Source organism: Alosa pseudoharengus, unplaced genomic scaffold (assembly GCF_046254945.1).
Source record: "Alosa pseudoharengus isolate Yale_2024_CS ecotype anadromous, Long Island Sound unplaced genomic scaffold, YU_APseudo_1.1 YU_APseudo_1.1_scf_3, whole genome shotgun sequence".
Taxonomy (NCBI): domain Eukaryota; kingdom Metazoa; phylum Chordata; class Actinopteri; order Clupeiformes; family Clupeidae; genus Alosa; species Alosa pseudoharengus.
In genome coordinates, this window is record NW_027468718.1 from 24,329,172 (window position 1) to 24,451,784 (window position 122,613).

The 122,613-nt window shown below is 42.4% G+C and overlaps 3 protein-coding genes across 3 annotated transcripts; 1 reads left to right on the plus strand and 2 right to left on the minus strand.

Moving 5' to 3' along the window:
• Positions 1–3,036: 3,036 nt before the first annotated feature.
• Positions 3,037–57,707, plus strand: LOC143099690 (glypican-6-like). Its single transcript, XM_076262616.1, has 10 exons — positions 3,037–3,190; positions 13,805–13,963; positions 20,919–21,310; positions 27,834–27,999; positions 37,270–37,400; positions 38,138–38,281; positions 39,381–39,410; positions 54,136–54,272; positions 57,054–57,229; positions 57,443–57,707. The coding sequence occupies exons 1-10, from the start codon at positions 3,037–3,039 to the stop codon at positions 57,652–57,654; spliced, it is 1,701 nt and encodes a 566-aa protein (XP_076118731.1). The 3' UTR covers positions 57,655–57,707.
• Positions 57,708–60,195: 2,488 nt separating this feature from the next.
• Positions 60,196–71,685, minus strand: dct (dopachrome tautomerase). The gene is made up of 8 exons (XM_076263666.1): positions 68,071–71,685; positions 67,535–67,834; positions 67,066–67,166; positions 62,596–62,762; positions 62,053–62,232; positions 61,747–61,882; positions 61,429–61,627; positions 60,196–61,170 (listed from the first exon to the last, which is right to left on the minus strand). Exons 1-8 carry the CDS (start codon positions 68,357–68,359, stop codon positions 60,998–61,000), a joined length of 1,545 nt encoding a protein of 514 aa, XP_076119781.1. The 5' UTR covers positions 68,360–71,685; the 3' UTR covers positions 60,196–60,997.
• Positions 71,686–94,299: 22,614 nt separating this feature from the next.
• Positions 94,300–96,324, minus strand: sox21b (SRY-box transcription factor 21b). Its single transcript, XM_076262617.1, has one exon. The coding sequence runs from the start codon at positions 95,836–95,838 to the stop codon at positions 95,107–95,109; it is 732 nt and encodes a 243-aa protein (XP_076118732.1). The 5' UTR covers positions 95,839–96,324; the 3' UTR covers positions 94,300–95,106.
• Positions 96,325–122,613: the final 26,289 nt, after the last annotated feature.

A 122,613-nucleotide genomic window follows, 5' to 3' on the forward strand; every position in this document is an offset into this window, starting at 1 on the left:
CTTGTGTGGCCTTGAGCATTGAAGCTTTCCAGTAATGGGGATTTCTCATCGCCTACAGTTCTGACTAAGCCATGCTGCCTACTCTTCTCAGCATTGCATCAGAGCATACTGAAGCCAAGGTATTCTAACAACATACCCTCTGGTTTCAACAATCTCTCACAATAGAGTGTTTTGTACTGTTCTGAGGACATCGTCTTTAACATCAAGCCAGCGCTATCAATATGTATTTACAAAGAAATAATGATATGTAAATAAGAGGACAGATTATGTTTGTTGGACAGACTGACAACATATCTGTGGAAGGGTGTGAAGGGACATATGCCAAGCCAAGACAAAATATGTGGATGTTCTCTTATCCTCAGGGGGGAAATAGTCAAATAAACAGTGGTTTGGTCTAGTTGCACAGAATAGACCTCAATTCCCTCTGGAAGTGTCTGTCCTTTTTTAATTTTGTGTCCTTTGTCCTTTTTCCCTCCAATAAACATGGTGTTCAGAGAAAGGATTCCCATGTTGAAAAATGCTGTGAGCATTGAGAATAGCTGGACGGCTGAAACGTCTGCTCTTGCTCTTAAAATTAAATGGAAAAACTCTTTTGGTAGACTTTGTTTAAGTCAATTATTTCAGTGTGCGAACTACTCCTCTCTCTCCATGTTGAAAATGGCCCCATCTAATCCTACTGATCCACCTTTTTACCCATCTCTGACAAAGGACTCACCATCAATATACAAATAACCCCTGCATGTTCTTTCATCAGATCTGCATTGGACCTGCTTCAGACCAGTTTGATAAAACTGGGCATGTTTCTTTCCAAGTGCAGCAAGTGAGTTTGGTCACAATGAATGACTGCCTTTGGCAATCCCACATTGCAGACAGTGACACCAACATGTACAGCTCCTTAAATTTCTTCACTTCATGTTGAGCAAAATCAGTAGAATGATAAGCTGCCCAGCCAAATCTTCCCTCTGGCAATTCTATCTTAACATAATTTTTGAGAAATGATATATGTTTTATTACATTTTCAGTTTTCTACTCATTGTATAATATTTGTGTAAACGTTCATAAAACAATAGACTCTTTTTCTGACCTCATTCATATTTCTGCATGTGGTCTTTATCCAACTTTTGTGAGCATGAACAAAGATTCAGAACTGCTACAGGACAAGAGCTTTATACTAAGCATTCATGATTTCATTGTGTGTGTGTGTGTGTGTGTGTGTGTGTGTGTGTGTGTGTGATGTTATTTCAGATACCCTGCCTGTGCTTGGCTCATTGTAATTATCTGCTCCAAAGTATGCAGTTAGTCCTGCTAGCCCCCCTGTTCTTGTGGAGTATTTTTATTTAGTGTAACATTACACACAAGATAGCTGAGAGGTATTTAAAAGAAAATTAATATTAAAAATGGATGATGGTGGTGATGGTCTATGACTTCCATGAACCATTAGCAATGTCTCAGTCCCATACACATCCTGCATCTTATTCATCTCTGTTTTATTATATTAGTTTTCAGTTTGATGACGTCTGCAATATTACCATGTTACTATTTTATTATTTAAGAAATGGACATGGCGAGTGATTCTGTTCAGTATTTGCCCACAACCAGTATCACCAGATGGAATCAGATCATACTCATCTGATTATGAACCATATGACCTATATGAAGCAAATACATTTCTGATCTGGTAGCCTACTTTTCTCAAACGTATCTTACGTTTTCTCAAACGTATTCGTATCTTACTGTCATGTTCTTATCATGGCTGGAATTTACATTTGAAAAATTGAAAGCATATGTTTTGTTATTCCTTTTGTTGTGAAAATGATCTTTAATCTCATATTGATGAGGAAGTCACATGCACATAAATATTAGCTCAGTGTTGGTACACAATATTTAGAACTCATAACATCTGAATAATTTCACAGCATTTGGCATTTTCATGTTTCAATGATGTGGTTCTGCACTCCAAATCCCTATGCACTCATGCAGGACATATCTATGGAATTAAAACAGATAATCCCATAATGTATCCAGTAGTCAATGTAAAGGTCAGCAATCATGTGTGCACACGGGGATATTGTCTGGTATTCCCTAATCTGTTAACTGCAGAGAGATGATTGAGTCTCACATTCTCAACATCTGGAATAGCGACGCTCTTGACTTCTTGAAAGAGCAAGTTAACACTGTTCTTCTGGTACACTTAAAGTTAAATAGTTCTAGTTCAAATCTATGAATTTCACAAATGTGTGTAGGCCTAAGCGTTTATTTTGTCTATCAGTTGCAGTTGTTCATTTGTCATTATGCTTTCACAAGTCAAAGAGAAAGTGAATTAATGAGGCAAATCCGTAAAAAAAAAAGACGGTCATTGGCCTCATGCTGTTGTTATGACAAAAGTTTCGATTACCACTTCCTTTATACCCGGCATAGTTTTGCTGCTAGATGGATCTAAAAGTTATTAATGTGGTTGGTTTTTTTTCGTTATAAGACAAGGTGTATGTGACTGTCTGCACGTTGGAAACGGGGGCGTAGGTAACACCGTGTCGCGTAGTCTACGCTTGCTCCATGTGTTTGAATTCCTGTGCCAGTGATAAGAGTCGGCGTATGAAAGCGCACCACCCTATATATCCACAGAACCTGAGACTCCACTCCGCATTTTCTCCTTGTGAACAGTCACTTGCCAGCCGTCTCCTCGTCTAAGCGTTCCCACTTCATTCTTAGAACCGTGAGCAACGACTCCGCACTCCGGGCTGAAGTTTGCCGAGCACAACGTTTAAAGCGCTCAGTCAGATAGATAGGTTCATGTGGCGGTACCCCGGTCTCAGCGTAGTATTTTCGGCCAAAAAGTGGGATCCTCCACCGCGGGCTCTTCAAAGTCAGCTGCTACTCCTGTTTTAAAGAGTGGACATGTTCTTGTTTGCGCCGTGTTGTTGAGGAGAGGATTGCAAACGCTCATCTTATCCAACACCTCCGGATGTACTGCAGTGTGAAAGCCCAGTACCGGTAGCTACTGTGCCGCGGAGCGAAGGAGTACAACTGAAGTGCACCATGTTGAGATTACGCACCGCTGTCCTGTGCGCCTTCTCTTTTCTCTCACTGACAGTGGGAGCGGATGTAAAAACTCAAAACTGCAGCCAGGTCAGAGACGCTTACACTGCTAAAGGCTTCAGCTTTACTAATGTCCCTTACCAGGAAATCTCAGGTGAGCACGGAATGTAAGCGTTGTGTGCTACCTGTCAATCGTCTGTCCTACAGTATGTCTGTCTATGGCTAAAGTTGAGCAACTGACATGCGGGACATCACTGGAGGGAAAACATACATTTAAGTATCTGTGAATCCTGCTTTTTAACAATACCTTAAGGTCGATTTTGAAACTGGCACTTCATTTCCACATCGATTTTTAAAAGATTTTGCAATCAATTACACTGCAGTAGCTACTTTGAGTGTAGCCTACCACTGACTTTACAACACCTGCCAGGCAGGTGAAAATACGATATTTCTTTGAACTCTACGTTTTATTTCTTCTCTAGTGACACTGCCTTGGGTCCAACTGTCCATTATATAGGTTGAAGATTTTTTGCATCAGAAATAGATTAATTGCAGAGTGTAGGCAACATGGAAAATGTCTTGGCTTATTACACTGGAATTGTTGAATATTCAATATTACGCTCAGTATTTTATTTTTTTACTACATCATCTTTTTATTGTTTGTGAAAGAGTTTATCAGTTTCATGATAACATTTAGCAATGTAACAGCATTAAGCTTCATGCAGTATTGTTGAATTAGAGTTGGCCTTCAGGAAATTCAGACTCTGTTTTGCTGGCATTCTGAAATCCATAAATAGGACGGTATGAAAGCGCCCATTTGTGCACAGCAAGCATACATAGCTCTTTGGAGGGGACTCAACCCCACCAGAAAGACTTTAGCTAATTATATTGAAAGACACAATGATTCCCATTTAACCCAAAATATGGCAACATTGTAACCATTATGGATCCTGAGGTTATGCATGTCAGTGAACAGATGCATCACTGTCTCTGACTATTATTTGTGTTCAGTGTCTGGGCAAACATTGATTGGATTGGTCAATATGCAAGAGTTTTTGTCCACATTAGGTTTGCATTATTCAGTTCTATCAAACTTCTCTTTTGTGTTGCAGATGACCTGCAGTTTTAATAACCTGTTGCTTGTGATATGGTTGCTTCAGTTTAAGAAAATGTATATTAAAACTGCATCTGCCCTAGAGGAAAGACATTTCAGATCCCCAACAATATGTCGTAATCAGTTATTTCTGGATGTTCTTTGCATACTCTTCAGTATGGTATATTAGTATTACTGTAATACTGAATAAATGTAACCTTTAATGGAAGGTCTGTTATAGACAGAGAGGCTTGAGTGTTTGGTGGATGGTATTTCAAATTTCTGAACATTTTCTTTAATTGTTACACATACATATATTATTGTCATAATTTACTGTGATAAAGAACCCGTTCCAGAAACCAGCATAGGCTCCAACTTATTGAAATTGTTGGGAGTGTTCCATTTAAAATTGTACTCTGGTTGGGGTCATGAGGCTGTGGCTGATTTGGTATCTCCTCTCTTAGGGGGAATAGTAACTCTCCATTACATGCTATGCTCTGTGACTTCTATAATCAAATGAATGCTTAGTTCAGTTGGTATAATTAATTATGAAATATTACATGTGTCAGAGCTCCAGCTCAGCTTTGCTGGTACCTGTAGTCTCTAATATATGAACAAATATATGGGCTCCGTCATTAAAAACCCTGCAGAATAGCTATGTCTTGTGAGCTAAATAAGTGAAATGGCCATTACATGTGATGGCCATATCATAGTATATGCCTCTGTGGACATACCTGTGGTTATCTTTAACTATGGTTAAAGAGAAATAGGTGTGATGTACACTACTTGTATATGAACAGTGTTACGGTGAGCAAATGCCATTAAGTTTCCTTCAGATGAATCTAAATCAGTAGCATTAAGTGGCTAAAGCATGTTTGTTATTTTGTGGCCTCATGGCTGAGCTGCTGTTCATTAGTAAACCTAACTAATATGAAAAGACAAATTTCCCTCATTTAAATGGCGGGGAAAGTGCAGTCTAATTTAATAATTAGGCAAAATAATGAAATGTACAATTAGGCAAAATAATGAAATGTACAATTAGGCAAAATAATTAAATGGACAATTAGGCAAAATAAGCAATAAGGTCCTAAGGGCAAACGTCGGTGTGTCTGCCCAGCGTGCCCACATGACACATGCTAGCTGTAGCACGTGCACGAGGCCCTCTGCTCATTGCCTGACTTTGCACTTCAGCCATCAATTAAACTAGGGACGTTAGAGCAGGCAGCAGAAAATGGCTAATGTGAGATGTGTAATGACACTGTTATGCAGGTGCTGGAATTGATGGTCCGTCTTTAGAGTCTGCCTCTGCAATTGAGAAAGCATTTGATTAGTTATGGAGAGACGCACCATATTATCAAGTCTGCCCTTTAAGCTGTTTATATGTGAGGCTGTCTGAGGAGCACATTCCCAGCATAATTATGCCAATGAATGAAATACACATGCCGGAATCCTGCTCAGCTCATGGCTGTGACTTCTGCAACTTGCTTTCCACTTTCTTTTTATAATCTCGCTGGCAGGTCTCTCCCACAGTGAAGATGGGGCGCCTCCTTAGGAATTTGAATGGATGTTTGATCTTCACAACAGGGCTGAGTACCTCAAGAGTGTTTGGCTTGATTCAGCCAGGTCAGGTTGAATGTCACAGTGGTGTCAGCATTATTGACAGGCCCGGAGCTGCTTTGAGCTGTCAGAAGAAAGGCCAGGTGGCATGGCAATGCCCTGTGAACAGGCCGTTTGCATTCAGAAGAGGCCCTTGTTGTTCTGCCTGTCAGCAGCAGCCACGGCGGCGAGCGGCCGTCCGAAAAGGCTGGACGAGCCTGCAAACTGAGAGAGTGCTCTTGGCCTCCTGCGAGTCTACGGACTGTCTGCAGAGCTAAAAATGTCCAGCGCTCCTAGGGTTCTTGAGCGGCAGTCTTGTCCATATATTTAAACAAACTGTCTGTGGGCCCATTACATACCAGTGTCCCGTAGCCAGGCTCGTGATTGACATGGTGAAAGCCTAGCCCCGGCACGCAGTCTGTGTGTGCCTCCAGTTCTCTGAACTGCGCTGTGCTGAATTAACCCACGCCTGATTCTTGATGGAGATGTTTGCAGGGATCATGTGTGCTGGTCGGACCGCCAAGTTCTTCTTGCTGTGGTGTCCCAGCTGGACCCTATCATTTCATGTCCTTCGCAGCCTGCTGAGCCTTGGCAGTGGGAGGGGACAGAAATAACGCTGTTGACATTTTACAAGCTTCTTGACTGCGTTTGCTTTCTGGCAAATTATCTGTGCCGGTGTGTGTGTGATGTGCTGTAATGTCTACTGAGCCCTACTAAGACCAAGCTGTAAAGGTATGGACGTGCAGACTCTTGTCACTACAAGGGCAAATGGCAAATGCTAACAGTTAGCCCCTACTAAACATTGTGCCTGTTTTAAGGTTACATTATCACACCACATAACTACTCTGCTGTTGAGGACATTGATGATGGCACCAGCATGCTGCAATAAAGCAGCGTAATGTCTAATGGAACAAAGAGGATGTGAGAATGGTCCTTACTGATGGCTGGGATTTTAGGTAATGTGAGTAAATAACAGAGCTTGAGGGCTGTACATTGTATTACGTCCTTTTTTGAAATTCATCACCTTGCTGAGATTGCAGATTAATGGTGAGAAAGCACATTGGCTGTAGTAATAGCATCATCTTGCGTTCATACATTAATGATGATGCATTGATCTCTCCCATTCTGAAATAAACTGATAAAAACATGATTCATCACGTTCACTTCCCTCAGCCATGCATATGCATGGGATCTTGTGCCATAGCAGGCATGTGTGCACTCTAAGTGTGCTCTGCAGGTGTCCATAGTTTAGGGCAGGGTTAATCAATTCTACATTCCTGAAGGCTTCGCAAGGCTGATATTAGGACAGATTTGCGAAGAGAAAAGACATTTGCCAGTAGTCCAATGATAATTCTGAGAGAGACTGAGACACCATAGTTTAGTGTACATCTATGTCAGTGAATACAAGTGGAGGCTACTTCTGTTGAGTGCAATCAGTGGGATGTAGACATTTAGTAAAAATAAGTAAAAGTTAAAAAGAGAAATGAGTTTGGCTGCTGCTGACCTTGAGAGTTTCAGAAATCATAATGGTAAGCTGGTTGCCATTGCACAGCATGGGAAACACTTTGGAAGAACATTTACAGCTTTAATACAAATCTTTTCAAATCTTTTCACTGTATTGCCAAGGACATTAGAGAGGAATCAGCCGTATGATATATACAGCCTAATTACCGATGTAATTGAAAAGTTGAACTTTGGGACTCCAACCAGCCTGTCAGCAAATGTGCTGCTCTACTCCTTGCATAGCAGCCTTTCGCCATCAGTGTATGTGTCTGTGGATGGGTAAAAATGTGAGGCAGAAATCATGCTTTGGAGAAAAGTGATAGATATAAATTCAGTCCAATGTCCAGTGGTTATTTAAGAAGAAAATATTGAACCTACAGTACCATATAGGGTCACACTTTACTCATAGAGTGCACCCACAGACTAGCATCTACATTGTCAACAAACTATCTGTGGACACTATAGCTACAGTGTTTCCCATACATTGACTTATTTGTGGCGGCCCACCACAATATCAACACTGACCACCACACAATGGTTTTCCATGTTGTACTATTTAAATGAGATGGAATTAGTTTATAGTAGAATTATACTTTGTTTGTTTGTTTGTATAGTAGAACTATGTGCACCCTCTCCTTGTATCTCAACAACCTACATGCACGTTTAAAGAAACAATCCTGTAGTTGAGCCCCAGCCGTGGCGCAACTGGCTGGGGCACCGTATGCCGGCGACCCGGGTTCGATTCCCGCCCCGTGGTCCTTTCCGGATCCCACCCCGACTCTCCCTCCCACTTACTTCCTGTCACTCTCCACTGTCCTGTCACATTAAAGGCATAAAAGCCCAAAAAATATACTTAAAAAAAAAAACAATCCTGTAGTTGTTGGCATAAAAGTCGACTGGCTAAATTGTGCTTAAATCTGCATCATAACCACGCTGCGCTAATTTGTTAAAAACTGTTGCATTCAAGTTAATTCTGCAAACTTATCACCACAAATAGAATTAAATTCTGTGGGAAACACTTATTAAGGTTAAGGGTTTGGTTAATGCTCAACAGCCATTTTACTGCTTGAATCTTGTTATGATCTGTTAAGTCTCTGTGGGTGGACTATCCAAGTTAGTGTTTCCAAGTAGTACACTCGAATGCACCTTTGCTTATGAATTTACAATCCATTTTGTAACACCTTAATGACCTGTTTTATTCTTCCATTTTCTTAAATAAAAATAGCTGTTTTAAAAATATTCAGTTGACTGTCAGCAAACTATCCATCTTACCCTAAACATAACCTGGCCCTAACACTAACCGTTATCTCACACACACCCTAGCTATAATACATGTGTGTTACACAACAGTTCATAAAACTGAGCATGAGATCTCAGAAACACTGTTTTGGGGAGAAACAAAGATTTGAGTTTGTGCACTCTTCCCTTCGTTTGCCCTTCTCATGATGGAAAAGTAATCACCATGATGAGAAGTGTTCAGAATGTTGGTATCAACACAAATATTTTTTTTGTAATAATAAATCATTATTTTAAAACACCACACAGACTGTGCCAAACAGAAACCTGGGTAACCAAGTCAACCCCTAAACCTGCCAACAGCTATCCAATTAAAACATAACCTAGGGCTAAGTGTATTCTGATGCAGTCAAACAGCTTTAGCTCTTTATGTTTGTAGCCCTGGCAGTCAGCTGCTTCCCTGTGTGTTTTACGCATATGAGCACAGTATAAACTCCAGCAGAGTTCTTTCTGCTGGTCTCGGAGTTGAATGGATCTCCGTTTTTTAACATGAAATAGGCGTGCCGCTTGCGATTGTGTTCCCCCCTCATGCATGTCTTCACCCTCATCATCTTGTCAAAACCCTGCGCCATCAAGAACCTGAGCCCCCTATGAAGGCCTGGCTGCTGTCGTTGTGTCTATCTTTAGCGCCGTGTCACTCGTGTTGACATGGGCTGGCTAGACAAGTGCACCTGTAGGAGACACAGGCTTTTAAAGGGCTCCCAAGAAAGGCGCAGTCAACTGTTATGATGTTTCACATCCCACGTGGGAGGAGGAGGCACGCTGGGGTTTCTCGGCACGGATAGCTGCTCCTCCCTGCTCTGGGTGGGCAGTGACGTCGCCTCATTCCGGCTCGGGCCGCTAATGAAACACAACACCAGGAATGGAGCTTTAAATGAGCGGAGATGACTGGTGATCACAGCAAGCCAAGGGGCTCTCTCACTAGACTCTCCAGCCCAGTCCAGTCCAGTCCAGTGCAGTGCAGCAGCTGCTACCTGTAGCTTTTCCTCAGTGCTCCAGATAGCGGTGTGGAAGAGGAGCCCTCACTCCCCTCTCTCTCCCACAGGTCTCGCTGCCCATTTGTGTCATCCATCAGCAAGTCTCTGCTCATGCCAGTGCTGGCCATCTCGTTAGGTCGGACTCCATTAGAGCTGGATCAGATCTGTCCGCACTCATTGGACTTCACTTTTAACCCTTACAGCAATATCCATCCCTCTGTGTGCACTGTTTCATACATCATCTGTCCATGCATTTTGTAGGGAAGCGGTCAGTCCTTTAGGGCAGTTGTATCCTTGTTACTGTAATAGGTTATTAAATTAAGACGTCTTTTTTAGGGTCAATGATGCTCATGTCTTAGTGAAGAATTGTATTGGACCAATGGAACAGAGATGGTCAGTGCAAGGTGTAACATTGCAGATAGAGAAGTTTTGTTTTTCCCCTGTCAAATGGAACACTGAATTAGCCGTCTTTGAGTCATGCATAATGATGTACATCCGCACGGATCAATATTCCGTCTGTATGAATGTGCCGGTGTGGGTCGTCAGAGACGGGGCTGGGGAGCGCTGTCTTGGAGCAGCCCTTGCATAAAAGAGATCAATTTGGGCCTCATTCACATTCTCACCGTGATAAAGGACATTGTGTCCCTGTGGAACATGACAAGGATGCAGCGCTCACTGGAACAAATATCCTTTGTGAATATAGGGCAGAGCCACCCTTGGTGACCAGACTTGGACTAAATAAATATATAAGGGGAGCACAAAAGCAAACAGCAAGAAAACATCAGGATATTTAGCCATCTGCTTAGTTCATGACTAATTGCAGAATCCTAGAAATTGCTTAATTTATGTGGAAATAGTTTTACGTCTTTTTGTATATAATTTTTTACACTTTATTTTGTCTTCGAAGATGGTGTATTTTCTAAAGTTTGGCACAGGGACAGTGGGACCTGGCAGATGGCTGTGCACATATGCTACGGGCCTCTTTGGCCAGATACACACCTGAATACAGCGTTTGTGAGATTTGGCCAACCTTTACTGCATGGTAATATGTTTTAACACCTTGTATTATCTGATTTTAATGGGCCAAAGCCTCTGATGCTTGATATTTTAATACCCACTGACCCAGCCGCATATCAGAAGTGCCTCAAAGGAATTAAACAAGACGCTGCTAAGGCACGCAGTCAACACAGGAACATCTGGAGATGGATGATATAAACAGAACTTGTATATTTTCCCTTATTAATATGCTCCTTTGGCTCTGTTACAGATGGTGTTTTCCATCGGGTTTGAAGTGCAATTCACAGTTTAAACAAAGAATAAATAACTAGAACCCAAACAGTGTGCTCCCTGTGTGTATTTGGAGTTTTGAAAAGACAATAGTTAAGTTGCCTCAGTCCAAATAAATGCAGATAGAGAAGCTCTGTTTGCATCCCGGCTCTCAAACATACAGTAGTTGAGCCGAGTGTGATGAATGCAAATGCTGTCTTTTATTAACTCCAGAGGAAGAATTCATCAGCTGTGCTAATGTGAAAGGTGTTGTCATCTAGAGATGATGACTGACACTCAGGTTGATTGCAGACTGGCGAGACAGGATGTAATTTCAGCCCATGCAGTTGGCTTGTGTGGCTGTTGATATAACCCTGAATGGCTGCATAAGTCTCTCTCAGTACCTGATGATTTCTGAAAAGTTTCTGCATCAGTGTGAGATTTATTCAAGGCTACAAACAAAATCTCTAAAGGAACATTAGATTATGTTGCCCATAATCATGGTATTTCAACACTGTCTCAACAATTACAGACATAAAATGTCACCCAAAGGATTCTGTGCTTTATGTATTTGCTGTATGTATTTGCTGACTGCTTAACACAGTAGAGCAGAATGCCGAGGTCTGCTGTGTCCTGATGGCTTTGCTAACAGAGGCAAGTAGAGAGGTTGCACAGGGACACGTCTCTTTATTTTACTGTCACAGCCTACTTAATACTGAATGACTCGCCAGAGGCCGCCTTTGGTACCAGGATATTAGCAGGAAATAATGTCCCCTTCAGCAGTGTGACGCTGGCAAGAGTTTGCTCAGGATCACAGACAGCTGCAGGTGACAATCACGCTCCACACAGCGCAAGCCCAGAGCAAACAACGGTCATTTGCATAGTGCTCTTTTCAGGGCAGCTCTTTGGAACACGCCACAATGTGCACCCAAGAAGCTGTAAGACGGGGCTTTGCCACCCCCACCCCTTTTGGAACGTTTGTTGTTTATTTACGGAGCAATTATCAACACATCTTAGCGCTTTAACACTTCGGTAGATATCAATTGTCTGTTGGCATACTGTAATTGTTGTAGAGAAAAGGTGTAAGTTTGAAGTAGATAAGATACTGTGGTAAACGTGTGACTTGTGTATCTCTAAATGTTCTCACAGCTGTTTGCTTACTAAGTGCTTTCTTGCTATATAAACATGAGTGATAAGACTGAGTGTTCTTAGAATCTGTTGTTATCTCCACCCAAAAGATCCCAGTTCTCCATGTCCCTGTGCCTACCATTTTCACTTTAACCTTGGGCAGAAAGGACAGTGTGTTTGGCAGAGCAGAGTCCCTTGGAAGCACAGGCGGGGATGTTGATCTATGACAGACTAATTTTATGTGATGCTTTGCACTATTGAGACCGCTGAGGCCGCCTGTCAGACGGTGGGTGTGCGACCGGGAGATCACCATGTGACGCACCTGACCAGCCACTGCAGTCAGACCCCTGACCCTCTGGGACGGCGAGGTGCTCTGCTGGCCACATCCTCAGGCCTGCACATGGCCACATGAAAGGGTCACACTCTCACCAGGTGGAGATAGGACCCTGACAGAGATGAATATGTTAGCTGCTGAACTGAGGTCAGCCACCATTACTTTTTTGACCAGATGGAGCTGACTTTTTTTCTGTTTCTGTTCCTAGAGAGGACATTCAATTCTGAGAGCCATTTGTATCTAGTAAACAAAATATGATCAAGCCAAGCTGAACCAAGCGGTATTATGTATATTGGTAGGTAATGCAGGAATGGAACTGTACACATTAAAAACAAATCTGTCAGCTCAATAACAGATGGAGGTTAGGATTTATGTTGGTGAGGATGCTCTGGGAGACAGAAGCTTGGGACTCTTTTGTATCATAATGGATCAGATTTAAGGCACCTCACATGTCACCTCAAGTATGATATGAACTGTAGGTGTATTCAGTGATTCATCTGAATGCATGTTGTGTTGTGTGGTGAGTTTGGTACAGCAAGCCAAGCTTTGTGCCCCTTTATCTTAATGACCCTTTGTCATAACAGTGTTGTTATGCTGATCCAGTCACACACAGAGAGAGCTACACTAGTCTACTAGTCAATCTACTATTTTGATTTTTGAACTTAATCTTCAAAGAAGTGTGTCCTACTGTGTTAATCACTGCGTATCATTGATAATAATGATACATCACTACTGACAATGGAAATGTAGCAGTTCTAAAGCATTTGTAGCTACACAGAGAGCAATAAGCAGACACAAAAGAAGTCCAGTTGCTCACCTGCAGGAGAGTAATAGCTGTAGATGCATTAGGTATAAAAGGGCCGATTGAAGGTAAAAGCAGCACATTTTCTATGTACTGTAAGAAGAACTATGCCTGAAAGAAATCAAGAGATGAACAAAAATGCACATATACACACAGACAGGTATGCGAGAGGTAATGGCTCTCAGAAAATTTTAATATGAACAAGCAGGACAGCCCTACAGGAAGCCTTTCCCAAGAGTTCCATCTTAAGCCTGGCTTTTCTGTAGAACACAGAGAATGGTGGCATTGATTGCCCTGAAAGCTTGTCCGATTTAGATTGATTGAATTTTCTGCAAGTGTGTGTATTTAGTTAATTTACTTTTGGGAGCTGAATGAGTGATTCAGATCTGTAGAATTACTTTTGCAATGTCAGTCATTCTGTGAAAGCCATCTCGGGAAAGCCATCTAGCTATATACAGAAACGGAATATTCATTTTAGCATGAAGAGTTATTGTTGTTTATCTCACAGTTAATTTTCTCTTGTATTTGCTTGAAGCACTATTGGAGATTCTTTGCATAAGGATCTCAGAAAACTAAATTCATGCCCACTCATTTTCCCTCTTAGTACAAAATGATCACTTGAGATGCTCCCTGAGGCATCTTACTGTAAGGCACTGACTAAGTAGTGTCTTTTTGAACAGCTGCCAGACGTAGCGGCTGAGACAAATGGTCTGCTTGTTGTCATTGAGTAGCACTAGAATAAATAGGGGTCATCCATTTTCTGTCATTTTCAGGTGAGCATCTGCGCGTGTGCTCCCAAGAGAAGACCTGCTGCTCGTCAGAGATGGAGGATGGTTTCAGCCAACAGAGCAAAATTGACTTTGAGAATGTGCTTGATGGAATTAGTGAAGACCTTCGGGCCACATTTGTGTCAAGACATAAAATGTTTGATGGTAAGATGCAAGTTTAATATATGCATTGTTTTCCATTCTAATGTATTTCACAAACTGGACTCGGGGTGAGCAGTTTGAGGTTACTCCATTAAATCCTTGAAGTGTGCCTGTTCTCCTATCCCAGTGAAGGACCAGGGCATGGTGCTGCAGTTAGAAGGAAAGGAGGAAGAGCTTCAGGGGGCAGTTACTTTGGGATGTATGTCAGGCTTCATTTGAACTTATAGAAATGCAACATTGAATTATTTCAGGACACATTTCAAGTTGAATGCTAACTAATAATCTGAACAGCCACCTCATCACTCAACACTTGCACCAAACACACAAACAGTCCTGCCCTTACCAGTTATATGGTGTGCAGGGCACAAAAAGTCCAAAATATGGTAGCACTTATCCTATAGCCCAGTATTATAAGCCAAAGTGCTAAGGTACTCTTGTTTTAAAACCAGAATGTTGAAAGCATCACCTTCATGACATTCTGTCAATAATGTATTTTACTCATTCTGGTTTAAAGAAATTATTTGCACCTAAATTATTTGTCCACCTGCATACTTTAGATGAGCATGTACTATATATATATGGCATATCCCACAGACATCTTCTGTCTAAACTCAGGTCATTTTTATGGTGCAAAATACAATAATCAAAGAGCCCTGTGAGAGATGCATTTAATCATCTGTGATACCGCTGAGAGGAATTACAGGTTAAATCAGAAATGTACAAAGACACATTTGGGAATGGCTATTGCTGTTTCACTGCTGGTATTGGTTAAGAATTGGTTGTAGTTGGTGTCTAACGTTACACTGACTCATAGCAAACACTACACCAGTCTGACAGTTATCAGTGGAATGAAACAGATCCATACCACCAGGTGCAATAATCTTATAGCCACTAAAAAGAATATTATGGACAAGTTGCTTTTGCACCAACACGTTTTGGCTGCAACTTAAGCGATGTTACACGGTTTCTAAGCTAAAACACATATAGCAAACATCATCCGCTAGCTGCCTGTGCTCTGACACTGTAAAAAACTGAACCATAAAAACATAACAAACTGTTCCAGCCAATCACTGACAAGATGTGCGTTTATGAAAGTTTCAATTGCATGGGAGGGAGGGGGAGGGAGTAGCGAGCTAGCTCTCTGTTTTGTTTGTAAATCAACAGAAGTGATGTTACCCAACATTGCCTACAGCACCTTTAATGTATATAGCAATGATGTTTATATTTGGAAATATGTCTGGTTACAGAAAGTCACACTGATCGTACTGGTTTGTCATTAGCTAGATGGTAACAGATAACATGTCATTTACCCAAAAATACAATGGGTCGACAAATCATTCTTTACCGAGTCTGGATTATATTACTTTATTTTTAGATTTTGTACTCATACTATGCACCATGTACTTTAAAATCCCATATTTATACAAAGTTGAATGTAAAGTTACTTTAAAAACAGCACAACTGCAGTCAGCATGCAACCAAAGTCAACAGAGATATCTTTATGGACTCAACACCCTGTTGCCCAAGGACATAGTCCTTTAGTTCTTTAGTTTTTTTTAAATGCATATGCCTTGAGATTAAAGTGTTGGGGCATGAATCCAATGCTTTCTTTCAAAGTCATCCTTTTCTTACTGGCTGTGTTTATATGTTCCTGCGTAAAATAAATGCTTTGAAATGAAGCGATAGGAGAACCCAAATATAGCATTGTTCAGTTAAGCCTGGAATTTCATTATAAAAAGTATGTATGCAAAGATGAGGAAATCGTTGGTTGCCCTTAGTTACCAGGCCATGCCGTCGGTGTGGAAAGGTGACTGGGATGTCAGTGTGGCTCAGATCTGGTCATAAGTGGGGTTTGTCCAGCACTTAAGCAAATGGCTGGAGGCCTCCCACACCTCAGGGGGAAGCGTGCCACTCTGCATAATTTACTGAGTGTCAGGGTGGATGCTGTGTGCAGGTTTTGACACATGTGCCATCAGGACCACAGCAGCCTGTTCTAGGGCAGCAGCCCAGGGATGATATTGCATGGCTCTGGACTTGAGTCAACTTATTCAAACTTTAGTCAATTACATTTTGTAAGTGGCACCGTAAAGTTTAAATTACTAGAGCCAGTGTATTAAGTACGCTGTGTGGTTTCATTACTGGACCTGGGTTTTGAAGATGAACGGAGGAGACTCTCTTAACATTCTATCTTTGGTCTCTTGAGTCTCTCCCTGGTAATTAACATCCTTGAATGATTCAGCGGCCACAGTGCGTGGAGAAGTAACTGCATGTGTCTCTAGGAAACGTGTATTCTAGGCATGGCTGTTGTTGTAGTGATATGGAGCTGTAGAGCAGAACAATGGTTATTCATTTAACCCCAATGTGATGGTTATAATACTCACCAATGCTTTTAAAGTAACAATGTTAGTAATTGTCATTTGTGTGGTACGGTGAACCTCATATCCATTATGCATATACCAGTAGGACCAAACTCTATGTGGGCTAGTCCAGTATTTTCTGCACCCAGCTCCAGAATGGCAGTGTTAATTGCATCATCCCTTGATGCTGTATTGATTTCTGTGTTCTTCCGTACGTATTCAGCCGGTATCTCCCACACAGTCAACAGCCCTTTTGTGTGCAGCTTGAGCTGTGATCCTTACTGTTTCTGACAGGCAGGCCCACGCATACCTGACTCCATTGTGCAAAGGCCAGCGCAACGACACCAAGACTACCTTTATTTTGGGGCCAGTTACATACTTCATCAGTAGCCAGTGAAGCCTTTGATATTTCTGTCCCTTGTGCTGTTGCTATAGCAGGTCTTGAGACCCGCGCTCCAGCTTGTGCTGCTGCTATAGCAGGTCTTGAGACCCGCGCTCCAGCTGGTGCTGCTGCTATAGCAGGTCTTGAGACCCGCGCTCCAGCTGGTGCTGCTGCTATAGCAGGTCTTGAGACCCGCGCTCCAGCTGGTGCTGTTGCTATAGCAGGTCTTGAGACCCGCGCTCCAGCTGGTGCTGTTGCTATAGCAGGTCTTGAGACCCGCGCTCCAGCTGGTGCTGCTGCTATAGCAGGTCTTGAGACCCGCGCTCCAGCTGGTGCTGCTGCTATAGCAGGTCTTGAGACCCGCGCTCCAGCTTGTGCTGCTGCTATAGCAGGTCTTGAGACCCGCGCTCCAGCTTGTGCTGCTGCTATAGCAGGTCTTGAGACCCGCGCTCCAGCTTGTGCTGCTGCTATAGCAGGTCTTGAGACCCGCGCTCCAGCTTGTGCTGCTGCTATAGCAGGTCTTGAGACCCGCGCTCCAGCTTGTGCTGCTGCTATAGCAGGTCTTGAGACCCGCGCTCCAGCTGGTGTGTGCTGTACCTCCATAGAGAGCCTCTGTGGCTCCAGGCACAGACCGAAAGATGAAGAGCACACTCCTGCCTCTCTATTCGCTCATTAGAGGAGCGTTTTTAATGATGCGCCGGTGCTTGACACCCCATTTAGCGAGGCGATTGCCTGATATGTGTTTAGTAAATCAGACAGATATTAGCCATATGCTCTGCTTGGGAACATTGCCATTGAAATGTCAAGTGCTTTGCTTTTTGCTCTGCTTCAGAACTGACACTTAAAATATTGTCTGGTACACAGACACAGTCAGACAGACACAAACACACAGAGAGAGAGAGAGAGAGAGAGAGAGAGAGAGAGAGAGAGAGTGAGTGAGTGAAAGAGACACAGACAGACACACACACACACACACACACACAGAGAGAGAGAGAGAGAGAGAGAGAGAGAGAGAGAGAGTTGTCATACAGACACAAACACATGTACACACACATGTGTGTACACAAAATATAATTCTTTGCCATGTTTGCCATGGTTGGATTTTACTGCTGCTGCTTTACGGCTGCCTCCTGCTCACTACCCAGATTATCAAGGCGCCTGACTCACGGGCCAGTGCTCGCTTTCCTCCAGCAAGGTAGATGGTGTACGCCTCGCGATAAAGAAGACCCTGATTGACAAGAGCTCCAGGACGCTTCCCCCTGACAGGCAAAGTGAGGGTTTCATGTGGAGGCATTAAAGATAGAAAAGGCAGCCATGCATGCCAAACACTGTGCCCTAAATCCTGAAGCGGTGAATTGCGCACTCGGGGAAGCAGACACACCTCTGCGGGCCGACTTTAATCCTACAGGATGGGGCCCGGCTCCTCTATGGCTGTGAACAATATGGACAACGCAGGCAAGAGGCTTAGCATGAGGGTGATCCCACTGTACTGTAAGCTGGCTGTCTAAGTACACAGTATGCTAGCTATGAACAGAGAGCGGTGACTCAGTAGCAAAGGCAACTGAAACACTCTGAAACAGAGTGGGTTATCACCAGTAATGGGATCTTGATGCACTGGTGCTGGTCCTAGACTCTGCTGTAAGTTCATCATCTGAGGTTGAGAAAGTGAACATTTGGAGAGTGAGTCGGTGTCACTTAGCCTATATTTCTTTCTATGCTAGTGTACGGAGGCAGAATGAGCTAGCGTGCTAGTTGCCCGTGTAAATCCTCACTTCTAACCGTTGAATTGGAAGTTTGGGGTTTTAGCTCAGTGGTTAGAGCGTTCGTCTTCCATACCGGTGTGTGTCAAGGTGGCGGGTTCGAGGCCCGCGAGCGGCGAACAAACCGACCTTGTGACACTAGTTGGTCAAAAGTGAAAGAAATTGATAACGGTATCACCATCTGCACGTGCCTTTGCAATACTGTATACATCGTGCCATGACCCGTGAATCTGTTTTAGCATTTTGAATTAAAAATGCACAGGATAAAAATGTGAAAAGGAGGAAAACTGTCTTTGCATTCAAAGAGAGAAAGATTCCCTTTGAGGTTTGTATGTGAGAAACAGAAGCATAGACCCTGTCTATATTCAATGTTATATAAATAATGTATCAAGTAGAATTCCATATGGCCACACAGCCTAGCACTTTCATTAAAACGTTTTTCCCTAATGCAGTCAGGTGAAAGATGAAGAATAGAGGTGGAAAGTCACATGCATATTGTATTGGAGTCATTGTATGGCTGTGAGTGTTACATTTAGAATAATTGATAAGAATTATTCTGTTCTAGATATTAAATACTTAGATTAAATAGTTATAATTGAATAGTTATAATAGTTACAACATTATTTTTAATGTATTTGATGATTTATCAATTAACGTTAAGTTGATGAAGTCTGATTAACACAACTCTGAATCCCCTCCTGTTCAAGGTGTGTATGTTGAATCAGTCCTCTTAGTCGAGCAGTCACTCTGCTGAAGTGTTATTTGTCTTGAAAATATGCACTGAACAGTGAAGGCTGTGGACAGTGGGGCATCTCAAGGTAACCGCCTTGAGAACCTCAATGCGTGAACTTTTGACCAAAAGTGTTTGTTATGTCCAATGTGCACTCCCATGCTTTGATTGTGGATCCCAATATCTGGGAGGGAGGCTGCCTCGTATTAAATGTTCAGCAGCGTGACTCACTGCTGGTCAGATCTCAGGAGACGTGTCTGTAATTAACTGCAGCCTGCGGGGCCCTACTTCACACTCATTCACTTCACCATATTCACACACAGTAGGACCTCGCCACCATCACTGCGCTCCTCTGTTTATTTTCATATACCCTTTTCAAGGTTACCATAAGAAATTAGAGTCTTTGACAGCTGAAAATTAAAATCAGACTCTCCTCTAACCCTTGCTTTTCTCCAGTTGAATCTGATAATACCTCATGTTTCTAGTTGGCTTACAATATAACTGGAGTCCTTTTCATTGGCTTTTGTGTGTTTGTCAAACTGATTAATTCCTATCACTGTAGGCTACATTGTGAAGATTCCTAGCACTTTACATTGTGAAGATTTCAGCCAGCCAGGATGGTGAATAGAGATATTTTGTGCAACATCTGTTGCTCCTGCCTTTTTAGGTCTTGTGGGGAATTTCCACTGAAAAGGCCTATGTAGGCACTCTGCAGTAAGAACTCGTTGACCTGTCACCCCTTAAAGCTTATGCACTCACACACACACCAAAAAATACCCTAAGCTTCTGGACAGTTAGAAACCAACACATAAACATATTTACGAAGTGTCCCAATAATAAAAGAGAAAATATGACCAAAGTTAGAGAAGTGTCCTAAAGGTAAAAAGAAGAAATATGACCAATGATAGGGAAGTACCTGAAAGAACATATTGATCAGAACTGATGGCAGGGAAGTACCAAGAACCCAAGCCTGTTAAAACATGGAACTAGGCACACATTATTTTTTCATGCAAACTGGTAAAACAAATTCCACCAATATAATTAATTGATTCCTTGATTAGGATCCTGATTAGTTCGTCAACATGTCAATCACCTGTCAAAGGGGACAACCCTGATTTCTGATTGGACATATAGGAAAAAGGAAGCCCCTGAACCCGCTTCTAGCATAATAGACGGAGCACCATAGCTCAGACTTCAGATCGTGCGCACCTTCTCATGGGGAACTGGTTATCTGCAGATACCTTGATTATCTGCAGATTACCTTGAGTTTACTGCTTAGTGGTACTTACTTTGTCATACTTTGTCCATTGTCAGTACTTGTGAATTAAACTTTGTGGTCAACGGCAGCTCTCTTCAGTTTCAACGTGTCTTCTTGGATCAGGTTTTTCCAGAGTGCTATTGGTGCTTATTCAGAGTGTTAATTGGTGACTTATTGGATTATTACTGTGGATTTCCACAACAATCTATAAAGTATTACACACTTACTTTATTTAAAGTTTTAAAATATCAGATAGTAAATCTCAATGAGGGTCAAGAACACAACATGTAGAATGCACCAGCATAGATGATTCTAAAACACAAACCATTTTAATTTATTTACCCATTAGTGTTTCTTCTGTTTGCAGAACTTTCTGTGAATGTTGGTGATGTGTGGCCTAAATAATTTTGCATGTTCCAATGACCGCACAAGCACTGTGACATTCATAAATGTTTACCCTTCTGACCACAGAGTTCTTCCTGGAGCTTTTGGACAACACAGAGAGGTCTCTGAATGAGATGTTTGTGAGGACATATGGCAAACCCTACATGCAGAACGCAGAGGTCTTCCAGACCTTGTTTGCGGAGCTGAAGCGATACTACAAGGGTGGCAACGTCAACCTGGAGGAAATGCTCAACGACTTTTGGACACGATTGTTGGAGCGCATGTTTAAACTTCTCAACTCCCAGTATGTGATCACCGAGGACTATCTGGAATGTATCAACAAGTACACGGACCAGCTCAAGCCCTTTGGAGATGTGCCCAAGAAACTGAAATCTCAGGTTACAAGGGCTTTCATCGCAGCACGCACATTCGTCCAGGGCCTCACCGTCGGGCGTGAGGTAGCCAACAGGGTATCTAAGGTAGGTCATGATGATATCTATATTTGTTAAGATTGACATGTTAAATCTTCTTCTATGTCCAAATAAACCGGAACAATGAAACAAACCACGCAAGAAGAAATATGCAAATCATACATTTAGTCCTAGGGCCATTAAAATGTGGTATAAGCAGGCCTGGATTAGCACCATGTGGTGCCCCAGAGTGACCACACCTCAAGTGCCCTCTTTGCACCTATACTACATAAAGTGTGCACATGTACAGTATGGAAAATACTGCAGCCAGGAAGGCCACAGATTAGTGTACACTTATTAACATCCTGATTCTGTGCACATCCTATGAAATAATATGGGAAAACCATAGATGTACATAGGTCTACAGTGTATAGGGTCATTCCACGTCAATTCAACCAGGGCCCACGCACTTAGGTCTCAAAAAATTCTGAAAATATTACCTATGTGTGTACCTATGTTACCCAGGAGACATACTGTAAAATTACTTTTATGTAAGATACTTTCCAAGATACAGCCAGTTTTACGGGTGGAAGGGGGTGTCGATTTTGTTCGGCCTCTTTTTTTGTCAAAGTTCACAAGCCCATAGCGCAAGAACTAAACCATGTAGGAGGCTCATTTGCATGCTGGTACATAAATTGGAATAGTATATAGCAAAATCGTCATGTTTGGTCTGGATGATCCTGCATGGTCATAGCTGTCCCTCAAAGTTGATCAACATTTTTTATTACAGTTCCACCTATGGTTGTATAGAGCAACCTGATGTAACTCTATACAAAACATATTGATCTCAATGGTGCATTTTGCCCATGATCATGGTGGAAAGTAAAAAAGAAAGATTTGCATAACACAAGTCAAATTGGTGTTTAAAAAGAAGGGATCATGGAGAATAAATAAATTTAAAAAAATCTTTGTATCTTCCCACAAGGTGTTTGGGTGCTCTGAAAATGAGAACCAAAATGATTTTTCAGACTTGTGAGGTCTGCTGTTCAGACCCTGAAGGAATTTATTTTCTGTTCATTGCTTTTTGTGAGAGTGTTTCTACTTATCTCACTAAGGAAAATAAATCAAGAGCCTATGTTGAGTACAAATATGTCTTCTGAAGGCCTAAACAGAGCCCAGCCAAAAACTCCAATAACATTTTCAGCTTTGAGGGACAGCTATGACCATGCAGGATCATCCAGACCAAACGTGATGATTTTGCTACATACTATTCCTATTTATGTACCAGCATGCAACATTTGAGCGTCCTCATGGTTTAGTGGTTAGGTGGCTTGTGAACTCTGACAAAAAAAATAGGCTGAACAAAATCGACCCCCCCCCCCCCCTGTAAAACTGGCTGTATCTTGGAAAGTATTAATCTTACATAAGTCATTTTACAGTGTGTCACCTGGGTAACATAGGTACACCTGGTATTTTTTTCAGAATTGTTTGAGACCTACAGTAAGTGTGTGGGCCTTGGTTGAATTGACGTGGAATGACCTATAGTATATAAAATGCCAAAATTCAACAGTTTAAGTTTACTAACAATCAACAGGCACCGTTGGCATCATTTTTGTTCATTTTTCCCATTTTTTTTTGTTCGTTTTGTCCCCTTGTTAAAAACTCTACCCAGTAGTGTACATGCACAATCCTACCTGTCACTAGCCTATTGTGTTGTCTGCCTTTTCTTTTATGACGAGGACAGCCCAGATACTAATGTCCTGCATATCATAGAGTTAGAGTTAGAGTTGGAGCGTTATTGAGTTACAGTAGTTAGTTATCACCCTCTCCAGAGTACCTTATGTGTTTTCCTTTCAACTTTCCTGTAGACCTTTTTCTTTGAATGTGTCGGGTATGATAAATTAGTGGTACTGCATCATTGTGGATCTAAATAATTGACAGAGGAAATAGGACAGATATTTGAAATGGTTAGTCGTTGTCTAAACCGTTTTGGTGCTGCACATTGGCTGATGTCTCCAGGCCCCATCCTGATGACAAATAATCCAGCCTTTTTGGTAAAAGCTGCACATCATCTTGTCACTATATAGAGATTTGATATGATTGTGAGGATTTTTTTAGTTTCCTCGTAACATATGCCTTCACTCCTGGGAGGGCCAGATTCGCTTGCTGAAAAACATGCCTCATTTTCAGTGTGTGCAAACGTACTGAAGGTCACACGTCTGAATTCAGCCTGTCGTGTGGCCTCCCAAAAGGGAAGGGGAAAAGGAGGTTCTGTTTTTTTTCTGTGCTTGCCTCTTCCAGCTGACTCACCACCTGCCTAGGGACCACAACACTGGCATAGATCTTAATCTCTGTGTTGTGGTAACATCAGTTCATCTGCTATATTTTCTATGGAGGAGTCCGGCGGCATTCTCAGAGCACCAGACCTAAGACGACCATTGAGCTAAATGATTTTGTGTCAGCTCTCCTATAATGTGCCCACTGAAGCAATAGATCTGAGATTGCTATTACTTCACCGGAGAGCTATTCTGTTTGATGCCAGTTCAACTAGCTGAATACAGTGAGCTGTTCCCAGTCTTATAAAATCACAGCGGCAGTAATGGGCATGTGCTGAGTAAGATAAAAGGGATGGCTCAGATATTGCCCTCTTGAACTAGATGGAATTTTCAATGAGCTTGGTTATTCTCTTTCATCGTGCTTGAAGTTAATTTAAATTTTTGGATATAATGTACTTTTGTTAATTAATGGAGATAATCAACAACCCTATGCAGAATTTAAATGATTTTTATGACCTCTGTGTATGATATGTGCAAAAGACAAACAGGAAAGCAAAAATAGACAATGTATTTGTCAGATGTTTAATTTTGGAAATGCATACAGGAAATGGGAAATCAGACCTAAATAGGCCATCATACATTATGAATGACATTTCTGAAGGATGAATGTGTTGATAGTGTTCCAAGAAGAGTATTGGGACTTACACTTATAGTGAGGCTTCACCGGGCACTAACTGAAGCGTTCTGTTCACGTAGTGTCTGCCGCAACATTTAGCTTCCACTATAATCAGTAGTACTGGCTACACCAGTTGTGATAGCGACGCGTATTCGAAAAAATTACACGAGTTTTCTAAAACTATTTTTACGCTACAAGACCAGAGTGCTTCATTTGGCCACCTGGTGTAGCCTCCCTGTTAGAAGCCACCGCATGGCGTGTTTCCAAAACTAAGATTTGTGGTCTCCTCAGTTTGAGATTGAATTGAACACATGATTGGGATTGTTTGGAATTGGTGAACCAGACACATGATTGGGATTGTTTGGGATTGGTGAACCAGACCGATGGTAGGTATGGTGAGCAGAGACAGGAGGCTGGTGCCCTGGAGATCCCAGAGTCTGGCAGCTTCACTGACCTCATGACAATCATTATCACAGGGCTGCTATTAGGCCTGCTTTACTTAGACAGGCTTCAGTTCCTCATTCCAGAAAGGACAAGGGCTCCATTCTAATAATAGAAACTCATTTGGTAAGACCAATGGCATGTAATTACATTACCTGCACTTCAAGTGGTCCCAGATGCAAAGCCAGAGCCCCACTGTTCAATCGATGATAATTGTTAAAGAAAAGGGAAGGAGGCAACATGGCATCATCTTGAGCATCCATCAGCACTAAAATACTTTTAATAGTACCTCTACTTTTAGATTTAAGAGTGACTCAGTTAAACGCAATGTCAACTGTGGTTGTTCAAAATGTAGTTGAAATGCAGTTTGTCTGCACCCACGCTGAAGCTTTGGCTTAATTCTCACCTCTCCTGTTGCTAAGGTAGCCAGCCATATTGCTTTGTTGTGCACTACTTAATCTCATACAGATCACATCGCAATCATGGTTGTTAGATTTGTATAATAAATAAAATATAGTAATAATACAAATGACAGAATTACATATCTGCATTGCCACCCTGACAAACTTTCAGTTCACTTGTGTAGGTGTCAACTCTGACCGTCAGTGGGATATAATCCACAGTGTTCTGCACACCATTGTACAAAGAGGCTACAATGCGGGCGTCATTTGAAGTTAGAGGGATGCACACATCTGTCAGGACACGTTTATTTGATCCTTTCTTCAAAACTGTCTCAGAGGAGCCGGCTGATGCAGTTGTCTGCTCCCACTGAGCGGAGGCACACTTGTGGGCTTGGGGAGGCAGACATTAAAGGGACCGAGCGACCACCAGACATGCAAACTTGCTGCAGAGATGGCCCTTTATTGGGCATCCTTTCTGGTGGAGTGCATCTGAAAATTCCACAGAACCTTTATTTTGTCTTCTGCAACCCTGTTGTATAGTATGTGCTTTGAAGTTCATCCATAATATTATTCTACAATGTGAAAATATATCAAAGCAGGCTAGGTAAATATGGGATAACATTTTCACTCTCCAACATTTGAGGCATTGGAAGGATGATATTCTAGTGTAAAATATATAAGATAATCAGTTGTTCTATTCAGATCTGAAAGACACTAAATGTCTAGCTCATGCCATTTGCCCATGTTCCTGACTGCTAGTAATTGTGTGTAAACCTCATTTTTATAAACACAAACATTTTCATGTTTGCCATTAGCTGGTCGCTAGGTATACATGGAAAAATAAGATGGTGTTATTCACTGCCTGAAAAACAGAGCTGATCTTTTGAAAATGAGCATAACTTGAACATAACTTTGAACATAACTGATTTGTACCCTACTGTCATAAATACATATGACAAGACAGTAGTTGGGAAGTTTCAGTTTCAACCCGAGAGTCTCCCAAATCCAGAATAACCTGAGAGTCTCCCAAATCCAGAAAAAATGAGAGTTAAAGCAACACCAAAGAACTTTTCATCTGTCGCACGCACTATTTGTTTATCGAGCACCGGCTTTGCAAATAACAATGTCCACAGACAAGGTAGAATAAGTTGCATGTTTTTATGAAAGTACGATGTATTGCGACATCAGATGCCAGTCAAATTTGTAGTTTCTCATGTCTCATTCCATCGAACTACAGATCCGCTACCCGATGCAGCAAACTTACATAGTGCGGTAATAGCCGATAGAGGGCCGCGAAGCGAATGCAGAAAGTGCCGTTCACCCTGTTACGAGTTGATGAACCACTGAAACGATTTTGGAAACATTATTTTAAGGTACAAAAAACTCTTTGGTGTTGCTTTAATAATTCTCTAAAGTTATTCTCTAAAACTGCATGTAAATGTGTCTAAGTCTTTGCTTTGCTTATTGCCTGTTTTACGAACAGTTGATGTACTGTTTGGGGTCACTGGAGTTGCCATTCTGTGTGTGTGTGTGTTCCCGTCTGCTGTGCTGCCACAGTCTGCTCTAACCGTCTGGCCTGTTGGAGACTCTCACAGTACTCTGCTTGTCGTGGGTTTTGGCGCTGTTGGTTTGTACACCTGTGACTCATGATGATATGATAAAATCCCACCTGTAGGTTGTGGTTAATCTTGCTTGGTTGTGAAAGTGTGCAGACACGAGTTGCTATTTTCGCCAGTGGTCACAGTGTTTGCACAGGCCTGTCAGCATTTCTATCTGAATGCCAACATGTAGAAAATGCATGTCTTTGCAGCTCATTGTACAAGTTGAAACAAAGCGTTCTCTGTTGTTGGTAGTTAAAGCATCCTCATATTTAAAATATTCATAAATATATATGAAGAAGAAGCTGCTTTTTAAAGTTATGGTATGCATTTTAGCAGCCCAAGATATATTTAGATGGAAATTGAAAAAATATCTCCTCTAAAAATTCCAGTTGTAAACAATATCACTCAATTCAGCAACTTTATGTTCTCAATTTTATATCTGACTGACCATTTGCCATAAAACACCAGACAGCCTTCACTATAAATGGCCAGCACCCATCATTACTGTTTATGCCTCTTACCAGTAGAGAAGACTATGTTCTTTTTAGCATGCACATGCTTGTATTATAAACTCATCCACTGATGACCATCGGTATTCAGACCTCAGGCTGTGTGTCTGTCTATGAAGGTAGGAACCCCCAGCATTGGGATGGTTACTCCAATGGAGAAGTCCATTACAGATTACCAGTTAAGGCACCAACACCACACTTTCCAACTGATTTTTAGCTGACAACCATTTGATAAACAATGGATTTTATTGAGTGACGCCGACAAAAAAAGAACTGAATGGTAATCTACACGGCAGCAGCAAAAGGGTTTCGGTGGTGATGTGCAGGGTTGTATTGAAAACAATGGACTCTGATGTCATTGAAGTTGTAAGGTCGAGTGCACCACACTCCGACTCACTGTCTGTTCCTGTGTGTGGAGGCCTTTATTTCAACCAAAATTTGACATCTCACATTGTTTATCACCTTAAAGTCCTGTCTTAGAAGATAAATAGGTGATGACAGTCAAATTAAAAGAGTGTTTTGTGTTTTCAGGCATGTTAATTGTGAGACATTATGCTGCTTTACTCCAAAGAAAACTAATTTGATTGCTAACTAGGAAACCTACAGTATATTGACTTGTTTATTGATCATGTAACATTTGTTGACATTCTGATTCATCACTGACACATGCCCTGATCTTCTGTCATAGGTTAGCATGTCCCCGGCTTGCCTAAGAGCGCTCACCAAAATATTCTACTGTCCTTATTGCCAAGGCGTGCCATCAGCCAAGCCCTGCAAGAACTATTGTCTGAATGTGATGAAGGGCTGCCTCGCCAACCAGGCCGATCTGGACCCCGAGTGGAATCAGTACATCGGTAAGATGATTCTTAAGATTCTTATGAGACTATTTCTCTTGCCCATGGTTAAACAGAAAAACTTCCAATAGTTTGGATAAAAGTTTTTCAACGTGTGGTGTAGCCAGCGCTTCTGATGAAAGATGTTTTTGAAAGGCTTCTGGCTCCTGCTGAGATGGATTGGGAATTGGGGATCATTGGGGTCTCTCAGATAGCAATTCAATGGGAGTGAGGGTGGTTCAAAGGCAAAGCCTGATAGGAATCTATCATGACATTTATTTCTTGCGTGTAATACGTTATTCAGAAATGCACTGTGTTTAGAAATGTCAGGGCTGCAGAGAGGGGAGTGGAGAAAGGGGCGTGCTGGAGAGAGTGCTTGCGAGCCGAGCCGAGCTCCACTCCGGAGTCTTGTGACAAGCGCCTCGTCTGAGAGAACAGAGGCCTGAGGAAACGAGGCCACTCGTCTCCAGACAGTGGTGGGATGTCAAAACAGCACACGTCCCGTGTTCAAAGTCAGATGCTTTTCACTCCGCCTACAACGCTGCTCAACTGAATGAGTGACAGATACATTATTGGACCTTTGTGTGTGCAGTTGGGGGCCCAGCACGAGGCAGGAGAGCATGGAGTTTATTGTGGGGTGATATAAAGAATCAAATCATATGTTAGGGTGGCTTCTGACACTCACTGGCACACAGACTAAATGTTTTTCTGATATGTTAGAAGTGCATGTGGTGTCAGAGATCCATTCACCCTTACAGTAGATTCCCGTTATTGAATTGTATTTTACTGTCTTGCTTTCATGCCACTATACATCATGAAAAAAAATATCTGTTAATTTTTCATGCTATTAGCTGTCCTCATAATTCTTAATAATCAGTCTTATTATAGAGGTTTTTGTAAATGTAGACAGCTTCCACCACCATCAGTAACCTCTTTAACAGAGAGTTCATTCTAATAGAAACAAAATGTCATTTTCATACTATTGTGCTCTGACATTTCACATTCATAAAATCTTTAAAGATTTTCAATTTTGTGTAGGTCAAATCTTAAGGAGAAATTGATCTGCCTTTTAGAGTCTTACATTAATGCATATCTGGCACATGACCCAGACCCTATTTTGCTCTAGACTGTCAGTGAGCAGTGGAGAGCTCTCTGTTCTGGATGTTTTGGTCATTACAAAGATAGTCAACTGTCCATGAAGTGCATCCTGTGTAGGAAATGATTATACTGATCCATACAAGGCAGACAGAGAAGATACTTCTGAAAATAGTGTCATTGTGCTCTTGCTCTGTCCTAAGAAAAATGTGTCTGCATCTTGTTGAGAAGACCGAAATAATGTAATACTTTGTAGACAGAAAAATGGTTTGGCTGGTACATATCTGTTGGCTGTCTATCAGGAAAGAACAGTATGGACTAGAATCTCGGTGGGGCGGAAGGGGGAGGAGGGGGTGCTATAAGAGTGTGGAGTGTGGTGTAGGGGGTGGAGTGGGTAGCGGAGTCAGTCCAGCCCAGAAGCCAGGAGGAAATCCTTTACAGCTGCGAGCTGAGCTCCTGATAGCAACGATTTATCCCCCAGTGCCTCTGTCTATCCTCTCCTGCCAGCCAGGCGGTAGCCTGGCTCCAGCACACTACATTAATACACGGACGTAAACAAAAAGGCAGCGATTCACATTAGCCCACGGTTGACCTCCGTCTCCATACGCGGCCGGAGAGCAGGAAACAGAGGGACCCTCATGGCGCTGCCAGAAGCAGACCCAAACAGATGTTCATTCAGCGCAGCTGTGCCGGGCCGACGCTCAGCCCACACAAACATGACATCCCACAAACATTCATCTCTCTGCAGAATACCCCGCGTTTATGTGCCGCGCAGATAGCAGCCAAACTGTGTGCAGCAACGGCAGACATCCCACTGCCCCCTTTTTTTTGTGTGCGTTTTAAGTGCAGTTCTATTCCAGGGGAGAGTTAATTGTGTTATTTGGGGGCAAAAAAATCTAAATTGAAGTTGATGAACATTTTATGAATGATGGCGTCAGGAATGTGGCTTTTATACAGGTTGGTTATTTTTGCACTAACACCAACCGCAAACTCTGGAGGAGTACATGGCTGCAACCAACCCAGTCATTACTTGCCCGTGGGACATTTTTTTGGTTTATTTATTCCAAAAAAGCAAAATGGTTTGTTTTATTTCTCTCTCAGGTGACAGGGCCAACAATTCTGTGGCACATTCTTTCGCCTTTGGCAAGCAGTAAATGGGCTGAGAGCTTAATGTATCACAGACATATTTAAGATTAAAGAAACAGCTTGTGGAGCACAATTGGGTGTCAAAGCTCACAAACCTCCAGCAGAGAGCTTGCAAGAATCGATCTTTCAGGGTTATGGATTGGAAGTAGCATCCAAACACCAAAATTGCCAGGGCCTTGGCAAAAAACAGATTCACAGTTCCTTCAGATTCATGTCTGGACTGGTATACTTTGTAAAAGCTAAAATCAAAGGGTTTGCAATGGTTCTGTTTCACTTCCCTCAGAGTACGTGTCTAGTGGTTATGTGGACTAAATGGGTGGCCTTTACAAGAGCACTCCTAGGCTTGACATGAACCCAGCTAGCATTTTACTGTTTGCTGAGGAAATTTTTAGTAAACCAGTAAAAGTCTAGCCTTGTAAAAAGGGTATATCCTTGAAGGCTGGTCTGCAATCAGTAGGATGTTATTATTATATAATCACTGTAAATCATCAGTTGCACTGCAGCAGTAGTTGTGTGTGTCAGGCCCTGGCAGGCAGGAATCTATGTATGGCGAGGGACATTTCTGACAGCCGGGACAAATTCACTGAGATGCTTCGTGCCGATAGTGAGTTATGCTGCAAATGGTAAACTGATGTTTCAATCACCTTCTGGTGCTGGATCATTTGTTATATGATAATATTCTCCTGTGAAACCTTGACCCACTTTATTGTGCCCACCGCATTCCTGTTTTTCTTTCCTTTTTTTCTTATTTTCCTTCTATTTTTCTATTTTTTTTTTTTTTTTGCGGTGCTCTCTTAAACCCCTGTGTGGCCTAAACAGTCTTTTCCTCTGAGAGGCACCTTGCTACACTCAGACGCAGTCACCGTTAATATCCTCATTATCACGTTGCTCTAAATACAGCATATTGTCGTCCTCTATGCAGTCCTTTGTCACCAGGATGTAAGAGGATCTGCATTGATTTTATTTGTTCATTCCATTTTAATTGCCTGATTTGTTTCATCAAGTAACAGGACCTTGCTCCAGCCTGACAATTCACGAAAATGCGAGCCTAATAACATTTCCTGTCCTTTGGTGGGAAGGCTCATGAATAAGATATACGCTTGAAAAAACAGACTCCCCCTAAAAAAACCTTCTCCCTGTAGAAGACCTCCAAAGGGCTTCGCAGCTTCTGAAAGAGAGCTCGCAAAGCAAACAGGATTACTCTGTCTCCACCATTCAAAGTGATGATTCCCCTGTGTGTATTTTTGTGAGCTATAAATAATTATTGCCACAGTGTTTGTGCAGCAGCTTTCCAAATGCATTTGTGTAGTACCTGTTGAGTGTGTTTGAAAGCCTGGCTAGAAAAATGACCGCAGCAGTGTCTTCTCCGTCTAAAGTTTATGTTTATTGGGCATGGCTCTCGTGCTACTGCTACTCTGGATGGGTGGGAGCCTGTCTATCCTGCACTCTCTTTGTTTTTCTACGTACATTATTTAGTCATTTCATTTCCAAATGGAAATCAACTTTTAAAATAGACAGATCAAATTAATAACGTTGTGTTCTTCAAGAAACAATTTCACAGTTTATTGAATTGATGAATAAATCAAAGGGAAGATCAAAGTTATAAGTGTGAAGATGAATGACTTCTATTGCTATGATTCTAGATCCTTCTGTTTGAAGTTGTTTCAGCTGTCAGTCAATATTTGTTATTTAGTCAGTAATGATCATGATCATCATCATCTAGCAAAAACAAACTGTGTAAATTATGAGTGAGTGACAGTGTGTTCCAGTGTATTGTTGAAACTGTGGCATTGGAAGGTACTATGCACCCAATAAGAACCCATCTGTTCAGCCTTCCATAGAGAAATATTGCCCATGCTAACCATAGGGGACAACATGACTAATTGACCTGCAACTTGGATCATGTATCTAATAATACATCACGTGAATATTCTATCGTATAATTTGGGCCTGGAGGTGCCTTCATGTTGACATGTTAGCGGGATTCTGATCCTCAGAAGAGACACTTGATAATGGTTTGTGTCATACCCATGGATGACTCATAAGGAGGCCGGTGATAGGTTAATGTACTTGCATTTAGCAGCTATATCACGACACTGAATGAGACTGAGTGAACATGTGGTGTATGTTTCACATTGGGCAGATAACGGCCAGATGTTGTAATTGGGAGTGCAGGAAGCGCTAATTGTCCTTGCAGGCAGTGGAGAGTACCTTTAGAGTGCACGTGCACGGGGCGAGGCAGCCTTGTGTTCTCCCATGGCCGTGTCATCAGCCCAGCGGAGCCCTCCGCAAATGGCTTTATAATGGCTGTTTGCACTCTGACTAATCACTGTGGCTTGCCTAACTGCCCAGATACACAGGGTTAAACAAATACAAATAAGTGGCCTTCTATCCATCCTGAGGTGCAGGCAGGAGGAGGAGGCTGTAATGGGAAGCAGCTGTGTGCAAGGTGAGGCGTGGAAAGCAGCGGCCATGATGAGCCATGATGGCATCAGCCTCCTCCCCTCCTCTCTCTTCTCCTCTCCTCTCCTCTCCTTTCCTCTCTTCTCCTCTCCTCTCCTCCCCTCCCCTCTCCTCTCCTCCCCTCTCTTCTCCTCTCCTCCCCTCTCCTCTCCTCTCCTCTCCTTTCCTCTCCTCCCCTCCCCTCCCCTCTCCTCTCCTCTCCTTTCCTTTCCTCTCTTCTCTCTTCTTCTCTCCTCCCCTCCCCTCTCCTCTCCTCTCCTCTCTTCTCCTCTCCTCTCCTCTCCTCGCGTCTCCTCTCCTCTCCCCCCCCCATCCTGCTCTGCCCTAGACCTGCCTCACAGAGCTCCAGCTGTGTGAACATGCCACAGTCATTTCCCCTCATCCAACCTCCAGGAAGGAGAAATAAACTAGGGTTTACCTTTGTTTTATCTCTGCTATGCTTTCTGTGGTCTCCCTGTGTCCTGTGATATGTCATTTTAACTGTCCCTTTTGTCACACAAAGAAGTAATCCAATGTTGTCTTTGTTTAATAGATGTCACTTCTGAGTTTTTCTATGAATGGCAGTTATCATGTTAGACCTGGGTGCAGAGCTCGCTGTATGGACTCTCCATAGAGTCTTCTGTTCGCTTTTCTTCTTGATGGTGGAAAAAAGGGCTGTGGTGCCGTCGTGTCTGGAGATGATTGTAATGAAGTAGTTTAGATGAACATCACATAACCAATGCCTCTCCCATTTCACAGACGCCCAGCTGGTGAGTGTGTATGTGCATTCACAGCCCCTGTGGGGTTTGTTGTGGTAATGACCTGTTGAACATGTGGCTGGATGGGAAATAAAGTGGAGGGGAGGGGGGGTGCTTCCTCAACATAGTTGTGGATAAAATAGTTGAAATGTCAGATGGCATTAGAAGTCTTTAGACAGATGCTGTGTGAAGGAGTGAAGCCTGCATGACTAAATGATCTCAGCTCCCATTAGTAACAGGATCTTTCAGAGAATGTCCCTCTTATTGGATTGTGCTGCTGAGTTTCATTGGAAGCAGGGCATAGTACAACACGTGATGCCCTAGAGAGCATAGTGTTCCTCACAAATAAGGTTGCATGGTGCGCTGCTGTTGCACTCTGTTTGGCCAACAGAATCAAAAGGAGGTTGTTAAAGAATAGTGCTTTTCCAACGACCAAAGTGTGGTGCGGAGCACTCCACGTGTGCACTGTGAGGAGCACATGATGATCTCTACTCTGTCTGGTCTAATGCTCGGATCTCGTATGTGTAGCAATCATTGCTTGGTTTATTGGGACAAATGACAACATTAGACAGGGTAATCCCCTGCTAATGGTGTTTTTCTCACAAAGAACTCCCTTTTGGTAGTGATCTAATGAGTATTGTAAAATGCTGTCTCTATGTCAACACTAGAGTGTTTGTGGCTCTTTAGGGACCAGTGTTAAGACACTAATGTGCCATTGTTTGAGTTTAATCTGTGTCCCTCACATGAATCATGCCTTCACAAGCTCTCTCGACACTGGGGGTATGAGGGGTAAAGGGGGGAGGGGGATGCGTTGACACATATATTCTTTATGCAGATCATTTTTATCTGGACATCAAATATTCATGGACATGTTTAAAGGGAGGGAGCTCTGTCCCTGCTGCTATTCTCAGATTAAAGGCAACCTGTTTTAGGAGTCGGCACATGAGCTGGCACAGGAGGAACTCAGCTGCGTTCACAGAATGGGATTTGAACTTGATGGAACTGCCAATAGAACCAATCTTTGGATTTAGATGCAAGCTGTTCACGGGTAGAGGGGTTTGTTTCAGCTTGAATCAGAAGTTGTGTGGAGAAACACTGTAGTTTCCCCCACCACTCCTCAGTCAGATGTACCTGGCAAATTATTCATGGAACATAGATGGCTGTCAGTGTCAGCCAAGCTTGAATTTATTTTTGAATCTGAAAAACAGAAATGCTCTGTTTGGTAAATTACATATAAATAATACAGACATACATACGGAGCATACGTTGATTGATCAGTCATTTGATTTATGTGTTTTCATTTCAAATGCTGCTTACCAGTTTGTTTTTTTTTTTGTTTTTTTTGTTTTTTGCTGTGTAACATTCACTGACTGACATAATTGTAATTGTAATAGTGTGTGTGTGTGTGTGTGTGTGTGTGTGTGTGTGTGTCTGTGTCTGTGTCTGTGTCTGTGTCTGTGTCTGTGTCTGTCTGTCTGTCTGTGCATGGATGTGTCTGTGTCTTTGTGTGTGTGAGTGTGATTCAGTTTGAGGTCATATCTCAGCACCAAACCTGCTTTTCCTTGCACTTATTTTGTTCCAGGTGTCACATTGCACCATTGCTTTCCCAAGTGAGCTGCAGATGAGCTATGTTGTGCAGAATCCAAATTACAGCCGAGCCATTTCTCACTCCAGAGATTAGAGTGGAAAAAGCTAAGACCAATATATTGGCCCTCTTTGTTTTCTTATTTGTCCTTGTCACAAAGGCTTTCTTTCAAGCAGAAAACGCTCTGATGGGGCTGGAAGATACAACGCACCATGAGAGCTCTCTGCCCCTAAAAAACAGATTCCAATTATTTACCACTTGCAGAATATGCTGTGCACTTCTATTTCAGTAGGCCATTCAAAGCCAAACAAAATTGGGCTTTTCCAAGAAGTTGTGCAGCCCTCCCCGATTGTGACACGTCTTTCAATTGAGGATGAAATGATGCGATTTGCATGGCTGTTAGCTGTTGATAACCAGATCTGCTTGTGCTGGAGGCTGGCCTATCTGTCTGGCACTGCAGCAGATTGGGGGAAGGATGTTGTTTGTGTGCATGTGTGTGTGGGAGGGGGGTGAATAACCCACAGGAGCCCCGGCACCAAGCTCTGCCCTTAAATGAGAGCCATTCATTCTCCATGTGTTCAGAGTGTCTGTGCACTAACTCCCAGCACTCGGGAAGCTAGGGTGTCCCTGCTGCACGACTGCAGCTAGCGTCACTGATCTAACTTGACCCCTAATCGCTGTCATCACCCACCCCACCTTCGCCCAGCACACCGGAGCACCTATGCATTTCTACTGCTCTCTCCCCAGTGTTCTTCCCACTTCTCTTTTCTAATCTCCCCCATGCATCATCTCTCCTTTCCTGTCTTTTCATCCTGTTCCCTCTCTCTTTCGCTCTCTCTCTCTCTTACTCTCTCTCTCTCACTCTCTCTCTCCCTCTCTCTCTCTCCCTCTCTCTCTCTCTCCCTCTCTCTCTATCTCTCTCTCTTTTCCCTCTGTGCCCCTCCCACTCTGTTCAATAAGTGTGGCACAGTTTGAAGACCCATCTGCCTGTTCAGTGGCTCTGCCCATGCTGTGCTGCCCATCTGATAGCACTACCCATTTTTTCCAACTTTCTCCACTATTGACCTCTAGTCCAGGGTGGTTTTGTACTCTGTCCATACATACTGTAGCTCTCTTCCATAGAAAGAGACATTTTCTAGATAGTACTCACTTCTTCATTTTATATTTTCCACATAGCATTACATGTATGCTTGCTTAACAAATAGTAATAGTAATACAGTAATATTTATTCTGAGTAGGATAGTCTGTAAGGTATTGTGACTAATGTGTGAAATTGTCCTCAGCTTCTGTTATATTACCTAGAGAATTCCTCTTTCTTTGCTTCTTGTGCCAGAGAGATCTCGAGCAGAATCTGGGGTCTTTTTTCAGCTGCATACGGTGTGGACATGTAAACAGAGCAGAGGGTCTCTTCAGTGTAATTGAGAGGAAATAGAGTTGGCCTGGAGATGCCCAATCCCATGCTGAGCTGTTTGCCTGTGCACCTCCCCAACACAAGTTAACCTCCAAGGATGCATTTCTATTTAAAGGCCTGCACTGCCCTGCCCCAAAAATATCCATACCAGTTATCAGATTAGATACATACAAGATAGGAGCTTGTCGCACTGGAAGTGGACATGGAAAGCTTAGAAAGTTTTTATGGCTTCTATGACTTTGAGTATTAGTCAGAAATAACTCAAATAGTTCACTGTGATAAAACATAGGCTCTAAATTCAATTATAAAGTAAATCAATGGCATGTCTTATATTAGACATTTCAGTGACTGATTCATTTTGCACATTCACATTCTGTTTTATACTGTAATATCTAAAAAGAAAAATGAAACCCTCTGATGAAAATATGCAGTGAACATTTGTATTAAAAATAGATGGTTGCTTTTCACTGGTGGGGGGGTCACTGAGGAAACTGTTGGAGAAGTTGTTAAATTCATATGTATGTAGGTTTTTAATATATTAATTTCCTGGTCTGAAAATTGCATCGCCATCTGTTTCTGTACTCTGTTTAAAAAAATTTTCCTTTTAGATGCCACGGATCACACATTTTTGGACATGTGTGAACCATTCTAAATGTGACAGTTAGAATCAAAGCTACAGATGTAGATGACACTGCTGGCAAGCCAAAGAGATGTAATCTATTCTCCAGACAGACTCTTGTCCTGTTTGTCTTCCTCAAATAGTCTCTGCTCAAATAGTGTCTGCTGAAACGCTCTCTCCCTCTCTCTCTCTCTCTCTCTCCCTCTCTCTCTCTCTACCCCCTCTGTTGTGACAGATGCCATGCTGCTGGTGACTGAGAGACTGGAGGGACCCTTCAACATTGAGTCTGTCATGGAGCCGATCGATGTCAAGATCTCCGAAGCCATCATGAATATGCAAGATAATAGTGTTGAAATCACCCACAGAGTATGTCCACCACCTTTGGTTGCAGACTTAATATGGGACATATTTAGCCTCGGCTCTAAGTGTGTGTGTGTGTGTGTGTGTGTGTGTGTGTGTGTGTGTGTGTGTACACATATGTGTATACATCTGTGTTTGTGTGCATGTTTTATACAGGTTCGGTCACTCACATGCTAGGCTTGGAACCTGATCTCAATTTCACCAATTATAGCAATGTATTTGGAATTACATGCTTGCTACTGGTCACAGTATCCGAGCGCTGTTCACAGTAGTTAATAGGCTTCCTGTGTTACACTGCATTTTCTTTCTGCCCACAAATTGTTGCACTCGAAGGGGGTAAGAAATCTAAAGTGGCCATGAGGAGATTCTCGTGTTCACATGTTTGGGGTTTGGCGTGAGTCAGGTCTAAATTGGGTCTGCCAAGTGGTTGCTTATAATACGGAAGGCATTCTGCCGTTTTGCCTACGTGTACGGCATAACAGGCACACAGTGTCTCCCATAATTTAAAGCCATAAAATTACATGTGGTTAGACAGATCCCAACTTAAAGTATTACAGCCACAGTTCAGCTCATGTGACGTTGAGCTTTAAGTAGCGTCCATGTTTGGGAATATCTTAGGGTATACGGCAAGTTCTTAACATGTTGGAACGGCATATTGTTTTCGTTTCCTCTCTTAGTCACAAGTAATTCTAGCCCTTCCACGCAGAACAACAGTGGGACACATTTCTCCCTCCTAATTGCAGGTTTTTCAAGGATGCGGTCAACCCAAGCCCTCAGGAATGAGCAGGTCTGCCCGTGGCATCTCGGATGTGTTCACCGCCCGCTTCAAGCCCTACAGCCCCGAGGAGCACCCCACCACAGCAGCAGGCACCAGCCTGGACAGATTGGTAAGGGAGGCAGTGGCAGGCAGCTGAAATGACACTGCCTCGACTGTAAACATCATTTGTCTTGCCACGACTTGACAATGTTGATTAAAGCTTATGAGTTCCAGTGGCGGGGGCCCCTCCAGTGCCGGAAATTAATTCTTTGTTTTTGTCTTCTGGTCAGGCTCCTCTATTGATTTGTGTTTGTTAACAAATTGGCAGCTCCTTCGAGGACGACAGGGGGATAGGTGCGCCCGGCGCCTCCGCCGGCTCAGGGCTGTTTGTCTTACAAACACAATGGTGTTGGAAATCAACAAAAGAGAGTCATCTTGTGTACAGCAAACATTTTGGGAGGCGTGGCAGCAGCGGCAGCAGTGGCGGTGATGGCGGGTTGAGCTCGCTCCTCGTGTTTGCCGCCGCTTGGCTCCCGGGCAGCCGACTCGAATTCACAGATTTAGAAGTTCTCCGCAGCTTGACCTCAAACAACCTTGATGCCAAACTTAGAGCTTGGCTGTGGGTAACGCGGATCTGACAGCCCAATTCAGATGAGGGACAGTTCTCATTAAGGATTATCACAGGAGCAGGGGAGCTGTGTCTGATCTGGATATAGCAGGAGGGTGGGGGGAGGCAGAAGTTAGGTCATTTTAAAATCATACCTTTAAAAGCCCATCTATCCACCAGTCATAATTCAAGTGGTGTCTGCAATTGTATTGTCAATATATAGAGACCAGAGAAAACAGTTTGAAATGTTTGCTGCACAAAGGGAGGCATTTGTTGCTGTTAGCTTACGCAATTTAAGACAGTAAGGTTAGGTGTGAAAATTAGGTCGTTAAGTGCTTATATAGAGCAGTTTCTTTCAAAGGTTTATTACAGCGCATAGTGTGCACACATTCTCTCAGTCACACACACACACACACAAACACACACACACACAGACACAGAGACATCTCCTCCTCTTTCTATCTCTGCTCTTTCTCTCTCTTTTTCCTTCTCGCTCTCTCTCTCTCTTTCTTATTCTGTGCTCCTTTGCTCTCTCTCTCTCTTCCTTATTCTGTGCTCCTTTGCTCTGTAGAGATACATTGTCAGTGAAATGCCTGTCTCTTTCTTTCATGCTGCTTGCCAGAGGATTGTGTGGAGAACAATGCAACAAAGCGTAAGTTCCAGCGCTTCCCTATTTGAGTTCAGTCTGTCAGTCACTCTCTCTGCCTCCGAGGCTCCATCCCTGTGTCCTTGGAATGCTTTGTTAAGCAGCCCTCCATTCTCTGGCTGAATGAGGCCCTGAGCTCTCTCCACTGTACATGTCAACAGATCCACACTCATATCAATATTGAGGCTAACTAGATTGATTTTTCATGTGTGCGCGGCACTTTGTACTGGACCAGAGGACTCCTCTCTGGAGGGGAGCGTACTGTATGCCCAACCCCCCCCCCCCCAACTCTAACATTCCATGTGGCAGTTGGGGCTCCACAGTGCTCACTAATGGAGTCAACTCCTGGAGGACAGCAGCCAATCTCCACACTGGCCCAGTGTGGCACTGCTGGAGGGGGAGAGGAGGGGAGAGGAGGAAAGAGGAGGGGAGGGGAGGGGAGAGGATGGGCGGGGAGGGGAGGCTGCAATGCTGCGGGCACAGAGAGCCCATGAAGAGAGGCCTGCCCGCCTGCCAGCCACATGCTCATGAATAAGTGGGCAATTAGCCAGTGGGGAGTGGACGTGGTGGTGGTGGTGGCGAGAGGGCAGGGTGGCAGGAGCTGTTCCTGGACCTGCCCCAGCGTGCTGGAGAGGGAATGAGGCCATTAGCCATGGCCACCCATCAGCACTGCAATGCATTCTGGGCATTGGGGCTTTCTTTTGTGAGGATCTTGTTTGCCTGATTTGTTTTCTGCTTAGTTTTAAAATAGTCTTCATAATAATATCAATGAAAGATTTAGTCATGGCACTAGACAGAAAAAAAGCAAAACAACAACAGAATATTTTAAGAATATATGGTTTGATACGCTTTGTACAAGTGAAATTACACTTGCCAACAAAAAGCCTGTGTTATTGTAACTTTTTTGTAACATTTTATGATGCCACTTTTTTTGTTCTGTTTGGTTTATTATTAGATTGTACATAGCATGACTCTTTTTTAGAACATCAAGAGTGTTGTCAATTTGGCAGGTATTTTCTTTTGTCTTATTTATTTCCTTTTCTTTAGCAGAGTCCTTACCTTGAGTAGGAGTATCAGTGACCTCATCGTTATTCACCATTTCATAGTGCTTCTCCCAGCAGCACTCACATTTAATTAAGTCATCTTCATTTTTGACACATTATTCCTGTCTTCACTCCCCTCCCTCCACATCTCCCCCTCTCCTCCATATCTCCATATCTCCCCCTCTCTCTTTTCCTTTTCCCTCATCTCCCCCTCCCCTCTCCTGTCTTCTGCCCCTCTCTTCTCCTGTTTCCTCCTTTCCTCTCCTCTCCTTTCATATCCTCTCCTCCTCCTCTCTTCTCTCCTCTTCCCCCTCTCCTCTCATACCCTCCTCCTCTCTTCTCTCCTCTTCCCCCTCTCCTCTCATACCCTTTCCTCCCCCTCCCCCCTCCTCTTCTCTCCTCTTCCCCCTCTCCTCTCATATCCTCTCCTCCCCCCTCTTCTTTCCTCTTCCCCCACTCCTCCTCCTCTTCTCTTTCCACCACTCCTCATCCCCTCCATACAGAGCTGACACCATCTCCAGTGTTCCTCATGTTGTCCACTTCATGACATGGACATGATTTCCTCCACTTCCTGCAGCTGATTTCCCACATCAAGATGTAGGTTCTGGGGACTCACCATTCGCAGTGCTCAGTCCGAGGGCCGGGATAATCGGTTGTCTTTCAAATTCCCTCTGCATGCAATAGAATAGCGCTACAACCCATTAGTCCCAAGCGTTTTCTATACGAGTATTAGTGCCACACATGAAGGAAAAAAAAAAATTTGCCATGACGAGATTAAACTCGACATGTCGATTTTAAAGTCGCCATGTCGACATTAAACTCGACTTTTCGAGAAAAAAATTGAAATGTAAGATCGACTTTAATCTCGACGTATCGACTTTAATGTCGCCATGTCGACATTAAACTCAACATTTCGAGAATAAAGTTGAAATATCATGTCGAATTTAATCTCGACGTGTCGACATTAAACTCAACATTTTGAGTATAAAGTTAGTTTGGAGAGAGAACGACCGCTCGAGACGATTGAATGGGAGGACGAATGAAACATGCAACTAGTGCAACAATGATTCAGAGTGTTCGAGTGCAACAATGATTAGACATAGGACTATATCATGTGGACAAAACATATTAACCTACTTTGCTCAGCCAAATAGGCTACTTTGCTGTTAGGTCCTATCACGGAGTTACAGGCGATAAATGCGATGGGTCAAAACGTCATTAGCGGTTTATTTATTTATTGTAGGCCCATTATTAAAGTGTTGTTTTTCATCTAAAGGTTCAACTGCATACTAGGCGCTCTCCCCAATCCTAGACTTTCACGTTGCTTGTTTGTAATGGATGCAAAACAGCCTATTGCTGAATGTCTATGGAGGGACGAATGAAGCTGTCCTCCCGACCACCCCATGTAGGCTAGTAGCCTACATGCACACATATGCACATAGTCTAGTGCATAAATAAAGTGCATGCACACATATTCTCTCCCGGGATCAAAATAGTATATATGCTTAGGCTATACCTGTGTTTCTAGCCTCCTATAGGCTACGTATGGCAGGTGAGACATGGAAAAGCAGTTTTAGAAAAATGAGTTTTGCCATGTTATCCTATGGAGAGTGACGGCCTGTGGGTCATGAAGGGCAGTTATTTGGATGTGCAGTGGCCTTACCCACGTAAAAACAGAGTGAAATAACATTTTGTATAGAAACATTATATCATCGGATACATATATTTGTCTAGCTATTTAGCCTAAACGGCATAGTGCATGGTATTTCCATAACCGCGAGACAGCACTTCACGATGACAGCAATGAGTAGTTAACAGACAAGACGCAATCTATCTGAATATCTGCAATCTAGCAATCTATCTGAAATAACACCTATTTGAAGCCCATTTTTCATGTAACATATAGGCTATTGTTTATTAGTGTAGGCTACATAGCTTAAACTGTGTAGGATATGTTTAAACGGTAGGGCCTATTGCGAGTTTAATGTCAGCATGTCGACTTTAAAGTCGACACGTCGAGATTAAAGTAGATATGAATTTCAACTTTATTCTCGAAATGTCGACATGGCGACTTTAAAGTCGACACGTCGAGATTAAAGTCGACATTACATTTCAACTTTATTCTCGAAATGTCGAGTTTAATCTCGCCATGGCAAAAATATTTTTTTTCTTCATGTGTGGCCCTAATACTCCGTCGTAGTTTTCCCACCAGCGGAGCTAGTTGGCTAGTTCAAACTTTTGCCAACTTAAAAAAAGCTTAACTCGTATCACGCTGTTCGCCAACAGCAACATCCATCTTTTTTGTTTTCAAGTAGCAGGGAATTCACGCAGAACCATTGCAACTCTGCCATCAATCATTATGTTAAGCCCGCCTACCGACTTTATACATGATGTGATTGGCCTTATCGAAGTTTTTTCCAATTTTTCCAGCTCGCAAGCCAACTGAGAGTTGCTAGACTACCCTTGCTGCCGCTAGGGTGCGTCTAGATTTCTAGGCTAGCAACTGCTTGCTTCTCTCTTGCCTTTCTCTGTGCTGGAGTGTACAGCATCTCCCGAGTGACCACTGAGTCCATCCCCTGTTTACTGGCCTCTGTTGCGTGACTTTGATTAGGTATTAGCGCGGGGATCGTGACAGGAATGTGTAAGGTAAGCTGTGATCCCAGTGTGGGGCTGCACCCATCACCCCAGGTTACCTGAGGGAGAAGCTCCACCTCCACACTCCCAGGCCCTCTCACCACTCACTCCCCCCTCCCATGGAGCCCAGGCCTGGGCCCACCGGGCCGCTCCACTCCCCGCGCCTCCTGGGGGAGGTCTGCGGCTTTGATATCTGCTGCATGGAAGTAGAAGGCCGTGGTGGTCCAATCGGTAGTCCGCCCCCTTACATCTAATGTCTTTCATGTTATTTTTAACATCATTCAGTGTTGAGATTTAATATGGTGTGTTTGTGAGCTGTTTTGCAAGCTAATGAGCATTGACACAAACATAATGTGGAAGTATGTTTTGTATAAATTAAGCTAAATTGGCTGGTGGCAAAATTGTCATTCAGATTATCCGTGGAGGCTGAGGAAGCATCATGTTATTGTGCCATTAAAATCTAAGACACCATTAGCCCTGACAATTTGGGCTGTGTGATGGCCTCACTGGTACGGTTCCTCAGCTATGCGATACCCCTGGGTCCATTAGGATGAAGTCTTGAGTGGATGTGCTTCCAGGCCTAACAGAGTTATGCAGGGGGGAATTCATTGTGTTGGCCTGTTGATTGCGTTTGCCCCACTGAGCTGCCTCAGTCCAGCAGAAATGTGGCGCCTGGTGCGAGAGAGAAACTGCACACAACCGCCTCAGCCTTCGCTGGAAACAAACAGACAGGAGCCGTGTGGCAACCCACATTTCCTTTGCTTTTATTTGGAATATTGATGTTTCTTTTCGCTTTGTACCCCATCCCTGTGTTTGTATCATTGCATGAAACTTTGGCTATTTGATTTCCCCATTCTATTTTTTTGGCGGTCAGAATTGACAGTTATCTGGGCTAATCTCATGTATTGTGCCTGGTGAAGGCAGTTGCTAGGGGATATATTAAGTCTAATGGCTTCCAGTGTGGTTGGCTCAGCCCTCCATTTTTGCTTTGTTGGCACAGCTTCACTGAGACACATCCACCTCTACTGTGGTGAGCGTTTATTTATTTTAGCCGTGGCCAGGTCATTATGTAATGTAGATTCTGCAGATTCCTCCGACATAATTATCACTGTCGGCTAGGCCACTCAAAAATAAACATAAAAAAACATTAGGAGTTGCTTTTCAACCTCTGTTTAGATTTATAAATATGGGAAGTGCTTTTCTGGCTGAAAGATTGATGAGCTCCTCTTAAGAACATATAAACATGTAATTTCACGGTTTAAAAAACTAGTATCTCTGTAGTTTGGTGTTACACACAGCAGCTCAGTTTTGAGTTGTCAAGACAACTAAACTGTGTTGATTTGATTTGTTGCCTCCTAAGAAATTGTAAGTAGTAAAGGATGACCGTATGGATGACAGTATTCGATAGATTCATTCATTTCAATCTGTCAGTAGGACTGATCTACTGAATTTATCTAACAGTATGTCTCACTTTATTATCATCCGTTTGCACTTACACACACAGGTTTCTCAGTCTTGATCGATTATGTAATAAAATAGTTGGGTGATAACCAGCTTTGTGCACAAATTAGCCTATATGGAAAAAAGAGTAGTGTGAAAGTGCTTTCACTGTAGAGGCATACACTGTTAGCACTGGCACTTTAAGCAATATTCATCTCATATGGCACATTTTTTACGGCAGGCTTCTGGCCAATAGCTGTAAGAAACTTCCTTTCTGGGAAAGTGAGCCTCTCATTTAGGCTCCAGTCGTCTTTGTTTCTCATGGTTGGGCCTTGCATTTTACTCTTGGAAGCAGGATATCATTTCTATAACGGCCACATACTCTGCACCCATGTAACATTTACTGCATAGCCAACACAATATGAAAGGGCTGTGGTCAGAAGTATTCTCCTAAGAGCATTTTATCTCCATTTGCAAATATTTATATCCAGATGACTTTCAAACATGAACAACTGTGCAAATGATTGATTATTGGTAGACATTGAAGTAAAGCACCAAACCACATGGAAATATCATCCAAGCATCTAATGTAACCCTGGCTTCCTCATGTTCTGCATGCCAAGGCGGCTGCATAGTTTTAATCAGTCTGGCCGCTGTGTGAAGCGCTTTGCCTCCTGGCCTCTGAACAGCGTCCGCCTGATCTCTCGTTGTCTCATCTTCAGTCGGCAACAAGCCGCCCCACTATTAACACTCGGGCACCACTTCATATCTGTCAATACGTTAATGAGGTTCACAGGCGAGGCCCATTACGGCCGAGACCCTCTCCTCCTTAGGAGACCCGCAGCGGCCGAGACGTGGCCTTTCGGTGATTGCTCTGTTCCTCACCGACAGCACGCCGCATCGCTCTAATCAGTGCATCGACGCTTTTTTTTAACAACTTGGACAGTCATCACCCGGGGCAAATCACGCCGGCTAACTTGTAGTCATTTTATAAGTGTTCTGTCATTTGGCTGCTCGGGGGAGGGGGGTATTGATAAATGAGGCCCAGTGATGATGAAGTGTCTCACCTCAGTGGACTTCATGTTCACACCGGGACTCCAACAGCCGTCTGAGTTAGTGTCTACACACAGCCAAGGGGATACAGTGGAAACAGCGCAATCATGGAACGGCATCAGCAGCAGAGCATGAGACAGCCACGAAAGGATCAGAAGAAATCCTCCCTCACATTGCTGTATTCAAAAATGTAGCTCATTCCATAGACACTAGGAAATAATATCAAGTTGCTGGTGTTTTTTTTTTTGTTTTGTTTTTTTTTGCCTTTTTTTACTTTAATCGGAATGTGACTTTAAATACATTCAAAGGCAATAGATATGACTTGTTGGGAACAACCTCATTTCTGTTCCACAAGCATATTTTTGCTTGGTGTGGTCAGGGATCATGTTTCTAGAGTCCTCACCTTAATGATCCTCCAGAGTGAAATTAAAACTGGGAAGAAGAGGGAACAGATTTGCCCGTAGTGGAGCTTGAGCAGATCACTCCGCAGAGAATGACGCCATTAACAGCTAATTATGGATCCTGTGGCATTATTATTTCTGCTCTTTTCAGGGGTGTTTGCCACGGCCTTGAAAACGATCTGAATTATGTTCGCTTTGAAACTGTAATAGCCCCTTGAGTGATATCAACATGAGGCTAGTGCTGTTTTTATTTGAAAAAAGGACTGAAGAATTGTTGTGCTGAGACATTGGATCTAACCAGCATCCAAGGCATCTACAGATCCTCTGCTCATAAAGCACCACATGTATGCACACACTGTTTAAGACGTGGAGAGCTCTCTACTCTAGGTCCAGTGGGATTGCTTTGCCTCATCCGATAAACATATGATACTGGCATTGGGATGCTTTGCTGTTCTATGGAACTTCATCTCTTCATTCCAGTCCAAAGCCTCACAGTAAGAGTCAGAGCTGCCTGATGCATCATGCCTTCAAATCCCCTCTTCAGGAAGAAAAGCATGTTCGCTCATGCCACCCATTGTATACTGTACTGCTATACTCAAGTGCTATTGTAAAAGACAGCCAGTGAGATCCTGCACACACATGGTGCCATCCGTCAGGAGCATGCAGTGCAAGTGATATGTGTATAAATACTGTGCCGTGTACAGACAGGCACCAGACTTACCGGAGATGTCTGCACCAAGGCAGAATACTGTGTGCCAGCAGATTTAGTGCCGGGACGTGACGCGGTCTCATGAGTGAGGTGGATATTCAGGGGATTTGGCCGCACCTGTCGCTACTTGGCTCCTGCTGAAGCCTTTATCCCGGCCCCTCATTCCTCTCTCGCTTCCCTCCGGCAGACCACCGCACCGCGGCCTCCCATCCTCTCAGCACACACTCACATCGCCCCCTAAAAGCAGTCGCATGAAAGGGACAGCGGGGTCATGGAAACAGGTTGTCCCAACAGAAACAACTAACGTTTTATCTCTCCACTAGACCCCCCCTGTCAGTTTTGATAACGTGAAAAATGGGGAGGGTGGTAACTTTGTCAGAGTGGCTGCAGCCCTGCACTTCAGGGACACCGAGAGGAAGAGAGGGGTCTGTTAGCGGTCTGCCTCTGTTTGATTGAGTGGACGTGAGGCATGGGGTTTCTCATGCAAGACTGGGCCATCTGTTTGCACCAGTCGAGACGTCTGGACTCAGGGCGCGGCTCTCCCAGAGAAGAGAATAGCTAGAGAGTATGTCATTGCCCACCATCCATTTTTTTCCCTACCTTTAAGTGGGGAAAACTGTAGGGGAGTTTATTGTTTGTGAGAACACTGTTTCATGAATATAATATTTGTATTATCTACAAAATATTTAGTATTAAAGACTTGCAGAGAGGCAACTGTAATTGTCAATGGAACTTGAGTCATTTTTGTCAGGAATATAAGGGCTCATAATTAGTCCCCTCAGAAGGTGTTTTATTAATATCTTGTCCCTCACGGGGAGCTAGTGATATTGATCTGCCCCATGACCACTCTGGCACATAGGCTCATTGATGTTTGTATTAGAGAGAGCTGTGAGGTATATGTGTGTGCGAGCCAGATGGGTGGCCATTGATGAAAGGCTGTTTATAGTCATGGCAGGCGCAGGAGGAAGAGCCCGTGATTAACTGACCGGCTGGGTGCGATATGCCCTGCAGGGGCAGCACTTTCATTACCTCGCCTCACCCACTGTCTCCAGGCAACGCATCTGGCCAGGTGGCACGGGGACGCCCCACCCAAAACACTGCCCCAAACTTCCTCTGTGGTTAACAGTAGGAAAGGCAGAGGAAGGTAGCAAGGACCAATCAAAATGACTCATATAGAGAAAAGGAATATATTTTTTATCAGCCAATAAAGAATACAAATGTCCCTATTTCAGCACAGCCCGTTTCGTCAGCGCGTATGTGTCTGACGTGTTTCATCATTTGACACAAGTGTGTTCATTCTATCCTCTTTAAACTGCGCTCTTAGCAGAGTGTCTCGGCGGGATCGCGTTGCGGCCCTTGGCAGGGAGTTCTGAGCATGCTGTAAAACACTCTGTGTGCTGCTACGGGACCCCCACTGGAAGACTGAGTCAGGCCGGAGTCAGCCAGTTCACCTTATCAATTATCAACCAGCAACAGCAGGGGTTTAAAATACTCCTCTGTCGGTAATGAGGAGGCAATGCTCCAAACTCTAGTCGAAGGCAAAGACGCCAGAGGTAAAATGTCACTGGCAGCATACTGAATGATGTAGTTTTAGACACACAGTCTCGACTGCAGTTTTGTTATGCTCATAACATCAATATATTTTATTGTTCTGATGTGCGTCCAGTTTGGTTTGGAACATTGAATAAACTTCACAGATGTATATAAATTTTTTTTTTTTGATATTTTACTGCTGATTTGACTTTAAAGTTTATTTGATCTTTAGCATGGCTGTGCTGGTGACCATAAAAAATTCTACTGGGCCCTAGTGTCCTGGTGTGTCCACTAGACGGGACACTATGACTTCAAGCTCAGTGGAACACTGATTCTAGAACAGCAGAGGACTACTGGAGAGGGCATTGAGTTTAAACTAAACCAGTGAAGCCAGACTAGTAAAAAAAACAATAAAAATTAAGTTTCTTTGTTGCTTTATTTTGAATTAAACACAGTGGCCATTTTTACACCTCAGTTTGATTGAGGATCCTTCTCTATGTATTATATAAAATCCAATTAAGTTTGTATTAATCAATTCTGTCCAGGCATGTCTTGGGAGGCTATAGCGCAATGTTTACATACAAGCTCCCTAATTATTTCTGCAGTGTGCTGAGATCTTTGATGCTTCTCGTTTGCCATTCACTGTGAATAATCCTCAGATGTAAAGACGTCTGCGCTATGTAATGTGAAAGGCAGCAAAAGAGGATTTCTGCTTGGGAGGTACGAGTGTTACTTACTGTATTCAAGACAACAGGTTCCTTTTTAATGATGTTTACTGTCGGATTAATTTACCGTATTGCTGTTTGCTGCCATTGCGTAGCCCTCCTGTTTCCTTACTGATAATCCCTTCTTCAGACTCAGCTGCAGAAAGGCAGCCGAGACCCCTGCAGCCATGCTGGAGATGCTTTTGGCTAGCCAGCGTTTAACCTCAATTAAGTTTCCTTGTTAGTCTTTTGCTTTTTCACATCCAGTACACACAGGGCCTCCTCAGGTTGGCCTGAAATTTCCACTTCACAGCTTTGTCAAAGGGATTAGCCAGTGTGTATTATTTCAAAATGTGTGTGTGTGTGTGTTTGTTTGTTTGTGTGTGTGTGTTAATTAACCGGCTGCAAAACAAGTCTGGAACCTGCATGCCATGCCATTTGTTTCTTTTTTTGTATTTCCACTTTTTACATTTCTCTTTTTCAGTCACTTTCCACCACGAGCAAAGTTGTGTGCCAGTTGTGCAAACCCTCCCAAACCACAGGACTTGAAAACAGAAAACTCCCACAGAAGCATTCCAAACACTTTGATCAGTGGCTTCAAATACAGCGTGTCCTTTGACCAGTGACGGATGATGTGTGAATTGATATGTGAACCATGGGCATGATAGCATGAAGGAGGCTTGTAATTCAGTATGTGTATTATTTCTGCCCTATGTCATGCCCCCTCCGTGCCCCGCCAGCCCTGTGTGCGCTAGTGCCCTAGTGCGCTCTGCTCTTTGTGTGTGCCCTGCCCTCTGTATGGGAGCCCTGTGCACTGACCGCTGAGTGTAGCATCATTCTCATTAACTCCCAGATAAGGACACTGTGCTGTCAGGATGCAACATGCCTTTGTATCAGTCACACATCTGCTTTCAGTCAAATGCAGCAAACAGTCATGTCCTGTGTATTAGCCGCATTGTGTATAAACCGCAGGACAGTGTTTAATGCAAGTTAAAAAACAAAACCATATTAACTACCCCCGTGTATTAACCTCATAGCTGAAAAAAATGTGCAAAATCAATGTATAAACCGCGGCTAATAGTTGGGAAATTACGGTACAGGTGGCAGTTGGACCATAAGGACGGTCTTTAAACAGTTTACCCGACCAGACCGAGCTCACCGACCAACCAGCGTTTTATTAGCCCACCAGATTAATGATGAGGACGAGATGAATATCTCCACAACCCATATGCCTGCTGTGCTAGCACTGGTGGCTATTTATGTGGAGTTCATGTGAAAAAGCCTCACAGTTGTGACACATCTGCAACTTCTTCTTTTGCCTCCTCTTCCTCCTCCTCAGTCTCACCTGATGCAGTCATCCACATTTTAAATTTGAACGTCAGTTTGCTGCTATTATCTGACCCTGGAATGTGAACAGCACCAAGGTCGCCCTCGCGGCATCACTGTCCCCTTCTCTTTCTCTCTCTTTACTCTCTTTCTCCCTCTCTCTCACTCTCCCACTCTCACTCTCTCTCTCTCTCTCTATCCCACTCTCTCTCTTTTTTTCTCTCATCACCATTTAGCACATCACCTCTGTCACAGCCACACAGACTCTACCGACTCCAGCACTTTCCCTTTGCATACATTATGCACGAGGACAGTGAGTAACTTCCTCCCCTGAGCCAAGGGGCCCGGAGGAGACTCGTATGAAATGGTGTTCAATCAGACAAGCTTGTCATCACAGTCTGACATTACTGTTCCATTCCCGCAGGCCCAGACATGACATATTAAAACAGAATTACCATCTTTTCATATATGTACGAGGTCACCCCACAGCATGGCGTAGCTGTTGTGTGAAAAGTCTCCTGCGAATGTGATTAATAGTTGCATGAATTATGAATATGATTTCAGTTCTCAGCACACAGAACTTCATTGCTTTTGTCTTTAATTAAAATGCTGTCTGGTGTCTGTATGTGTGTGTGTACATTTGTGGTGTCTTTAAAGTGTGTGTGTAAGTATATACTCTTTTGATCCCGTGAGGGAAATTTGGTCTCTGCATTTATCCCAATCTGTGAATTAGTGAAACAGACACAGCACACAGTGTACACACAGTGAGGTGAAGCAGTGAGCTGCCTGCATCAACAGCGGCACTCGGGGAGCAGTGAGGGGATAGGTGCCTTGCTCAAGGGCACTTCAGCTGTGCCTACTGGTCAGGGTTCGAACCGGCAACCCTCCGGTTACAGGTCCGAAGTGCTAACCAGTAGGCCACGGCTGCCCACAAGTGCGTGTGCGTGCGTTTGCGCGTGTCTGTGTGTGTGCGCATGTCTGTGTGTGTTGATTCCGAGATTGATCTCAGCCACCGGTCTCACTCATAGCCTGTCTCATTAAACATGAGTACTTTGAGCTTTTGGCCTACATACATTACAGTGAACCACAGAGGAGAGGACTACACCAGTCAAGTGTGGAAGAAGGGAGACACTTGACCAAGAGCTGAGAAATGGGACCCGGCTGTAGTTCAGTTCCTCCATTCTCTTGGAGCAGCTGCTCCATCTAGTGCTCACTCTGTAGTCTTGCATGATAGGCAGACCGTATATCCTTTACACGCATGCTCACAAACAGATCATCAGTAGAATTTAATGATTTTTTTTATAAATATTCTTTATTTGTTTTATTTGGTCTATTAAGAGATATCTTCCTGCTCATTCTTCAAAGCATTCATCCATCATACAATGAGCCAAAAAGAAAGTTTCTTTTAGCAGTGTGCAAGCTGAATTTTCATATTAATTAGTGTAGTGTGGCATGTTCTTGTGTATTTTGTGTTTTTATTGTTACTCAGAATTGTAGCAATGCTGAATATGCGTTGTCAGGGATAATACTGAATATTGAAATAATGTTGATAATAATACATATTATTCATCATATCAATTTGGTTATAAATTGAAGGCATCCTGCCAATATCCAGGGTGCAGTCTTAGCTCTCTGTGAAGCCATTTTATGTGAGAGCTCTCCAGAAGCGTTTACAGTTCTTTGGTTAAATGAGACAGTTGAGATAGACTCCCCTGGGCTTTACTGACACAGATAGGGGAGTGATAAGTAGGATATGACAAGATGTTGATTCTGCTATCAAACTACATCATTGGAAAGGAAGGGACAGATGTGACATTGTTTCAAGAGATGTAAAATAAAGTCATTAAAATCAGAGTTAGACAAAGGGAGAGAGAGCAAAAGAGAGAGAGAGAATCATGTCATGGTCAGCGTTAACAATTTAGGAAGCACTGGAACATGGTCAGCCAAACATCTGTGTGTTTGTGCATGCATGGTAATGTGAATCTGTGCATCTGCCTGTGCATTTGCCTTGGTGTGTGTGGTGTGTGCGTGTGTATGCACTAGTTTCTGAGTGTGTGTGTGTGTGTGTTTATGAGAATACCGATGGGGAAGAGCTGGGCCTCTGGGCATTAAATGGGAGCAGTTAAAATGCTGTGGCATCCATGTGACAAGATTATCACATCAAACACAGCAGCCTGCAGCGCCAGTGCCCTGTCAGTGCTAGGCCTTTCATGTTGCAGTCAGGTTTAGCATCCACTGCCCACAGTCACAAGCATGACAGAGGTACCAAATGAAGGGCGGAGTGCCTCGCCCCAAACGCAGATTAGCATTAGCCGCCAAATCCTGCTCATGTGAAGCCTGATGCACACCTTCTCTGTGGGAGAGGTGTCTAGTGTGGCCTTTACACGGTCTGGCTGCTCCAAATGTTTGTTGCGAATCAAAAGCTGAAAAACAGATGAGGTGAAGTTATTCTTTATGACTGAATTCATTGTAATTACGAATCTCGGATTGTCTCTCTGACATCCACGTGGATGAAGAAACACCAAGTAATGTTGTCTGGCATGGATGCCCCTACACACACAACAGTCCAGGCTATTTTCATTTGTAGTTCCCTGATTGTGAAATGACCTACCAAGTGCCACCAGAGCACAGGCATCCCTCTCTATCTTCAAGAAGCTCTTGAAAACCCAACTGTTTCGAGAGTACCTCCTCTACTAAGACTTCTAACACATAATATATGCACTTACTGTACACTTCCCTCCTTCTCCCTCCACCGCCCTCTCCCTCTACCACCATCTCCTTCCATACACTTGAATAGTACGTCAACTTCTGCACTCTCATTCATTCTTTGGTACTAGTGTTTATTGTAGCAATAATTATAGGTACCCAAGGTCTCCTTTAACCTGACTCTCGCCAGATGAAGTTCGTTCCGCCTAGCTCCACTCATCCATCTGGGATCAATCCATAGACCTCTCCAGAATAAGTCCCGCCTCCTAACTTCCGTATCCATCCAACCTTCGGTCGTCAAATGTCTATGGGAAATAACATGGCGTTTTGAAAGATCGTACCTGTCAAACTCTGTAGGTGACAAAGTAGAAAAAGCTGCTGGGCAGATTGGCCTACACGTTTAGGTAGTATAGTCTATAGTATACTACTTAAACAGCACCGACAATCAAAAAATCCAGTGGAAACTAGATGGCAGAAGTGTGTAGGCCAATCTGCCCACCAGATTTTTCTACTTCGCTACCTACAGATGTTTTACCGGTACGATATTTCGAAACGCCATGTTATTTCCCATAGACAATTGACGCCCGGAAGTTGGATGGATACGGAAGTTACGGAGGCGGGACTTATTCTGGAGAGGTCTATTGGAGTGTTGCTTCAGAAGGCTGGGCCTAATCAAAAAATGCTTGCATATGATTGAATAAGCCACTTGTCCATCATCTATTGACGTGCTACTTCAACCACTCACATCGAAGCCAACCCGTGACGCTGATAACAGTCTCACAGTCGCTTCTACGCTATGTCACATCTATGAAACTCCCACCCTGCATCCTGATTGGCTCTACCATAAAATCTAGTGCAGGAATCACTCTCAACGGAAGAGGTCCCAGATGGATGTGAGTGAAGCTAGGCGGAGCTAAGCGGAACGAAATTCATCTGGCGAGAGTCAGGTTAGGTCTCCTTCGCAATGCAGCTTGAATGTTAATCCTCATTTTGTAAGTTACTTTGGATAAAGGCATCTGCTAAATGAATAAATGTAAAGAGGTTTACCTACAACTTCATCAGCTCAGCGATTCACCTGTTACACACATACAGTACATTCATTTCACAGTACTTTACGCGTATACACAATAACAGAGTTTGAATGACTGTCTAAAAGACATCTTTCATTTGATCTCTCTGAAGGTTGTTGATGTGAAAGAGAGGCTGAGGAACTCAAAGAAGTTCTGGTCCAGCTTGCCAGATGGCATCTGCCAAGAGGATAATGTAACGGTCAGCGAGTTCGACTCTGAAGACTGCTGGAATGGCCACAGCATGGGCAGGTAGGTGTGTGTGTGTGTGTGTGTGTAGGGCAGGTAGGCCACAGCTCCTCCAGCAGATGCTCAGCCTGTCTGCAGCCACTCTAACTTTCGTGACCTGAATCCAGACTTTTTTCCCCTCTGTGTGTGTGTACACTTGTATGAGTGTGTTTCAGCCTGTCTGTCTGTCCGTCTAGTCCTTGTATTAAGAAAGTAAATGTTTTTCAGTAGAAAGAGAAGTGAGCTGCAGTAAGCAGGGCCAATGTCCTCACAGGGAAAATAACTTGAAATGATTGGCCTGAAAAACACAATCATAACATAGGACCTTCACGGGAAATGATTATTGTTTTGTTTTTATTCAGTTTGATGGGTCATTATGATCCAGCCGATGCCGCACTGCTCATTCTGAGTGGCTTATTAGATGAGCAGTAGGCATGATTTTTACATGAACATTCCCATAGAGTATAGGAGCTCCTGTCTCCTGCCCCTCAGATCAAGTCCAGTTTAACTGTCTGATGAGGAGGAGGAAAGAAATTATCAAATTTTTATGAGACTATTTCCAGAAACTGCAGCCCTGTGCTGTTGCTGTATTGGCCTGGTGGGACTACTTTAAATCTTTAAATGTCTCAGCGCTCTCCTCACTCATTAGCAGCTTTCCCCGAGCACTCCCTCTAATCCCGCCGCTTCCCAGACTGCGGAGCACAGCGCAGGGGCCTGTGTTTGGGTGTTTCTCCAGGGTGTGTGTGTTTGGAGTGTCGGGGAAATGAACAGCTCCTAAGAGGCACTCCAGGGGCCCCGGTGCTGTTTTGTTTTTAAGTTAAGCTTGTTAAGCGTGCACCTCTGTAACCTATCACAGCACAAGTACCTGGAAACACTACAGACACACACACACACACACACACACACACACACACAAATCAAGTTTTGCTTTCTCGTCCTACGCTTTGTGGTGACGGCAGATAAAGTAAAGTAAAGTTGTCAGGTGAATTCATCTGCTCAACTCTAACAGCAGGCTCCTGTCTCTGGCCTGTCTCCCATCTGGAGATGCTTTGAATGGGATAAATGGGGCTTCTGACTTTGGAGTTGGCAGACGCTCCAAAGAGAGTGAGATCACACGTCTGATATTAATATCCACATGAAGAGGGGTTTGCAACTTAGTATTTTTTCTCTTCCATTTAGATAGTTCAGTAAGAAAGTATATCTAAAAGACTTTAAGTGATGAGAGCTATGGTGCTTTATCTGTGAACGTAGTTCAAACCGTGTGCTGTGTTTTCCTTCACTCGTATGTTAAGGCAGCCTGCAGGTGACTCATAGAGCAGCTAATAAAGTCTGTGGTGGAGTGTTTCTGAGGCTCCTGAGAGTTGAGTGAGAGCCCTTCAGCTCCCCCTGATATTATCATTAGGCCCCCTGCCCTGATCACTATATCACTTTTTACAATCACTAGCAAGCAAGAGCGATGAATACCAAATCAGCAAACAGTAGTCTAGATGTCGCAATGGTTATCACACAGTGTAAAAACTATACTAAGCCCTCATGGTATCTTAAGCTGAATCAACTCTCTTTTCCCTCTCAGCGAAGGGAAGTTGAGCCACATACACACAATCCCACTTTTAAACAATAACATCTCTTACAGGTGGGCAGTGGGCTACATCTGTTCAATTGGATTTAAGAATCGGGAAAAACGTGAGAAAAGATATGAGATATAATGGATCTCAGACCACCTCGTAAAGTGGTTTGAGTGATCAGATCACAATGTAGCTTGTTGACAATGTACTTGTATATGGAACTAACCACTTCTGACCAGATTTCCCAAGACCCATTTTAAGTGTAAATAGGGTCACAGAGGTAAGAAGCTCCATATATTTGTCCCAACCATTCAGTAAACCAGTAGATTAGTGATATCACCCATCATCAATGCCCCTTTACTGGGCCAACCAAAAAAATTATGAAGTCAAGTTTAATGGTCTTTTCACATGTTTTCTATCCTATACCTATAAGGTCTTCTCCAAACAAATTTCTAAGGATTGGGATTTTGATCGATCGTTTTAGCTGCAATTTACATTTTTTCAAACATTGTTTAAAGGAACCATATGTAAGATTGGGGCCAAAACTGGTACTGCAATCACTTTCAAATTACTGTAGAGCGGTGTATCATTTTCCCCTCCCCCCGGACTCGAGGTTGCCACCCCAGATGCCGAAACACTACTGGCTTTGTGATTAGTAGATAGGTGGAGGGTGGCGCATCAAGCCAAAACACAACATCACATGACAAAACACAACATCAACATCAGTTGAGGGCTGCAACTTTAAATGACAATATCCTGGCCGGACTACTGTTGATGATTTCTTCATTTCTACATGATTTCTTAATGTCTAGTGACATATCAGGGCCATTTTATGATTAATTGAAATACATTTCTTTCATACGGTTCCTTAAATTTAATGTCTTTGTACGGGTTAAATCTTATGGTCACAAGCCTAACTCCATTAGTCAAGGGTCTTTTCACTGAAAATCTGTCAAACCGTTTTTCACACAAATGAAAAATAATTATAAAGTATAGCATTATATTATAACATTCTAATATTTCTAAAGTTTATCCACCTTCTAACTTGTGAGAAGGTGATGTCACTGTCTCTATTGCGTTGTTGATATACTTACATCAGAGGTAGGCCTAAATGTTCCTGCTCTAGGTATTTATATGCATCAGAGGTAAATGTTCCTGCTGTAGGTATTTATTTACATCAGAGGTAAATGTCCCTGATGTAGGTATTTATTTACATCAGAGGTAAATGTTCCTGCTGCAGGTATTTCCCTGAGGTGCTGAAGGATGGTCTGACCAACCAGGCGAATAACCCAGAGGTGGGAGTGGACATCACACGGCCCGACACCTTCATCCGCCAGCATATCATGACTCTCAGAATGATGACTAACAAGCTGAAAAATGCTTTCAATGGCAATGACATTTACTTTCAAGACTCCAGTAAGTGGTATCCTTAAATCATCTTTTATTGTGTCAATTACAAATGTAATCAATTTACAAAAAAAATGTAGATTGGTAGATTTCTAATAATGTGTGTATGTTCTTGTTCTGTGTGTGTGTGTGTGTGTGTGTGTGTGTGTGTGTGTGTGTGTATGTTCTTGTTCTGTGTGTGTGTGTGTGTGTGTGTGTGTGTGTGTTTGCTCTATTGTGTAGGTGATGAGGGCAGTGGCTCGGGCAGTGGGAGTGGATGCCTTGAGCCGTGCGTGACGGAGAAGGAGCCCGTCCAGACGGAGGGGCCGGTGGTGGAGGCGGACCGGGGCGAGGATCACTCTTCCTCTTCCTCCGCACACACACACTCCTCCTTAACCCTCCTCCTCCTCCTCCTCTCCCTCTCAGCACTCGCACTGCACAGCCACTGGAGATAGTGCCAGGAGAGCAGCCCCAAACTCATACACACAGACATGCACATAATACTAATACACAGCCCCACACACACACACACACACACACACACACGGACATACATAAATATATATATATATATACATGACAGACTGCAGTTTTTCTATGCTGTTTTTTGTACGCAATCTGCTACTAAGACTTGGACGTGTGTGAGAAGTGTGAAGTGGGGGCGGTCAGTTTTGGCCCACCTCCCCTCAGCTTTCCCAAAGAGCGTGTTCAGCGCCATGACATGAGTCAGCCTTCTCCAAGCAGATGGACACGCCCGGTGTTCCACAACATGATAGAGGTCCTCTCATACTTACTTTTGTGTGTACTGCTATTTTTTTTTTTTTTAAATACCTTTTCCTTTTATTTGTATCTTAAGTAGGACTTTTGCTGAAAATGGGTAGTGAGAAACACTTCAACACTGTGGTCATTTCTATGGGATAGCTTCTTGCTACAGTGATGCAGTGTCCAGTTTTCAGTATTCAGTATGGGTCCCCCACTTGATTGTATTCAGATATTACCACTTGAAATGTATTTTCTGGGAGGTCAAGGACAGTGATGTAGAGTGATTGATTTTTTTTTCTACCAGAAAAGATGTCACGTTTTGCATATATATATATATCATTATATACATGAGATTTTTATAGATTTCCCCCAACATCAAATGCTATTAATTGTGCGAGAATTAGAGAGTTAGAAATGTGTAGGATCTAGACTGAAGTACAGATCCGGATGCCTGTTCTTGGTCTTACTCCCACTGACTCCATCCTGTTGTGAACATCCTATTCTCCTCTATGGCTCCTCCAGCTGTACTGCTGTGACACCCATGTGATTAGCCTTTATCAGAGATGGCAAACATTGGGAGCTACTGATACTCCGGCCTGCTCAGTCTTGTGTTTCTCCAGATTCCATTCCAGTGCTCCCCGCAGTCTTCTCACAGCCCCCACACTGAGCGTGCTCAGAGGAAACAATGGCAGGGTGTTTATAAACAAGCTGCTGAACTAAACCAGGGGAAGAGTTCACTCTTTCTGAAATTCAGCATTATCAATCCCAGGAATACAGTTCTGCCCATTGAGGTTTTTAGTTACAGAAGTCATATGTAGTTACATAATGAAATGATCTCAAAAAATACCTTTAGACAACAATATAGATTTCATTTCACACATGAGGGAGACCTTAAATAATATATATATTTAGGTTGGTATCTTTATTTTCTCATTCAAATGATTATTCTCTTTACAGCGTTTGGAATGTGAGACAATACAGATTAGACATATCAAGATGTAAGATGTATTTTGGATTCTATTTGGATGACACAACAAATAGCCCCCAACTAACGACCTTAGCAAGACGTCAGGGTATGCACATGCTGTGTGCATGAGATATGTCTATGTTAATTTTTGTTTGTATAAGTGTGAAAGCATGTTTTCCTCTGTGTGTGTGTGTGTGTGTGTGTGTGTGTGTGTGTGTGGTCGAGCGCACGTTAGTATAGGAGCTAAGAACAGGGAGGATGCGTTAAGCTGTGGAGACTTGCGAGGGAAATGGTGACCAGAGGTTTATCTCTAAAGCTGCTGCGCTCCCCCACTTGAGAAAGGCAGGCTGAAAGGCGGCCACAGTGGCCTGTGAAATGGGAATTTGGAAGAGGCAGAGAGGCTTGAATGCTCCAGTGAGACCTTTCAGCCACGCAGGGAGAGCAGCTGAGTGTGACAGGCTGCTGAAAAGCCCTGACGTCGTCTGCCACAGCGGCCGAGGACTGTTTTCAAATCAAAGCCAACAAACTCGCTGTGGTGTCCACTTATCAACACTTCCTGTCCAAAATGTACCCGAGGCATTCAGAAGTCAGAGTTTGTTCTGCCTTATACCTCAACATTGCTGTTGATATATTTCAGAGCAACAATTATTATGTTACATTCATTGTCTTGGTATGCCATTAAGTACTCGCATTCAGTGAATGTAATTATCTGCAAATTAATGGATAGTCACAAGGCTTCGGGGATGGAATCCATTGAGGATTGCATTAGTGTGACATACATTGTTGAATATAACATAATTAGTAAACTCACAACCCATGAAAACAGGAAATAGCTCAAATGGTAATAATCCACTGGGATTGGGAAACTATTAATCCCATAAAACAGTGCATTGTTGCAATGTTCCATCCATATTTCCTGAATGTTTTCATTTCCTGAATCTACATTTAATATCTTGAACACTACATCATAGTCCTGGTAGAGGCAATGGCTGCAGAGGTGAATTGAGACCAGAAATGTAATTTGAATAGGTCCCCTTTTGGCCAGGTTGGTCATTCATCACAAGATGGTGGGTGTGAGTTCTTCTGATAGGCTCTGGAGTTGCACTTAAAAAGTAATGGGATGTTGAGCATTTAAAAACTAATATGATGTATGTTGCTAGGTCACTTAGCGAGAATGATTTTACAACCCCAAGAAATACACAGGTCATCAATTTATATTTATAAATGTATTTATGGAAAAAAATGCAAAATGACAAGACATTTGATGTATCTAAATTTATGCAGATGTACTGAATTTGTGAAATTAATTTCATTCCATAAAGTATTAGTAAAATCTATACAAAAGGACATCTAAGAATATGTCTGTGCAATAAGACATAGGTCTGACAAGGTCTCTGACAACAGTGTTATTGCTTTTCTAATCCCCAGACTTGATTATAATATTTGGGATTTACTCTACGTCATTGAGTTAGTGGTTGAATGGACTGAACAGCTGAGTCATCACAGTGTTCAAAAATTCAAAATTACTTTAGATGTTTAAAAACGTGTTCACAACAACTTGGATTTTAGTTAGTCACACAGTGGTGTTTCATATAAAGTACATTTGGCTCCAAAGCACACATACATTTGTCAAAGAAAATTATGTGAGATAACTGGAAGATAACAAAAATAATTCCCGACATGACACACAGAACGTACTAACAAAATATGCCTTACAATGTTTGTAAAACATTTAAATGGTTTGCATTTTGGGTTTTGTAACTCTTTTTCTTGCAAATAAATATGTTTCAAAATGTGTCCGCTTTCTTATCATTATAAGGCAAATGTGCTGATTTAGAAGAAAGCATTTCTGAATAACATGTATTTTCAAGTATATCAGAAGGGATACATTTAATCACATACAGTACATCTGTAAAGGAATCCCAGCAGGGATCTTAGAGTAAGAAAGTGGTGAGCTTTCTGAGACTGTGAAATCTGATTACAACATAACATCCTTACAGGAGCCCTCCCAGGCGGATGTTTACATGTTGTGCAAGGTGCTTGTCTGAGCCTTTTGGTGGCCGCAGGCCTCATGCCTCCTCGGTGTATTTCTTGTTGGTGAACTGGGCCTGGATGAGGGGCTCAAAGCCTCTCTTCCTCCGCTGCTGGACGTAGAGGCCGAGCAGCAGCAGCAGCAGCAGCAGGCCCAGGAACACTCCGCCCAGGGCAGAGCCCAGCACCACCACCGGCGTGCCCTCCGCATCTGAACACGGGACACACACACACACACCACACAGTATTCGCTTAGGATTACACCCCTCTTTTTAATCCTCAAATGTCATTGTCTTCATATGGAAGCTGTTATAAATTGGATTGATTATTTGATGTGTCTGTGCATTTGTTCACTCTATATTTTTAACATTTGCTAGCTAACCATATATCATGACATTACATGATACATTCACCCTTAAATGGGACTCAATGTAGATTTGTGCTCTTGAAAAAGGGAAGAAATGTTTACCCTCCAGTTCCACAGCATAGGAGTAGCCCAGGTCTGCTGAGGCCACATAGATTTCCTCATTGGTGACCGGGGGGAAGAATGGCACCATGTTGTAATGCCTGTTGTGCCCAATAGGTGCCATCTCATCAGGGTAGCTGGAGTTTCTTGGGAACTTCCTCATCCATTCATCAAATATGGCGTCGGTGAACGCATGGAGCAGCTGCAGAGTACAGGGCAGGGACAGAAATAAGAGGACATGCAGTTTAAACATGAACTTGTAGACCTGATGTGATCTGATTCCTGTGCATCTGTTTCTTTTGTTGTAATGAGTTTCAGTACCAGGAAGATAGGGTCATTAGCAGCGGAATGGGACAGGCCGCTGGTTCCATTGAGGAAGGAGTGGACCAGGTTGTGCAGATTGGTTACTGAGCTGTCCAGCTCTCCGTCAGGCATGTCATAGCCCTCCAGAGCATTCCTTTAATGAGCAGGGAGCAAAGGAGATTAGCCGTGCAGGACAAACATTCCACAAAAGCAGGAATGACAATCTGATTATGCAACCATCAGACACCACAGAGGTGGTGTGTGTGTGTGCGTGTGTGTGTGTGTATGTGTGTGTATTTGCTGGGAACATGACTAGAATTCCACCTGAAGCTGAATGTGGAGTTGGTGAAGAAGGGGGGGCTGTCAAAGTCCCTAAGCCGGAGGCAGCTCCTGACGTCGGTCATGGTGGGCAGGGTCAGGTTGGTCCGCTCCATCACTCCTCTCCTCAAGGGGCCCTCGTTGGTGCCGTTGCAGAGAGTGACCAGCCGGTTGTAGTCATCCAGGCTGCCACACAGGAACACAGTGTCACTGACCGTAAAGTGCCACTAGCGTTGCCAAGGTAGGTCACCATGGATGAACATGCAAGCTCAATGATCAGAATATACGAGGGAAAACCCAGAGCAAAGAATGACCATCCTATTGTCATTCACATCTTGAATGTGAACTACCAAGCTTTATGTGCTATTGATTAAAGCATTCAGCACGTGGTGTCATAACACAGATATGTAAGTGTACTTATTTGATACACTGTCTAAATACTGATGTACGGTATATTTGAGTTACTTGTGTGGACCTGACCCTTTTCAATGGTGAAAATGATGTGACATTAGTGGCATTAGTGGCTTCAAGGTCACGTCTCTTACAGACCTGTTACAGACCACTCCCCATCTGGCGAATCTGGAGTTGGGGCTGATGAGGGAGGGGTCGTTAGGATCGCGTCCCCCCAGGAGGGAGTCTGTGCACACATCACATTCTGTCTTCCCAGTGGCAAAGTTCCAGAATGGGACGGCAAAGTTTTCATTCCCTGTCAGTTTCTAATGAAGAGAGAGAGGAAATAATCCTGTTTATACTCAGCAGCTGGACATGTGACTGTGGAACTGATGATGAGAACGACACAGTTGATGGTGATCATGGTGATAATTACAAGGGGATTTCCTATCTGTTTTAATGGATTGTTTTTTTTTCTGTTGTCTAATATCGCCAAGCATTGAAATAGCTGTATTGAAACATTGTTTTGAAAAGGTTGGATGATAACACTTTATAATAACTACATGCAATTCATAATTTATTAAGCCTTTGTTACTTATTAGTTAATGGTTTGTTCATCATTAGTAATTTCTTGTTCATACATAATTTATCATCAGTAAAGCATTTGTTCACACAGTTATAAATGGTTTGTCAGAGCCGGACAGTAACGGAGTACATTTACTTGAGTACAGTACTTGAGTACAATTTTGAGGGATCTGTACTTTACTCGAGTATCATTTTTGGGGGGTACTCATGACTTTACTCAAGTACATTTGAGGGGCAAATATTGTACTCTTTACTCCACTACATTTCTACTCATAACCGTGAGTACCCGTTACTTCTTCTAAAAAAAGAAAAAAAGAAAAATCTCGGAAACCCTCAATTTGTTGTTTCCCTCTCAAACGTGATTGGATTGTGCAAGCGCCACTGATTGGGATAGCCTATCAGCAATCACCTTCAGCTTTCCGCCAAAGTCAACTCTATGGTCAGATTTAGATAAGAGATGAAACCATGGACGAAACAATGGATGAAGACGCAGCAGGTCCATCCCGGGAATGTGCCAACCTGTGGCTCCACCTCGCCAGACTATTTCAATTTTCTGAACAAGTTAATGATAGTTTTCGCTTCAACAGGGTATATGCAGGAATCATAGAGTTGAATTTACTACTTTTTACTACCTTTTTTACTACCTCCACAATATTTTTTACTACCAACACGACATCAAGCAGCAGCCCTTTTTTTTTTTGGGGGGGGGGGGGGTGGTACCACTTACTACTTGCTATAAGGTATAAATCATAAATATTAGGTACACTAATAATTTTTAATTGTGATCATTAAGTATGGTCATTGTCAATGACAATGTTTTTTTGTAGTGTCGAGGAGTTCAGTTTCAGTTGTCCTTACCTTAACCCTAGCTCTTGAGTTATCCTAACCAGCCCTTAGCCCTAATAAGGTGAATGATAACCTTGGCACAAATGACGCTAAAACACCAAACATGTGTGGTGAAAAATGAAGAACAAACACCGACTACCCCCCCCCCCCCCCCCCCCCCCCCCCAAAAAAAAAAAAAAAAAAAAATACACCAACTCCAGTCTAAGGATAGGCCCAGAAATCTATTTATATGGATAAAGCCATTATTATTGGTATGGTATTGTTGTTGCACATTTGACACAAAGCAGTCCGTGAAAACATGCACATCAGTGGACTGCTTTACTGATGCAAAATTGAAAACTATTATTTCATTGCATTACTCAGCATGGATGCACGATGCTTGCATGATAAATACTTCCCAAAACAACAGTTAGGTATGTAGGTAAGGATGCCATTTAGGAGTGTAAATCAAGTTTAATCACAATTTGATAAAATATAGATTCTTTAAGCCATTGATTTGATTCTTTTCAATACTTCAAAATGTGTAGCAATGCGATTCGATGCATTACTGGTCTGTTGTCGATAGGAAATTATAGATTTTGGTTAGTTTTCATGGATTCAAATGCCAATATTATAGGCTAAATTATAGGCCAAATACTGAACATTGACTGTGGAATCAAGTAGGTTACAGAGTTTCTTTCCCCCCCTAAAACCTCCTGTCACTAGCTAGATGCTTTCAAATTTAACATGGTTTTAAACTCATATGTGGCAGTTTTCTGGCACTGCAATAAAACTAGCCTATTTGGAATATTTTGTAGGCCTGCTGTTCCTTTTATGAGAACAATTTAACTGATCAAGTTTTCATAGGCTATTGAATGATTTAAATGTGAATGCCATAAACTTAATTCGCCATCAACTTTAGCGTGGTTCGTCACGCAGTTGTCATCTAAATGCAGTGTTTTGTAGGCTATTCAAAGAATTTCACGTTCATCACTCAGTTGTGGTGTAGGTCTGTCTTGAGTGATCGCTGTCCCTTTAAATGTCTGGGACTTTAAATAACGGGACTTTTAAACTGCATGCTGTTTTTGTTGATGCACCGTCTTTGATTCAGTTTTCTACCGTTTTAATAAATGACACGCGCACTTGCGTGGTTAAAACTAAGGAATTGTTTTCACTCGTTTTCTTGCAATTACGTAACATTAGATACTAGGTCTAGGTTACGTTAAAAAAATGTTGTCGGTTACTATGTCAGTGACTAGTTCGAACTTTGTTACTGATGGGATAGGTGGAATTTTATTGCACGGTTCTGGATGATCACAGTCAGATGGCAGCGCTACCGTCAGCTGAACGAAAGCTTACACTAGTCAAGTCCACAGTTGTTAAAACTTCCAGCTGAAGTAGCCTAGTGTAAACTGAGAGAGTTGCCTCCTAATGGAGTGAGTGTAGCCTATATTTTTTTAGCTGCTATCAGAGTGATAGGCTAGCCTAGGCCTACATCTACCGCTCCTTTGCTACATGAACAAATATTATTAGATGAGTGACAGAAGCACCGGACACCGGACCAGCAGGCCCATATGATAAACGCTGCTCTGGTAGCCTGCGGTAGGGCCTAGATAGATGACGTGAAAAACGCGAGAGTCGCCGAAAAGCATCCCTGCATCCCTGGCCCCTAAAAAACTCTTCGGATCTGCACGATTCATATAAGTCGCCCAAAGCAACGTGAAGGAGTCACCGAAAAGCGCGTTGTTTGTATCCCTGTAATATCAACTGAAGCAAAAAGGCGAAAATGTTGTTTGTTGGCGTCGCTGATAGGCTGTCAACCACGGAACTCTACACAGTTTACTTCTACATCATTGCTATCGACTCCGACTCACTCAGGTCCTGTTAGCACGTATATATTTTTTAATTAGGCAAGATGCAGTTAAAACATGTAGACACAAATATTAAGCAAAAAATGTAAAATCATATATTGAGGTGGTGATGAAAAATTTACTACCAAGTCAAATTGCATTTATTACCTTTTACTACCTTTCAAGGGCCTTAATTTTGGTAGATTCTATTTACTACCTTTTACTACCTTTTACTACCGCGCGGACACCCTGTTCAAGTGTTTCAATTAAAAAATAGTATTTTGTATTTTAAATACATATTTTAAATACATGTATTAGAAATACTGCCCATCCCTGGCAACATGGTAAAAAGATAAAAATGACTTGATTTTACTTTCAATTCCTTTTACATTCTCCAAGGTATTAACATTAACATTTTTCATAACTCCATGTAGGACGTTTCTGTAAATGTAAGCACTGTGGCAGTAGTAATGCAATATTTAGAAAATGTAGGCTACTCTTGTACTCTTGATACTCAAGTACTTTTAAAAATAAGTACTTTAGTACTTTTACTTAAGTAGACATCTGACTGTTGTACTTTTACTTGTACTTGAGTCAAATTTAGCAAAAGGTATCTGTACTTTTACTCAAGTAATGAAGCTGTGTACTCTGTCCGCCTCTGTGGTTTGTTCATAGTAAATAAGCCTATCCAAAAAATATGTTTGTAAGTACATGATTTATACTTAATAAATAATGAAACAACCACTTATAAATGAAATCATTTCCCCATTATAATCAAGTTGCAAACTATTACAAAATGCTTTGTTCATCATTTGTAAAGCATTGTTCCTATGTTAATTCTCATAAATAAAGTATTATGCAAATGTAAACTTTATACCTCATTTGTAAATGTGTTGCAAGGCATAAAATATCTTCACTTTAGATGAGCTCACAAAATATCATTAACTAACCACTTGTAACTCCTGAGTTAATCATGAATTATAGTATTAGGAAGTGGTTTATAAAATATGTATCCTCACCCTAACTAATCTTTAGTGCATGTGTATATAACAACTGTTAAATAATGTTAATATTACTTCATCGAAAACATATTATTGCATCATTTATTAAGTATTAACAATAAACAAACATATTTTAGATATAGGCTTATTTACTATGAACAACCCATTTATAACTGTGTGGACAAATGATTTACTGATGATGAATTATGTATGAACAAGAAATTACTAATGATGAACAAACCATTAACTAATAAATAACAAAGGCTTAATAAATGATTAATTGTGTTGTGTGTAGTTATTATAAAGTGTTACCGGTTGGGTTCTATGTGTTAAGGCTTCAGAAAATGAGGCTGAAGAGATGGTCTTACTTGTAGTTCCCTCTCCAGGCTGAGGAGGTGATACCTGTGCCAAGTGATGAAGGCAGGGCCTTTGTGGGAGAAATCGATGGCTTTGAATGGTCGTCCTGGTCCTGCAAGCACAAAGGAAAGTATTGACGTATATAAATAGTTATACAGTAAAATTACAATTACAATTAGAACAATTTTAAGAATAAACACATGTTAATGTCTATTACGAAAGCTTAACTACAGTTATCCACAAATGCACTATACTTTCTTTTGTGATGCATATCTGCGTTGCAGCTGCAAGATTTAGACGGATTAACAACACCACAAGCATAGCAAATAAGTTGGCTCCGCCACAAGCATTAAATGAAGTTCTCATACAGAACTCCCATTGGGAAACAATCACATGAATAAAATGGATTTCTTAATTCAGCTGCTTTGTCCGATTTTTAATAGGCTTATTTCAAATAGGCTTACACATTATGTACTGTACCTAGTAGAGTGTCTCTGACCGAGTAATAATGCTGCCAGACAAAGAAGTCATAAATGGAGATATCCGCAAACTGGGGCTCGGTGCCATTGGGCCCCAGTATACCCAGCCAGTGCTGGGTGGCGATGACATAGTCGGGGTGTGTGGTGGTCTTGGCCCGATCCAGCACGTCCAGGAAGACCTGCAGCTCAGCAGGGGTCAGAGAGTGGATGTCCCTCCGCACCACACGGGGCTTCATCTGGTCACAGTTAGGCCCCGTCCAGCCGAACTTACACTCCCCACAGTTATAGCCCGCAAAGTTACCTGTGTTGGAGAATGGTGAAACATACTTTATTTTATCATACACAGTGACCTCTATAGCTGAGTAGCACTGTAGTAGATGCCACACATTCATTTGACACCTAAGCACCATGAAGTGAAAATACGTAATGAATTTTTCATTACAATTCTTCATCACAAGGAGACTCACAGAGACATGAAATGAAACACTGACACTGATAAAAAGCAAAGGAGAATACTAACGTATGCTACAGACTCACCATTGCACCGGCAGGTACGATTGAAAAATTTTGTTGGCCATCTCTCTCTATCGTCCACATTTCTCAGTCTGTAAGGTCCACCCCAAGGCTTGGTATCCACTCTGACATCGGAGCAGTTTCCTCGTCCAGATAAAGTCCCACACATGTTGGCTGGATTAGAGCCCAGCGCCGGGCAGCACTGCTTGGAGACGATCCCCTCCACAGTGCAGCAAGCCCTGGGGAACTGAGCTCCCACAAAACCCGGCCGGCTCCATACACACACCACACACAGCAACAGAACGGACCGCATGGCTCTCTCTCTCTCTCTCTCTCTCTCTCCCTCTCTCCACCCACGGCTGTCCTCTCCCTCCGCTAACAATCAATTTGCACACTCTCGCGCCTCGGCGATCTGGCTCATTAGCCACCCTAAACAAGTGTGGAATCGAGTGTGTTCTTAAAATTGTCCACAGTGATGGTGGAGATGCGAGCGGCACTGTTAAAGTCTGAGACTGTGGCCCTGCCCACAGTATTTTATGTTCTGACGGAGTGCCGTTTGGAGGGATTAAGCCCGTGGTCTTGTGCTAATCACCTGACAGTGCTGAGCCATACACCCAGTAAAGGCCTCCAGGCCCCCAGGAGGGAAAGGCTCCCTACGTCTGTCTCCAGGCAAAGTCTGAACCCTCTTACATAGCTATTATGTCACATTATACATGTACAGTGTACATGGTTCACAGCGCTATAGTCAGTTGGGAACAGTTTGCTATTGATTTTTCCTCTTGACAAAATGTAATACAGAAATGTCACTTTCTGATGTTTTGGGATCACTCTCACTGAATCACGAGGTTATGAATGCATGGTGATATTTTTGCAATGTAGCTAATCTAACATTACCTCACTATAGACAATGCAGATCTTCTGTCAGATAAGCTCTCCGCTCCCGTCTCATATTAAGTCCTCTAATATTTCCTAATTTATGTCATCAACCCATCCGTGATTCGTGGAAATGTGTACGCTAGATTTATACCTATTTTTTCACATCGGACACCACATTGATTTCCCTCGTGTAGCAATATTTGTCCTTGTAATTATGTATGGTTTGGAGAAATGGGAACTGCGTTGTAGCCTATAGATGAGAGGAGCAAAGTGCATTGCGCAACACAGGCGCCCAAGCAAGCGCTCCTGCAGGTGTAAGCTACGGCTGTACCTTACCATCAGGCAACTCAACAACGAGAAACAGTTTCCAAGTTGACCTAACCTTCCAACTCTGCACAGTATCCCATTAACTGCATGACAGTAGGCTATTTACAATATTTTATGTAAAGTATAGTTTGTAAACACTTATCATCAACTTGTCTTAATGCACGCACAACTTTTGTTTGAGCAGGAGAGAGAATAACAATGAATGGAAGCAGCAACTACAGAAATTGTAGCCAAGGCTACTTGCTGCTTTCTTTTACTATCTATGGTTGCTGGTTAACGACACATAATAAGCTGATTTAAGCTAATTCACAAACTCAAGACTTCAAGGCCATCATGGATATAAAAATTTTTTTGAAAACAACGAAAGGATGGAGGGAACATAGCAAAGCTTGGAGTTATTTCAGATGGGCTACAACAAGGTAGGCAAAATTGTGGTGCTTGTCAAAACCTTAGCGCAGCAGGAATAATGCTTATAGGCTGATGTTAAAGCGCGCACAATGTTTAAAGGAACTGTAGCCTATGTAAGATTGTGGCAAAAACTGGTACTACAATCACTTTCAATTACTGTAGAGCGGTGTATCCCCTTCCCCTCCCCTCTGACTGGCAGAGCTGGCAACCCGGATGCCAAAACACTACTGACTTTGTGATTAGTAGATAGGTGCAGGGTGACGCATCAGGCCAAAACACAACATGACAACATCAGTTGAGGGCTGCAACTTCACTTTTTAAATGACAATATCCTGGCCGGACTGCTGTTGTCAGTGATATAAGTATTTGAAATGAACATGATTACTTAAAGGAATTATCCGGAGTAAAATGCACTTTAGATCGATTTACGGATGATTGGGGGTACATACGTTGAGTTGACATCAAAATCATGTCCTTTGGATGTGTTTTGAGAAAGTTTGATTGTACCGTTTTCAGTCAAAACTCGTAGCCTGGAAGTGAGCGGGGCATATCAATTTCGCCGCTACAAAATGCTATTTTTATACCTCTTCTACATTTCCAAACAACATAACACTTACGTGGTAGTGAGTAGAGGGTCCCTAAAGCCAAACCGAAGTGTCCCGAGGTCTTTATGTGGTCGGATAGAGAGGAATTCTCCTTTAAAATAGCATCTGAATTTGCGCCACTGACTTTAGACCAGGAGGTTCCTGGTCTGTGGCGGAATTGTTTTCTGAAACTGCTAAATATCAACCGTTTGCGCCGGAACACGCCCTCTCTTTTCGCTGAAACGTCCCCATGGGCGCACATGTACCTGTGGAGGGAACATTCCAATATGCTCTGACTGCAAAATAGGAAAGACAAAAGCGCGAGTATACAAAGTCAATTGCGCTGGAGTGCAAGATAGAGCCCTATATGTTCACTAATACATGTATACAAATATATCCAAAATGATATTGGCATATGGTACAAAATATGCATTTGTTTATTTTTTTCCCTTTTTTTGTTTTGTTCCAAGTTGCTTGGCTTTGTTTTTTGAATAGTTGGGTCAGTATTTATTCTTGGCACTTAAGTTTGCACTCTCTTGTGTGTTGACCAACTTATGAGTACAATACAAAGTCTTCATAATTCCGACCAAAGGCTAAAATGTGGAATGTAGAGGAAAGTTTGAGAAGAAGAACCCCATAAAGGGATTGTGCCCATGGTGCCAAGCCAAGCCAAGACCAATTTCATTTGGACCAGTGCAGGTTAGAATAGTTTAACAGCAAACACAACATTACTGTTCCTGAACATCTTACAGATGGGGGATGATGGGGATGAGATGGGTGTGTGTGAATGCGTCAGAGTGCTGTAGCCTGGGAGCCTGAGGCATGTGTGCCCATGAGTAGTGTTTACAGCACACTGGAGGTCAACCATGTGACTCCCGGGGTCACTGGACCCAGCACTCACAAGCTACAGCTCTCACTCAGCTCAGGGCACTTTTACTGACACTGGTAGGACACTATTAAACTACTGGTAAACTATTGGTTTTCTTTAAGCTAGCTATCAAACTAAAATGATAAATCAACTGACTGTCCTCCGAGAATCTCATCTGAGAAACAAAAGTCTTTTGTGTGAGCATGATGTGCCGTGGTGCCTGGAGGGCCAGGATGCAGAGCCGAGCAGCTTACGGAGGCCATCTCTGATGTCAGCGTGCTCACCACACATGAGCATGTATGGCAGGGCTATTCAATTACAAATTAATTTGGGCCACATTTTAAAACCACAGACTTGAGCCGGGCCACACATTTTCAGCGACCAGAAAGCAGGAGGTAATTATTCAAACCAACACAAAATCGTGTAATGCCTAGCAAGCAATGTTTATTATTTGATTGACCTTTCAACTTGGCAACAATGAATAATGTCACTTCAACAATAAAATAGTTAAAACCAACCAATTGAGGTAGCCTAGTAGCAATACTTTTTTTTTACACTTTTTAACAAACCGAAGAAAAAAAATACCCTGGTCCATATCAAAGTGCATAAAAACAGAGCCTACAAGAGGCCTAACATTTGCATTTGAACAGTAGCCTAATGCACTCATTGCCAATCAAACACATTGGCTTGTTTGCAGCGGGTGGCAAAATAACGTTGGGTTGAATCGACAGTTTTCATCTGTAATTTTAGGTTCTGGGGTTGAAAGAGACATTTTATTTTAGGCGCAAACTGCAAACACCAACTCAGAACCAGGCTCTGCTCTGAACTATGCGCAGCATTATGGGTCGTTGCCAGGCGATGCGCAGAGCTTTGGGGCTTTCCCAAACTAGCTACTTGGCCCTCCCTTATTCATTTCCCCTCGCGTTTGCCCATAGCCAGAATACATGAATCCAGTGGAAGTGAGTAGGGCTAGATCGAAGTAACTAGCTTCGGAAAGGGCCCTCGCCTGTCCGTAGGACTTTCAGTGCGTAGCGAAGCCTATATCTGATCGTGAACGGTGTTTTGCTTTTCTGTCTGGACCATCGGCTAGGCCACTCGGAGGCTGCGTCTTGGCCGCATGCGGCCCGCGGGCCGCTAATTGAATAGGCCTGATGTATGGTATGATGAGTCATGTGGCCACTTATAAAGTCAGCCAGCCAGCTGGCTCCCACACCCATTTACACCAACACAATACACCAGTATAGTCTATAAGATTTGAAGTTTTCAACATTGAACATTGTGCTATGTTATAGATTTAAGACATATTTTAAAAAGGTATATTCAATTTTAAAACAATCATACGTTGTGTCCATATGACATATGTCCATATTGTGTACATATGTCCATTTTAACTTTACTTTCCATTTTTAATCAAAATGAGTTCAATTATTTTGTACATTTGTTGAGTTCTGTGTTGTTGTCTGCTATAGTCGAATAATCGTCTGAGCTACAGGAGATTAAACTGAGACATTTGAAGATGCTGGCAACTTTGACAACAATGGACCATTTGGCCAAAACAACTCTACATAGCCACACTATTTTAGCAATATCATATTTGATTGCATAGAACAGATTTGTCTGTAGATTGCACCAAACAAAAATACTGACATCATTTCATTAGACTTTAATTATATGTTGTGTTAAAACACATGATATCAAAGTACCACAAGGCACCACAACGAAACACTGTGTTGGTAGCATTGGCTAACTAGCGCCAGATTTCTGAGTGCAGGGGACAAGCGAGGTGAGCTATGAGACATACATTCACACTCGTTATCATGTTTCAACACACTTTAGGTCAAAATCACACTATTATCCTTTAATAGCAGTTATTTCAGGAGTAATCGTGTAAATAATAGTGTTTAGGTATTGAATGTTATATTTACCATTGTCGTGTGTGTGTGAAAGCGGTTAACGTTAACATTAGTAACATTGTGCAGTGCTTCGTATCTGACTGCCATCCTGATGCATGGACCGCTCTTGGACCACCATATTCAGTTTATTAACTTGCTGTGAATTATTACACAAAATGTTCATTAAATGTACGAAGAAGCTAGGTTAATGATTAATGATATGACTCGTACAGTACAGTATGAAGGCTACAGTAGCCTAGCTAATGTTAACTAGATCTAGCATTACCAACCTCCCTGCAAAACTCACCACAAAACTTTGTAGGTCTTGTCCCTCATGCTGGCCCTTACAAAACCCACAAGCTGACCCTCAGACACACAACAGTCAATAATGTGACCCGATTTAAAGCGGTTTTCACCCCTTTGGACACTCTTGATTTCGTCCTGGAAACAGTGAAATATTGACGGGGGCATGGACGGTTTGCTAACCATTTTAGCAGGTAGCTGCTACTGCAGTTTCTAGCCGGTGGTAGCATCCAGCTTGTGCTATCAGCTAGCTAGCTAGCTAGTTCAAACGTTTAAGTACTTAATGAGGATATACAGGGCTTTTTATGCCTCGACTAAGTTGTTGTTTCCTATAAACAACAATTCATGTTCATAGAAACAACAAGGTCACTAAAACATAATATATGTAATACCTGTGTTGCAGCATGTAGGCTGTTAGCAGCATTATAATGACATTCTAAATGTCTTAAAGGCTAATGATTAGCCTGCCCAGATAGCACAGGAGCGTTGAATCCACGTTGAATCAACCTCCGCCGCTTCAAACAAACGTGGATTCAACGCCCCTCAACGCCCCTTTGCTATCTGGGTATCGGCTACCTGAAAAGTTAAGTGTTTAAACTAGCATTTACAGTGTCCTATTTGATGGTGTATTGGCCCTGACTAAGTTTGTGTGATATATAGGCTAAACCACAATCATTGTTGATACAAGTACCAATGTTCGTCTAGAAAGTTTTTATTCACATGAAGATTTTCGCCGTATGCAGTAAGACTCCGCCATCTTTGTCAATAACTTTCGCTAAAGAGTTTCAAACTATGATCATAACGGACTTTTCACCAATCAGAGGCATCACTGTTGGATTGTGGGATTGTTCAGGATTGTGGGTAATGAAGTACTTATCCAAGACATCGCGAATAAAAGACCTTTATCTCAAAACGAGGTTAGTGCCCCGAGAACTTTTGGCGTCTATATGAGCATACACAATCGCTTAGTACAGCCGTAGCTGGTTTTGAGTCTACCATGTGCAGTTAAGTTTTTATGGCTTATACCCGAATTGTCAATGGAGAAATTGCATTGAATTCTTACTTCCGGAAACTCCTGTGGGCGGGACTGTGATGCTCTATTGACTTTGCGCAAGTCACTTTGTGGGCGGATCTTGGGCGTTGTTGCTATTTTACCGGTGGGATAATGACTGTTGCGCCTGACGCAAATCTAAAATGGGGTGGTCTGTAGTAGCTACATTACTCATGGGTGTGGTTTGGGCGTAATGTGCAAAAAAACAATCAGAGCATCATCTCACATTCCATTTAACAACAGGCATGCTTGTTCCATAGCAGATTGCTATTATGATGGCGGATTTGCCAGGCGCAGCCAGGAATGGTTCACAGCGCTATAGTCAGTTGGGAACATTTTGCTATTGATTTTTCCTCTTGACAAAATGTAATACAGAAATGTCACTTTCCGATGTTTTGGGATCACTCTCACTGAATCACGAGGTTATGAATGCATGGTGATATTTTTTCAATGTAATCTAACATTACCTCACTAGACAATGCAGATCTTCTGTCAGATAAGCTCTCCTCTCCCGTGCTGCTGCTGGGGCATTTGGGTTAAATGGCATTGGCATGCAGTTCAACATCACATCTCATATTAAGTCCTCTAATATTTCCTAATTTATGTCATCAACACATCCATGATTCGTGGAAATGTGTACGCTAGCTTTATACCTATTTTTTCACATCGGACACCACACTGATTTCCCTCGTGTAGCAATATTTGTCCTTGTAATTATGTATGGTTTGGAGAAATGGGAACTGCGTCGTATAGATGAGAGGAGCAAAGTGCATTGCGCAACACAGGCGCCCAAGCAAGCGCTCCTGCAGGTGTAAGCTACGGCTGTACCTTACCATCAGGCAACTCAACAACGAGAAACAGTTTCCAAGTTGACCTAACTTTCCAACTCTGCACAGTATCCCATTAACTGCATGACAGTAGGCTATTTACAATATTTTATGTAAAGTATAGTTTGTAAACACGTCATCATCAACTTAATGCACGCACAATTTTTGATTGAGCAGAAGAGAGAATAACAATGAATGGACGCAGGAACTACAGAAATTGTAGCCAAGGCTACTTGCTGCTTTCTTTTACTATCTATGGTTGTTAACAGCACATCATAAGCTGATTTAAGCTAATTCACAAACTCAAGACTTCAAGGCCATCATGGATATAAAACGTTTTTTGAAAACAACGAAAGGATGGAGGGAACATAGCAAAGCTTGGAGTTATTTCAGATGGGCTACAACAAGGTAGGCAAAATTGTGGTGCTTGTCAAAACCTTAGCGCAGCTGGAATAATGCTTATAGGCTGATGTTAAAGCGCACACGATGTTTAAAGGAACTGTATGTAAGATTGTGGCCAAAACTGGTACTACAATCACTTTGAATTACTGTAGAGCGGTGTATCCCCTTCCCCTCCCCTCTGACTGGCAGAGCTGGCAACCCGGATGCCAAAACACTTCTGACTTTGTGATTAGTAGATAGGTGCAGGGTGACGCATCAGGCCAAAACACAACATGACAACATCAACATCAGTTGAGGGCTGCAACTTCACTTTTTAAATGACAATATCCTGGCCGGACTAATGTTGTCAGTGATATAAGTATTTGAAATGAACATGATTTCTTAATGTCTAGTGACATATCAGGGCCATTTTATGATTAATTGAAATACATTTCTTACATACGGTTCCTTTTTTAGGGAAAATTCCAATATGCTCTGACTGCAAAATAGGAAAGACAAAAGCGCGAGTATACAAAGTCAATTGCGCTGGAGTGCAAGATAGAGCCCTATATGTTCACTAATATATGTACACAAATGTCCAAAATGAAATTGGCATATGGTACAAAATATGCATTTGTTTATTTTTTTTCCCTTTTTTTTTTTTCTTCCAAGTTGCTTGGCTTTGTTTTTTGAATATTTGGGTCAGTATTTATTCTTGCCACTTAAGTTTGCATTCTCTTGTGTGTTGACCAACTTATGAGTACAATACTAAGTGTTCATAATTCCGACCAAAGGCTAAAATGTGGAATGTAGAGGAAAGTTTGAGGAGAAGAGGCTTAAACCCCATAAAGGGATTGTGCCCATGGTTCCAAGCCAAGACCAATTTCATTTGGACCAGTGCAGGTTAGAATAGTTTAACAGCAAACACAACATTACTGTTCCTGAACATCTTACAGATGGGGGATGAGATGGGTGTGTGTGAATGCGTCAGAGTGCTGTAGCCTGGGAGCCTAAGGCATGTGTGGCCATGAGTAGTGTTTACAGCACACTGGAGGTCAACCATGTGACTCCCGGGGTCACTGGACCCAGCACTCACAAGCTACAGCTCTCACTCAGCTCAGGGCACTTTTACTTACACTGGTATACTAGGACACTATTGGTTTTCTTTAAGCTACCTTATTAAAACTAAAATGATAAATCAACTGACTGTCCTCCGAGAATCTCATCTGAGAAACAAAAGTCTTTTGTGTGAGCATGAGTGGCACGAGGTGCCTGGAGGGCCAGGATGCAGAGCCGAGCAGCTTACGGAGGCCATCTCTGATGTCAGCGTGCTCACCACACATGAGCATGTATGGTATGATGAGTCATGTGGCCACTTATAAAGTCAGCCAGCCAGCTGGCTCCCACACCCATTTACACCAACACAATACACCAGTATAGTCTATAAGATTTGAAGTTTTCAACTATAACATTGAACATTGTGCTATGTTATAGATTTAAGACATTTTAAAAAGGTATATTCAATTTTAAAACAATCATACGTTGTGTCCATATGACATATGTCCATATTGTGTACATATGTCCATTTTAACTTTACTTTCCATTTTTAATCAAAATGAGTTCAATTATTTTGTACATTTGTTGAGTTCTGTGTTGTTGTCTGCTATAGTCGAATAATCGTCTGAGCTACAGGAGATTAAACTGAGACATTTGAAAATGCTGGCAACTTTGACAACAATGGACCATTTGGCCAAAACAACTCTACATAGCCACACTATTTTAGCAATATCATATTTGATTGCATAGAACAGATTTGTCTGTAGATTGCACCAAACAATAATACTGACATCATTTCATTAGACTTTAATTATATGTTGTGTTAAAACACATGATATCAAAGTATGTTTAGTGGTATTGAGTAATTATTACTAATTAACTTAGTAACTTATCTTTAGTAAATTAACACTAAATATTGCAATACTAACATGGGAAACAAAGGTGTTGGGTTATACAACCGTATGAGTGATCTCCTGATCATTGCTCTCCCCTGAAGGACCACATGATGGAGCTAGAGAGCAGGCGGTGACTCCCTAATGGCACTGATAGAGAAGAGCCGGTAACACTTTATAATAAGGTGCCATAATAAATAGCAAACTAGTCATTACCTAACCCTTTGTTAATATTTGTAAATTGTTACTAAAATATCTATTTGGCACAAGTTAATAGTTTTCTGTCTTTACAGCCACCACCCCCAACACTCACACACAATCTCTACACAGCCTAAGCCACAACCCACCTCCCCAATCCCTCAATAATCCCTCGCTAATGTCCAATATGCACTTTACATCTTTACAAACACAATTTCATTGCATTTCTTAACTCTGGTGTAACTATTAACTTGTGCCAAATAGATATTTTAGTAACAATTTACAAATATTATCAAAGGGTTATAGGTAATGACTAGTTTGCCATTTATCATGGCACCTTATTATAAAGTGTTGCCGAAGAGCTATATGACATAGTACTGAATATCAGAATATATCTGCAGTATAAAATGTTTGCATTGGCACAAATCTGTACAAAGATAATGTATTGTGAATAAAATTTACTTAAGGGAGAAGCAGTATGCCAGACCTTTTTTCTTCAGGTCTGTTCAAATGCATCAGACATTCAGTTTTTTGAAGACATTATCTCAGCCTAGTTAGAAGTATGTAGTGGCTTGACCAATTGTGGGCCAATTGCTCATATTTCATATTTAGTGATGATAGTTCCTTCACCTATGATATAAGAAAATAATGAGTTCACTTGTGGTTTTTTGACATTAAAATGTGCAGTCCACAATAGTTTTTTAACAACAGATTTTGTTTTGTGTAAATTGTGGTTATGCTCTGTTTACTACAGGGCTTTATTTACTTGTGCCCTTCCGTTGTGTGGAGAGAGCTTGGACATTCTCTGGGTCTATTTGAGTGCTGTTAATTTTTGAGCCACTAATTGCACCAGCGTGGAATATGCCTGTAGAACTCTCCTCGCGTCTTTGTCTGTGGACAATACTGGCCAGTCCACTGAAGAGTGCTTAGTGGCAGAGCAAGTGGAGGTGGTATTGTTTTATAAAAATGGAAACTTCCTAGTGAATTGAGTGCGACACATGCAGGGAAAGTGTTTAGCCTTTGAAGTGCTCAAAATGAGAGTTCCCTGTTAATAGCATTTCAAAGAGACACTGTCAATGAAGGTGATGCTTAATATGTGAAATGATCAGGTCATTATTATGGTGATGGCAAAATGCATCCATTCTCTTAATAGCTGCGTGAATGGAGGCCGGTGTGCTTGTTGCACTCTGAACACAATTTGCTGAATGTAATGTGTTGGGGACGGGAGAAAGGACCTTTTCAGAAGGTAATTGAGAGCTCTTCAGATTTTCATTTTGGCCAGGAGCTTGAATATGTAAAAACTAAAAGGATGAGCCCAGACAGGCCTGGTTCTGGGTCTGGACTGCCTCCTTTGTGTTCTAGAATCACTAATGGGTGCCTCCAGTGCATGTGTTTGTGTTTATATTCAGGAAAACATGGTAACAGACTGACAGATATATTTGTGCTGTGTGTGACAAGCGCTTCTGAACCTAACTTACCTCAATTTTAAGGGTTTCCCACAAGTTTCCCGCAGCATTCCACATATTCAGTACTTTTGTGTGGTACGTAGAGGGCAGTGTTGTTTTGAAAATAACCTCACTGCTTGCCTGAAGTTAACATATCAGTAACCTTGAATGATCTCATAATGATTTGCCACCTGTGAGTTGATGCAGTTGAGGCAATGCTGATGGCATAGCAATGGACCTAGATCACACCATCTGCCATCATGAAAAATATATTATGTGAATCTTCACACATTCCTCAATATGTATCTGTGTTAGTTGATGCAATGGAATCTTCATTATTTATAGTCTTCATTTATTCATGCAGAAATGCATCTATCCTTAAATGAACATTCCGAGGAGAAACTACACATATCCTGGAGTCTTAATTTGCCATGCCATTTTAATTAATGACTGAAAAATGCGATTAATTGTTCATCTGAGAAAGTGCTTCGGGTCAGTTATTTTTCAGAAGATTTCACTGATACTATCTTTGAATTGTAGTGTCAATTCAAGGGCAAAAAGCATGACAAACATTTCAGTGAGATAAAATATCATTAGAGGTCAACATGCATTCAACTTAATACAGATGTTATCCATAATTAGCAACACAGAGTTGATACAGGCTACCTACAATGCTTATTAGATGCTGTCACAGCCCCGTCCTCATTACTAATCTGTCCCTTGTACCATTAGAGATGGAAATTAGTAATACAAAAAGACCTTGGGCACTTTTCAATCAGAATACATTAAAGTTGCATTAAAGAGGCTAAGAGTATTATGTGCTTAATGTGATGATGCTCTTTGCTATCCGCACCAATCCTGTTCAAATAAGTTACCCCCCCCTCCCCAAAATCTTCTGTTCCTCTGCCATAGAGATACAGGGGGATCTGTCAAAGCAGGAACAATCCCCCTGTAATTATGATGACGCTGTGTGCTGTTGAGTATTGTCGATTAGCTGGCCTCGGCGTGCAGGACTATTTTCCCCACGCTGAACCGCGAATATGGGCCAGAGCGTTCTCTGGAGTCCTCTCTTCAGCGATTCCCGCCCACCGCTCCTGCAGCTTACCAATTTACATTTCAGCATAATGCCAGCATTAGAGCAGGCACAAGGCGGCCCTGATAAGTTACAAAGTGCTCCGGGGGTAAACCTTGTAAGAGAGGTTTTGGAGCTATTTACAGTGTTCAAATCCTTCAAAAATGCATAGCTTGAGGAGGAGATTGCTCATTGCAGGGCGACGCTTTGCACACAAAGCAAACACAATACTGAGAGACAGAGTACTTTTTTTGAGGAATTGGCCAGCTGACATTAATTCTAATGGACACATCTCATAGGGGAATTGAGCAGCAAAGCACCTCAACACTGGCACAATGTCACTATATGTACAGTAGAGCTCTGTGTATGACAGTATTCAGCCGCACACTCAACAGGGCCACAAGAGGAAACACTGAAATGAAAAAGCCTCTTTTAGAAGCAGCCTTAAATGAATTCTAAGGTGCAATTTAATTTTCAATATGGAGCCATTAAACTTCTGTGGTAAATTCACTGTGAAGATATGTTTTTGATTGTACAATTCACATAACAAAATGCACTGGAAAATGCAAAATTATAACAATGAAGGTTAAAAAGCAATGGATTTTCCCCTTATCAAAATTGCTTTCTCTGCAGTTGTTCAATTCGAAATGCATTTAATTGCAAATAAAAAAGAGAGTTGAGAAAGGCGACAATGCGCACACTAAAGCCTTTTCTCATCTACAGCGAGGGAGCTCATTCAAATCTAAAGGGCCAGACAATGAGCACAGGGAGTCGTGCTCTGAATACTCTCTCTCTCTCTCTCTCTCTCTCTTTCTCTTTTTGTTACTCTCTTTATCTGTCTCTCTTGCTCTCTCTCTCACTCTCCCTCTTTCTCTTTTTGTTTCTCTCTTTATCTGTCTCTCTCTCTCTCTCACTCTTTCTCTCTGTCTCTCTTGCTCTCTTTCTCTGTTTGTCTCACTCTGTTCTTTCTATGCCTGTCCATGTATTTCCCTCCTAGCCCAATGCATGGTCCTATGCAGCCCAGAACAGGAACAAAACAAGTGGCTCCATTTCTGTTAAGGGCAGCTGCCACACAGCAACCTCCTGACTCCGATGCTCCAAGCCCTTACATAATTACAGAACTTCTGCATATGAACCTCAGACAAACCTGATTTTTTTCTATTGCAGTGTGTCCCAAAAGCCAACCCCTAACACAGCAATCTACACCAGACTTGGCAGCCATGTTTTTCTACACTGTCAAGTGTACAGCTTGAGAGGGCGACAATGCTCCGCAGAGTCCGCACCCAGTCCTGCCAAAGTCAGGATTTAAGGGACAGCCCAAAGCTGAGGACGCTCTCTCTCTCTCTCTCTCTCTCTCTCTCTCTCTCTGCTCAGAGGGGAGGAGAGATGGCGGATTACTGGACACAATGCTGTTCACGCCACTGCCTTCATGGAGAGAGCGGGAGTGGTGGGGGGTGCTCACCTTCAGTGTGTGTCTGTCTGTCTGCTTCTCTCCTGAGGGAGAGGAGGAAGTTCAGGAAAGAAAGTCACCCTTCAAACTTTCCAGTAGTGCTGGGAATTCTATTTTTCCTTAACAAAGATTTATACATATTTATACAAGCCCAAATGCTGATAGGTAGGTAGCAGGAAAAAAAATCTTGGAATTGCAGAGGTAAACTATATGTAAATGCCATAAAGTAATAGACTTGTAGTGCAAATCACACCATTTTATCTTTAATTTTGCTTTCGTCCCCCTCCACCACCACCACCACCACCACACACACACACACACACACACGCACGCGCACTCACACACACGCGCACCCTCCCCCCCATCCTCTTTCCTCTGGCTTAAAGGTGCATCAGAGATATGCATTTAAGCATATTCAGAACACGGGGCGTGAAATTAAATGTGTGGCAGAGTGAGAAAAATATACAGACGCCAGAGATGCCATAAAAATAGTCATTTATGCAGATGGAGAGGAGTGAAATCATTTGCAATGGGATGACCCTCTCTCCAAGCATTTCTCCCCTCACTGTTCTTCGCTAATCTCGCGCTGTATCTTCATTTTTCATTGAACTCGCCAGTTTGCTGCTAAGCAGCCTTGTAGATAAGGCAAAGTGCTAAAAGGAGACGACAGAAGGAGCTCAGTGGGCCCGTTTCTATTGCACTTTCACCCAAGGCAATGGGCAGAATTTAACGGATTCCTTCCAACATATGTTTTTGCCAGATAAGTAAACAGTGTGTGTCGGAAATGAAAAAAAAAAAAGCATTTGCAATTTAATGACATTACAGCTCCCAGCTTAGCCCGCCGTGCTGCGAGGCGAAGAGCAGAGAAAGGGGAGAGCGGAAGAATGGAACTGGGTGTCATCAATGTTTTTTTCTCTCCTTTGCCTTGCAAGAAGCAGCACTGAATTCCTCTTTTTCTTTTCACCTCCGCTCACTCCTTCACACATTCCCTCTATTTTCCCTCCTTAGACGTTAGTTTTAGCCCCTTTTGTCCATCCCAAATGATCTATTATTTTATACCCAGGTGCTGCTTTTATTCCCACTGTGTGTCCAGGCTGCTATCAGATGTCCCCATGCAGTAAAGAGCATGGCTGCTCTCTCTGGGGGAAGCCCCCAGTGGCTCCTCTCACCACTCTATCCAGTTTTGTTAGCTCTCATCAGAGTACAATGGCCAGCACTGCACAATAACCCACAAAAACCCACAATAACCCTGTGTCTAAACACCGGCTGAGCGGCTGCAGAAATGCCACAGCTTTTGGGGGGAAACTGAAGGGAAGAGCAACCCCACAGAGTCTGTATTTCAGGCACAGTAACAGATCCACTCCCCCACCCTCCACCCCATCTCCAACCCCCAGCACACACACACACACACACACACACACACAGCGCGCCTGACTCTCAGCTCCATCTCCCTCTCTGCCTTCCCTGGTGTCTGACGGCAGCCTTATTATAGGAAGCTAATTGTGCAGGAAAGCAGATTATGAAAGCGTTAGGATGTACTCCTTGACCATGCACTAATGTGATGACAAGTTTGGGGAGCCTCTAAGCACCAGCGCTCCATGCCAGGCCACTTTTGGCAGCGGCTTTAATCTGCCTTTGGTATTAACTCAGCAAACCGGTTTGTTTGAGTACGGATCAATCACTCGCTCATTATTTTTTACAAGAAAGCTTTATATTGGAGACCCTTTCCCCGGTGTTGATCTCTCATTAAGCGTGCTATGTAAATGCACTGGCAAGCCACCCCACACAAGGGATATGATGTCACCCTGGGGCCTGTGTTTGCAGAAGCATGTTATGGAGAAAGACGGGCAAGAAATTTGGGTCAGTGGCATTCGCCAAAACTGGAATTTCAGGATCTTGTTTCATCCCCCCCCCTATTTGCTTTCTTCAAAACCCTGGCTCTCTCTCCTTTAATGTTTTTGTTTGGTGATGCTGATGTTTTAAATGTCAACCCTGGAGCTGCCCATCAATTGAACTGAGACACAGAAAAACAAATCCCTAAGTCAGTATCTGATACAAACGTTTTTGTTACCCTTGTAAGTGCCCCTGGCTGCAAAGCTTACACCCTCCACTGACACCCAAGTCTGTGGTAGCCACACCATACACAGGGTAAGATTCCACGGGGCCTGACGAGAGCGTCACAGGAATAACCCTACTGATCTGAGATAAAGGCCAGCTGAGCTGAGCTGCGCTTAAATGAAAGGGTCACACAAGACAGAAAAGCCCCAGACAATTCATACCCTTACTGTACATATGTGCACCCACCTGGTTCACAGAAGCCACCAAGAAAAATAGGCAAATCAGACCAAAGCATAATGGCTACAGACTGACAAAAACAACAACAACAATGCTGTCACGATAGATTGTAAATCAAATTACAGGGTGAAATTCTGAGCAGTTCCACATCCGAGAGATGGATTTGAAGAACCGTTCCACAGAATTAGAAATTCAAACTTCTGTCTGTGCATTTGGAGATCAAGACCCATCCGGTGTTAGGCTAATGTGAAAATATCAATTTGATAGAAATACACCCCGGAACAGTGAATGACGTAACTGTAAAATGAGCTTGACAGCACCAGACGTTGACTTTGCATTTCTATAGTGTCCCACATACATAAATCTACGCCTCATTATAGTTCAGTGTTGTCAACCATGTGTATTTTTACATGTGTCTCTCTTAACAATCCCTGTAAGGCTTCCCTGTGTTTGAACACACACTGGGTCTGACTGGCTCCCCACTGAAAAGTTTCCTGAAATGCACACAGAACAAGAAAGTTCAGATGCAGGCGGGAGCTTCACCTCAGAAGTCATTTTAAAAAGTGCTTTTCCACATGACCCACTTCAGATTACTACAAACAAGCAGATTTGGACTTGCCTGAGAACCTTAGTGTGTGGCAGTGGCACACCTCTCCCCAGAGCTGCACTTTATCTGGGACCTCACTGGCTGCATGCAGTGTGCTGTGAGACCGTGCTGCTGAGAGGGACGGGGGGGACGGGGGGGGGATAAATGAGAAAGAAGAGCAGAGAAAAGGAAAGGAAAAAGGAAGAAATGAGCACATTGTCTTTTAAAGCTATATTTTTTAAATACATAATTTATTCCGTGATATAGATTTAAGGAATACTCTACTACTCTGTTAATGTTGTTTTATATTCACAAAGAAATCTTCAAACAATGACACCTGAATACAACATAAATGGGTTGTCCTCAGAAAGGATAGACTGCTCCCAACCCATCACCCAAACATGACAGTCACAAGACTGTGCCTAGTGCTTATCCAGATAATATGATTAAATCTAAATATATGTAAAAAGAATTCATATGACTTGAATGCACTTTTGTATAGCCCAATCAGGAAATTATACATGTGCATGTCTACAACGTTTAACCTGTCTATTACATGAGTGTGGGTAGTGTTTTCTAAAAACCCACCCACACTACTTCTTAAGGAGCATCACTGCATATTTTTAAATCCTGTTTTGCTATACAGATTGCTATATGATTGTGTCATCCTACCTTAAATACTACATTTACTTTCACTGACAATATAACTTTAAATAGTTACTGTATATATGAGAAATTATGGAGTATTGAGAAAGAATACTAGTCTAGTAAGGAGAAGGCTGATGCATCTCTAAATGTCAAATTGGGGTTGTTTGCTTTCAGGAAACATTACATTGATTCATCAAGGGACATTGAACATAAATTCAAACAAAATGGGACTGTTAAACTGAACAAAAAAAAAGTGTAAACATTTAATCCACGTCAATGCATCAGAAGTGCAATGTTGAATAGCATTTCAAAAAGTTATAGTTTGCTTTTTTCCCCATGGAAAGAATAAATGCATTCATTAGAAAAATCACTGTTTTAATTTTGAAATTTTTTTGTTTTTCTGATAATCAGACCCTTATTACCAACCAACCCTTTCATGAATGCCAAAGTTCTCATCAGCTCACATCAGCTCACATTAAGGCGTGCATTCCAAAATTTCATGACATGCGGATTAGTTTGGAGCCACCTATCATTTGGCAATGATCTTTCTTGCTGCTGTTGTTAATTAAAGCATATATACATAATTTTGTGTGCAAAACCACGATACCACAATGCATGCAGTGAATTTCAAATCAGGTTCCATGTATTATAATCCTGTTGCAAATAAATAAAGCCTATGAATTAATGTGGGCAAGTTTTAATTTTAATAATTGCTTGAAGAAATGTAGGAGAAAAAAGGGAACATTACATCTCACTTACACATGAGTGGAGTAGCGTGTGAGCGAGGATTCTGTCTTCCTCATTAAAGGTGCCATGGGAAGCCCCCCAGATCTCCACTGTAATAAGCAGAGAAAATAATCTGCCTTATTGGTAGGCACATGCAGTAAAGAGTGTGCCAACTGCCAGGTACTTATCTTTTGCCTGTGTCCTGTCTTTCACAGGGATGTAATTCTTTGTGACTGCTCCTGAGGCAATCAGCTCTTCAAATTCATTATTTCTATTTCTGATAGATCTTTTTGCCCCGAAAACCTGAGAATTTAATATGAGGGCTGACAATCTCTGCCAGCGGTCATATGGAACTTGAACAAAAAATGTCATGTCAGTTGACAGGATATTTTTTTGGAGCAAATCTTCTTTTAATTGATGGGTTCACACAAAAATAAGACAAATACATAAATGGGGCTCGTTTCTTCACTTGGAAGGCCTGGAAGTGGATACTCTGAGAACACGCAACTCACATAAAAGCCTGTTTTCAAAAACTTCAATTAAACCTTCATCTTGTCTCTTATAATTATATGATTATGTATTAAAATACAAAGCAGCAGTGAGGGTATTAATTCTGTCTCAAATGTTAGGTCTGTGAAAATAATCTCCTTAAATCATTTTTCTCATATGTTATCGCTTGTCAAAAACTGAGATATCTGGCAGCCCTAATCCGGGGTTAAGTCACTCAGATCAGTTGCTTTCCCATCTGATCTGAGAGAAAGAATAAGATCTAATCCCTTCCAGCATGAAAGTCACACAGGATTGGGACATTAAACATCCTCAAAACAAGTACAACAACATTAACCTTCATTTCCTGTGATTCTATTTCTCTTGTGACCTCATTAGTCCAACTGTTTCATGTTCCTTTCTCATTTGTAGCTCTGCACCTACAGTTGGTTAAATATGATCAATAGAGCCAATGGTGGCCTTTCACAAGGAAGGTATTATATTTAGCTTTCAGTGTATCCTATTACAGATGTGAGTGCAGAAGTAAGTAGGCATGATGGCAAATGAGAAAAGCAAATATAGTTTCCATCTGATATGGGGACACAAGAGCTTGGTGGCCTTGTAAAGTTTTCTCAAAGATGTTGACCGAAGGTGGATTGTACTGTTTAGTTTAGACAAAGTTATTTCCAGAAAGCTTCTTGGGCATGTGTTCATATTTGATCTGTGTTAACACACTAATCATATCTGTAAAATATTACTGATAAATACAAAATAAATATACAACACTTCTAAATGAATTACATCATACAGTACGTGGATCATTGTACTGACAACGACAATACACACAAATGGCCCCATATTGAATGCCTCTCCATCCACATATGAATGTTTCTGAAGATTCTTACATTGGCCAAAACACAGCCCTACATGTGAGAGTATTAGAGAGATCTTCCCTTTCTGTTTTGTTTAGAGGTTGCAGCTTCTGGATAAATATACTGATACATTTCTTCCCTATTTCCTGAATTTCTCTTCTCTAATCATCCTCCAGGCTGAAATTTCACTTTGTGAGCCATGCGTTGGCTAATTTACATATTAGCTGCTTTTAGTTAACTTATCTTTTATTACCCTTTCTTAAATTAGTCTAAAAAAAGTTTTGAAAGTTGCATTATATTTGTATCCTTTAAATAATGAATCACCAAACTAAATGTTAAAACCAAATTAATCACTGAACCTTATATAAGAAGCATAAGACACTTCTGATTGTGAGAGTACTCATGCTCTATCAAACTAATCAATTAGCAATTTAAGGATTGAAAATTGAATTTTCTGAAATTGAATTGTCTGAAATTTTAGTCAGTAATCCATCACCGTGAATCTTACACACACTTGAATGAAACCTTTCCCCCTCTCTGCCAAAAATGCCCATCGATGCCCAAAAGTCCATCAAAGGCAAAGACCTCATTTTGGACAATTTTATTTCCCACCATCTTGTTTTATTTGCATAAATATTTCACTTGACTTACTATATCCTACATGTTCCATATGTCGTATAGCATTTGGCTAGTGTTGAGACTGAGGAGGCCCTATGGTCTTATCTGAGATCTCCATGTGTTCCCAGAGTGCAGTAATGCCCTTCAGACAGCAGTGGGAGCTTCAGCCTCAGAAGGCCTGAGTGGGATTGACCACAATGGCCTTATCTCTGGGCTCTGGTTAACTCTGGGGAGTCAGAGGAGTGCTGATCCACCACAGCAACGTCAGCAACTCTCCGTGAGAGTGTTCACTACACACTGGCACTAGGTCACCCTTTTGAATGGGCTGTCACGTCCCACACTCATAAAGACAATAAAACACTTGGTGCTGTCAGAAGGTGTTGTTAAGTGTTAAGTGACATGAATGTTAAATCAGAGATAAAAATCTCTGGTTTACCACCCAGTTGCCCATTATTTTGAGTTAGGAGTAGTAGTATTGTATGTTTTAAACGTTCAACCTACTTTGCTTTTCTCTCTCTGCTTATCTCTAATTTTGTTTTCTTTACCAAAAAGCTCTGCAAAGCTTTTGCTACCACTGAGTGATATTGAATGGCTGCCTATTAATGGCTGAATGAAGATGAATGTTTGCTCCATCTGAAAGACCTGAGACATGCTGTCATTTTATTGAATGTCTTACCTTTAAGTTAGGCCTGCTTTATCAGCCATCAAAGTCCTAAATTAAGTCCTTCCGTGCAAAGATTTTAAGGAAATCCCTGTCATCTCTCAGGCAATCTGGCCTAACTGGTTGACTTCACTGGATGAATTACTGGCTTGCGGGTAAACGATGAGTAATTTGATGAGGACACAAAGGCAAAGAAAATAATCTCTGGATAATTGTGTACAGTTATGCTTACAATACTTAGGCGTGATCATAATATACATTCTCTCTGTATCTACAACAGACAAACCCTGTCTGACTGTAAATACATATACACACAGCATGTTACACCTACTGAAGCTAATAGCTAATATTCAGACACACTGGTTGATACACAAATATCGTTACACTGACATGCCACTGTTAGTGTGTCGAAAAATGCCCTTTAATTTAGGAAAATGTCAAATAAAACAAAACATTATTTTTTACTATCGCTATGTTAAAACCAGATCAAAATAAGTATGTATATTTTCAGTAGTTACAATGTGCATAATAACTGGCATCTGTAGAATGCCTATGGAGTCCTGGACTATGCATGTACTTCAGAGGTGCAAGCTCCATGTTCTACTATTTAAGTTTGTCTTTTTTTATCAGCAGACAGTTTGATCAAGAGACTTGCACACTTTTTCTTCTCCTCAGCGCTCTTAATCAGGTTAGCACCTGATCTCCGCTCTCCTGAGGGCTCTCTGTGTGTCCACTGCATTATGTACAGTACTTTCACACAAACTTGGGCCACTCTTGAAAAAGTGCAGGCAGACTTCAGAGGACGTGGGATGATTATACGAGTGTATAGATTTCTCATTTCTCCAGGTGACCTTGGGCACGGTGACATGTATGCTTCTGAGGCTTTGATTTGACACGTTGAGGTGTTGTGGAAAAGGTGCAATGCAAGATAATTTTGGTGTTTTCTCCCCCTCCTGGGAGCACACAGAAATATGAAATGTAGCTGGCCCTTCTCTGGAGATTACAGGTAATACAGTCCATTGGCTCCATAAACATTCCTGACACAAACCATATGATGGAGAGATTGCTCCGGGAGAGACTTTTCACACTTTGATTTGCCTAAAATGAGCTGCAGTGCAGAGTGATGTCTTTGAACTGTCCAGGCAAAGATCAACCTTTGCAGACCCAAATCCGATATCATCACACAACCATCTTTTTTCAACTTTGAAACTTCTTAAAGAAGGGATCTCTACACATATAACTGCTGTTGAGAGTTCAGAACTCCATGCAGTGTCCTACTTTCTGTTATGGAAAATAGCATAGACCCTCATAATATAACATATATAAAACCACATTGACATGTGCGTCTAATATATGAGATGTTGACCTTCATGTGTGCTTTTATAGAAGTCTAAGATTTAAATTTATCACCAAGTATGAATTTTATTTACATAAATGGTCTTAAAATAATGAATATAATATCATTCTGACATATTGCATTCTGTTCAGTATTAATATGAAATATCACAACTAATGCATGATAATCTATGGATATTCATAATTTTTAAGAGCCACTGAGTGCATCTTTATTATTATTATTTGACCAGTTGACTTTTGAGGTCAAATCGGGGTCCAAAAAGCTCTCATAGGAAGTGAACATAAATGTTTGTTTGCATGGTTGGAGTGAGTCGGTCCTGTGCCTCACTCAGTGGAGACATCTAATTTTTATAATTATGAGCCATTCACTTCCATATTTCTGACAAACCACGGACACAAGTGGAGGCATTTTCAGTAATGAGCACATTATAGCCTCCTTAAAAAGCCACTTTTGGTGAGAAAAGGGAGAAAAATAGAGAGCTCACATACCCACGTACTTACTATTACGTACTTACTATTATGACACTACATAGACGTCTATAAGATAACTACAAAATGCAGGAAATGCCACAGACTTTCCAACAGATCAGAGGATTGCTGTGCTGTTTATCCATAATTTGTATTGCCTTTCACTTGCTCTTTGTGGAAAAGTCACTTGAACACTATAGTCAGAGTGTCATGGCTGATACCCTTTGATTTAGTCCTTATTCAGGCATTTAAAATATTTCTCAACATCCCACCAACTCAGAAATATAAATCCATGTTTACAAACCATGTTTGCATGCAGAGGATTTTTATTATTATCCAACTCAAAACAATTTGATGCTCAAATATGATTCAGATGACTGTGTCTTGAATTGCCCATTGGGGATTGCTGTGTGTGTGTTCTGGGACTATGGTCTTAAATTGACATTGGCAGTTAGACACCATGATGTTAAGTCCCAAACAGTTGGTTTATCCAGAAAGACTTACTTGACTCAGTGAAGTTGGCCCGCTTGTCCCTAAGCCCAGCAGGAGCACATTGGGCAGTGACATTGTAAATCTCCTCAAACCCAGACTGGCTCAGTTGCCTCCTTAACTGCAGCAATCAACACGGGTGCCACTGACTGTATTTCACAGGGTGGGCACCTACCTTCGTCGACGTCTCACTGAATTATACCTCGAGAATGGCTTAGCAGTGAGGTCTGAATATGTTACCTGTGATTTATTTAAAGGATGGACTACATGAACTCTAAGAGATTCGTTGAATCGTCTGATTTACATATTTCATCCTTATGTGACCCAAGATTCTATGCGCCATGTCAGTGTAGTTGTCATTTGCAGGTTTTGTAAATATGGAGTTGGAGTGGAGTAAAAGACAACACTTTTCTCCTACCCTCGTGGGTCCCTTCCTCAGCCATGAGGATATGAAGAGACCTCTTCCCCCAACCCTCAGCCCTCCATATATGCTCCCATAGAAGCACATTCATTCGGATGGATTGGATATCTTCTTCATCCAAATCAATCTTGACCAACACATAGAGCAAATTTAGATTTGCCATAAAGACCAGGCCCTCCCAACCGGGCATACACTATCACTACCACTTGAATGAACATTCAGTTGTGGCTTCTCTTATTGGCTTGTCACATGCACGATAGGAATTCAATATCACTTTCAAGCATGTGTTAAAATGATCAAAATATGATTTCAAGTGTAATGCCTGTTCAGTATCATGCTAATTTTGAGAAATCTATTTTTTGTTGATTTTTTCTGTGTACTTGTAATGTTGTAGGATTGAATAATGCAACTCTTCAGCTATAACTAACCAATCTTCAAGATTATTCATAACAATGAATTTAAGAAGATATTGTCATCAGAGTATAATGTTAACGGCCCCATATTTCATAAAATGCTAACGGGTTATCTTCTATAATCTCAGTGCAATTTAGTGAATTAACAGACTCCATGTTGCCAGACCCCAGAATGTTATATATCCACATGATGACTATGAAAACAGCTATACAAATAGGCTAATATTTCTGTTTATATGATTTAGAAGGTTAAGTAATATAAATGAATTTTCATAAATTGTATTGTGAATTCACTGGAGGAAAAAAAATCTGTGTGAGATACTTTTAGGTGCATTGCTTTTTTTATCAGTAAAATGTGATAATTTTACATCTTGTTCTGAGGATTCTGGATCTCCAGAGGAGAAATGCATGTCTGCCATTTAATATGCTTTACATGGTCACTAAAAAACCTTAGATGGCTGATTCCTGGTATATTACTCCTTACACACTTGAAAAACTACATTCTGGATTTTTCCAGTAAAAAGTTTTTTCCACCAGTTATTTGCATAGTTGCATCCACCTTTCCCATAGAGTCCCCTTTCTGCAAAAGAAAAAAGCATATCTATTCAAAAGGCATTTAGTCCATTTCTTTCTTGGACGGTAAACCTATTCATCAATTGTTCTGCCTTGTAGATTGCATTCTAATGCTAATGTGGCGTGTTAAATATCTTTTTGTTCGCCTTTCACCGTTTTGTCATTCAGTTTATCCAGTTTTGGTCACCCATTTTATTTATTTATGCGCCTGCCTCTATTCATGTGCTCATGTATTTTTTATTATGTTGTTTCACTGTCATGCAGTGTCAACTCACTCTATTCAATGTGGGCTACTTGAAGGGCTTGGAGGGACAAAGCGTGTACACATTGCAGTGCTATTCACCCTGGCCAGCTGGATCGCCTGAAAAAAACCTTGTGAAAAGAAATCCTCCACAATGGACACAGAAGAAGTGCACAATGCTAACAGTTTTCCAAATACCACTGATTGCTTTCATCACAATGAGGGAAAGCAGACGCTTTTTGCTGAGCTCCACTTCAACAAACAACACTCTCACAAAAACCTCCCAACCCACGTTTTGTTCCCAGACAAAACCTCCTCGACTGTCTAAATGCTCCAAGTGAGGAGAAAAAAGTTCTTTCAGCTTTCTTTCCCTTCCCTTAAGTAAAATATAATAAAAGAGCACAGAAAAGAGGGAAATGGTCACTGAGATAGTAATGGCTATTCTCTGGTAAACCTGACAACCTTTTCAGAGATTTTGGTCAGGAAAGTGTTGGTAGCTCTGCCAGAAACTACTGTCTCTTTCAAATCAATGAATAGCATGGTAATGGGGAAACTCCAGCTGAGAAAAATACTGAGATGCACAAAAATACCACCTTTTTCATCAACAACAATGTATCACACCATGTTCCAAAGGTCAGAGATGCTTCTGCCTAACAGGCAAATGGGTCTAAAGTGTGTGTCTGAAAATGCTAAACACAACATAGGGGAAGAGAACACAAAAAGAAAAACTGGAAAAATAAGCATTATACGAAAATGTTTTGAACAATGTCATTCAGTGTAAAAGGTCACTTGAGCGTTATTTCCGAGGCATTGCAGGAAGTTCCGTGGAGAGCAGTGATCGGGGTGTTACAACAGAGAATGCAGAGTGGTGAAAGGGCTCAATTAACCGTGGCGGAGATAATTATCCCTGGACAGTCCAAATTAGTTTTGCATAATCGCTCAGATCCATATGAATTAACTTCTTAATGTAATCTGAGGGGGTCAGTTTGCTTAAATAATATGTTCAACTCATTATGACCATATTTTATTATACTCTCTCTCTCTCTCTCTCTCTCTCTCACACACACACACACACACACACACACACAAGCTTACAGTCCACATGGAATCTATGAGGCAAGTCTGTGAGAACAGACGTAATATAGGCTACTACGCGAGTAACGGTGTCCTGATTGTACGTGTTAAAAAGAAAATTCTGCGGACATGGCCGGGATAATACAATTAGATGGGGCCTTGTGAGAGGCTCAAAGAAATGCCTGTTCGCGGGCCTAAAAGGTTCCTTTTCACTGGTCATGGAGGGCTTAAAAAGAAGAACTACTCAGTTTTATCTTCCTTCCTATTCATGATTAAAGTTGTGATAAATCAGGGTTTTGGCTCTTGATTACAATGAGTTACTTTAGATTTCCGAGTAATTCTATTCAAACCATGAACAAAAGCGGCCTTTGGAGGATACCTTACACTTCACCTGGACTGACCACGCTAGGGCATTGGAGATACAAATCTTGTTAGCAATTCAGCAAGAACTACAGAGCGATTTTTCTGTTTGTCCGCATACGCTTTATTATAACCGTCTGTTCAACAAGTGAACGATATGATTTAAAAGTTTTAAGTACATGTAAGGGGTGTTAAATAAAATACATAACATACAAGTTCATAAAGAGTTAGTAAAAACGAATTTTGAGCACACGAACGCCAGGAAATCACCTTACAGATATCGGTGATTATTTGAAATGACGGGTCAGCAACTTAATTAACACTTTGGGGGCACGTTATACAAGAGAGGGATGCGTTTTATTTCAGTTAATGGCATTCTATGCACTTCATGTTTTTGTGCAAATGTGAAGGACAGAATATGAACTCTGTTCAATCAGCAGGGTCACCATAATGCTTTCACTAAACAATAAATATCACATACATCTATGAAACAGGATTCAAAAATGAAAAATATACACTGAATTTCTAACAGCCCAGACAACTCCATTCCAAGAGTACTAAAGATTGTAAATTACCTTTTGGATTCTTTCTGTACACATTTACAGTCATTTTGATTGGTAGGAGATCAGCACAGCTGTTTCAAAACGGTTGTCAATGATTGTAATGTCAAAACTAAAATACATTAGCTGATGAACACACTTGGAGATTTAAAAAGACCACATGAGGAATGACAGCAAATGATAAAGAGAGACCTGTGTCCTTCGTAATTATTTGGGGGACAGATGAAATGTGATCTCAACAGGTTAGTCCAACAGGTGCACTACAATAGATAGAAATCAAATCTGGTACCTTTGCAAACGAGTATTCACATTGATAAGGGCAAACTGCTCTCCTACCATCTCCTTCGCCAGCTCTGCATTTCGCCATCCTTCTGTAATTTCCCTCTGGGATTTGCCAGGTGATGGCTACATTTTAGAGAGTTCTCTAAATAAGCATAACCTTACATAAAGGTATTAATTAATATACACACACATGTGATATCTGATACGACGAGCACTGTATCACATGTACAGATCTGTGCATGCGTAATAACTATTGCATGATATTCTTTCACATTTAAACTTCTCTGGAGTCCAAAGCTATCATAACGCAGCCGCGTATGCAGGATATGGTTCGAGCTGAGGTTTGCCCATTCCAGGCAGCAAAATGTACGCCAAGGGAGGCTGAAGACCGGCCGAAGGCCAAGCCGTGCAGTTACATGGAATCATATAGCCCGGGTTGCCCGGCGATGGGTGTGTGTGGGTGTGTGTCCCACTTCCGACAGTTCCTGTTCCGGAGAAAGCTGTTGCGCCAGGGTACCCCAGCGGCGATGGATAAGGAAACGGCGGTGAGAGCTCAGACATTTTAGACCCGAGATCAAAAAATGAGTAGGGGTTTGTTGACATCGAGGGGTTGAAAAAAACTCTGGCCGCTGCTGCAGCGGCCGCAGCGGCTGCTTTGTCGGGATTGCTTAATAAAGACTCGGACAGTGCTCCACCGGGCAAACAGCTCACCTTCAACGCGTCGTGCTCTCCAAGATTGTAGGGCACTGGGAAAGCAAACTTGTCCTTTTTCATTAAAGTCTTTGGCTTCCGCCTTGGTCTGTATTTGTAGTCTGGGTGTTCTTTCATGTGCATAGCCCTCAGACGCTTCGCCTCGTCAATAAATGGTCTTTTCTCTGACTCGGTAAGAAGTTTCCACTCCGCGCCCAGTCTTTTACTAATCTCGGAGTTGTGCATTTTTGGATTTTCTTGAGCCATCTTTCGTCGCTGAGCCCGAGACCACACCATGAAGGCGTTCATGGGTCGCTTAACGTGATCTAAAGGTTTAGACATTTTTGGAGAGGGTATGTAGAGATGGCGAGGTAAATATCCTTCGACAGTTGGTTCACCTCTCCAGAGGGATTTTTCTCTGGTCAATGCCAGAATCTCTTCAGAAATAAGTCAGTCAGTGTGAGAGCGCTTGGTACATAGCATGCGATACACTTAGTCCTCGTTCGCCAAAGTTTCCAGTTAAATTGAAAATCAATGTGTATCTCTTCACTTACTTCAGTCCCTTTTCTTCATTCCACAGATGCAATCCGCGCTCACGAAAAAAGACGAGTAGCCCTAATAACGTCCCTCTAAATCAACTTCACAAAAGTTACGTTTTCTTATAGCCTACATTTCGAATATCCCACGAAACCGGAAAGAAACATCAGTCACACGGCTGGTTTCCCACTTAGCTTGTGCTGTTTTCTTGCTTTCCAGGCAAACAACGGTGTCTTATAACGGCCACTGATCGCATGAATCCAGCATTCACGCAAATGGATGACAACTCAAAGCTGCCCCATGTGAAATAAGGTTTTCAGTGGCAGGTAGTGAAAGGGATTGTGAGCATGCGCACTGCGTCTGACAAACTCAGCGCCCGCTGATACTAGATCCCACCCTGAGAGCTGAAAGGACCGGAGACATACAGAAATATCCCACTCATAGGGTAAGCTAGTCTGCGCTATGTCCATCCTCAACACATGAGTAAAGATCATCTTTTTTGTAGTTAATAATTTTACTACAACATTAAGTTTCTGGAGGTATGTTGTAATCAGATATTGCAGGTTTCAAACCATTATCTTATAGATAAAGCTGGGTATTCCGGAACCTGCACTTATATAATTTTAAAAAGTGTAGAAACAGGGTTTATTGGACAATATCAGGGCCAACGCGCCATAGGCTATTATATGAACTAAAAAAGATGGACATATGTCCTCAGAAATGGACATGTCATTTCATGCTCGATGATGTAATAAGTCAAATCTAGTGACCTATCCACTGTGTCCTTTAAAGCTAGACTTTGCCATTTCCAGACGAGTTTTCTCGAAAATAGCACATATCAATAACTTCATATAGCCTACGGCTGTTGTTGTACATATGTGTAATTGCTAAATTATAGCTATATAGCCCATTACACTTATGCACTTGTGAACTCGTTGAGGCTTTTCATTTTCAGAGGAGAATCAGAGGATGTTTTGCATGCATTTCTTTACACTCAAGACGGCCCGATTACTTGGAGTTGGACCACACACACACACACACACACACACACACACACACACAGAGAGAGAGAGAGAGCTATAAGAAGAGTAATAGGTCTATCGGATTTCACCAGCTCAGATTCTTTCGTCAAAATGTTTCCAATTGGAGTCTGTTTATGTGTCCTGGAGCTGAGAGTCCTGAAGCGCTCTAATTTTTTTTTCCTGGACTGTCCCTGTTATTTCTGTAGGAGGTACTAGAGAAGTGCTGTACATATAGAGACAGAATAGGGATTGGAGAATGTCTTATTTAAATTTTTAACAATTTTGCAAAGCCATTTTGCCACAAATAAGATTCACCAAAAAGCGTCAAGTGGCTTTAATCGCACTGAGAGAAATTAATTATTTTTCCAAATTCTCTCCCTCACTCTGACATCAAAGGACTTTCCCGAAGGCAGCGCATCACAACTGAAATTAGGATGTCGAATACTCAACTAAGCAATTACAGTTATCTGAAGGACTCGCTGGGCAAATTGTATGTTTAAGTAGCTCCATCCCGCACCTTTCCTGTTGTTCACAATTATTAAAGTGGCAGGTGAAAAGAAGGCTGTAGCCTATCTAACAACAGAAAAGCCTTAATTTAATGGCCATACATTTTATAAGGGTGTAAATAAAAATGTCAAATATATTACCTTCGAGAAGCTGCTACCAAAATGTTTTTCGCCTATTCCCAAAGTCAGACGATGGAAACTGAGTTTGCTGTTCAAAATTGGCTGCAGGAATGTATTAGCCTACCACAATTTATATTGCAAATGAAAATACAATTAATATTTAATACACAACATTTAAATTAACAATAGGTAATAGGCCATTCAATAAGATTTCATTAAACAAAAAATATGACCTGAAAAGCCATCGGTAGTTCATAATAATACATTTAGCAGTGGGAGGGATTTCCAAGCGAAAGACGAAAAAGCTTTGGATAATTGGACACATAATTAATTCATGAGAACAATTACCGAAAGGAAAGTTGTATTTCCATTAATGGCTGTGTGGTGCAACTAAATGACGCGCGTCATATAGGCTGCGTTTGCACTCATTGTTTGCTAAGGTTTCATTTCCTTTATGTGGTCCAACATAGATTCTTACATTTAATTACGGCAATCGAGGCAGATTAATGTTGTGTCATTGTGTCGTGGTAACACTGCCCTCGGCGTTGAAATACTGCTTCATTGTTTAAGCAGAGCCCTGTTAGAGGAAACCTGCAGATAAGGTGGAGGTGATGTACTTCAAAAGTACCGGCTGCTGAGTGACATGAGTTCCACTTGTGCGCTCCGTGTCTGTCTCTAGGAAGGGCGCGTACAGCACAATGAATTCCAAAAGATGACCATCAGAAATGTTCCCCTTATCAACTCAGTTTTGATACACTGGATTTATTTGATTGCATATATAATTAGATTTATACAAATGTTTTTAATAGCCTACATAAGCGTCCAGATGTTAAACTGCACCTATGGATTAACCAAGTAAAAACAAGCTGTCTGTCACGCATGTTGTCACTGGTGATCTCATTTGCCAGTACCTTGTAAAGATCTCCTTTCCTAAAGCAGTATGTGATGTTCTGAAAGACTCATTTGTATTTGTAAATCAACCTTAATTTCTTGTATTATTACCATCCATAAAGGCACACTCTTTATGAGGATTTGCAAACAAAGTTTGGCGGAACACTGTTGCTGTTAAACAAATGTTTGAAGGCACGACTGAAATGATACAATTTTGATGTAAGTGAGATCGTGTGATAGCTGAGTTGATGAATCATTAGAGAGTGGAGTTGAGATAAGAGTAACTGCCTGGGACTAATTTATGTCTCTCTCTCTCTCTCTCCCCTTTTCAAAAAGGTGTGGTCCATTGCAGGCATCACTTAAATTATTCAGATTGGAGGCAGAGGAGCAGAAGAATCACCTGGCGATAAAGTGCAGTTGAAATAAGTGAGAGGGAATACAACATTCCCACCCTCTAATGGAGAGATAAGGTACAAGTCCTATGAGTGAAGTCATAGTCATAGCAAAGCAACAAAACACTGAAACATTAGAAGCCTATCCATGCCATATAGCACCTCTGACAACTAAGTTTCTTGTTGCTGGTTTGAAGATGCCTCATCATGATAAGAGAATGGACTTCACATGTTAACTCCCCTTTCACCTCTGACTGCAATGCAGTGCATTTCCTAGCAGCGTTGTTTTGACATAATGTTGCCCTTCAGATGAGGGGGAAGAAAAGAACAAGCCAGTGAGGAAATTGTTTTGCACCGAGACCCTCGGACGTCTCCCGTATCTGTGCTGTGCTGCACGCCTCCCTCCTCCGCGTGCCCCCCGGGTATCAGCCATCTCTCCAGCAGCACAATGATCTGAGAGGGGTAAACATTGTTAGCTACTTGAAACCCCGGGACTGTTGTATATTTATGTAGATGAAAGTTTGCTCATTATCAGGGAGGCATTCAGGGGAGAGCGAGGGAGGGGCTCAATGATACACTTCATCTGCCTCCCTCTGCCGCACTGATCACACAGCCTCGCCTCGCCTCGCTCAGCACACTGGAGCACCCAAGCTCACAATCCATGCCAAGGTGGCACACACACACACACACACACACACACACACACACACACACACACACACACAAACACACACACACACAAACACACACACACACACACACAAGCAGTGAGGCTCACTCCAAACCACTTGCTAAGATGTGGAGCGCTCAGTCACATATGGGGAGTAATTAATGTGGATACTGAGGGATGGTCCATTTGATCTGCCATCAGTGCTCTTTGTCTGACAATTTTTCTAATTATTGAGGTTCTTATATAACATGATCAGGGATTTTTGGCTTTTTTTGTTAATGCATTTTAGCTTTATGGTGTACAAAGTATGAATGTAATGTTGCCCAAATATTTCTAGTGTTCTAGACAATGAGCTGTGGTGGTGGAACATAAAATGTAATTTTTTTTGTTGCCAAAAATAAATCAAACTGAGATTTAAGTCGTGCTTAAGAATACACAGACCGAAGGCTGACATAAAAAATGAGGGCAAAATGATTTAGTTTTTTTTTTTTTTTAAGAATAAACTCTTGATAGGGAAGCCAAAGAGCTGCAAGCTCTCTTTAGCTGTAATGTAATCTAATTAAAGGCAGGGTGTAAAATGTTCCCTGTGTGATCTCTTGCAATGAGACAGTATTGAAAGTCAATTTGCCATCCATTAAATACTATTTGCTCCTCTATCTTATCTAAATACATAGCCTGCATTTCAGATAGCGCCAATTGCCTAAGCAGTTAAGACTTGTGTAAAATCCCAATGATTACTATTTAAAGATGTTTGTATTTTGTGGAATATTGCATCTTCCTGCATTAAAGATCAATGTTACCAGAAGCATAAAGGATATGTAATGATCGCTTTGGCATATCAAGTACCTACTTCATTAGATGTAATATTTCACACTGACTTTAATAGAAAATACATCATTATCAAGAGCCACAGTAACCCTTTTAATATTGTGTAGTAGCTTTCAATGTGAGCTGTGCATGTTGTTGGGTGAACATTAAGGGCCTATTGACTTCTCCATCTCTATAATTATTGTAATGATATAATCTCCAGTGTTCTCCAGGGCAGGCTTTTTTTTCTTATTTAACTTAATGTGGTAAAAGGGCCCACACACTCTCTCCTCTAAAGGCAGACATATGCATGGAAGACTTGTTTTTATACATTCTTAAATAAGCTCTCTGAGCAGGCTGATATGAGTTTAACCCAGTTAGGTCCTACGTCACTCTTTCAGATACCTGACCTGCTACTGGAACTAGCCTTCTTATAGTGAGCTCCACCAGTGGCCTGTGTAATTACCCACATATGCTCAAATTACACCTTCTCAAGGCAGTAATAGCCTCTGAATGTGTTTTGTGTCCAATTGATTTGGACTACACGTATCCCATATGTGGCTTTCTTGTGACAGCAACTTATCTTCAGTGTACTTGTTTGTGATAGGTTGAATAATATTTTTTGGACAAATCATTTTTAAAGAAGCACAACTGGCAGATTAAAAAGAGAATAAAGTCTACCTTTCAAGGAACGTTCCAGAGTGAGAGAGAGGAGAGGCTGTAGGAGGGAGACAGCTGAATAACACAGACGATAAGGCCAGCATGTGCCTAAACACTGAGATGGGTCAAAGCATTACACTTTTCATCAAACAGTATCTCTCCACCTCCAGGCAAGCTTAGAAAATAGCATCCGGCCGCTCAGAAGATCTATCTAGATCATGACAGCCTGGTCTTCAGCGCCATTTGTCGACTCGAATTCTCTCCTCTACGCCATATATCCCAGAGGGCACCGGGATTCTGGGTTCCTGGCATTTCATGTCTGTCCCCGAGCGCTGGAGGTTTAAAACACCTGAGTAGATGGGGGTTTGCCCAGCAGGCTCCCAGATGACTTTTTGCTGCCATACAGTATTTTTCATACAGCATTTAGCCACTGCATTATCACCTCCCCTTTCTCTTCATTATTCCCACTTATCAGTCCAGCATCAGCGCACAGCCCAAATAGAGGGTTGTAATTACCCAGTCTGCCACCTGATAGCACCCCCTCTATCAGTTTTATCACACCACGTCTTGCTGTCTCATCACAGTGACAGAGCGAGAGAGAGAGAGAGAGAGAGAGAGAGAGAGAGAGAGAGAGAGAGAGAGAGAGAGAGAGAGGAAGCTTGTGCCATAGCCCCTGATAGCTCATCTCACAGATACATTTGTACTTGCCGTTGGGATCAGGAGACACTGATGCACCTTGGCAATTTTTTGATCTGCCCTTTTCCTCATGAGCACAAAGAAGTCTCTCGCTCGTCTGCTGGCCTTGCTCCTGCATTGTGGATACAGAACAGAAGCTGTTTGGCACACGGAGACTGATCCAATCTCCCTGAACCTGCAGCACTGTCCTGTCATGCTATTGGGCCTTCATGGTGTGTCCCTGTCCTTCCCACAATAAAGGACGGCTTGTTCAGTGGCAACATTGCGTTCAAACTCAAAGGCACACAGACAGAGTAGTTGTTGCTCAACTCTTTAAAGCTTGAGAGTGCAAACAGGCCTTTCAACAATTGAACTTTCATTAACTTTGTAACTTGAGCTCAACCTCGGACAATCTAACAGCCAACTGTCTAGAGAATACCTTTGTTACATGAAAGCTTCCGTTCTATCTCACATCTTTCGTGATAAAACCATCATGTGAATAAATACTTCTGTCGACTTCTACATTTCTGACTAATAGAATGTGCTCTCAATAACACATCAAAGTGTGGGAGAATGTAAGTGTGTGCGCACCAGGCTGAGCGGCCCAGTTGATTAGTATAGGAGCCAGCCTTTACAGGACTCTCTTTCTGCTGCTTTAACTGTGAAAGCGTCTTTGTTTGTTGTGTCCTTCCCTGGTATTTGTTCATCACAATGTCCAGGGAACAGGGAAGGTGATTGTGGTCTCCCTCAAAATGAGGAATTGTGGAGAAGCATTAGAAGCTGAACTATAGTTCCCATGGTCCTGGAGCCTCCTGACTGAAGCACTCCAATGCGGGCTGAAAAGAGAAATCAATCTTATTTGAGGAGATTGAGTGACCAGGATAATAACCATGTCATTGAGAAAGAGAGAGAGAGAGAGAGAGAAGAGAAATCCTACTTTTCAATGGACCGAAATAACAGTGAACCTGCAGATGGCTCATTGTTGCAGCTGAATGTCAGATCTGTCAGGGTAAACCCATACAGCAGTGGTGTCTCAGACGGTACATGTGACAAAACAACTGCATTTCAGGGGTTAGTAGTGTGTCTGAGCTATTGGTAAACAGAGAAACACTGGCAGCCAGATCAGCCCTCTTAATGGTTTGAAATGACAGACTATTTAAAATATCAAAGGTATTTTCTATTGGATAAGCTGTAAAAAAACACACAACATCTGAAACATTATGCAGAGACATGAATCAATTAGAAGAAGGTGCCATGTATTTCAGTTTGCATGTATGCATGAGAGTGTGTGTGAGAGAGACACAGAGAGAGAGTGTGTGTGTTTGTGTGCGGTTAAACGGGAGCACGGGCTAAAATGACACCATGATCACTGTGAGGACCTCTGTTGTGTCAGCACCTCTCTTTTGAAGTGGGCAGTGACACAGGCTGTCTTGGGTGATCTAATTATTTGATGGACACCCCAGTGAAGTGGCTACCCTCTCACAGGCCTCTCTCAGGTTGCCCAATCAACCCATTATTCATGCCGAGCCCATAGGACAGTTATGGGACTTATTGATCCTGCTCAGACTCAATATGCTCCTCTCCATAATCAGGCAAACATTATGGCCATAGCACCCTGGGCTCACAGCCCAATTGATTACACATGTATATAACGTATGCATTGGAGTTGCTTAAGGATTATATTTCCTTCCACTCCAATAACAGATCAGACCGTACACGATAGATTGTTTATACTGCAGTCTCTCACTACAAACAGCAGCCATGTTATTTCCACAGAGCGATTGTATTAGTCACCGTGAAAAATAAACTTGCAAAGGCCACAGCGTGTCTAGCACTTTTGGGCAGTGACGAGAACTAGTTCATTGAGAAATTGTGAGACATCAAAGCTGTGTGGAGGATTGGCATGAGATCATTATGCATGCTCTCTTTATTTCTCTTCTCCGTTGCAGCTTTCATGTGAGGCAACTGTCAACAGCCATGCAGCGTCACACCCCTGAATCACTAGCCACCTCAAAGGCGCCTTCCGTCAAGGGCCAGACTTCCATCCTGTGGGATATCCTTGAAGACCGTTGACAGTGATGCCCAGAGTAGCAGAACAGCACCAGTGGCACTCCCTGGACAGCCCCTACAACTTGACAGAATTATCCAAAAGGCTCCCAAGGCTCCCATTTGTCCCCTGCCGAGGGTCAAGTCAAATCAATACACTAATCCATAAATCATCTGGGTGATAATTACTAGTTGTAATTACAAAGGACATTCATTTACTGCTTTTTTTCCGTATTAAGTGCTAAGGAGGTAAACAGTAGTTAAGGGAGAGCTGCTTTTTACCCAGAGAGTCCATGAGTGTGCGAGTGCTCTGAATGCCCATGGAGGCTGCGGGTCAGGGCTGATTTGGGCACGGCGTAAGACTCACGGCAGGCTGCACATCCCCTGGCTTCTCCCCTCCGGGGTTCCTACATTGATCAGTCACTTGCAGTGCAGAGATGACATGGGACTCATATTATACTCCCCATTGTTACCCTCTGTGATGTGTCACACGCATTTACATCATAAAACTACAAATCCACCAGTGCTATTCAGGCTTTTAAGCCCAATAAAAAAAGACACAAAAGCACCCAGCCATATTGTTTGAGAAGAGGGACAACCTGTATACATTATGGGCTTTTTTCCCTTTTTCTCCCCGAGTACTTTGAGGCATCGGAGAGGAGTTGTAAGGGCGTTCTATTCGGAGCCCCTGCTTGCAGCTGGCCTGCCTCTTGCTGTGCATTGCCAAGTGCGGGGAATGGTCTCTTTTATGAGAATGGAGCAAATCTGGGCTAATGTGTCTGCTCGAAAGAGTCCCATGGAGCCACAGGCCTCATTCTTTGACCATTCTTCCCACTTCTCTCTTCTCTTGCACTTGGGATAATTGCACTTTAATTGGGTGACAAGAAATGAAAACTGTGTCCACATTATCTAGGATTATCTCTTTTTTTCCCCGAGCCTGCCATCAATTCAAAGAGGCCCATTTATCAGCTTGGGAAGGCTGATGCATGGTCAGCTAAGGAAAAGCTTTGAGAACCGGTTAGCAAAATGATGTGCGGGGGGTTGAGTGGGAGGGGCAATGGGGGGGGGGGGGGGGGGGGCGTCTGGGAGGTGCCGGGAGCTGACAGTGAAGACAAATGTTTTTTTGTGGCCGGCAATAAATGTATATTTATCTCCAAGATGCATATCCTTTTGAAGCGGCTAATCAATAGAAATCGTGCACTGAGGTGCAATCCACGGAAAAGCCACTTTTTTCAGTCGTGTCGTTGTCAACCGACTTACGCAGCATTCATGTCCAGTGAACAAAACAACAGAACTTAGGAGGAGTACAGCTTGAACCCCCCCCCACCTTCTTTAAACCCTCTAATATCCCAAACATCCCTTACACTACTGAGTAATCACACATTTATAACAGTTTGTGGCATGTACATTTATCTCTGTAAATAAATGACCATTTTATTTATTTTCTTTACAGCGCAACACAATATATGAATTTTCATCAGGCAGTAGGTGCCTCAGATTCTGAGGCTCCTTGGCCTGTGCTCAGTGCGCTTATAAACATTGAGTCATTCCCAGGCCTCCGCCAGCTCTACCTTCCCTTTTGTCAGAGCTGTACTCAACTTTAAAAGCCCCTTTCAGGCGGCCTGAATGCACTTCATTTTCTCTCAAAGAACTTTGCATTGATAGCTGTGGAAAGGAAGGTTGTTTAGAAAAGGAAGAGGGAGACAATGAGAACAAAAAGGAAAGCTTTCGGATTCCATTATGAACATTGCACTCCATTCTGCTCAGCTGTTTATACATTTCCCACACAATGATGCACCTTCAGCATTACGAGGCCCCGCTCCTCTCCCTTTCTTTCTCAGAGGAGCTGGCGCTTCTTTTAGGCGGACCTTGGTTCAAGTATGCTGTGAAAAAAACACAACACAACTGGAGAACTATGAGTATGAGGTCCATATTTCACACAAAAAACATAGGCAAGACCTTACCTGCAGAGTATAGACATATTCAGTCTTGGAGTCTTGAGTCTTCAGTCTATTTTTAAGATGTTGGGATGGTCTGATAGTAAGAGCCATCTTTGTGATGGTCTCAAACATTGATTTCTCTGGCACCATATGTGGTCAAAAAGGAATTAGGTGACCTTAGTCTCCTAAACACAATAGTGAAGGTTGCCATGAATGTATGTGTGCTGTTTCCTTTGCCTTTATTCTGTTCCATACATGTTCTCATATACAGGGTTCTTGTTTTCAGTAATTGATCCCCCAATTTTGTTGTTTAAGTAACACCTGAATGTTTTATGTTAATTGTATAATGTGTATGTGCGTATTTTTGTGATGCAAACAAAAGTATGTTGGGCAGTTTGTTTGACAGTATCATTTTTAGTGTGGCATTAAATGGAGTCATAAATGGCATGCTTAGGTCAGTCATTCTGACAGTGCTGCTGCCTCTATGTATATACAGGGCATTTGTCTTTGCCTCCTGGTCCATTTGCTTTCATGTGGCAGAGCCCATGGGATAAGATCAGAGGGTGAGCAACTCATTACAGTGCTGAGTCAGTCAGTGGCAGCCACACACACACACACACACACACACACACCCTCCTGCATGGACAAGTCATTTACTCACCAAGCCTTAGTGACCTGTGTGATCTTTGCCTAGTATCCAGACTCCAGCCCTGCAAATAGCACCGCTGCGTGATGTTACCTAGCCGCGCGCCCTGCATTTCTCCCTCACTGAATCGAACTGTCTGAAATAACAGCATCCTACTGTGTCTTCTTATCAACTGCCTCACAGAGGGACACCCCCTATCCCCAATCCTCCCCATCACACACACACACACACACACACACACACACACACACACACACACAAGCACAAAACGCACACACATTCACACTGCATCTCCAAATGGATGTGACTGTTTCACGGCAGCATTCTGTTTACTGAATTAGGGAAAGGAAATATGATTGTTATCAGAAGAATTGAGCGCTGCGTCTGCTCTGCCTAAATGATGGGCGGCAGTAAATAAGGGAGACGGATGAGCGAGACCCGAGCGCTGGTGGGTGGCCCTCCCGGCCGGCCCGCCTGACACGCTTGGTCCGGGGGCGTCAATCATTTTTACGCCGGCTGCCGGTGTAGCCTCACTAAAGGGGAAATTGCTTTGGTCTGGTCAGCGCGGGGAGCAGTTTGTCTAATCAGAGTGCAAATAAGGTTTGATCACTGTCCAGCTTAATCTAGTCAGCGCGTGGCGTTTGCAGCACTAAATCAAGTGGCAGGGAGGGCTGCAGGGGCTCTGGGCAGACATGGCGGGCCCCCGGGGGCCAAGCATGGGGGATAAACAGCAAATAAATGGGGGGGGAGCCGGGCAGAGGAATGAGCTGATGAACCTACTGCAGGGCAGTATCTCATTACTATACGCACACGCCAGACACTACAGTAGCTCCCCCTTCCACACTCTCACACACACACACACACAGGCCACTAGTCTAGCACACAGCATTCCAAATTACCAACAATTGTAGACTAGTGAGGGTGATAGATACTGACATTATGCATTATAACTGTTTTGTTGAACAGTTTTATTATTAGGCAGTATGCAAACATATTTCCTAAAAACGCCATATATGTATGCCTGTTTGTGTTAGTAATTCTAAGTGTGTGTATGTTTGTGCACTGAATGTGTGTAGTTTGTGTGTGTGTGTGTGTGTGTGTGTGTGTGTGTGTGTGTGTGTGTGTGTGTGTGTGTGTGTGTGTGTGTGCGTGCGTGTGTGTGTGTGTGTGAACAGCTGCCAGAGCGATGAAGAGAGGAGCCCATCTCCCCGGCTCCTCAGCCCCTGTGCCACCCAGTCTCCCCTGGCTGTCTCCTGGGGGAGCACTAATGCGTCAGCTCCATGCCTCATTTCATTCAATTACGCAGGCCGAGTGGAGGAGGTCGGCCCTGGTTAAACAGACAGCACCATATGTGACGCTGCTCCACTGCACAGCACTTAGCATGTGCTAGCCGCCAGCAGCTCACTCTCCACCTGCTAACAAGAACGCCTCTGCTCAGCACGACTCGGCCTGTGTCTGGGAATTTCAACCAGCATCCGCTCTCTCAATTCAATTACCTGTGCAAACTACTGTCTGGTGACATTACAGGGTGCAATTAAATATGCCAGTGCTTGGATGTATTTGTATTTCAAATCCATCCAATTAATGTTGCAACACTGATAATGTATGTCTGTGTTTTAGTGATAAACATACTGAGTAAATCAGATGTGGCTGTAGGCAAAATCTAAATGTGATGTATGAATTTATCAATGTAAATAAAACAAACAGGGATGACCTGTGAGGCCAGGCCACAGTCACCATTTCCAAACATATGAAATGTAATCTGAATAAACACTGGCGCCATTTAAATTCTCTCCTAATCAGTGACTGGCAGTGTTATCTATGCTCCTGAGAAACACAAAGCATATTCCATTGTAAAATGTTGATTTAGCACATCGTCTGAATATAAAGCGTTTTCTACATTGGGTGAAATGAGCTACACGGGCTTCCATTGTCCTCTCCCCTATGGTTTCAAAGCAAATTAATTAACATGATACAGAAAAAAGGTAGGATGCAAATGCAGGAGCCCTCACTTTAAGCCCTCGTAGTCTTTTGTTCTGCTTTATTGTACCAAATTATTTAATTGGGTCTCTCCAATTGTACACAGACACAGGAAGGAACACAGGCCTTTGTCAGCACCCACACAGGCAACAATGCAGTATCAAATTCAATTCCCATCAAAAGAGGAAAGAAAGAGAGAGAAAAAGAAAGAAAGAAAAAAAGACAGACAGAGAGAAAGAAAGAGCGCGGTGCTCCAGAGCCCTGCATGCACTAGGTCTGAAGTTTAATGAAGATCTGCATTAAGGCAAAGCCCTGCTCGGAGATGAGCGATTTGGCCCCAAATAAAAGAGCTCCTCCACCCGTAACAATGGCGGCCCTGAGAGCTCTGGGTGTGAAATAAATCAGAACGAGGGGAGGCGCCGGGTGGGAGGAGAGAAAGGAGAGAAGGAAATAAACTAATTCTCTCATTCCATTTCAAAGCAACAAGTTAGAGCGTACCAAACGGTCTCTGCGCTCAGATAGGCTTGATTTATGAAACCACTTGCAGAGTGCCTCAGGACCAAGTGTTGGATGTCATTCTATATTATAGGTTTCTATAACTATCCCTCATTGAAAAATGAAAGGAAGGTAATCTTTGTAAAAAAAAAAGAGAATTACACATGATAACGGATAGTGTATTCAAAATATTTAAAATATACAGCATTGGATAATTTTAGGGATTTTTTCTGCTCAACAGTTCAGTAATTCAATTAATTTTTTTTTATTTTCAAATATTTTTATAAAACTATTAACAAGATTTCTCAAGGTGCTGTACAAAGCCGGGCACCTATAACTCCAAGTGGTACGGTAAAGCTGCATTTGAAGAAACCCTGAGTACAGGTCAAAAATTTTATAGAAGATATCATGCCACAAGATTCCATGCTCTCCATGTTTACAATATTAGATAGATAGATAGATAGATAGATAGATAGATATACTTTATTGATCCCTAGGGGAAATTCAAATATTGACATGGAATATAAATTTAAATTGTTATTGTTAAGAGCTCTGATAAAATACCTCACACATACCAACCCCGACCACACCAACGCTCCAAATACACAGGAGTACTGCGCTATCAGTGCACTGTATATTCTACAGAGTGAGCAAAGCTTTTATTTACGATCAGAAGTTAGAATAAAACATTACTTGCTGTTGTAGTGAGTGCACATAATAACTGGTAGAGTAAATGAAAGCTCTTTGTCTGCTTTGTTTGGTTCCATTAAAGGCTTATCAAAATGCATTCTCCAACTATGTCAAAAAAGTGAGATTCTTTTCATTCTTATTCTGAAGCCTATTGTTTTGTGCAATACAAACGGTTGGAGAGTTTGTTCATTGAAAACAGCTGGGCCCTGTCAACTGCTGCCATTGTAGCACTCGCTCTTTTGTTTGCTACCATGAAACGCTCTTCGTTCTCCCTTTCACACATGGAAAGGTGTGGGAATCACATTTTCCAGCAGCTTTATTTTCCGTCTGCTTTTTTGACCGATCGTTCCTACGAATCAAAACAATCTGTTTAACCCCAAGGGGGTTAAGAGTAATAGTCAAGCATGGTGCCAAAAGTATCATTTCCACAAAATACCATTTTTAGGGTTTTCAACCTCAATAGATACAAAAAGCCTGGGTTCTGATAATGGCTCATTGTTAATGCATGATTCCACTGTGTTCTGCCTCCACCTCGGCCAAAAAAAGAGATTAAACTGACATCAGCGCCGCGATATTTGATTCCAAACTTTTTGGGATAATGCCACCCAAACAGCGCTCCCGACTCTTTCACATTCTCGGCATGGCGTGTCCCGCCTCCGCCATATTTACTCCATTTCCCCGGATTCATAGATGCTGCTCACTGGACCGGAACTGCCCAGCTGCCACCTGAGCATCTCATTATTTCCTCAAATATCAAGCTTGTATCATCTTGATAAATAATTCGTACTAGTATAATGTATCAGACTAAAACATATTTTCAGGAGGCCATGGAGGTTAAAGTGCCAATCTCACCTTTTTTAATTTTTTTTCGCCCCGAAGACAGTGATTTCCATATATAGAGTGACCAGGGTTTGTGTTGAACATGAGCAATCGGGATGAGACGAGGGGCAACACATATTACTGTCAGAGATTGGATATGAGGCCTGCTAACCTGTAGGCAGCCTCCCAGGACCAATCAGCCGCTGCCTTTGCCAATGCATTATCCGGCCACTAAAAAGAATTGTGACTGTGAAGTTTTTATCGGAGTCGTTGACAAACATTACTCTTTAATGCAGTTTTGTAGAAATACATTCTTATCCCTCTTGGAAGGCATTTATCTACTTGAAACCGGCAAAATGGTTGCCACAGGGAAGGATTTCTTTTAATAGACCACAATAGGCTCCGTACTGGACACATTCCTGATTTTTGTGTGAGATTGCACAATGCCATATATTCATGGCAAATTGTTTATCTTCAAGCAGAAAAGGGATACATTAGAAAGAGATTTTACAATGGCATTTCAACATTTCATCAGAAATGCTTTCCCCCTGCCTTTTGAATGTTTGCTTACAATCTCCACCAGACACTTTTCACATCAATCTGACAAGGGAGATACATTGTAATATGGAAAATAATATGAATATACTATGCTTTGGAAAGCAGAAATATAGATAATACAAGTGGTGCTGAATGAAAATCTCAAGGTATAATTCCAGAATTAAAGTAAAAATATTGTAACTTTAACTGGGAATTGCTGACACTAACAAATAATGCATATTAACACCATTATCCTTTCAGCTTAGCAGGACCATAGAAGTGGAATATTTAAGTTAAGTTTCTAATTCTAAGATAAGGACAAATCTTAGTCTCATGACTCATTTCCATCTAAGAAATTCTAATTAGCTCAAGGACTGTATTGAACAGTTGTCACCCACATGGACAGGACTGCAGATTGTTCCACTGAATAGCGGCGTGACAAAACAATCAGCAGCCCATCCTGGGCCACACAGCTAACCTGGACTCATTTGCACCCGCACACCCCCTCCTCCTGGAGCAGGGCCCTTTTTTTGGGCTCTCCCGGTGCTGCTGTGTGCTGTGTGCTGGGCTGCCTGGGCCTGCCCTGCCCGTCCTGCCTGCCTGCCGGTGGCCACACAAAGCCAGGAGAGGCCGAGTGGGCCTGGGGGTGGGGGGGGGGGGAGGGGATGAGCGGGCTGGGAGAGCACTCGCAGTGTTGCACTCAGGAAGCAGCCACAATGATCAATGGACTGTGGCTCTCCGGCAGGGGCCAAATGTAAACTAATTGAAAAGAAGCCAGAACAAAACAGATTGGTGACTGAGACACAGCGCCTCAAAGGAAGGACGCCTACAATCAGAATGCCATTGTGACGGCCTCCATGCAGGCTGCAGAACAGAGGGAGCCATTTGTGCACAGGGCTCTTGTTTCATTCGGAGTGTGAGAGAAAATCAGACAGAAGAGTGCACTTTCTGATTGCTACTTTTTCTCACTTTTTCCGATGGGAAAAAAAAACACATTTCAGTTAATGTGCCATTTCTGCTCATCTTGAAAAAAGCCCGAGATTCACTAGTCAACATCTGACTATAATTAACCACACAAACAACCTGACAAACTATGATAAACTAGCGTTTCACACACAGGTACCACGCTCCGCTCCGCTCCGCTCCGCTCCAGTCAAAGTGCATGAAACAGATCCAGGAGAGAAAGTCATCAGTCGCCTCCCACAGTCCGGCGGAGCGGCGGAATCCTCCGGAGTCGACAGATGAGCATCACGGCCGTCCTCGCAGCGGCGCGGGCTCCACTCACGTGGCCCCCACTCTCCGCGTGCCACTACTTTCACACCACAAGTTCAATTAATGAATTTATAAAAGGTTTAATTTTTTTTAATGAGAAAATCTGTTGTAGCTCTTTATCAAAGCACTTCATATTTCAGTGAGGTGGAATGGTGTGCCGTATTTGCAAGGCAGAACTAATGCCATATAAATCTCAAGTAATAAGCGGCCCCTTGGGGCGTTGTCTAAATGAAGATTTTACACCAATTTGAATTTGCCTGCAATTTGATTTCCGCCTTAAGTACATTTGTTTAACAGGTGCTCCAGACGCAAACATTCTCTCTCTCTCTCCCTCTCGCTCTTAAGTGGAGCATGCTGTGCCTCCTTTATTAACGTGATAATGATGAGGAGGTGAAAGAGTACAGGAGGAGTAAGAGGGGGAGTTTTTAAGATTTCTGAGGGGACTGATTCCTACACTCACTCCGATGGACTTTTTTCTTCTACATTTACAAACTAATCATTTAAGCCCCCACAATCTGTTTGGGGTCAGCTCTTGTGTATTTGGGATACGCTTCGCCTATTAGCATTACTGAGAGCTTCAGATGTGTGAAGCCTGTTTTCCCCCTCCAGTCCTAGTCACCTAGTTTAATTTCCCTGCAGGCTTTGGCAGGGGGATGAATTCAACTAAAAATCACAAGCTGTTTTGTTGGCAGTCCTTTGTGGCCTATAATGAATCTAATGAATATAAAGAGACAGAGGGGTGGGGAGAGGAGGCAGGGAGGCAGCGAGGAGGGAAGGCCAATGCATTCTGACCACGCTGTGTGGCTTTTGCTCGCCGATTTGTGACCCACGACAATGAGACAATGGCCAGTGTTTTTGTAGCCTTAATTTGCCTTTGTGTTCGAGCTTCATCACTTTCACAGAAAGCCATTCAAAGTTGTCAGTTGGAGAATAACTGCTGACTACGCTGTCCCTCACACAAAGCCCAGGCTTTAAGATGAAATCCCTGACTATCATCCTGCCAACAGACTGGCAATAGAGTGAGGAGAGAGAGAGAGAGAGAGAGAGAGAGGAGGGGAAAAGCACAACAGGGAAGGTAAAAATAGTATTTAGCTGGGTTTCTGACACAGGTCTGATCACACTCGACAGAGACCAGGCGCTGTGTCTTTGTTGTTGGTAAAACAAGCCTTTCAAACCGCACTGAGAGGTTGTTGCAGCCGAGGTTAACGGTGCTTCCTTCATGTTAATTAAAAGTGCCAAGTACATTGATAGGGGTTTAACTTGGTCCACCGCAGGGCCCTGGCACACCTCGGGTGGGAAATCTGAGCTGTCATTTCATACTACATTGATTCCTCAGTCCCCAGTAGAGTCAGCATCACGTTCAACCAATGCACTATTGCTGTCTCGGATGCTAAATACAGGCAAGAGCATTAATTTTATGAAAGAAATTCAGCTGAAATTTTAATGAAATACGCATTTCATCACTACAGAGCAGTGTGTAAAAACATCATTCATTCTGGAACCCAAATCACCTTTGTAGGTGTGACTAAATCCTATGTAAAGTGTAAAAAACAGGCAACATTTTCATTATTTCAGTTTCTATTATTTTCCCCTATGCAAGCATATTTGTCCAGTGGATTCTGCAGTTTGTGCCAGACTCTATTCACCAGCATTCAGTAAAAACAGCTGCTTATATGCAGGGCATTTGTGATTCATATGAGGCCTGGAGCAAAGATAAACATCTTTCACTCACTTTTTAAGTCTGCGAGCAGCAGGCATATTTAAAACCCCATATGACTTAAGCATCCCTCCAGGTATCACTTTCAATCTTTTCTAAATTCTATATACATTGTTCAACTTTAATGGGTATCTAATTTGTGTTATCAGCTTACAGGGCAGTAAGTAATAATTTGCATGACTGCCCTAAGCAAATATGCTTCCATAAGCAGGCCATAGAATAGACTCTGGGATGGATTATACTCCATATTGGTTATGCCCCGATGATCAATGCTTTTAGAAAAAAGTGGGAACAGGTAGTCTGGTGTGTTGGGAGTCTTTAGGTAGAAAATTGCAGAGGATTTCCCTCACGCAAACCCTCCAGACTTTGAGATACTGCTTAAGATAACACCCTTCTGCTACAATAGAGGGCCTTGCTTCTTTAAATAATTCTCCCAGCAAGCTCTATTTTCCCTTCATATGGTCATTTTGGGGTACATGAGCACGACTGAATACATTGGCGGTGCATTTGATTTGGTTTTCGTACTTATTTGTCGGCTCTTTAAGACCTCGCTAGTAAAATGCATTACTTTCAGAGCTGACAGGCAAGTCTCCCGTTCCAAAGTTAATAATATCCCTGTGTGTATACCTAAGTGTGGTCTCTGACAATATGGAAGTAAAATACGCTTCTTATGTATGCATGTGTACAGTACACACACATGTGCTGTGTTATCTGGCCCACTGCAGTATAATATATTAGCCGCTAGTTTAGCCCTGCCAGTGATAACCAGCTCTGGAAGACCAAGGGTCACTCCAAGTACTTGAACCTGTCAGCGAGGCTGCCGGTGCTGATAACCTCCTGTCACCAGGAACACCGGCAATCCTCTTAAGACACGGGAAGTGTCTCTGTCTCCGTCCGCCACACTGATGCAATCGGGCCGGCATCCTGAGAGGCTGGGAGCTCAGGGCCATTGTGGTGCTCTCCCATCATCATCTCCACGTCCCCAACACAGACACAGCACAAACCGCAGCAGCCAGGGCACGCCAAGGGAATCTCTCACTCACTCAAATGTTTGGTTGCCTACTGAATAGACGTTGTGTAACTTTAGAATGGCAATATAAAGAAGAAGTTACAAAATAAATGTTGGTGCCCATAGCAGTTGGAGAAGTTCACTGAACACTTACATGTTAAGTCTCAAATGATAATTACAAACAGAGAAGTAAGGCTTCCCTCGCCTCAGGCTGTTAACACACTACTCACCAAATAGCGGTCTACTGTGTTATTGCGATGTGTGCATTTATTCGAGACCGGCAGGGCATCTTTGGGCCATTCTCTAGTAGGACTGCCTAAACAGAGGCTGCTGTAGGAATTTACAGGCTGCTAAAAAGCCCGTCCACAAAGATTGATTAAAGTCATAAAGATTTTGCATCAAAAGCAGCTCTGATTAAAACTACAAGCTTTTACATTCATAGAGGACTGCCTATTTTGCATCTGTCTTGTAAACTCTTTCATCGTGTGAAGCTGCTGTTGATTCAGAAATAATATCAATGCAAAATATATTAATAACCATGACACAGCATGGCAAGAGGATATGTCACTTAATCAATGAAAACAAATCATGCAGACCATGCCATGATTATTTGAAGAAGTGTGAATATTAATGTGACTGTCCAAATCAATGAAGAGGTTGCATACATTGTCTCCTGTGTGATCTTGGGGAACTGTTTTTCCATATTTAGCGACTGTCAGAATAATGTAGCCTGGTAACATTTGAAGATAAATGAATATGTCCAGTCAGCCAAAGCACTCCACAGCTCCAGGCAAAGTGTTTGCACGCAAGTAATTTTCCTTTTAAGAGCAAAAAGGTGACAAAATTGAGTTGAAGACGGAAAAAGTGGGATTCCTCTTGTAGGTAAAAAGGACAAGCAAATGAGGACTGTTCATATGAATAAGTAATACCGCCCAATTAATTGGCACTAAAAAATTAAGACTTCCCATTTTGATTAGTAAGGTAATAGTGTTTGGCAAGGAACAGATTGCCTATTTCATTATTTGATAAGAGTACACTTAATGAAAATATCAGCCAGGAGCAATACAAGTCAACACTCAAGCCCGAGTCAAGAAATCCTCTAAGGATTATAATAGGACGGAGAGTTGCATTACCATAACACTTGAGTTCATTACATTAAACCAGAGACACCTGATGGTTTAATGGCTATCATTTGAAGTACAACAACCAGAAGCAATAACACTGAAAAGGGGAAGAATACCCCAAACATCCACTGCTTTGTTCTTGTGTGAGTAAAGTACCTGCCTGTCTCTTCTTTCCTCAGGATAGTATCTGTGTGAACATTCTCTTGCCATTATGCCAGACAAGAAGAAGTAGATGAAGAAGAAGAAGAAGAAGATGAAGAAGAAGAAGAAGAAGAAGAAGAAGAAGAAGAAGAAGAAGAGAGAAAGAGCGGGGGAGTATGTGTGTGTGTGTGTGTGGTTGGGGGGGGGGGGTCGACCTGACACTGCATTATTGTATCAATGTCACTGTCCATTAAGTCACAGCGGAGTCATAGCAATCATAACATTCCTTTCCTCCGGGCCCGGAGCTGTAAATTCAGTTGGCAGGAGGATGCCTTAGGGGGGTCAAGCACACCAAATCTCCCCAAGAATAATGGACTGCCTATCGCTTACATCTCTCTCCTATAATCACTGGCCTGCATTAAGGACCTTTTCTCTGCTGAGAAGAGCCCAGCATATTTTCCTACGAGCCCTTTTGAACTGGATATAATGTAATCCTCACTGCAAATATCTGCCGCTTTTGTGCAAGGCATCCAGAGGGAGAGGGGGAGCCCTATCAGTTACACTGCATGGGTGATGGGCTGTGTGTATGGTTGAGAACAATGGCCCACAGAGATAAAGGATGTGACAGTACCAGTTACCTCTGTGAGATTTTGATCTGCTCTTTTTACTTGAGCAATTCTTTTTACTTTATGTTTACATCGCACTTTCTTTGTGGGGGCCAGAACACACATGGTTGTTCTATCCATCTCCAGTCAACTGAGCTGAAGTGGGGACGTCAGGGGGGCTGTGGAAAAGCCCAGTGTTGAGCCGGCTCCTGGAGCTGCGCTACTCAGAGGGCCACTCATACCCCACTGGTTCAGATCACCAGTTCACCATGTCAAACCCAGAATCCAGATACACAGACAGGCAGATGGGTTCAGCAAACATGCCAGAAGCTACAAAGGTTACCCGGTCTAGAAGGACCAGCCTGAGCACACTCTGCATGTGCTATAACCTCAACTCGTATTATATCAATACGCCTGGACCAAAAATGAAGTACCATCAAAGTTCCACCAAAATAAACATGACTGTATGTTCCCTTTCAAAACCACTGATGTGGTAACCATGACATGGCGTTTAGTCATATTAGACATGCCTCGGCTTGTTTAACTTCCAAAGACAACAGCACTGGTCTGCTTTGTTTTACCATTCCTGCCTTTCATGTCTCCTACAATGAATAAGAAAAAGCCTCTCACAGACACGTTACGTATGCGGTGTGTATTTATGAGTAGGATATGCCTCAGCAGCACATTGGTACTATGAAAATAAACTGTATTAGTGGCAACATCATATTGTGTGATGATGTTTTTATTAGCCTTTTCCTTAACCAAATCAGTGCTGCTCTAGAAATAACTGTAAATTACATGTTATTCCTACACATGTGATTTATGAACTGACTGATTTACTCATGTCAAAATAGGACATTTTAACAATCCACTAGTTTGTACTAGAGCTAAGTATAGCTAGATGCGTAATTACAAGTTTTAATGTTTTTATTTATTTTTGCTACTTTGGTAGACCATAGGAATAACATCATCTGCATGCAATTTTTTTAATTTGCAATCTACTTCTTTGAATAATGATCAATTCTCAATTATTCAATGAGAGATGAATATGGAGGTAATATTTACTGGTATGTGTTAACCATGATGTGTTACACACTATATGCTTGCTAAGACCTCTTGTATTATGCTTTTTTGTCTAATTTGATGGCAGAATATTGTTGATATATTACTGGGAAATCTAGAAAAATGAGAAATAATTTGAAATTAGATGACCACAATTGTCAAGCGAGGACAAATTATTCCACCTCAGTGCTACTGACCATTATCACCCAATAAGACTGCAGAGTCTGTGGGAGAGAGTGAGACAGAGGGAAAAGAAGAATCAAAAAGAGAAAGGGGGAAAAGAGACAAAGAAAAAAGCGAGAGTGAGAGAAAGAGAGAGTGAGGAGTGATACAGTGACATGATAATAAGAGGGAGAAGAGAGAGAGAAGCAGCAGACTGTGGAGTATTTGGCTGTTTTTGACTTATCCAGTTCAGTTCAGGGGCTCTGAACAAATCCCCCCACCGATACCGACCTGTGTGACATGGGAGAGCCCTGCCCCAGTCTCAACACAAATACCCCTGCCACACGGAAATAATACCAGTGACATGTTCAGGCCACGCTGACATTCATGACTCAGATACTATCGGTACATCTGACCGTGAATAAATGTCAGATTAGCACCCTAGTTCCAACACGGCGGCTTTATTGGATTGATGTTTCAGCTGTGAGACTTGAGTAAAACAATCCTACGAGAGCACATAGTGTGACGAACAGACACCAGATCACGTATTGATAAAAAAACAGAGATACCGAGTTTATTACAGCACTTAGCTATCAAAAAATGGACAGACTCTATTCTGATCCCAGCACAGCTGTCAAAATATGGGACTACAGGGTTTTTTGGTGGCTTTGGGAGTTTTTCGCTGGTTGGGAGTCTGCATGGAGTCAGAGGAAGGAAATCAATGCATAGCTGCATGTTGTGGCACATTTCATGCTCTGAACTTAAGCTCAATAATAGGGCATATGTGACAATCCCAAACAGGGCAGTTGGCCATTCATGCTGTATAAGGCTGATCTGAACAAAGATACTACTAGGCTAGGAGAGAGAACACATAATCCACACACTCACAAAACCCCCTGCAATTAGTCTGATGCTTTGAGGAGACCTATACATTTGTAAGGATAGTGCACTGTGCGCATGTTTATCAGGAATCTGTGCGCCTTTGACAGGGAGTTAACTTTTCTACTGGCTGTTTACTTGATGAAAAGCAAAAGGCCTGCTTCTGAAGCAACAGAGGCAAAGATAATGTATCCCAGGCTACAAAAGCAGACGAATCAGTGTGCATTAAGACTCGTCACACAAAGGCCAACAATGGCTTGCATAAACACTATTTAGAACTATTCACATGGCATTGAAGAGATGGGCGTCAACTCGGTATTGCTGCAAAGCCGGCACATTGTGCGGAGGTGAAAAGAAGTCTAATGAACAGGAAGCCTTATTTGAGAGGGCTGACAGTAACCATACAACGCCGGCATTGTGGGCCTGCCACCAACCCTGTGGGTCTCTACATTAGGAGAAATGATGAGAAAGTAGCCCCAAAAGACACGCTGGGGCCTCAGCCTGGCCCAAAATGAACCCCAACAATAACGAAGGAGGAGAGGGGGAGAGGGGAGGTTTTTTGGAGGTGGGGGGGGGGGGGGGGGTGAAAGGGGGGCACAAAAGCTGTTCGTACCTTTGGCGGGCTCTGCGCGTTGACATGCATGCAACATCACCCCACACTCATGGGCCAGGCAAACACGCCCCGCGGGCCTCCTGGGAACTTTGAAGTCAATTGGTAGGTGTCTGCGAGAAGAGTCGTTAATATCAGAGGTTGGTGCAGGACACAGTGCATTTCAAGTGGACTCGGATTTGGCTTTAAAAAATGTTATCGCACAGATACTACTGGTTGTCCTAAAGGCACTTTCTCTCTCTCTCTCTCTCACTCTCTCTCTCACACACACACACATACCACACACGCACACAGTTCCTGTCTTAAGCATCATCAATCATTCACAAAGGGATGACATCATCAATAAGCATTCTCTACTTAAGCTTTAAGCAATAAGTGACCTTATTTACTGATCAGATAAGCCTTCCCCCATTGTCCACTCTCCTATTTTGCTCTTTTCTCTTGCAGCTGGGGAATCAAAGGCCATTTAGCTAAGGTGATGGAGCATGCACAGGATTTAGAGTTAAAGTATGCAAAGGGCTTCCCAGCTCTCCCAGATCCAAAGAGCTTAGCCAGCCCAAAGGCTCCCACTCAGGTGAAGCTTCCTGTTTCACTCTTATTTGTTTTTACTAAACATTTGCCAAGATTTCCCCTCACTTCTGTGAACAAAAGAGCTTACCGCACCAGGCCATGCACCAAGGCTCCAAAGAGAAGCCCCAGCATGCTGCTCTAACAACTCATCTCTGAGCGCTTTTATCTCTAAGTTCTCTCCAGAGTTTGTCTTGACTAATTGGGAAATTAAAAAAAGTTAACATGTAAGTATGTACCCAAAACAAGAAACATAATTTTTCTTCTGGCCTGCTGGTATAATTGTTGTTGCTGTTGCAGGCCCATTCCTTGAGTAATGTATGTGTTTATATGTGTGTGTGTGTGTGAGAGAGTGTGTGTGTGTGGTGCACAGCTCTGAGATCCCCGTAATGAAAGGTGTGAGGGTTCAGGCCTTCACAGGGTCAGAGCTGATGAGAAGAATGCTGAGCTAGCGTGATGATCCTGTTTCTGCCACTAGAATAGCACAGTGACTTACAGACCACAGGCCGTTCCCCTGTGGGTTGCGGTGTCTGACAAAAGTTCATATTGTTGTCAGAAAACTTGACTTTCTGACACAGATGGAAGGGCCTGCAACAGCAACAACAAATATACCAGCAGACCAGAAAGTTAGCAACTTTTCATTATGTGTTGTCAGTTGTGCAAAGGTGAATATTAACTTAGTTTCAAAGTGAAAAGAAGTTGATAAGCAGATAGTGACTCTCGGAAAGAGAAATCAAGAGTGGATTCCGCATTAGGGCTGTGAAGGGAATAGAAAGCGCCCAGGTCTATTTTTACCCAAATATGATTCCATTTTGCATGAAAGCCAAGGCGGTGTCAGCAGCGCGCTTTGTGGAGGTGATTTTGTTGTTTGTTTTTCTGAACGGCTCTGGGGGTAGCCGTGTTGGGCCTCGGGAGCTTGTCAGATAGGCGCTTTGCTGGCGCTTTGGAGATGGTGAAAACACCGGTCCCCGGGGGAATCCCTCTCCCTGCTCCCCCCGCTCTCCCCGTGTCACCAGCTCAGAACAAAGCTGCCAATGTTGCTCGCCTTCATTTCACTCGCAGCCTGTCGAAACCTTGTTTTCCTTCCTCTCCCGCTCTTCAACAAGTACTTTATGTGTGGATCTGTCAGGTCTGAGCAGCGCACAGGAGGAAAAAACGGAGATTTTTTTCTTTTGCCGTCTTTCAGCACCCAGTTCCGCACACCGCAACTTGCTGCTATTCAGCTCTCTGCACCATGCAATTTGTTTTCATTTGTCCAACTGTGGTATCACCCACAAAAGAAAATGCTTGCACAATAAGAAAAATACAAGAGGGGAAAAAAACTGTAAAATGACATTGTCCCATCAATCCGTAACGGGTACATGATTACATTTTCAAAAAACCTCCTCATCATGGCTCACAAAACAACCTGGCACAATGTGTGTGTCTTTTTTATTGTAGCTACTTGTTACATTATGTCTTGCAGAATTGATTATAATACACCCCTTTTTCCCCCAAAACAGAATGTCGCATACTTCTTCAGAATTGGCAACACCGTATCATATGTCTCTTAAAAAATGCAGGCGGCCCATTCTGTTCTGCACACTCGGCGACGGTTTGAATTCATCCGTCATTCTCATTCACCACGTCCATATTGTGCTGACTGCCTCAAATTGTATTTTATTTCTTTAGGATTAACGGCTTTGTGTGGCGGTCTAGGTTTCTCTTTCACTCACCCCAGACAGACGTCTATTTATTAAAGCCACATCAGCAGTACGTTGACAGCATTGCTATTTTGTCCACCATCAGATAAGTGTTAAAATAGCCTCCATTCTAAATGGCAGTGAAAAGGTATCAGGTTTATAATACTTATTGTGCAAAACTTTGTTGTTGCCATTCTGGCCATGGCCGTCAAGGAGGAGAGGGAGGCGCGGAGGAGGAGAAGGAGACAGAGAGAGCAGAGTGGATATGTGCTGACTCTGATGTAGATTGGGCCTCGAGTATTCCCATTGTGACCAGCCGGGTAGTGCCGCAGTCACCGATATGTTTGGAAGACTGTCAGCGCTGTGTCAGGTGTATTCGCGTCTCGGAGCGCCGCGCGCGCCTACATCTGCCGCACGCCTGCTGCCTGCAGCCCGCCACCTCCTGCCTCCCTCGCGCTCTCCCTCCCTCCCGCGGCCCTGGCCGACAGCCCTGACACCCGACACAAAGTAATCACAGATCACAGCGTTTAATCACTGAAACAAGCACTCCAGAGAGGTGGCAGTGTCAATATCCCACTCTCTCATTATCTGTTTGGATTGCACATCCACACTGTCAGATAAACAGAGTGGAAAATTAAGATTAAAAATATGGTAATTTCATTTCAGGCAGCAGGGCCTTCTCTCACTGGCCCATTATGCTATTGATTACTCAGAATTCAATTTCTCTTTCAGGGTAAACCTTAATCTATTTGCAAGCCCACAATTCAACTCCCCCGGGGCTATTTGGGAGTAAGTAACCATTTAATATAATGCTAACTGAAGAGAAAAAAAATCACTATCTTTAATGAATTGTG

What these genes read in the sequence shown, in the direction of transcription:
- sox21b (XM_076262617.1), bottom strand. Translation starts at nt 95,838, where the DNA reads ATGTCTAAACCTTTAGATCACGTTAAGCGACCCATGAACGCCTTCATG.
- LOC143099690 (XM_076262616.1), top strand. Translation starts at nt 3,037, where the DNA reads ATGTTGAGATTACGCACCGCTGTCCTGTGCGCCTTCTCTTTTCTCTCA. An exon ending in CCCTTACCAGGAAATCTCAG is followed by an intron (nt 3,191 to 13,804) that starts GTGAGCACGGAA and finishes TGTCATTTTCAG; the next exon opens with GTGAGCATCTGCGCGTGTGC. An exon ending in CATTTACTTTCAAGACTCCA is followed by an intron (nt 57,230 to 57,442) that starts GTAAGTGGTATC and finishes TCTATTGTGTAG; the next exon opens with GTGATGAGGGCAGTGGCTCG.
- dct (XM_076263666.1), bottom strand. Translation starts at nt 68,359, where the DNA reads ATGCGGTCCGTTCTGTTGCTGTGTGTGGTGTGTGTATGGAGCCGGCCG. An exon ending in TCGTACCTGCCGGTGCAATG is followed by an intron (nt 67,835 to 68,070) that starts GTGAGTCTGTAG and finishes TCTCCAACACAG; the next exon opens with GTAACTTTGCGGGCTATAAC. An exon ending in GCCTGGAGAGGGAACTACAA is followed by an intron (nt 62,763 to 67,065) that starts GTAAGACCATCT and finishes TCTCTTCATTAG; the next exon opens with AAACTGACAGGGAATGAAAA.